The following is a 127,213-nucleotide window of genomic DNA, read 5'->3' on the forward strand; positions in this document are numbered from 1 at the left end:
TGTAAACATCTGGATGAAAATGCAGTCTTGAGTCTACACCAGACCTTCAGAGCTCTTGATAATAGACAAGAACTGTTTAGTAAGCTGCTTTTTCTGTGCTAAGGTTCATTTTATCCGTGTTTTCTCAATTTATTAACATAACCTCCATGCATATGCAAGACAGATTTTTTTGGCCTGTGTTCAAACAAAAAACCTTTGTTCTTTGTAGGACAAAACTGCCCTGCTCTAAAAGGCAGGTGGGTACTACCTGCTCCAGAGCAGTAACTTGCTGCCACTTACAAAGCAACAAACTTAGTGGTTAAGCCTGGTTGTATTTAATCGCAGTGGGGTTTTGTTCTATTTTGGGTTTATTTTCAGTGTTGCATTGCTTCCCTTACGAATGTTTCTCAGATATTTTGATGAAGTGGGACAGCAAATAGCTGTGGTGTGCGCTCTCACAGCCAGAAGTACTGGAAATGCATACTGCTTCCTCTTGTGGCGGCAACTGGTATTTAAAAACAAACCTCTGCATTTTTCCACATTGGGAATGATCATCAAGTGAAGGTGTGCAACAGAAGTGTTTCACTGAACTGCCCTTGTTTGTTATCCTTTATTCTCATGTGTTGTGTTTCTGGTGTTCTTGATGTTGAATCTGAGATTGCAGTAACACGTTGCACTTCAGACTATGAAGTGCTATTAATAAAAATTTCTTTAGCTTAAAATCTGTGAAAGCATCCATAAACCTGAAAAAACACTTCTGGACAACTCTGGCTTATTGGCATCTGGGTTGAGAAAGGTCTGAGGATTGTCAGCGAAGAACTGAAAAGCCCGTAAGGTGAAGTGTGCGCTTGTTTTCATATTACTCATGCTCAGTATGTTAATGGTAAGACCCAGCAAGTTATAATCTTATGAGAAGATGATAGGTAAAATATATATAGAAACTGTTCTTGGGATATCTTGTGCAGAAATACTTTTCAGAAGTAAGTTATGTTGACAGCATCTCAAAATACAGGCTGACTTAGATGGTTTTTGTCTTCTTATGGTTCTGTGACTACCTAGTAACCAGCTCTGCTGAAACAGCCTTCTGTAAAATGTTGTATTGGCTTTTTTGTTTAAAGTTTAGTAGCCTTGGGCCCTTTCTGGTTTGTGCTTTGACTGTGTTGTTAAAACCTCAATACCTATTGTTTGAGGTCTTCAGTGGTGTATGTTTTAATGGTGAAGTCTCCGAAGAAGGTGTGATTTGGTTTGCCTCAGCTGGCTGCAGTGGGCTAGAGCACCTACAAGGAGGATAACCTCTAAAACGAAAAATTGTAGCAACTGTTCTTGAACAGAAAATGCTGCGGGGAGTCTTCAAGTGAACAGGATGCCTTGCTAGCACCTCCGCTTTAATGCAGGTAGTGAAACTTTGTTCTGTGACGTGTTCTCTGCAATATAGGAAACTTTAGAAAAGTTGGTCAAACTTCTCTTTAGGCCGCTTTCACACCCACGCAATCATGTGCCCAGTGCAAGGACCACCTCGTGATCCTTACCTTAATGGTCTGCCCTTCTGAGGGCACGGCGCTCTTCGGTTTATGACTAGTGTGATCTGGCCTCTTAGGACTGTTCTTAATAGTATAAGATGAGTAGAAAGAAGAGTTTAATGTTCAGCCATACTTAATACTACCCAAAGCAGAACTGAAAGCTATGCTACCTTTGCATTTTCGTAGGTTAATTGTGCAAGGCCCTTAACCGGGTTTAGTTAATCCCTTTTGCTTGTGCAGAGGGAAGCTGCTTTTGAGTCCTTTTAACTGTCAGCTGACTTGCACGGGGCCGTTGTATAAAGCTGAACTGAAATTTGTGTTTGGGACTGTGTCCTGCCATGAGATTCAGGTTGGGAAGTGGGGCTTTGCAAAGAGAACTTCCTACTGGAGTAAGAAACAGCCTGTGTGCGAGATACTGTGTGGTAACAGCAAGCTCTGACTTGAATCTGAAGGAGGAACTGTCTTCAGCAGCGGTATACAGAAGGGATGCCCTTTACACTTGATCCACTTTACACCTGAGTTTGCTTTCCTTGGTGAAAAGGATGGTTCTTGGTGCAAGTAGGAAGATCCAGAGGTGACCTCCGGAGCTGCTGATACTGTACCTGACTGACAATCTTTGTGAACAAAACGTGGTTCTTAGTTCCTCTTTCTTTACACATTGCTGCCTGGGGCTAAGAGCAGATGACACGCTGGCAGTTTCCCTAATTACTTCCTGCTAAAGCATGCACAAATTATCTCGGTGATTATTTCACTTCCAAGCAGCACCATTCTTACTCTGGCCAGTAACTTGAAAAACTACTCTGAGATCTTGATAATCTTGTTTGTGTGTTGTGTGGAAGATGAGGTAAGGGGGGCGGTGTTTGGGGGGGATGTTAATGGCTTGTTTTGAGATACAAAACAATAATTGAGCGAAGTGCTTTCAGACTATTTTTTGAAGATAACAGTTTGAGTGCTGGTGTGTTCTCAGAACGGATGTAAAGAGCAGAATGTTGCCCTTCCATCCTGGCATAGAAGGCACCTTGCCATGCCCAGTGGGATCTGCTGCTCCGTCAATGATATTTCAGACTTGACAAAGCACCTGACTGTTGAAAAATACTTTTGTCTGTTAGATTTGATGCGAGTGGCGGTCCTTTAACATTTCAAAAAATCCTCTTGGGTGTCTGTATCAAGGTCAGCTCCTTTCCCAAAGGCTTTAAGGCTATGTATAAATAATGCTGTACCCAAACATGCAGAAAAGCATGTGAAGTACACCCTCCTTCCCCTTGTATGAGAATTTAAGGCCTAGTTTGGGTCTGCAGGAAGTACCACCAGTCTTCTGAGACTGAAATCCAGGGTACTGTAAACATATCGACAACAGAACTTTGTGTTTGGGTAACTGTCAGTGCTGTTTGAAAGACCAGAGCAATGTCTTATACAGGCTGGAAATGTGAGACATTCATCCTGACACTGCTGCTGCCCAGACTTGATCTTCAGTCCTTCAGGAATTCCTATGTGGGGTGGAGCTCAGGAGGTCACAGATGGGAGAGATTATTCAGAAGAAAAGGTTTAACAGTAAAACTGGTCCTTTGCCTTGTTTTCATGAAGTGTTGTATTAGCACAAATGCACCAGCAGTGTGGGCTGTAGCCTTGAATCTCTGGCACTAAAACTATAGGGAGAGAATTTGAGAAAAATCTTTATTTTTTTTAAAAAATTGGCATTAGCATGAATGTATGATTCAATAAACATCTTATATACGTGTAACAGCAGAAACTTTGCATTTTACTTTCATACTGCTGAAATAAACTTTAAAATAGAAATCCTACAAGCAAGAAAAATAACCTGCCACTCTGTGTGGCAATGCAAACTGTAAGGTACGGGTTTATTTCCTCATGGCTTAAAAACACTGCTTCTAAAGAAGCAGATGCTTTGTGCCCTGACCAATGTAGCAAAATGTCCTTAGTTGAATTGTGAGGTCTGCCAATTTTGTTTTATTTATATAATATAACCACTCCCTGTAGAAAAGGGAGGCTTATTTTAAAGGTAGGTAGGCAGGAAAGTACTTCATGATTAAGCTAACTTATTCTTCTTCAAAAAAAAATCTGTCTTAGGTTTTAAGTGGGGGGTACCATGCATTTTCTGTATTTCTCTACTCTTCCCTCTGTTCTTGAGGGGAGAGGAGCATGAAAACTACTAAGCATTGACTTCTTTCTCCATTATACCTCTTGAAAACTGCTGGTAATGATCCAGTAGAGTTCAAGAGCACATGAGCATTGCCTCCTTTTTCTCTTCCTTTTCTCCTAAACTTGAGTGTTTAATTTTCACTCTGAATATTTTTCCGATGATCCCCTGTGAGAAGCTGATATTTTAGCAGCCGCCTTGCAAGGAAGCAAACTAAAGCAGGCGAATGTGAACTGTTTCTATCCCTCTTTTATAGAAGCTTACTGGAAGTTAAAGGAAGTTGAATTTTATTCTCTTAGCAGCAGCTTCCTCTCTTTTCTGTGCTTAAAAGATGATTAAAATAGAGTAGCTTTAATGCCATGACTTCATTCTTAGATTCCGGTAAGACTGGGGAATGAAAGGAAAAGGCTCCAGCCTTGTTGCCACTTGTATTCTGATTATGAACAGTGTCCTAATCTGTGTCCTAATTTTTAAACAAATTGCAGAAGTAGCTTAGATTTTTTTATTCACAAAAGCCCATTGGTAAAGGGGCGCTGATGGATGGGTTTGTCAGGAGGGATATAATGCTGTTACCTGCCCTGCCCCTCTGCAGGAGGCTCTCTCCTACAGCTGAGGTCTCTCTTGGCAAGTGCTGTGTTTGCTCCCTGAGCTCCACCTGAGAGTGGCGGGTGACTGGCATTGCCCTCTCTGGGGGCACAGTGACTGCTGGCACGGGGACGGGACGGCCAGTAACATCTTAGGCAGCAGCTGCTAAATGCAGCCCGGCTCATCTGTCACAGCCCTTGGCTGTCCCCGGTATAAACAGTATCAAGGCGCTGTTGTATTTTGGAACAAATGAGCTTTTAAGTCAAGCTTTTGAAACAAAGATTTTCTTCATACAAATGGCTTGCAGATGGGAGAGATACGGGCAAGAGAACAAAATGCAACTTGGGAGAAAAAGGAAACCTAAAGTTTTTGGGAGGTACCCCGAGATACAAGATTCTTTAGGGTTTTTGACAGATGAGGAGGATACTTTAAGAAAACTTCAGGAAACTGAGGTGGTGTTTATTAAGGACACAAAGAAAATCCCCTCTTTGTGCTGAAATGTTCCCACTTCTATTTGTTTCGTATGTTTTCAATTAGAAAGTATTCCTGCTGCGTATTTTTATCTCCCCTTGAAAGTAAAACCAGATGTGCAATGGTTGTTTTGAACAGAAATATCTTAAGTATTTTTATTTTTCTTCTAAAGATAAATTCATTTACAAAACAATGTAAATGGATGTGCGTTTGTAGTTGGAAGGGAGAAATTCCTGGGTCCTCCCCTCCTTTTTATATCACTTATGCATAAGTTTTTTCACTACTCCTCATCTCAGTTTTAATATAATAAGCGTGATATGCTGTACACCATGGTAGGATGTGAGTAGACAACACAGTCCATAAAATGTCACTGTCCACAAGGATGTTATGCCTGCTTATGGCTGTTTGTTTGATCTCGCATGGGTTGCTACGAACAGCTGCTTGGGACAGGTTTGTGCATCTTTCAGGATTCAAAGGCTGCTTCCAGGATGGTGTTCACCAATGCTGCAGGGATGGTAATCTGCGATGAAATGCGCTGTGACCTTTGCATGTCAGGCCATTTTCAGGTGAAGTCCTTGGTGTGTCGCTTCTTCAGATCTCTCTATAAATCTCTTAATTCACTCAAAGTCTTGCTGTAGCTCAAATGCACGTGTGAATGGCTTTTAGCACAGTTGCCTTCTGTTTCAGTTGTTGGAACAAATTCATCTCTCTCCTGCAGCTCAGTAAGTCCCTGAAAGAAGAGGTGAGCTCTGGCAGCCGTGGTTGCTCTCAGTGTACTGCAGCCAGGCTCAGGAAACACAAGCTTCTATCTCCCGCATATGAACTCCATTTCACAGCAGGGTTGAGATGCTCCAGGCGGTGCATTTCAGATAATTTATTCCACATGCGTGTGCTGAGTTAAGTCACTTGGCCTTTGTGCCTTAATGTCCATGGCTGTCACTTGATGCAGCTCTGGAGCTGGCCCATCTCTCCTGACTTACTGCGCCCGTTGCAGGGAGTGCAGTGCTGACTGTACAGCGAGACTCTGACCCTGCACTCAGCAGCAGGACCAAGCTCAGAGGCAGAGTTCAAGCATAACAGATCACTCTTCTCAGTGAGGAAAAGGTGGCTTACATACCCACCATTCAAATTCTCATGGAACATCACTGTTTTAACTTTATTTCCAGAAAAAAAAAAAATCCAGTTTGGACACTTCCAAAGCTGACAGATCCCTGAATTAACCTCCTGCCTCAAACTAAGCTAAGGAGGGATGTACCAACTACGTGTTTGAAACGCACGCATCTTTCACTGGCCCTGATGAGTTTAGTAACCCAGCTCAGAATCCTGCTCAGTGCTGGAGGACTGCAAAGGAGGCTGGAGATGCTGTTGTTAGTCCTTCACTTCAAGTAGGCTACTCTAGGGATTTGTCAGCTTGGGGTATGCTGCTTCTGAGTTTCTTTTCCCTGCTTGCTTCTTACTGAAGCCTGGCATTGGAAGAACACAAGCATTTTGGACAGAAACATACTCAGGTTTGGGAACAGCATGACAGGAAGGAAACAGCGCAAGTTCAGTGTAGGCAAAGGCAGAGAAGAGTTTCAAAACCCTTGTTCAGTTGTTTCCCCAGCCTAGGTGAGCACAAAGCCACAGGAGTTGTGCTCCCTTCCCATTTTATTTTTTATCAGAAAACAAACACCTGTGGGACTGAGGGAAAGTGGGTGTGTACATCTGAACAAGGACTTGCTAAGATATCTCATGATATTCCTGCCCATGAAGGACGTACCAGTGTCCCTCACATTAGGGTGCAGTTACCCAGGGAGATGTGCTTCCAGCATCACTCTTATGTTATGGCTCTTGCCCCTTCTCCTCCCCTTCCCTTTATGTGCTGTTTTTTCAAAGGTTGGTTTCAGAGATGACAGTGCCCAGGATTATCCTACCTCTTCCCCCCATGGGACAAGTCAAGCCTCATGAATTCTCATCCTAGCCCCTTGAGGAACAAGCACCTGTAAAGTACTGTAAACCCCCAGCACACACAAGGACTGCATGGACTGGGGTTGTGAGCCTGCCTGCACTTAATGAGTAGTAACTATTAGAAGCTCCTGTCTGTTGTTTGGGTCCTGATCTGCTCGTCCTTTCATCCTCCTGCTCCCTGCCCTTGCCTTGCTCTTTGGTACTGAGCTGAACTTAGGCAGCCTCTGCCTGCTTCTCACTGCAGCCTCAGGAGCAGAGCTGGCCTAGAAGCAGTGGTCACAACGCGTTTGTGTCCAGCTCTGGCACGTCACAAGCTCCAGAGCTAGTCCTACTCCTTAGGGCCTCGTGTTGCTTCTTTACCCCTTGACAAGTACCTGTGATTACGATGCTTTAAAAAAATTGTAAATGCATATGCAGGAGAGGGGCTAAGGTACTGCCCTGGACACAATCTGTTTAACATTGCATAGTTTTAGTTCAATAAAGGTCATTGTGTGTGGATTAGGTATCAAGCAAGAAACCCTGAAGCCCAAGCCCCGCTGCTGCCAGTGCTGGAAGTCGTGGCCTGTTGGTCTCCGCAGGGCTACAACAGGGTCGTGCAGGGCCACTGTCAGGCCTCCAATGTTGTTGTCACTGTGAGGGTGTTTTCACTGCCAGGTTGATCCAGGCTCTTAGCTGCTCCGTACCTGGAGCTGTAATTTAGTGCCCAAATTCTGTGGTGTGCTCAACCCAGGCCAGCTGGCTCAGCTGGTCTGCAGCCTACAGCTGGATTCGTGCTCGTGGCAGACAGGAACCCCTGCACGCTCTGCAGAGAGGACACGGCCTAACCCACGGGGGAACCGGCGATGCCCTAAGTGCCTAGAAAAGTGAGATATCCTTCCACAGACCCATCATGGCAGGTGATTCCAACCTGCTACAGCACTGCTGTGGCAGCAGCTCCCCAGAGCCCTAGCCCCACAAGTCACTGAGCTCTGTGCCCTTCAGACTGGGGAGCTGCGGGCCGGCTCTGCCTGTCCCTGCCTGTGCCAAGCCTGACTCACCTGCAGGAGCGCTGACACGCTCGCGGTGCTGAGCAGGAGCACGTAGTCAGTGGCGCTGCCTCGTGCCCCAGCCGGGCGTAGCCAAGGTCCCTCTGCAGGTTAAGAGCGTGCCCTTGTTTGCCGTAAGCTACTTATACGCTTGCCACTAAAATTGTATAAATAAGAGCTAATTTCCAGCCAGGCTGATGTTTTATTCATGGTGGTATCATCCCACACCCAGTAAAAGATGGATGATTTCATACTGGAAGTGCCAACCTATTTGAACCTGAGGCTGGGAACTGGTGGTAGGATTTTTATCCCCTCCCCTCACTGTGAACTTTCGCTGCAGGGAAGTAGCTGAATTCCCTCTCCCTTGTGCTTTTTTTTTTTTTCCTTTTTGTGACTGGTTTCTCACTGCTAGTAGCAGCAGAGCAGTGACAGCACTAAGCACAGCCTTCAAGCCCCACCAGTGATGCTTTGACTGTTGGAGGGATTGCTAAACTGCTATGAAGCCATCCCTGTCTTCCCCCCAAATGGTATCACTCCCTTGTGCTGAACCTGTTCCCAGTGCATGCACTTTCCCTGTGCATGTCCTGGGTCAAGCCCCGGCTTCTTCATCTCCACCGCTGCCGGGAGCTGGCCCTATCCCAGGATGGGCTTCAGGGCCCCCTCTGCGATATTCCCAGGAGCAGGAATACTGCAGGGATGAGCCCATCATTTCTACTTGAAGCCTGACTCTAAAGTGCATGAGGGCTGCAGCCCAGGCTTGCTTGACTCGATGGCCGCTTATTAAACACAATTTAATTCCTGTTAATAGCTTTGACTATTGCTCATACACATTGGCACTTTCTACCTTGAATGCCAGGAGAAGACAGTGTTGAGGCATACAAACAAATCTCCTATTGCATTCTCCTTCCTTCCTCTTCTCTCCTAATCTACACCAGGATCCTTGTTCGACAAGTGAACCCGTAATTTCCTTCGCTAGATGCTGAAATCCTCCCCCTTTGAAGACTGCCTTGCAACTCCTGTCCTCCACCAGGGTACGGTACCAGGAGCTGGCAGCACGACGCTGGGACAACGTGACACGGTCAGCGAGGACAGAAAAGAGCCGGCAGGGAGGCAGACCCTACAAATCAGGACGCCTGCTGCAAGGAAGAGCCCGGGTTGGGATTTCTCACCCGGCTCAGCCTGGGCATCCCATTTCCAAGCTAACTCCAGCATCACCCAGTCCAGGCTGCACACATCAGCGCTCCTCAGCGTGGGAGCACCCGAGGGCTGCTCATCCCAGCGCTTCCCAGCGGGAATGGCCCCGTGCAACAGCTCCCCACGCAGTGCCTGCTTCACGGCAGCCTGTTCCATCTGGGGCCCTCTGCTGCACGCCGTGGTGGCAGGGTTCTGGGAACACGACAACCCCGTTGCCCATAAACTGCTGCCACACAGCTGGGGCACTGAAACACATGGAGCTATACAGGGAAAACGGCCCCAAAGTGTGCCTGCTCTCCAGCTTGTACACAACTTGCTTTCACACAGTGCACGCTCATAGAGGAGGTCGCTGGCCCACCCTTGCGTTCCCCAGGGGTGCTTTTCACGCACGCTTTGCTATGGGAGCGCTTTCCTGGTCACCGTTACCCTGCCTGCTTTGGAGGAATAGTTATTCTCCGATTTCTTTGTGTTTCCCAAGACGCCTATCCCTGCCAGGCCCTTCAGAGGTCGCAGAGCTGAGGAACATAACCTCACAGAAATGAAAGTTCAGGAGGAAGAAGGGGGATGAATGCAGAAAAAATGTGTTTGTTTTTTTTTTTTTTTTTTTGGTTACCTCAATTTGAGTGAGGTAACGGACTCCTGGCCCAGATCCATTTGAGCAAAAGAGATGTGATGAAACTGCCAGTAAGAGAGAATTGTTCAGAAGGAGAGAGGGGCTGAGAAAACTTAAAGGACCTGAAGTAATTTTGAAGGTGTCATTCATTAATTTTGCTATTCGTTAACTTCATTAGCTTCTGCTTTGGTGCTCATTTCCTCACCCTGAAGAACAATCAAGCGCTTAATTTTCTACTTAAATAGCGTGCTGTCTCCAGAGAAATGATGGGAATCTATCGAGAAGCGGGAGCATCGTAACATACCCTTCACATCTCCCTTAGAGAAGATGGGAGTGCAGGGTGCCTTCCAGCAGGGATCAAATACTTTTCTTACTGAATTGAGCTTTTTGGGACACTACTGTGAGGCCAGACCAGCTGCTCGCAGCACCTGGATGGGAGATGTGCAGTGTCCAGCTGGCAGGCAGTGACCCCAAACCTACAGCCCCCCATAGGGCCATGCTGTGGGGCAGGCAGGGCTCAGCCTGCGTTACCCACTGCTGCTGGAAGCGAGTCTTGGAGTGATGGATATTGAAAGAGATTGCGTTGTCTTTATTTGGCATAACGATAAGATCTGTGTTTTATTAAGGAATGGTAGCACAGTACAAAAATATGATTGTATAAAATCTATGAAAAATGATACCGTTTAAAATATCTTTTTCTCCTATCACATGTTCCTTTCTTTTTAAAAATCTCTATATTGTAAACGCTTGTAATCTTTTTCTACCAGCACTAGGAAGCCAAGAATGGTCCTCCTTGGTCCTTGGATTTGCCTCAGAAATAAAGATCTTCAGAAGTGGCAGAAGAAACAAAACAAAATAAAAACCTTCCAGAAAAGTCTGTGGAAAAAAGAAAAAAAAAAAAAACACACAAAAACCCCACATTGTTTCTATTCACAGGACACGAGAACATCCAGCATTTGGTATTGTTTGATGCTTGTAGGAGCAAAGTCCCCCAGCCCCGACCAGCAAAGGCTTCTAGGACAGGAGGGGTGCGGGCACTAGGAGACCCATGAAATGAATGGCCCTGCCGCGTATTTAAAGGCAAGCTGGTGCTGTGCCAGTGTCAAGGCAAAGCCTTGCAGTCTGCAGCACACCACATGCTTACTGGTCTGTCCTGGACCCTTTTCAGCACCTCTCATGGATGTCCATGGGATTGGGATTGGGATCCTAGCTGGAAACCTGCTTTGGTCAGAAATTAAACAGTGAAGGACCCATCTACCTGACTGAAATAGTAAATTTATCCTACCTTATATTTCTTTTCCACAGTTAGCAAAAATAATTCCTGCTCACGAAGTGATACATTTTCAGCAACATCTGGAAATAATGCTTTTTTTGGGATGAGGCTATGTTTTTCCAAAGAGTCCAAGCAAATTAGGACCTTATTTTCTTTCTACTGCCAGCCCGACCACTGATTTTATTCAGAGGTTTTGTTTCTGAGCCTGTTTTTTAAAGAAAGCTAACAAGTACTGAGTTAAATTCCATCAACATGCCTGGAAGCTACCCTGCAATATCAAATCCTGTACATTTACTAATAAATATAATTGTTGGCACTGCTGAAGCAGCCTACTTAGGAGATAGATTATCAAAGCAAGTTCTGTTGCAATGCTGTGACTAAACAGGGAAGTACAGATGGGGAAAAATGTTTGATTTTGAAAACTTCACAGACTTTCCAGGGGCTCCTAGGACAACCTAAGGTCTTGTCTACGTGGTGAAGTGATCTGGCAGAACATTTGTGGGCCAGCTATCAGCAGCATCTGACCTTTGCCAAAACCCTGCATGTTTCACGTTGGGCTGTACGAGTGCTGCTCCCTTTCACCATGTGGGCAGCCCTGGGGCTGGAAAATGGCCCGAGTGGAAGCTGGCTGCTTAACGAAGAGAAAACAGTATTATGGTGAGCATAAAACATGCCTAGGGGTTGGCAGAGTTGCAGTGGATGCGGAGGCAGGCTGGTAAGTGTGCAATTCTCGTTTCTGTCCCTGAATTCCCATGGACTCCACTAGCAGCCAGAGTGCTTGTATATGAGCAGGAGATACAAGCACCTTTCTGACAATTCCAGTCTCTAATTTGCCTTCCTTTGGCCTTACCCAGTGCCAAGAAGTGACACCGGAGCTCCAGTGAAGCAGTAACCACGAGATTATCTATGTCTCCTGCCCCACCTCCTAGCCAGAGCAGAGCGAGATGAGATGGGAACATACGAGATGGACGAGGCAGGAGGTTCCTCCTCCTCGCTCTGGTCTTACCCTTGGGCTGTAGGATCAAGACCTAAATGGGTGGGAGCACAGTGCATGGGATCTGTTAACAACCGACAGACAACTCCTTGCAGCAGCTCCAGCTAGGCAGAGGGTGGGCACAGAGACGTGCTGGGGTGAAGTCACCCTGCGAGGAAACCTGGAGCTGGCTGTGCCCTGAGGCCCTGGGCACACCCAGGCATAGTGTGAAGCACAACCACACTGCTGACTCCTGCGTGCAAGGCTTGGACACAGAGGCAAGGACCGCTTTTGTCCAAATAACAGTGAATTGTGGTCATTCCCCTGCTGCCGGGCGGGGGCAGGTAGCGGAACTCCTCGGTTTTGCTCGTTGTCTCAGCCAAGGACGAGCTGGTTAAAGTGATTGCACAACCCACGGCTGGCACGACCGTCTCTCACGCATGCAGGAGGGGCTCAATAATTCAGTGAGCAAACCCCGAGCCGGCAGCAGGCTTGGGCTCCAGCCAAGGCTCAGAAAGTTGTCCTAGCATCAAATAACAGCTCTGCTCAACAGCTTGTGGTCTCCCTCCTCGGGAAAGCACAGTCTGCCAGGGGAAGGAGAAATCCCCAGCCCACAGGTTTTCTGCTGCTCGAATAGAGGAAAGAGGGGCAGGGGCTGATGTACTGGGTCATACTGGTATCGTGTGACCTTTCCCTGTCCCAGCAGTGCCAATGGAGACAGAAAGCTAGGCGGCCTTTGCCAAAACATTAGGAAATATTGCCATTTGCCCTAGTCCACACAGTGACCATCATGATTTTTTTTCCTTCTTCTTCTTTTATTTCTTTTTTTATTATTTTTAAATAAAGTGTATTTAGTGCTGGTGAAAGGTGCTGAATTGGCAGCATTGGGGATGGGTGTCCCTCTGCCTGGCCATGGTGGTTTCTCCCCTCGGCACCGACCCCGTGCTAGCACCCAGGTCTCCCGGAGCTGCCTGGACCACCGGCGGCTGAGGGGGGGCTCCCACCTCCGGTCCCAGGCTCTGAGGCTGCTGACCTGGGCCAGGCTGGAGCTGCAGTGCCGGGGTTGGCACATCACCACGAGCTGCTCCAGCTGCTGTGGGGACACAGCTTCTTCAAGCAGGAGCCTGTCTGCTCCCGATGAACCCGTCTGCTCCTGAGGAAGGCATCAGGACCGCAGCGCAGGTCAGCGGGCCTGAGCATGAGATGGAGGGAGAGTGGAAGCCCCCCGGGTGCCGCTCATCTCTCTGTCTTTCTGTAGTGCCTAGTCCAGACCCCACGCCAAGTGCTTCAGTGCAGACTGATTGTCTCTTCCTTCCCACTCCCTTTTACCCGCCTTGCTAAAGTGCAAACGAACGCAACTGAATCGCCCCGGGTGCTGCAGCCCGGCTCACGAGCATGGTCCCACAGAACCAAGGGGGGCCTCAAGCCCCCCACTCACCCATGCCAGACCTGAGCCAGCCTTTCAAATAATACCCCTGCAATAAATGGCGTGTCCCCCCCACCCCAAACGCTGGTGCCAACCCGTGCCACCACTTGGCCAAAGGGAGACCCCTTTGCTCCCCCATCAGTGGGCACCCACCGCCCCCATCCCACCCTCCCTCCCCTCCTTCCCTATCCCCAGCACCCTGTGCCAGCCACCCCGGGGCTCTGCCGGGTGGCAGAGAGGGGCAAAGCAGCCTGCTCCAGCCTCCCATCCACGTTAAAGCTAAATGCAGCACCAAAATAGTTACAAAAATAGAGTTTCGGGTCCATTGGCCCGACTTCGCTATTAATACTACTGCTATGAAATGTCTGAAAATAACAGCCTCTCTCTCTGTACACACCTTCCCCCCCACCCCGTACTGAGAATATTGCCGTTCGCCCGTTTCTGTTGTGACAAGGCATGAATATGCCTGTTTTCCCTACATTTTAAATATAATTTATGCTTTAACTCACCCCACACTTCTATCCCCCCATATTGTAAACAAACATGGCAGAAAGGGGTTTGGGAAAAGGAAAAAAAAAGGGCTGTTTTAAAAAACCTTCATCATCGAGTGGTCTGAACAGTATTTCTGACTCCTGGGAGTCAAATCTTTCCAGGTCGTTTAAAAGGACAGAAGGTACCTGTGACTTCTGATGAAGGCTCTGATGTCCTTCTCGAGTTTCCCATTGGATGCTCTCTGATGGGGATGAGAGACAGAATGTATTTGCTTTCCTCTATCCAAAAGTCACAAAATGTTTGATCGGCAAACCCGTGACTAAAAAAAGTAAATATAGAAAATAAACAACAACCCACAGCCTCTTTCTTAAGTTTCCCCGTCTATCCAGTTTTCAAAGTGCAAAACCTAGAGAAGCATAGAATGATTTTCTTCCTTTTTTTTTTCTTTTGTTAGGGCTTTTTTTCCCCACGTGCTTAACTAGTATGGCCTTTCTATAGCAAAAGTCAGATAAAGCGTAATTGCAATCATTTCTGCACATGGAATTATGGATCATTCCAGTGACTTGAGAATCTAAGCTGTTAATAGGCTAAAAAAAGGATTTTTTTATCTTTTTTTTTTGTTTTCTCTTTGCATTATAATTAAGCATGAATATATATTAATATATTACACTGCTTGGATTGCAGCTGGAGCAATCCAAACCTTCCTATGCTGTAAAACTAATCCCGCCCTTGCACTCCCCAGATCAAGAGCTGTTTTTTCTCCTCCCCGTGCCGCTTATCGTCAGTTCCCACGATTAAAAGTCCCTCCCAGCCCCCCTCCCCCCCCTCTTTTTTTTAGTAGATATTGCCACATTCTTAAATTCATGCATTGCTGCATTGCTATTGCACATATATAAAGGATTGCTCTCTCCCTCCCAGCTGCTCCCCTTCCCTCACTGGTTGTGCACATCCTCCCTGCGGACGATCTTGTAGATGATCCAGTAGAAAATGTTGAAGATGAGGAACGCCATGGGGAAACCGATGCGCGAGATCTTGTCGATCTTCTTGGCTCGCTGAATGAAGAGCTTCCGCATCTCCTCGGGGGAGCGGGATGGCGGGGGGACGGGGTTGGCCGTGTTGTTGTTGTTGGCGCCCTTGACGGAGATGCCATCCTTGGCCTGCAGGCACGCTGGCCCCATCCCGTAGGCGGTGAAGTTGAACCTGCCTTCGCCGGCTTCGTCCTCCTGAAACAGATTGAGCATGGGACTCTACTTAAAATGAGATATAGACAGTGCACCCTTGCTATAAGGCTCTCCACTGGCAGCGCCCTGCTCTCGAGGGGGAGACGCCTCCGTCGAGCCCCGACCTCGACACTGGTGGGCAAACCCAAAACCCTCTGCTCCTGGGAGGTCAGCCTTATAGAGGGGTGCCAGCTGGGTGATGCGCAGAGGCAAAGCAGGGGATCCAGGCACCCCGTGGAGAGCAGAACGACTCCAGCCTCCTTGGTATCTTCGACATACTCGAACGGTTTACGGTACCGCGTTTCTTTTTTCCAGTTGCATCCCCTGTTTTGCTTCTGGCCCTCCCTCCCCCCGCTCCTAGCAGCACCTTCTTTGCTTTGCCTGCGGGGTACAGCTCGCCCAGAAGGAGGGGGCTCCATGGAACTCAAGCAGTCGAAGCCGCACCAGGAGGCTTCCTACAGAGTTACATGGACGTGCGGGCGGCACGGCCTGTCCAGGAAAAGACCTCTGCAGGCAGCACGGGGCCAGCCCTCAGCTCGTCTGCCTGCAGGATATCCCCGAGCCCCTCAGCCCCTGTCCCATGAGCCCTCTGCCAGGTGAGCAGTAGAAGTGTCCCTTCCGTGTGCCAATGCTAAGACACGGCTCCTTGTGCTAATTCCAATTAATGAGCAGAAAAAAATCCCTTATTTGCCAATCTCAAAGCAAGTGTTGTACTGTTTTTCTTGGCAGAGGCCTTGCAGCCCTATTCTCTTGCACACAAGGATGCAATCATGGAGTCACGGGGAAATTTCCCGTCCTTATTTCTTTGCAGAGTGTCTTTTCTGGATGGCCCCCATACCGAGCGGGTAGCTGCGTGGGATGGATGGACTGTGCTTGCTTGGGGGTGGGGAAGCAGAGGGAAGAGCACACTGGTGTTATCTAAGCAAAAATAAACAACCCAAACAAAATCAAGCATTTTCTTTCTTTCTTTCTTTTTTTTTTTTTTTTAAACATGGAGGCAAACTGTCGAGCTGTATGACCTAGCAGCAGGCCTATTTGTTTCAGAGACCTGGCTGAGCCTGATTAGCTGATGATGGGTGATGCAGGCATTGCCAGGTGGCCACAACCTGCACTGCTGGTGGGGAAGGGGTACCTGGCCCCTCTGCTGCCCGCAGCAGCTCTGGCTGTGCTGCCATCAGCCCGTGCATCTCTGGCTGGTGGCACAGGGTGGATGCAGGAGGCCCTGGGCTGCTGCTCTTCTTCCTGCAGTGCTGGGGTTGGTAGCAGTGACTGGCATCACTTGGCCCTGGGGAATCAGGGAGAGCTTTCAATCACTATCAGGAGAGCTTTCACATCGCTAGCCAGGCTGGGCTGGCATCCTTGGCCTGGCTCTCCAAAAACACAAACACTCAAAGAGAGATTTGTCTAGTCAGACTTTCTGGTCTATTTCTCCCTCTCTTTCCAGGCAGAAGGACGTAAGAGGTGGAAAGGGCCAATCAAACCCTGGCAGCAGCTATTTAGCTATTTTTTTTTATAAATATATATTTAGCTATTAGCTTTTTTAATTATTATTTTTGTTTTTTAGAGAGGAAAAAAAAGAGTCTTTCTGACAAGAATGAGCTAGCATCTTGCATCTAACTCTCAGGAAAGCAAGAAACAGACGTATCTGGATTCACTTGTGTTAGTGCCAGACTGTTCATTGTGCTACTGCCAGACTGTGACACATGGTCTGGGGTGCTGAGCTGTGAAGAACAGCTAGTAGATTTTGGTTTGGGTAGGCCTATTAATGTGAGTCTGACCCAGCTTCTTCAACCAGGACAGATCACTGCAACATATAATTTGTTTTCAGCCTCACGCATCACGTCTGAACCAGGCAGAGCTACCCAGACACATCAGGACATTGGGACAGAGCAATTAGGTTCTGTGGCAGCTGTACTAATCCATTTACATATTTGCAGTCAGCTCCTAGCTTTCTGATGAGCCTGCAAACCTTGTTCATTTTGCCTTTTCAAGTGTTTTTGTTTATGCTTTGTTCCAATTAAAATTGCTGTGAGATTAGGCAGGGATTGTAATAACAGCCTTGTGTTCAACAGAACGTCTCTGGCAAATATCTTTTAAACTCATCAGTATATTAGTGTGTGTGGTTTTTTTTTTTCTCCTTATTGTTTTATCAACACTAGTCCAGAGTGATCTGCATACAACAGCACAACTTCAGAGAGGATGCTTAAATTTGGATATATGGATACAAGCACTATGAGGCACCCAGGTTGAGTGGTTTTAGCTTTGGTTCTATTAATCAGGACACATTTTCTGAAACAAAAATAGCCTCAGTTGACTATGAGATGGCAGGGTCTCGCTCTGCTCTGACAAAATTAACGGGTGCTGATGGTCCCATCTGTTACTTCTTTTCCTTTGCATTTGTGCAATACTCTTTATCCCAGGTCCTGGCTGGACTAAGGAAAACTGAACAGTCATCTCCTGTTTTGCAGACAGAGGCAAATCTACAAAAAGCCAGGGAATCAGGCATGCTGATACCGTGCCCTTTAGCCAACGCTGCCTCCTGGAATGCTGCTAGTTCTCCAGGCAGGCATTGTGAACTGCTGTATGACGGGTTAGACCCTGGGAAAGGTTTCCAATGGCTGAGACAGAGAAGTTCTGGAATGAGTGGTCTCTGTATGGGATTGTTCAAAGGGGGCTCTCTAAAACATGGGCTAGACAAATATTTATAAGAAATATTTTAGGCAGGGTAGCTTCAACCTTGGTGATCTCCTAGGAGCTATCCTGAGATCCTCCTCAGCTCAATCTTCAGTGTTTCTTTCTAAAAATTACACTGTTTTGTCATGTTAGCTTGAGGGCAGTGTCTCAGACCTGGTGATAAGAACTGACACTGCCACTTGATTCTGCTAGTTAATTAAGGGCAGTTGTTAATTGATCACAGTCACCTTTATGTTTCCTTCTAGTGCATCCTTCGAGATGTATCTCAGCTGCAGTACCTCAGCCTAAAAGCTAGTAGAGTCCAGGCTGCAGGGGGCACAATCTATGTGACAAGTGCATGCTCAGGTTGGCATCAGTCATGGCAATGAGCACGGAGCGAGGCTAAGGCTGTGCAGAATGTTCTTTCCTTCCGAGAGGAATTTGCAGTCAGTTTGAGCAGCAGATGCTTTTGAACACAGAGATGACAGAAACAAAAGAGGTGTCACTTACCTCCGGGCTAATGTAGGCTGACTTTCAGGGGGATGCCGTTCTCTGACAGGCATCCCTCCCAGCTCCCTGCCTGCCTCCCCCCAAGCCCTCACTGTGTCTTCTGAAGAGGAGAACTCAGACCAGAACATCTCTCTGTGTGAAAATTGTTCTGATGAGAACAACCCTTTTGGCTTAAAATGCTTGGCTAGCTAACAAAAAACAGCTTGCTAGACCCCTGTGGTCAGCAGACTGTTAAAAGAGACACAATTCATCAAGTTTGCTTTTTGATGCATGACTCCCTTTACTATCTGACCATGTGCTGAGGACTTCCCTGGCCAGCTGACCATGTAGTGATGTTTTGCTGGGACAGATTCCAGCCGTGTCCTTCATGCCTTATGTATTACCTTGTGATGCCTCCTCTTCCTTCTGAACCTGAGCAGCTCTTTGTGCTGCCGGGACACAAAGTTGACGGCAGCATACTCTAGAAGTGCAGAGAACACAAACAGCAAGCACACGGCCATCCAGATATCTATGGCCTTCACGTAGGACACCTAGGAGTCAGAGGGAGAGAGAGGGATGTGATGGCATGTTCATCCAAATGCCTTTTTGTTTGTCATTGTTCATGTTACTTCCAGGTCTTTGGAAGAATTTGAGCAAGCCATGGTATGGTTGACATCTGCTCTTGGATAATAAAATCTATCTCATTTAACATGAATGTACTAATAGGTCAATGAAACTTCTTGTGGACTAATTAGTAGCAATAATTTCACAGTTTAAAATTTATCCACGTCTTCACTGTAATGGTTTACATGCAGGGAAAATAGAAATCTAAACTGACTACACCAGAAGCCTTTCATAGCAGCCAAATTTAGAGCTATTATGAAAGTATGAGGGACAAAAAAAAAAAAAAAAAAGTGGATAAAAGCTGAACTGTATGGTGCATGTCCCTGTCTGCTTGTTGCAGGTGTTTGTAAAGTGCAGAGCTCCTGGCTTCTGGGAGCTGAAGTGGATCTTGGGATGAGCACTTAGGGAAAGTTTTACTGCTTGTCATGGAAACTAAGCTAAATTATTTGTAGGAGGAGGCTGGAATTTGCTCTGCTTGCCCTTAAACTGGGATAGTGCAATGGCAGCAGAATACCTCTTGTGTTGAGCAGGAGGATCCGTGTTGTGGCTTACACATATTCTGTCCCCAGAGAGTGATCGTTTTGCCCCTCAGTGAAGTTAAGGGTGTTCCTTACCTTGGGCAGTGACGCTCGGGAGCCTGAGCTCTGAGTGGTCATAGTGAGCACCGTGGTGATCCCCAGGCCAACTCGAGCTGGTGCAGCGTCCATATTGATCCAGAAGGAGATCCAGGACAGGATGACAATAAGGAGGCTGGGGATGTACATCTGGATCAAATAATAGCCCATCTGCCGCTCCAGGTGGAAACGAGCTTCTATACAGGTGAATTTGCCTGAGAATGACAGGAGATAAATGTAAAGTTACTGGTAAGGTACGGTGAGCCTCTTGGTTTCAGCTGTTGTCTGGGGACTTTCCTCGCACTGCCTAGAACCAGAATCTTGTGAGATGAGGACATAAACATCATCTGACCAGTTCAGAAATATGTACATAAATCATCATAGCAAAGAAAGCTTTTGACAGTATGTCCTTTGTCAGTTAAATTTTACCTGCTCCCTTGCATCAAAGGAAGATGGAGGGAGAAAAGGTCCAAGCCAAACTCCCTTGAACTGATGCAGATGTTATGGGGACAAGATGGTTCCAATTTTTGTGTCTATTAGCTTTTTATTGTCTATATACGTATATATTTACTGGCAACATATCTACGTGTGTTTCTAGTTATGTTGTTCCTGGCTGGGTAGAACAAGGCTTATGTCACCAGACTGCCATCAGACCTAGCAAGAGATTCTGGCAAATGCATGGTCTTGAATTCATCTCTGATGAATATAGGGGCTAAGGGTGAAGAGTACTGACCTGTGTTGTAGTGCTTTGTGCAGTATCTCAAGTCTTTTTCTTCTTTGAGGATAAACTGAGGCAATGTCAGCCCATCAGCAACTTGCACGGCTCCTTTTTCTTGCCACTCAAATATTAGATCATTCATTGTGTAGCCAACTGTTGAGAGGATGGAACAAACAGCATGTGAAATAAATACTAAATACTGACATGGGAAGGGACAGACTTGTAGAAGAGAGTTACGCTTGGAGGCAGAGGCTGAACCTGGTGTTCCCAGGCAATGCTGTAATGGGTGGGATTTCGGTTGAAGCAGAACTGTTTATGCATGTGGTAAAAGCTAGGGCAATGACCTCTGCTGGGGCAGTGATGGTGTTCAGTGACTAGTCTGACATTTTTACTTGAAATGAGCTGGTTGAGCTGTTTATGTTTTCAAACCTGACCTCTTTCTCTGAATGAAGTTATTCATCTTCTTTCCCTCCTTTGGGATAAGCAGCATGTGCAGGGGGCAAATATTCAGCTAGAGAGAAAAACATCCCATTTGCAGCTGAGAGCACTTTCACCTTTCTCCTCCAAAGTGAAAGGCCAATGTAAATACAAGCAAGCCAGGGTTTCTATCATGGGACCTTCTGAGGTTTAGCTTCTCTAGGAAATGTCACATGTGCTGAATGAATGGAAATCCTGAGCAAATACTTCTTGGGATGGGGCAAAGAGTGATGAACCCCTGAGTGGGGGGTCTCTAACCACACACTGGCTTGAAGCAGTTTAGAGGCTGGTTCTTGTTTTGGTGACGTCTGAACTGACTTTGCCCTCATTTGTTCTAAGAGCTTTGCTGTCTCTGATGGCAAACATTATTGCTGGCGTTGGCCGAAGATGTAGATGCAGATAATTGTGTGGGGTTTGCAGAGGACATGCCAGCAGGGAGGAGCAGCAGAAACAAGGCTGGAAGAGAGGTGTCCCAGGCACACACAGCAGAGCAAGCCTGTCCCAGCTGTCCATCCTCTGCTCTCTTCCATGCTGGGAGAGCCCAGTGAAGGCTGACCTGGGAAGGAGCTGCAGCTGGGGAGGGAGATGGCAGAGGAGAGGGAGAGGGGAAACACGTTGTCTCCTCTCTGAGATGGAGACACGCGCAGGACTCACAGCTTTCTAACTGCATGATGCACGTCTGTACATCCATGGGGAAGTTCTTCAGGTCCATGGGGCAGGCCAGAGTCAGCGTGATCCTGAGGACAGAAGAGAGCACAGGGGAGTGCCAAGCAGTCTGGGGTATGGATGAAGGGGTGAACCCTCTCAGACACCCAGCACTGCATACAGGCTGGTACCTTGCCCAGGACACACTGGTGTGCTGGAGGTAATGACTGATTATTTACCCCTTCCCTGCCTGTGCTTTCACACATGGTGTTGGAAAGAAATGTCAAGAATTTGTGTCTGTGAAATAATTTCCATCCGAGTTGCCTGCTGCAGGTGGTGTTTCATTGTAATACTGCTTTGGACAGTGCAGAACAGAGAGCTCCCACATCAGACAGTTTTGCTGCTTCTATCTTCATTTCTTGCCTCAGGCTCAAAACAGTCTGGATTAACAGCAAGCCCAGACTTATCCTACGGACCCCCCAGATACATTTCTAGAGACTGGGACTGTTTGGAAATCTTTGAACAGAACATTTCTGTGTCAGGGAAAAAAAAAAAAAAAAAAAAGGAAGTTTGGTCAAGTTCACAGGTTTCTGTGGGGGAAAACGGAGACTTTGGTAGGATTTTATGCAAGGAAAATGCCCTTTGGTAAGTCAGTAGGAATCTCTGTATCTTCCTGAATTCCTGCTGTACTTCTTGAGACCTTTAGTTTTGCCTTTCAAGCTCCATTTTCCACTAGGTGCTGGCTGCATTTCCTGTGGTATGTTGCTGCGCTGCCCTATACGATGATCTGTGCTCAAATTGTTTGGTTTGTTCTACAAGCTGATATTAAATGATTTGATTCAGATAGCTAGACTTGTGTTATTTGGTTTGATAATGCTGAAAATGCTGTTCGCTAGAGTGTTCAAATTTTTCAGCTTTTTGCCTTCATCTAGAAATAGCAGAATTTCCTGGGGGACAGGAATTGAATTTTTCTATCAGACCTACAGGGCATGTTGTGACAGAAGATGTTGTGAAAGAAGACAGAATTGACCTGTTCAAATGTTCTTTTTATGAAAGCAACAGCATTTTCTGTATTTAAACAAGCACCTGAGCAGAAAAGAGCCACCACTAGCTTTTGTCCACTTTGTTTTTCTCAATGCATCTTTGGCAGGGGACTCCATCTCTGATCAATCAGAGAGATAAGCCTTCAATTATGTCTTTAAACAAGCCCCTTGGGAAGAATTCATGTTAAATATCTGCCAGATGTGACACAGGGGTGACTGTGGCTGCAGCTATGCCATGAGACAGACAGCACACACATGCTGGACAAGTGTGTGCTGAGAAGGGATCAGGGAGCAAAATCCTTGGGGGTGTTTTTGGGTGAACCTAGGGCTAAGACTGCTGAGCTTTGGGTCCATGAGACAAAGTCCACCTTCTTGTGAGAGCCTTAACTAAGGTTTGACTATTGCACATAACCATAGCCCCAGCAGGAGGACCTCCAGAGGTCCCTTTCCACCACATGGCTATGACTGTTAATGGAATGCTCTCCCACCTAAAAAAATACAACTCAATTCCTTTTATCCAGTGGCATGCTCCAAGTCTGCATTTCCTCATGTTAGGCATATACAGGAGGATCTCAGCTCCACCCTCCTCCATTTGGTGGAGCCCTCCCCAGTCAGTCACCTCACCTGATGCTGTAGAGGACGTTTCCATTTCTGGAGATCCTCAGCAGCTTGTTGTCTGTGGTAATCTCATGGAAGTGGGCTCCTTTCTCATTAGCAAAGAACAAGTCAGGCTTCCAGATGGAGTCCAGCATGGAGGGGTCCAGGTCCAGAGAATCATCAGGGTATTCATTGTATGCCAGCCGTGGGTCATTCCATTGCTGTCGCAAGAAGATGTTCACCCGGTAATCCTGCATGGTGTAAGCAGGGAGCAAAGAAACACAGTCAGTGCTCAGGGCAGGTTGAAAGTGCTGAGAAATGGTGGGCATGTGCTAAAATTGCTCTCAAAACCAAAGAGCTAAACCTATGTTCCCAAATTATGGCAAGCCTTCTGACATTATTTCTCAAGGAGCTGTTGTTATTTTTAGCCCTGTAGCTTACAGCTATCTCACAGCGTGTGCAGTTGTCTATCTTTGCATCCTTCCATCACAGCAATCTTCAGCTGTGTGTGAAGTGTCAAGACCTCTAGTCCAGACCCCGGGGCTGGAGAAGCAACGCTCAGTTGCAGATGTCATAAGGGCTGGTATCAGCAAGACAGCTGTGGCAGAGAATTGAGGGGAAAGGGACATGGAAGCCAGCTTCCTTTCAGTGTTGAACCATCCCATTTTCTGACTATTTGTGGTTCCTTCAGACTTGAAAAAAAAAAAAGGTACAGTGACAAAGGCAGTCCACGGAAGGGAGACCTGTGTGTGCACTAATGTAAGGGTAACTCAGCTGAACTGATGGGACCAGATGCCCTTAATGAGAGTATGAACACGGAAGGGATGCGCATAGAGTCTCCTCTTCTAACCATAAGCAGGTGTTCTGTTTTCCCCTCTCCAAAGTTAAAATGTCATAAATGCTACAGATTTTGTAGGCTAGACATCTTTAATTGTAGGTAGCCCCCCAGCACCACACTAAGTGATATCTGCTTCATAACCTTCTGTCTTACAGCTCCCCTGAGCTCTCCTGGACAAGACTGGCTGCTGAGGTCTAGCCCAAACGTCCCGGATGCTCTCCTGAACAATTAAAGATAGTTTCTTCTCTCCCAGGGTGATCTGCATGCCTCTTTTCTGCCGAATTTCACATAGGAAAGTTAGCCAGCAAATCTAAATGGGGAGAGGACCTGGCAGCTATCAGGAGAGGGATAAAAGCTCCACGTCCATAAATTAATCGACATTTCTAAGTATAGATGCAAGCTGTGTCTAAAAAGCAGCAGATAATAAACCAATTCCACTGCCCTGGCCCAAGTTAATAGTTACTATCATGATTAAGGGTTTCTCTGGTGCCTTTCTAATACTGATGTACTTTGAAGACTTTTATTAAGTGACAGGTAATGGAGGGACTCTGATGTGCTTGCCAGTAACTAATACCTCCTGCAGGCACTAGGACCTTTTTTCAGTGAGACAATACTTGGATCCTCTGAAGGGCTCCCCCAGACTCCACCAACAGATCTGTTCTTTCCATCTGGAGAACACAAGGCTCTGGAGTGGAAGGGTTCATTTAGAGGACAGTCTGACTCTGCTGCCTCAAGTGCTCACTTGACTAGGAACCTACAGCCTCTTGTTCGGAGGACATGACTCTTTCATGGTCCGGTCACACTGGAGGGTTGGGAGAGGATTGTGTCTTGGATGCTTCATGGTTTTGGTCAGGGAAGTTCATAGCTTATGTTCTACAATTTTATTTTATTTTATTTTATTTTATTTTATTTTATTTTATTTTATTTTATTTTATTTTATTTTATTTTATTTTTTCAGGCGACTTAGTGCCATCTGCATCCTTGGAGCAGAGAAGCTGCTAATGACATTCGTGATTATGACAACAGCAAATGGACCAAGGACTTGACGCTAAAATGAGCAGACTTCTGAACATGAATAAGAGTTGCAACACTCTCTCCTTCTGCTGATATTCCAGATGTCACCTTCATGAGTCCTAGTGGGTCCCTCTGACTTAATTGTTCATCTCCGTCCCCTCCAGATAATGTGTTTGCAGAAAATGTAAATAGCTTCAGACAGCTAGGATAGAGGGTCTTAGTGCAATCATGCAAACCTGACAGAGGAAAACAACCCTGAATTTCCACTTCCTATTGGCACACAGCAGCTCCTGGAACAACTCATATACTTTCAGTTCTCCCTCGTCTGTGTGTAAAGATCTGCAGTCATTGCAGTCAGGGGAAATCAGTGTCACTGACCTAATAGGTAGAAAGCAAAAGGTTGTTTTGCTTATTCAGCTACAAATAAGCTGGATGCTAGCAGGTCAGCTCTAGATGGGGGCTTATGTCATGTATAACACAAATTAAACTCATGTTTGGAAGAAACTTCAGGGGTAGCTGCCCAGAAGTGTTCTCAGCCTGATGGAGTGTTGGAAGGTGGGGAATGGAGCCAATCTCTCTACAATGGTCTGTGATACCGCAGGCAAGCTTTGCTGCAGGAGGAAATTCACTCATTTTATTCCTCATACTGCATGTGTTTGTGTAGAAGCACTTCAAATGCGCCTCATTGCATGCAGCACCTCATGGAGCAGACTGAAAGACCTCACTAGCACACAGTCCCTCTGATTCTAGCATGCCATCCCTTAGCTTATCACCGGCAGGCTTGGTTTTATCCCTTTCCCCTCTCAACTCTAGTTTAAAGCCCTATCTATCAGCCCTGCCAACGCCTGAGCAAAAATCCTTTTCCCCCTCTGAGAGAGGTGCATCCCATCTGGTGCCAGCAGGCCCGGTGTCTTGTAGACCTTCCCGTGATCAACAAACCCAAAGTTCTTCCGGTCGCACCAGTCTCGAAGCCATGTGTTAATAAGACGAGTCTGCTTGTCAGCATTGATCCCCCCTGTCAGAAGGACAGAGACAAACACAACCTGTACCCCTAGTCGTTTAACTAGTCTCCCCAAAGCCCTAAAGTCCCTTTTAATCACTCTCGGACTTCTCCTTGCTACTTCATCATTACCAGCCTGAAAAACTAGTAGCGGGTAGTAGTCGGTGGGCTGTACCAGGTGGGTGACTTTCCTGGCAATGTCTCTCCCCTGAGCCCCGGGGAGGCAGCAGACTTCCCTGTGGGTGGGTCCAGACAGCATATCAGGCCCTCTGTCCCTTTCAGAAGGCAGTCCCCCATGACGATAACCCTTCTTTCTGTCATGACAAAAGATGTAGCGATGCTGGGGGTAGATTGCCTTGCCATAGGCACCCCTTCCAACTGGGATGGGCTTTTGTCTACATCGCTGTTTTGACTGTCGTGTTCTAGAGCCTCATGCCTGTTATGTAAGGGCAGATGGGAAGGGGAGGTGGGCAGGGACAGGGCTTGCCTACCACCCTGAGCAGCAACCTGTTTCCATTCTACCCCTAGGCCTAGGTCCCCTCCTACTGCCTGGCAGGATGGGGGCACTTTTGTCCTCTGTGTAGCAGAAGAAACTTGTGCTGTAGCAGGCTAGTGAGGACACTGCCTCCTCACGCCATGGCTGAGGCACCAAGGCCTGCTCGCCGCGCTCCCCAGGGGCTGTGATTGCCCAGCCGGGACGGGGGCGCTGCTGGTTCTGCCCATGCCTCCTCAGCTGCCCTCACGAGGGCCGCCGGGCCATGGTGGCTCTCTCGCCTGCTTCGAGGAGCCACCACAAGGCCTGGAGAGCATGTCTGTGGACATGGCATAGCCAAAAGTATGGACTGCAGATTTCTGGACTAGCTAAAGGATCCTGTGTATTGAAAACTTTGTGCCTAGGTACTGCAGTCAAGCTGAGAGGCAATGAGTTGGATAACACTCATTTGTAGGCTACCTGGAGTCTTATAGTGTTTCTTCTGGATACAGTTGTATGAGATCTTACTTAGCATCACCAAGAAGTCCACGGTTAGTGCTATGTGATGGACAGAACAGAGCAATTCTGATGTGAACACTCAAGGAAAAAAGAAAAAAAAAAGTACTGGGTCTGCTAACTCAGCAAAAATAAATAAATAAATAAAAATCTTTCTCCATTTCCTTCTTATCGCTTGAGATCCTCATTTGTGTGCTGATCACATCCAGGCATTGATTATCTCATGCAGCCTGCTCCTCTGGCTGGCTGGGGAGCAGCAAGCACCAAGCCCGTGTTATGGCATTCAGGAGCTTTGCAATTTGGCACAAAGACCTTTTGCTCCCAAGGGGGAAATGATGCAGGGCAGGAAGAAAATAATTGAAGTGATCAAAGTGTTCAATTTGATAATGCTGAAATGAAATTCTGCGTAGTGGCCTCACGAGGAGCCAAGGAAGGCCTCACGAGGCCTCACGAGGCCTCACAAGGCCTCACGAGGAGCCACTCTCTCCCAAGACACAGCGGCCTTGGCACCCGATGAGCAGTGTGGTGATGAAAGCAGTGGCAGGCTGGGGTAGGACTGTGAAGAAAGTGGAGAGAGGCTGCCAGGAAACCCAAAAGGCTTCAATCCCTGCCTCAGCAGTTCCCTAAGAGCTGCCTCCACAATGTACAGGGGGTGAAAGCCTTCACATTTTGCTGATGGAAGAAAGAAAGCAGAAAGTGGCCTCCCTCAGGTGGGGATCCCACCTGGGTGGCAGAGCGCAAGGGCCTGTATTCACACTGAGTTCATTCTCTAGAAAGAGATCAAACAAAGGTTTTTACTTTTAATTCCTGGCTTGGGCACAGGTTATCACCCCACAGGGTAACTCTGCCACCAACTGATTACAGACACATGCAGGAGCAACACTTGTTAGGGTTAATAAGGGACCTGTAACCTCACCTCAGCTGTAGCCAGTCTGCCTATTTGAGGCCTGGCACGCAGGCTTCTCTTGGCCTGGGGAGGAAGCATACTGCTTGAGGAAGGTAGGTGTCTGGGGTCCTTTGTTGCAGGCTTTGGGTGCTGGTATTCATATCTTCTGCTGATCTTGGGGTAAGTGGGCCCTGTATTAAATGCACGACCTGTATACTGCATCAGTTACGTCTGCTACTTGCTGTGCTGTGGCTTGTGAGGCTGGAGTGAATTGCTCAGTCTGTTTTGCAGGAATGGTTTGTTATCTGATTGGAAAACTCTTGTACAGATGTCTATAAGCAAGTATTTTGTATTTGGACAGTTGCAGGCTCTAGCTTCTCCTCTCCTTAGGAGGTGCTGGGAGAGCAAATGTGGCTGTGCTGCAGCTGTCGGGAAGGTTACATTTGGTTTGCTTTTTTCAGCTGGGATGACAATGGCACGGAATCAGCGGGGATAAATTTGCACATATCCCTGTGTCTGGGGGAGCCTGTACTAGTAGCTTTGTAGTTCTCTATCTTAGACTTGTTTGCTGCTTGTGAGCCCTTTAAAAATACGGGATTGGGACAGGTCACCTTGAGCGCTGAGTCAAGTTCCTGGCAACTTTAGGTGATGATATTCAAGAATATTCCTCCTTTGCTGTATACAAAATGCTCCCAGCTGCCTAAGCCAGTTAGATATCAATAAACAAAACTGAGCTTCTACAGGAAGAGAGATCAAGGGCATCGCTTTATTCCGAGAGTTTTGTTATAGCAGGGAGTTTGTTAGATGAAGTGCTCAGATAATCCTAGCATTGTCTCACGCTAGGAGATTCAGTTTATTCACTGAAGAACAGGACTGCGTTCCCTAGGTGCTTGATCTCTATTTCACTTCGAATGAAGTATTTGTAGCTTTGCTATAGTTTCCTACTCTGATAAGGCTGGGGGGAGAGTGTGTGTTTGTTTTCTTTTTTAAAGAGCAAAGCAGGGATTTAACAGCTTGTGAGTTTTCTGTTTAACTCTTTAATAAAAGTAAGCCAGTAGAGCGGATGCATCATGTTTGTCATCTGGACTCCTCTGCTGTTGGATGCGCTCTTGTAGTAATGTTTTGGGACAGAAGGAGGCTGTCTGAACCTGTCTGGCTGGTAGTGTCTCCTCTTGAGGCACTTGTTGGGTTCACAAGGATGTTCCCAACTGTGTGTTCCCTTGTCCTTAGAGTTAACTACAAGCAAGGTTGATGAGTGTACTATACGAACCACAATCTAATATAAATGTCCCATTAATTATGGGCACCACTAAAGGCTTTTATGATGGGTCTCCAGCTCTGCAGGATGCTGAAAGGAGTTGACTTTCCTCACCTTAATTCATCCCTGCTTTAGGGAATTCAGTTTGGAGGATCACTGTCTCTTTTATTTTTATTTGATGTGTTTATTTTTTGCCCCTCTCCCTGCCAGAGTTTTCAGGCCTCCGCTGCTTGCCTTGCTCCTTCTGAACTTTTTGTGGCAGAGATGCTAGCTTTCTGCCTGCTCTGTGAGGTCTGTGCCTTCTCTCAGCACTAACTCTCCCTCTTTTCTGAGGTCTGTAGACCTCAGTGACTGTATCAAATATTTGTTTCATTCTCTTTTCCAGTATTTTATACTCTTCCTGCCATGATACCTCAAGCTGTAAGTGAACCTTCACCTCCAGTCTCTCCAGTCCTCTGCATGGTGACCTCATGATTTATGCTGATTTGTGAGATGCAGTCAACGTAAACTCAAATGTCAGTGGTGTCTTCTGTACAAACTAACAGTCCCATTGCAGTTATATTTTTAAAAACTTTTCTAATTGCACTCTTAGTGTCCATAAAAATCTGTTCTCTCTCTTCCTTTGGCTGCTAGTGAAATAGTTACCAACTGCAGGATTCTGCAGTACTCCAGGACCTGAATGTGGTCAGGCTTTGGGTGCCTAATGGCTGTGATTTACACCACAGTGTTGTTCTCTCTCGTGGCCGGTGAAGCAGCTGGTGGAGCATTATGGTAATCAGTCCTGTGTGTCAGTGATGGACTATGGCCTTCTTGGCCATGTGGTGAAAGGCTGAATCACCTCTGCTGCACTCAAACCTTTCTCCCTCAACATAATTAGATCACTTGTTCCAATTGAAAGTAGTCAGGTCGTAGTGTCAAAATCCCTCCACAACAGGACTTTCTTTCCTTCCCAGAAACTGTTGGGGAGCTGACACTGCCTGTTTGACCTGCTGCAAAGAGAGCCTGGCTTCTCTGCAGAGTAAATCCCAAATTAGCCTGTCCCACAGACTGCTCTTGCTTACTGGGTTCTCCTTTTTAAATGCTTCAGTATCTGTGTTGCCTGTGTCTTTGTCAGCATTTACAAGCAGAAACGCAGTCCCCAAAGAAGCACGTTATATTAGGTTGTGTGCAATGCTGTGTCAGCCTGACATCTGGAGTAGCTTGTCAGAGCTGGCTAGGGTATTTCTAGACAAAGCAATGTGCCTAGAGGGTGTTCTTGGGTTCCCATGGGAATTTATTCTTTTTAAATGAAAGATAGAATATGTAATGGGGGGCATCTGGAGAGGATAGCAAGTCCCTGCAGCATGTCTTGGAGGTGAACTACATTTCTAGCTCTTGTGCTAGTCTATGCTAATTTTATGGAGCATTCTGCTTACTGGGATCCTGTGGCGTGTTCTTACGATGCGTCTTGTGGTATAGGGCATATTTTGAAAAACATGTCACTGTGTAACGTGCGCTGTATGTTGCATAGGGATCCCTTGTGGGCCTGCCCCTCTCTTTTGCAGGCTGTGGATCTTCTCTGCTGAATTTTTGTAGGATTGCCTGTAACACCATAGGAGGTGTCCAATAAAACAGTACATTAGGAACAGATGTGTATTTCAGTTCTAGCTCTCTCTTTTACACTATATACAAATGAATCCATGAATGCACTTCTCATCTATAAACTCAGACAAATTCTGCAATCCAACTATGAAATATATTTTTGTGCTTGGACAGAGTTGCAGCTATTTTCTACTACTGGAACTGAATAACCTCCACCCCAAGCACTTCCAGAAGCAAGGTATGAGGAGTAGTGTTAGAAGGGGCTTATAACCGTAGGTATATGGCTGCTGATCTCCTCTGACAGCGGTGTGCATGACAAGTAACTCATTGAAGTCGCTGGGTGCAACCCATACATCAAGTCTATGACATCGTGGCTGAATGCACAAAACACCTGAAGCTGGAATCTTGTAACCTTCATTCACTATCTTTCTAGAAAAAGAATTACCAGAGTAATTCAACACCATATTTCTGGATTATCCTTAATTAGCATGGAGGTAAAGCACTGCACCTCCAGAGCTTTCCTTTGCTGTTCACTGATCATGTCACAACCAATCTTTAATAGGTTTTAGACAGAGCAATTATCTCCTGCTCTCCTGATTCTCTCCTCCTAGTGCCCTGCCAATTAGATCCAGCCTTTAGCCATGTTCACTAATTTTGTCTGAAGTAGGCCTTAACTTGCAAATATTGATTTTTTTTTTTTTTGTTAGGTAATGATTTTTTTTAACATCTTCCAGAAAACCCATTTCTGATCTTTGGGAACATGAAATCTGGTGCAGACTGGATTTGAATTCAGCTGGCTTCCCTTCACTTAAGAGGTTTCAATCAATGCTTATCTAAATGCACTTAATACAAAGCAGCTGCAAATGTCTCTGAGCTTGGAGCCTTTGTCAAGTCTTTAGGAAAAAGTTCATTTGTTCCCTTTTGTGACCTTTAAACTTTGCCTTTACAGCATTTTCATAGAATTGCAGATGGATAGAGGCTGTGTGATCTTAGGTTACATGCAGTGAGAGTCTTGTGTGTTGGCCATGAACTTACTCAAACCCAAGGTAAACTCAGGAACACGCAAATCCTTTCCTCTGGTCACACTAAGGCAGAGGCGGCTGCTGCATTTGCTGGGGGTGCAATGAGGCTGAGCCAGTAGCTGAACAGCTGTGCTGTGATTTTTACTTACCATAGTTGTTTCTGCAATCGAACCGAAGCTGTTGATGAAAATGTTGCAGCTGACATTCACTGGTGGGCCTGCATGACAAATACAGATTGGAACAGTACTTCGTGTGTTCATAAGCCAAAATGTTTCCATTCTGCAATATTAAAACCTGTTGTGACAACAGCATAGCTGAGGGCTGAGGATGGGAATGAGGTCTGGATGACCCAGCTTAGTCTAGCCTTGGGTCTGATGCCAGCTTGATGTCAGGCAGTACTCTTGCTTCACTTCTGTTCCCCTGCTTGGCTGAATGTTTATATACCACTTCTGTAAACTGTTTCTATAAAAAAGAATAGATCACAGCCAGGAAGGGTAGCTTTTTAGATATCTCCACATTGCTGTATAGGTGCCAAACTCACCTTGAACATGATGGCAATGGAAAGGGCCAGGAGAGAGATGAGAGACAAAGGGGGCTCCTACCCTGGGGGCTCCCAAGGGAGCTGCTACTGGCGTTGCCCAGCATGGGGTGGAAAAGGGCTCAGAGAGCAGAGAACACCTCAGGAACCAAGGTCGCCCTTTAACTTTGGGGGAATTAATCTCACATCATCCCTGAGACATCCTTCTGGGAAGAAGTAGATCTCTGGAAACAGCAAGTGTGGATTTTTAGATAATTCCTCCATGCTTATGGGGACCAGGATAGTGTCTGCATTTCAATTGCTGCCTGATGGCTCAGCCTTGCTCAGGGAGCGATGCTTGCCTGTTGAGGCCACATCTGCAGTCTGGCAGCTGCCTTGAGATGAAATACTGGGGGGGGGGAGCTTTAATGAGAAGCTTGTGCCTGCAATCAGTGCAGTCTTCCTCCTGTGTTGGAAATTAATGGGATGTTTGGAGCTTGGTTTGCTCCTATCAGCTTCCCTTCCCTCCTCTCCTGCTTTGGACTCTTCTGAAACTTTTTGCCTGTCCTCTGTGGGAGTAAGGCTGCAGTCATGTTACAGCAGTGCTTTCCATGGCCCAGGATTTTCTTGGTACGGATCCCAGGCAATTTGAGCAGGTTTCTGTCTGACCAGCTTCCAGACAGCCCCTTGCCAGCTCAGCAGCAGCTCACAGACTGTTCAGTCTGCACAGCCCCTTTTCCAGATGGGTAAGCGCAAGCATGGGCTACCAGCTACAAAATGGTGCCTTTTTGTTCCCCTCCCCTCTTATCCCACAGGCTTGTGGCTGGCAGGCCCAGTGTTAACAAATCCGTGTAACAGAGATCTGAGCTCATCAGCCCTTGTGCTGCAGTCTATCCAGCAGCTGTAAGTGCACATTTGATCAGGGTTTAGCAGTGGGTTTATGCTATCCATAATCCTCGGGAGGAAGAGGATGCTTCTCTGGATTCTGTGGACCACGTGGGTAGTCTACGTACATGTGGCTTCCCCTCCCAAGGGACACAGAAGAAAAACCCTGCACTAACATCCTGGGTGACAGCATGAGCTCGTGCCTCTGGCGTGCATGGAAGATTTTGGCCCTGCTCATCCTGCCCCTGTGCTGGTGTGCTGAGCGAAGCTGAGTCTGGGCTCAGCGCAGTGCACCCTCGGGACAGCCCAGCTTACCCTGAGGGTGGAAAAGCTGCAGCCCTCTTTCTGTTAATCTCCCCTTCCCCCCCAAATCAATCTGATAGGGGTCTTTGGTATTATTTTCATTTAGATCTAAGCCATTAAAATGCCCCCTATGAGTTAGTGCCAGTTAATTCCAATGACTTGCTTTGAGAACTACAACCCCAAGCTCTGTAACGCACCTCCTGTACCTCCCATATAAATTGGAGCCTGATTTACGTGTGGGAGGCTAAGCCAGCAAAACTGCCCTGTGGGGAAGGTGTAGTTCATTGAAACAAAACTGAAATTAAATTATCTTGAATAAAATTACAATAGAGCTGCCTTCAGCAAGAAGATAATGTACACATTTCATTAAATATTTAAGTTTAATTTCTTTGTGTGTGCGCATAATTTAGCAGTAGGACAGTTTACAGGGTATTTTTAACTCTTTGTGATCCGGATGAAAAGGCAGTGTTTTGTGTTGCCTAGTTGATTATTAGGGCATGAGCATCCCCCCCAGCTTTGGGTTTAAGAGCCCAGCGCAGGGCTCGTTGCAGGAAGCTGGATGGCAGGTGCTGTCACCATGATTAATGGTTCCTGGGAGTCCTGTGTTAGCCTTGCCAGGGGCTCTGCGAGGGAGGAGGGGGATTCACTGGTAAGAAACAAAGGAAATGAATGAAATGAGCGTTGAAGAAGGCTGCACAGTGGCTGAAAGGGGCCTGAAACTGTTGTGATGGAGTGGTGCTGAGCCCCAGCCTGGGAGACCCCTGCTGAGGGGACAGGGCTGGGTTGGCTGGAGCTGCCCCTGGCATCCTGCTGAATTCCTTCCCGAGCTGCTGGGAGAGCTTCCTCTGGGCTTCAGTGGGCGCAAGGAGGGAGCGTTACCCACTGCCAGAGGGTGCTGTGGGCAGCGACGTAAGGGAAAATCCAAGTTTTCCTCCTAACCTGCAAGAGGTTCAGCTCCTGCCAGTCCAATCAGTGACCAGCAGGGATCCCCGACCCCTCGCTGTGTCGATGTCAAAGTGCTGGCTGCATGCGAAGTTGGTACAAGGTTGTTTCCATTCTGAATGGAAATGAGATGTCTTTCCAGACATCTACAGGGCATCCGTGTGCCAAATCTCATTATCATACATATTTCATATGAAAACAAGGATTGTTTGTATTCCTTGTACAATTAGGGAGGTATTCATGCAGTCTTCAGTCATAAAAGGAAACAGCCTCAAAAACAGTGTTTCTTTTTTTTTGCATACCTTTGAAATTTGGCCTGATCCTGGCGTCGTATCCTGAAGTCCTCCCCATCAGCTTATCCAAGAAATCAGAAGGAGACATGGGTTTGGGGGCAGATCGTGCTGCTGCTTCAGCTTCTTTGGAGGCTGCCAGGCTGTGTGAGTAGAAAAAGAAGAGATTTTAATGCATATCCCATGCTGGGGAGAGTTTGGGGTCCAGAAACAGAGCAATCAACATCTCATTCCCACTGTGAGGCAGGATGGGTACTCATGTGGATTCCTAATGAGGCTGGTCTCTGCTAATTTGTTTGCCCAGCCCAAACATCTCTGAATGCAGAATCCCAGCTGCCACCAAAGTGGAAGAGAAATGATGAGTGGAGGAAATCCTTTTGTGAGTTTAGGTACAGCTCCTTGGCATGCCACTAAATTACAAATGTGAACTCTGGCGCTGGGTTCTGCAGGAAAAATACACTCTGAGATTAGCCTTGGAGAGCAATTACTGCTTAATTACACCGCAAATAGCAAGGAGCATATTTGTTACCCAGCCTAATCTACCAAAAGGCAGGTGGGATCAGAGCAATTTGGAATTTGAAGCTTAAATGAATGTCATGTGAAGCCATAGCTGCTGTGGAGCATTTGGGACTGTAGGGGATGGATGTGTGCTTGCTCCCTGCTCGCTGGTCAGACCAGCGCTTGCTGCTGGTACCTGCAATGCAGGGGGCTGAGCTCGATACAGCAACACGGACTCTGGACTGCGAGGTGTCTTGAGTGTGATCCTGAAATGGGACTCGTGTTGGGCTGAGATGAAAGGAAACAAAATCTTTTGAGAACCTATATGGCCTGTGGGGCAGAAAAAGTGAAGCTACTGACTGATCTGCAAAAGACAAATCTTCTCCTTCAGCAGCCTGACTAAGGTTGGCAACGTGCCTTCTGAGTCCATGGGAGTCTGCAGGATCTGCAGGGCAGTGACTTTGGCTTAGGAAGCCTCTGATGGTGCTATCTGTGCAGGAACAAGTGACCCCTGCTACCAGGTGCTTGTTCCCAGTTTTGCAGGAAGCTTTGACTTTCAGGACAGGAGCAGACACCGTTCAGTTCCTGCCCTGTGGTTATGTGGTTTCTATGCAAACAGATTCTCATCCCCGGCTGAAACTGCGGTATAAAATTGCCTAGATTAGCAAGCAAACAAATAATAATTAAAAAAAACCAAAAAACTAACCAACCACCACCGACGACAACTTGCCAGGTACTGAAGACAAGAGCAGTCTCTGCTTGTGGGTTCAGAAGCCTGATGTTGGCTGGAGCCTCCAGGCAGTATTGCAATGCAAATACGTAATAAGGCAAAGCCCTCAGGAGGAGGTGGGGTTCGTTGCTTCGCCCTTTGCAAAGCTCTTGACTTTAGAAGTACAAGGGCTGTGTGGGAACTGCAAGGAACTGCTGTGGCTGAGCATCTGAGAGGCTTAAGCATGTTTACAAGAGGCACAAAGTGTTTGGCTGCCTGTGCAGTCACAAATGATGCTATGCAGTCTTCTTACAGCACAAGAACAACATTTTGAGAAATTTTGAATTTTCTCATTGACGCGGAAGACTCTGCAGAAGTTAAACCCTGTGTCTTTCAGAAGTGACACAGCATTGACACGAGATCCATCAGGAAGAATTTGGGTATAGTTACCATGCACAACATTAATGTGACTCAGCTCTCAGATCTATTGATACAGAACAAGTTTGAGCTGAGACTCTGGAGACAAACATTATCTGCACAAGGCCTTGACAAGAGTGTTTTGAACCGCTGAATTCTCCAGGGACTTCAAAAGCAGGTGGGGTTGAAAAGGTCTTGGGTGCCATAATTTCTAAGTCAGGAGTCAGTGACAACGCATGTTGCATTGACTCTCCTCTCTGGTGTTAGCAGGTCACAGCTTGCCAAGCCTTGGTTTTCAGCCCTGCAAACTCACAACTGCAGGCTGGCTTCAAGCTGCAACTCTATTAGGGTGCTGCGCTTGTTAGCTTATTTTTTACAGCAAAAAAAAATCTTTAATTTCTGCAACAGAGGGGAGATAAATTCCAGGTAATTTCCAGTGAGAACATAAAGCTAGGATTTCATTTACCCTTTGTATCTTCACAGTCTGCTCCCAGCCTGAACCTTATCAGAACCAGCTGATGCACGCTCATGCTGACAAAATGTGGGTCTAGCTTTTACTATAGCCACTTGGCACTTCTTGTCTCATCCTACCCCTGCTCTAAGAAGGGGTAAATAGGGTTGTGGAGTGGGTGAGTTATTTGCTTGTTTATTTATTGAAGGAAAACAATATGGTGCAATTGACTTGCAAACTCAGAATAGGAAAGCTGGGAGTGGGAGGGCAATCAATATTGGGCTCCAACGCTGCATTCCAATAGAGTGTCTGCATGGCAATGAATCCAGAGAAAAGATTTCAATTAAGCAGCAAATGACTTGGTAACGAAAGACTCCTGCCACTTCAGCAGCAAGATGCCAGATAGTGCAATACGCTGATTTCTTCTCATTAACTGTCGACTGGAGGAAGTGTATGGGAGTGGAAGAGTGGGGGGTGGGAAGGAGATGGAGGCAATACAAATCTAATAAGCTTTAAGTGCAAAAAGATAATTAAAAACTACAATTCCCCTGGCATTCCCTTTAAAAATGAGGTAGAAGGGCACAGATATGGTCTTCAGCTTTCCTGTAAGTGCTGTAGGAGAGCCCATGCTGAATGTGTTGGCGCTACTTCCAAAGAGCGACTCTGCTGGTGTTTTCTGGATGCCATTTTCTGTTTGTCTGCTTTGAAGTTGCAGGTAGAATAAATTTCACAGGCTCACTTCCTACATGGAAGTATACAGCTAGTAAAAATGATGTCTGTGAGCGTCTGGGGGAGGAACACCCTCTTACAGCCCCGCTGCTTTTTGCAGCTTCGTGCCCACCCTCCCGAGCAGCTTCTGTTGAGCACCTTTGGGATTATGCTGAAACTGCCGAGGATGGTTTCATGCCTCCTGGTGTGTGTTTTAGGAGCTCTGGTGACTTCTGTCTGTTGTACCTGGGTGGCTTAGGAATGATTAAGCCCTGACTTTCCTCCTGGTTACTACATATTTTTCTAAAACTAGCTTGTAACAACTTCCCCCCGAGACTTGGCAAGAAAGTTGGGGATGAGGAAACAGCAAAACCTTTCCAGCAACAGGCTCTGTGGGCAGCAGGCAGGTATGTCTATTTTCTAGGTCAGAATAATAATATAAAGCATCCCTGGGGACAGCAGGGAGGCTGGTCCACCCTGCCATGCTTTGGAGGGATGGGCTGTGTCTAACACAGCACTGAGATGTTCGCTCTGGGTGTGACAACCAAGCTTTGCCTTAACAGCCCAGCTCAGCACCCAAACAGCTACCAACTTCTGTTCTCATCCAGGATCATCTCATCTTGGCCAGTGCACTGTGTGCTCCCTTGGGAGCTTTCTGGGGTTTTCTCCCTGTTATTTTATACAGGAGCACCCTTGAAAGTCCCCCAGGACTGCTCATCTCCTGGCCCAGCAGAGACAAGGAGGGGGAAGTCACCAAGTGAGTTGAAAAATACTGATGATAAGAGAACTGTAACTTTAGAGTGAGTTGTTGTGTTCAGGGAGAAAACTTATTCTCTGAATAAATAGAGGCAAAACATATAACAAAAACACAGAGGATGTAGTTTGCATTGGCACAGGAGTGTTGCCTGAGCTGAGAGCGTCCTGGTGCATTTTAATAGCAGCCAGACAGCGGATTATGTTATTTACACTGGTGCAATCCCTGGTGGATCTGGCTGAGAAAGTGCCATCATGCAATCATCACTGTAACAACAACGGGAAGGATTGCATCAAAGGACTGAACTAGCATGATCTTCTGTGGTATTAACGCTGGTGTGTGAGCAGACACCAGCCAGCCCCCGGGAGCTCTGGCCCACCAGCAGGCATGTGAATGTGAGAGCAGGTGGAGATGAAGAGCCCAGCTGCTCAGGCCACTGAAAAATTACATTCCTTAAAATGGAGAAGCCAAGCTTTGCAGGACACCTGGTACGGGTTTCCCCCAGCCTATGCAAGTGCTGTTTTGCTTTGTGTCTCGTTGTTTTGTTTCAGCCAGCCAGATGAGATATAAACAGGTATTTGGTTTAGGAGGTGAACCCTCTGCTGTCTGGGCACACCAGCTTGCTCAGTTCCCAGCTCCCAGTTGGTCGTTTCCTTCTTTCCACACAACCTTTGTATGGCCTTCGAGAAATATTATTTTTTCTTTTTTTTGGCTGTGCCCATGGCTGCTCATTTAATTAACTCCAACATCACAAACTGCCCTGTTCTGGTCGAATGCTGATACTGAGAGCTATTTTTTTTCCTCTGCAAAGAGGAGAGACCAAGGAATTTAATTAGCACTGGGCCTCTATTCCCCTGTCAAATAATTTAATTGTTAATCTTTAGTTCTGAGAGGGGAAAAATGAATGTCTGGCCGCAAAAGCACATTGTGAAATGAGTGTTTGCAGAGGAAAAATATCTCTGAAAAGCATGGAAGGACCAGGTGCCTGTGAAGGGAAGCTGGTGTGATGTCAGTGGCTCAAGAGACTGGCACTGGGTTTATTCCTCTGGTTGGGCTCTCTGCGGGCTGATGAAATGGAAGATACCTGATCTATCCACATAAAGCAAGCCAGGAAGCTTGGCTGTCATGTGTTGACAGTAATGTTCAGGGTAGCTGGCTCATGCATTTGTCCTTCAGATGTGCTGTTTTCTGTGAACAGGTATTAAAGGGGGAATATCAGACCAGGTCTTTGGGGCAGGCTCAGGTGACCAGTACAACTGTTTGCCACATTGTCTTCGAAGCTAGGCCTGCGTCGAACGGTGTGGGGTCCTGGGGACGTGGGGAGGACAAATTCCATTGTTTCTATGCCCTGGGCTTGTCCCTGGCCTCGGCCCTTCAGGGCACAGCACAGCTCTCATGGAGGCTACTTGTGCTTCTAGTTACTGCAGCTGGGTTTAGGTCTGGATGCCACCGACCTCGCTTAGTGCAGCTGAATTTCAGTCCGGAATATCCACTTCACAATACGAGCGTTATGGGAAACCCCCCTTCCACGGATGGAGGGGTTTGGGACGCAGCAGAAGGAAATTGCTGCCTGAGCTCGATAGCTCACACACAGCACCACCAGCGGTGCAGCTGCGTAACTTAGGGGCCGGAGCTGGCCTTTGACTTGCTCACCTGGATGTGCACGGAGGTTGGCACTGTTTGGGCCTGCGGTACTGGCACCCTGCAAGCTTCCTCCCAGGCGGGAGGCTGGAGAACACCTCAGTTTGTCCCTGGGTGTGTTTGGTTTGATCCTGAGCACTGGGATGGGAACGTTTGGTTTTCCTCCCCGCTCTTCTGAGGACGAGGGGAGCTTATTCACACTGAGCATGAGGCTGTCCCCAGCCCGGTCATCAGAGAAGAAAAAGAGAAGTGGGATAGGGAGACTGCACCAGCCAAGCTGTGCAGCCAGGAGGGGGAACGAGGCACCTGTCTGCTGAGGAGCCATGTGCTGTCTGTGTTGGTTTTCCTTTTTTTTTTTTTGGCTGCTTCACATGTGAGCAGTGGCTCCCATCTGTAAGCCAAGGTAGCTGAGTTTGGCTAGCTGAGCTCCTGGTGGAAACTGTTCTCTCCTGGCTCTAATTGCAGGAGCAGTAACTGCTCTGCAGGGTAATTTCCCTCTGTGCTTGAATTGCTGCTGCACCACGGCAGACGAAGCTGGCTGTGAGACGCAAGAGCAGGCTGCACCCCACTACCCCAGGGGGCAAAGGTGTGTGTGCGGGGGAAGTACATTGCTGATGGTTTGGATGCATTTAGCCTTTAGAAGAAAATTTGGGCAGTCCTGCACCTGCCTGCTGAGCCCTGGAACTGCTAGGTGCTCGGATGGAGCGCTGCGGGGAGGCCAGCAACCTCCCCGCCTGCAGCACGGGCCAGGGATTCGGGACTTTTATTGACTCTAGCAGGCTCTGACAGGAGCCACGGTCGCAAAGAGAACATTGGCCGTTTGGGCAGAGGGAAGCACCATGTTGTCCACGATTAACTAGCAGAGCTGCGGTACCCATGGCAACTCTCCCGCGGGAAGGGGCTGTGTGGGAACGCGCCGAGGCCAGACGTGAGCGTGGCCACCAGTGCTCCCAGTCCCGCTCCCTGCTCTGTTCTCCTGGCTCCCCCCCAGTCCCCCCCCCCCCCCCAGCAGAGACTGGAGCCCAGCATGGCCCAGCCCCTGTTCAGCCTGACTCCGGGGCTGCCTGTCTCCATCTTGTCCTCAGCAGCCACGGAGAGGACAGACAGACGGACAGACAGATGAGAGCTTTCCCTGCAGGGAGGGACAGGGAGAGTCCCAAACCCCGCAGCGAGCCTGCTGCTCCTGACTGCACGTCAGCATGTTATCTGGAGGGGAATGCTGCCAGGCGCTGGCCTGGGGATGCTTGGCAGAGACTGCAGGCAGACTTATTTTTAAAAAAATAATTAGATCTACTATCAAAATGAATAGCACAATCAATATTGATATACAATTCAATTAAAAAGGATGAAACGTATTTTCTGCGTGTTTTTCTCTGTCACGTTGTCCCTGAATTCCTCGCCTGCAGCAGCATAAGTGGCCAGGAGGGACAGAGAGGAGGTGCGGGGGGAGAAGGGAGCCCTGGTGCCGTGTTTCCGGCCTGGTCTGGTGCAGAGCAGAAGGAGCTCTGAGTGGTATGGGTGTGCTTGTTGCACGCTGCGTGCTCATGCTCAGCTGCAGGAGGTTACACCATGCAGCGTGGATGTGGGGCGGATTACAGGCATGAATTCGTGAAGTTAATTTTTGTGATGGGTTTTTGGGGGGAGGAATTACAACTTAGGTTTTGGCTTAGGGTTTTTGGTTGTGCTGTTGCTCATCTGAGAGCTTGAGCAGTAGAGCATGGAGTAGAGCTGGACCTTGGGAAAGGATAGGGAGATAGTTGTGTACAGCAAGGCTGGTGAGATGTGGAATTGAAGAACATTTGAGGAAGGAGTTTTCACCCTGAGGAAGAACTGGACAGCAAGCTATGCAGTGATCTACTCAGTTATTCTTATTGTGTTTTATTACTATTACTCACAGCGGGTAGGAAGGTAAAAGGAGGCTTGTAAATACTGCTGTCTCTGGCCTGGGTGGTTGTTCAGTTGCTGTGAGCTGCTTAAACCAATTCTAGCTCTTGCACCACAAGTAACTGCATTGCAGTAGCCACAGGATGTAATCAGTTAAAGTTTTGAGAGCATTTGGGGATCCTTTGGGTTAAAGGTCCTGCACACCTTTTTCCAGCCTCAGGGACCAGCAGTACAGCAGGAGAGGAGCTGGGAGGCACTTTTCCACAGCCCCTGGGGAATTAATCCTCTGCGACCATTCCCAGCCCAGGGAAGCTGCCACAACTTTGCTGGAGTGAGAAAGTCTTTTCAGACTGCAGCATTCAGATGTCTCCATTTTCCACTGCTATGTTCCTGCAGCCCATGGCTCCTACCCCATATGGCAAAACATCCTGTCTGGAGCTATAAAGCATCCCAATTACACTGATTAACTCTATGGAAAGACACCAGCACTCGGAACAATTGCTGACTCTGCCTGGACAGAGCAATACGGAAATAATAAATGACTGAGCAAAAGGCTAGGGGGCAGAAGAAATCTGCACTGTGTGTAGCTGGGAGGGGAGGAGCCCAAGGAGACCAAGAAATTGCAGGAGAACAATGTGTGGGTGCGTGCACAATCCCTCCTCTTCCCAGGACCGTTGTTCAAACTGTTCCCACTGCCAGGCATCCCTTCTGTCCTCGCTGTGCCTCTTGCAGTGCCACTGCCACCGCTCTCCCTGCCGCCTCCAGATATGCCCCAGGGAGCTGGAGGGAAGGCTTCTTCCGGCTTTTGATTTCTTTGGGTGTGTTACAGATAAAGCTTTCAGTGCCTGATATTCTGAGCTAAGCCCATTTGCTTCTTTATACTACTTGATGGAGGCGCTTTTTGTCTCCACCCCGAGAAGCGTGTTAAATTCAGAGTTTTGAAGCCAGAATTCTTCCTGGTGACATTCTCGACTAAACCTTCCTCCAGAAGAGGCTACAGCTCTTGCAGCACAAGTAGTGACTTTCTAGAGGTTTATAATCCGAAACCACTGAGACAGGTTAGAAACCATAGCTCATGAACAGTGAAGAATTGCAAGTCAATGCTCAGATTTTAACCATTTGTGAAATAAATCCAGCAAATGCCAGCATTGGATCTTGCGTTTCCATATACTGAAGGGTTTAAAAAAAGACAATTCTATTTTCATAGAAAAACAAATGAAAAAAGACCTTGTGAAGACAAAAGCATGTGTCTAGCTTTCTGCATGCTGAATATTCCCTTTAAAGCCAAGGGGACTAGGCAGATGTTTAAAGTTATGCATAAACCACCTTCCTGAGTACAGTAAATAAAGGGGAAAAATGTCTTTACAAGACAAGGTTTCACATTTTAGGTAATAATATTTTCTTCGTTGACGCATTCCTGATTTAGTGTTTGCATGGAGAGCTGTGGTGGGAACCTCTATTGACGTCAGAAGGTTTTAGATCACAGACCAGACAAGTGTCAGAGTTACGAGAAATCGCGGGTGCTCTTCTATCTATAGCTCTGCAGTCACACCAGCAGTCGCGTTTTCATCAGTTCAAATAGTTTGCCACGGCAGCTTTTTAAAAATTAGTTTTAGTTTAAGGATTTATGCTGCTTGTTAAGAGTGAGTAAGGATATTGCAAGTGCTTTATTCTTTTTTTGATGAATCAGGTGGTTTGAATAGAATTCTTTTAGAATGGATTTAACATCCAGCGCTGAGTGGTGGTGGCTTTTATCTTCTGAAACTGTGCTATGGATCCTTTGCAAAGGGAATCTGAGCTAGCACACAACCTACCTAGAAAGTCGTGGGCCCCGTTGTAAAGCTGGGGTTCTCTGACATGCATATTCTGTATTGTGTGCGATGAGTGGTAAAAGAACTTCTGTTGTTTTCTGATAGAATTGTTGTTGTTGTGTCCAACAGCATTGCAGGCAAAGTGCGGTTTAATTGGCGTAGGTCTGGGTAGACAAACATGAGGCAAATGCCCTGCCTCACAAAGGCAGCAGGAGGTGAGTGTTCCCCATGTGCTGCCTTTGATTTCTGGTGTTATTTATCTGCTTATTCATGAACTATAAAGAGACGTAACTTTTGGGACAAATGGCCAAGCTCTGGCACCCCTGCTGAGGGCAGCTCTTCTCCTCCCTGCCTGGCTGCCCTCTGACTTTCATCTCCTCAGCTCCCTGACAAAAACCCCGTGTTTTCAGTCCTGGCAGTGCTGCAGGGCCCATGCTGATGTGGGAGAGCAAGTCGGGTCTGACAGGGCTCGTGTTTTGCCAGCCACACCGACAGCAGGTGACTTCTGAGCCCCCAGCCTTGTGTCAGGGTGCGATGGAAGGGGCTGGGAGCAGGAGGATGCTTGTGATTCTCAGGTGCACAGGGCAGCAGGAGGGGTGGGATGCTCACATTTAGGTTTGTGGATTAGATCTGCGGAGCTCTGGTGCAAGAAAATGATCTCTGTGTGTGTGAGGGGGGATATTTTGTGAACAGTAGCCCTGCTCAACAGCACTTCCAGCAGGTAAAAGCAGTGGGAGTGACCAGAGAGACAAGATAGTAAAGATAACATGTGAAAAGTCACTTTCTTGTCCACAGGCTGTCTTTGCAGTTGTTAGGAGATAAGATAAGGCTGCCTCACCCAGGAATTCAGAGCATCTTCCTTCCTGCTCCCACCTGCAGTAATGCCTGTGTTGCACAGCTCCTGCTGTAACAAGGGACCCTACCCATCCTGCGTAGGGGTTCTTGGCACCAATGAGGATGCTTGCAGCTAAGGATTTGTTAAAGAGTGCTGATGATGGCTGACCCTTACGTGGTTTTGGGTTTATACCTCCTCTGTAAGTGAAGAGAGGAGGTGCCTGTGCTCCCTGGGGCTCTGCACAAAGCATCTTTTTACTCACACCATCCAAAATGGAAGAACAAACCAAAATCCAAAGGAAAATGGGTAAAGGTGAGAAGTGATAGATTTTGTTGGATTTCCTGCACGGTTCCTGGCTCACTGCATTTTGCCATTGACAGACGCAATAGCGATCCGATCCACCACTGATCACAGCTGCTGTCTGTTGATTCATGTGCTTATTTGCTCCGATCCCACCTGGGCTGGGGGTCAGGATCCGCAGCCTGGGCTGGGGTCGGAGGGGCAGGAATTGCTCTGGGGGTAGGTGTGGGGGGAGCTGCACACGGCAGCTTTCATCTGCTGGCAGCGCGTGCGATGATTGATGGCACTGCAAGCCCCGCTGCTCCGTGCATGCGGCACTCCTCATCCTGGCAGCCTCTTGGCAGGCTTTCCCCCTTTTTAACCCACCCCACAATGAGCCGCTGATAAAAACAACAGAGTTCCCTGGCTCTCTGCTAAGGCATTTCTTTTTTTCTCTTAATTTTCTTTTTTTCCCCCACTAGCGGGCTGTGAGCCACAGTGGCAAGATGAAGAGGGAGAAATCAAAAGGAAAGCAGGTGCAAAAGTATGCTGGTTTTGTTTCCTCCCCTCCCTCTCAAAATCCAAATTTCATGAGGGTTTGGTAAATTAAGATTTCTCCTGTTTTTCTCAGCTGGCACTTAAATCCAGCAGAGATGTATTTACAGGATGCCAACTGTGTCTATGTACCAGCCAGATGTGTTGCAGTCCCCAGATCAGCAGCTTACCATGGTGCATTATATGGATGAAATAATTGTCTGCGTAATGGGGTGTGCTCAGCGCGTGTAAATGATGCGCACATCTGTCTCCATCTATTTTTGTTCCCTGCAAGCCTTCTCTAGGCTTTGGCCCTACAGAGGGGCTCAAAAGCCACACTTCTTTTGCTGGTTTTCTGAGCGTTGGTTTCCTGAAGGGTCAGCAGAGATTCAGCAGCACCTCGGAGGTGTGTACCCGATCTGTGACACCACCGGGATCGAAGGATGCCGACCTCTGGGACCAGATCAGCCAGAGCAAACCGGCAGCTTTCCAAGAGGTTAAGGGGACTCTGTTATTTTGCACCAAGCAGTGAGCATGGCTGAGAGATACCATTGTAAACCTTCTTCCCTCGAGGGAAATGTTCTCTGTTGTCTGGCTTGTAAATACAAATGTAAATTGTTTGGGGTAATCTGGGGGAAGAGAGGGGGAAAGAGAAGTGATTTTTTTTTTTCCTCCTTTAAGAAGAACTGACCTGCTGAGTTAGCAATACTTTATTAAGTTGAGTGAAATGCAAAAGTTGCTGTTTTCTGGGCTGTGCAAGTGTCTAGAAGGCAGCAGCCAGACAGCCTGGTGATGAGGTGTCTGCTCATGGCTGCTACTGGTCCCTCCAGTGCCTCGTGTCGGAGCAGCAGGAAGAATTCCTGCCTCTCTCGCTGCTTTCTTTGTGCTCCATTTATCCCAAGACCCTGGTGTTAGGAGCTTCCCCCCTCTCTGCAAACTGAAGTTATCAAAAGTATTTCAACTGATTTTTTTTGTTAGAGCTGGTGAATCAAGCCATGATGGGGAGGATTTGCTGGAATTATTTTTTTGTAGTTTATGACAAAACGTGATAAGCCATTTTTCTTGAAAGGTGCAGGATGCAGAAGTGTAACCACACAATAAGAATAGAAATCATTCCACCTTTGCTGATGGGCAAAGGTCAATAGAAAGCATGCAAGGTAACAATAGCCAATCAAAAGGGTAATTTACTGGAATTAGTGAGAGCCTGATTTAATGTGCCACAACAGTGAGAGCAGATACAGACAAAATAAGCTGATATAGGGCCTTCTGATTTCTGTTGTCTTAGTACTAGTCACTTTGGCATTCTCAGGGAAGCTCTAGAGTTGCAGAAAATGAGTGAGTGGAACTCCATGAATAGATTTAGATGATCTGACATATCTAGATGTTGTGCTTTTGATTTAGATGTTGTGATTTTAAAGCAGGATTTGTTTCTCAAAACCCTTGTCTTCCATCAGTAACTACATAGCAATAATATTCATTAGGTGGTCAGACATCTTGTTCCTAATACTGAAATTTGGAGAGCCCTTTTCACCTGCATGCTAGGATGAAATGAGAACAGACTTCTCTGCTGGTTTTCCATCACAGATGAATGATCATTGGTCGCCACTGGGATAATGAAGTAATTTAATTCTGGACATTGATTAACATCCTCATTCAGATACTGGGATCATTTTCTACCCAGATCATCTCATGGGGATGTGTTGGCTTATGAAATTTATGTCACCAAGGGAAGTGTTTCTCTAAGAACAGGAGAATTGCAGTGTGCTGCTGCTTACAAGTGCTTTCCTCCTTAATGTGGGTCACTTGGTGGGTAGCAGAATGAACTTCAGTCTTTCTTTATTCTCCACTATTAAATCTGAGACACTTAAAACAGGCCCTTTGCTGACTTGCTCCATACAAGCAAGGTGTCTCCAATACCTTCTTGAGAGGAGTAAGGGGGGGGAATGACCAAATTCATATACCTAAAGTCTCCTCCTTGAAAGAAGTCTTTGTAGAAAGCTCGTATTATGCAGTGCCCCTGTACGTAGGGGCAGGATCCTACCACTCCTGCCACGTATTGATCTCTTTCCAGAAGCAGCTTCCTTTGGGTATTTGAGGAGTAAATGTGTGTTCTGGCAGTGGGTCCTGCAGAAGAGGGTCACGTTCAGTGGGAGCAGAGGTGGACAGCCAGTCCATGGTACCTAAAATCTGCAAAGCACCAGTGTCCTCAGAGATGTAGGCCACTTTGTTTAGTGCATTTGAGACAGCAGCTTTGTTAGTAATGTTTGTTATTCATCTTGCCTATTGTTCTCCGGCTCTTTGCACTCAACGGAAAGGGGGAAAATGGTTTCAGTTCGGATGTGTGGAACCTTTCTTTTGTTCTGGCCTATACAGAGAGCAGGTCTGGAGTTGCTTAAGGCAGTTTATTAGAGATGAAGGTTAAGATTAGATTGCAAGTTAGAAAATGTTTTACTTACTTCACATTAATTTGTCTTAATTGCCTGAGATGTGAGTGAATTATTAGGGGTGGAAGGAAGCGTGTATAAAATTCCTGCAGAGGGCAGGGTCCCAAATACTTTGCACCTCTGGTGGGATGACAACAAATTAATCTATCTTTGAATGATTTATAAGGGCTTCTAGGTAGAATCGTCTACCTCATCACATTTTCAAACCTTGAATGGACAGCGCTGCCAGCAGGGTCTCTAATGGGCCTATCATAGGTTGCAGACCAAAGAAGCTAAAGAGTATCCTCAGAGCTGCCTAGTGCAAGGCTTTGCTAAATCATTCATATTTCACAGAGGAGCTGACAGCCTCGGAGCAGAGGCACAACAGGTCATAAGGCACAACTTCTGGTAGATTTCAGTTATCGTGAGTAAACCACTCTATCTGCTGAGAATACCTGCTACGTTGCTTAGCTTGTGACTCTAGAAGTCTCTGGTTAGTGTTTCACTCAGGGGTACCTCTGCAGTGCTGTTTAGCACTGCGGAGGTATAGCAGAGGGTTTGGAGATGCATATGCTTACTGTCCTTTTCCTTCCCCTGCCTTTTGTTTTGTTGTATTTTCAAGGGGCTGAAATCAGGAGCCCTCCAATCACCTATTTTACTTAAAAGTTTGTTTCAGGAAAAAATGTCTCTTGTTTTAAGAGACATCATATTCACAATGGTATCTTTTTTTTTTAATCTGGAACTGAAGAGCTTTTGTCTGTCTCTGACAGAAGAGAATAGAAAAAAGCCAGTTAGCGTGATCCAGTAGGGTCTGAGGCTGGTAGCAACTTTCAGGCTGTGGACTGCTCAGAGCAGTAGCCTGGAATCTGACAGATTCCTGCTCAGAAGGGGCCAACTCATCTTGATTAGGTGAAGGTCATACTGGTGATTCCTGACATACAGAAGTGTAATTAGGATAAGAATCAGACCCAGACCACTTCAAAGCCTCACGGGACCGTGTCCACTTGGTTAAGGTGCCAATTCAAAGCTATCTTTTATTTCCTAACCTGTACAGGGTGCATTCCTACCCCTAGGCTTCTGCAGTGGTGTTTGTTTATCACCACAGCTATTAAAATGCTATTGTACAACAAAAAGCTGAGGCAAGATCATCACAGGGCAGGGGCAGTGTTTTACTCTACATGAAGGAATTCAAAACTGGGCTGGGTTATGAACATGCAGTTAGACTTTGGGAGAACATTTATCTGTGTCTCCGTGGATATAAGCAAGGCGTATGGAAGACCCTGTGTAAATATTGTCTAATTCATTATTATTTTCAAGAAATATCATTTTGTTTTACAGAGATGGGTAAGGAAGGATTGGCCAAGCAGTCTGGCTGTCAGAAGACCCCTTTCACCTTCCCACCCCAACCCAATTTCCATCCCCACCTCTACCCAGGTTCTCAGTAAACATCTTAGTCACAGCAAAGTGACTGCAGTCCAGGAAGGCAGGTAGCAAAAAGGGAAATGCTCTTCCAGAAAGAAAAGGCATGTCAGAATAAGCTGCTTATGGCAAATTCCTTCTAAAACATCCCAACTGTAACAGAAACAAATATTATATTGGCAATACCATAATGTTTGTGTTCACACACCAGCTGTTACTCTTTCCCACAGGGTCTTATTTTTTAAAAGGCTGGTTAAGGACGTTTTTGTTAACCAACAGATCTAGTCTTACTTTTATATTGACTATACCAAATTTTCCTTTAGGACTTTGGATTTTTTTTTTCTTTTTTTTTTTTTGTAGTGTATGTGCTAACATAGATTCACTTTCCAGAATATTTTAAACAGGCTGACAATGAAGTGTGGTACACCCCGTAATTTGAAGCAATGTATACTTCTATTACGGATTATTGGATTATCAGCTTGAGGTTTTTTTCAACACTGTGCATGACTGAGTGCTTGAGTAATTGGCACGCTAAGTTTATGAATGACTGTTAATGAATAAACTTCTCTTACTGAAACTGAAATAGCAAAGCTATTCCTGGACTAGAAAGGCTGGTAGATTTTTGGCATGCAGTAAATTGAAGGCATAATATGAAGAGGGGGGAAGAAGAGAAAAACATTGCTCAGAGTCAGTTCTGAGTAGGAATTACTGAACTGTTTCTTGTTTAGAAAATGATAGCTATACAGAGAACAAATTGGTTTCAATATCTCCCTGCAACTGAATTAAAATACTTTCAAATTTTCTTAAATATTAATTTCAAGAAAACTAGACTTCCTTTAGTATGCAATGTGACATACCCAAATACAGCAGATACGTGTATGTATGCGTATATATAATTCATAACATTGTAAACATTTACACTAGAACATGAAGGGACTGTGTTACCGAGGCTTTGCATGCCTTGGACTTTAATTGATGTGCTGAGAATCTGTAAGTGCTCGCGTGTTGTGCGATGCATAACCGTGTGCATCATAAAACAAGATTGACAGGACAAGTGAGTACCAATTTCACTTCTGCAGGTGGTTCAGAGGAGAGCCTCTCAGGTTCTTTAATACTATGGCCATAGGAAGCTCATGCCTGGGAATACACTCTTCCTCCCACCCCTCCCCACTTTCCCCCTTTTGTCTTCTAAGCTTTTCTGGAGAGTATTTGAGAGTATTTGTGTTGTTTAACCTTGCTTTTTATCTGCTTCAATCTTTGTTATACTAGAGGTTTTATTGTGCATAGATATGCTTCTTTTTTTTCAGTCTGCCCTGCTATATTGTGCAGTTCTGCCTGAAAGAGACAAGAAAGGATGGTTCTGAAATACTGAGTGTTGTAAATTGCTTTTCAGATATTAGTTAGTTCCAGAAGTTCTTTCATGGTTTACCAAACAGATAAACCTTTTTAAGTGCTTTGAGGTCATGCTGTCTTTGTTTATCTGTGGAACTGCAAGAAAAGTAGAGATACCCTGATTTTTATACCCAGAAAGACTTTAGTGTTCTTAAGAGACTGCTAGCTAGACAGCTCTGTCCAGTGTCAGCAGGTATGTTACATTGATTCATACAAAAACAAAAAACTGGTATTACTCCAGTGATGTATATGTAAATAACATCTGTCTTTTCACATTAAACTGCAATATGACATCTTCACATAAACATGAAACTTTCATAAAACCCAGAAACGTAGAAGAGTAATGCAACTGAAATGAAGTCTAAGACTGATGAGGAGTTCAGGTCATAAAAGCTTTTTTTTTTTTCCCAATTCCATCTATCTGGCACCTATCACTTGCTACAGGAGGCTGCATTATTCATGCAGGCAGAGAAGAGCAGCTTCTTTCTATTATTTTCCTTTGTTTATTTAATAAAACCGTTGGAAGGAGAGATGGAACAAACAATTCTTGAAGAGTAAAACTGCTCCTTCTCCTACCTTAGCTCTTAATAAAACACTGAGCACACCTAACGAAGAGTCAAACTACAGCTAGTCAGTAATAGATATAATTGCAAAAAGCTCACAATGTCCCCCCTGCCTTTCATTTAGATTCCATAAGGGAAGGTTGTTGAAAACAACATGAAAGAAAAACAAAGTTGGGGAAGGAAGATGATTATTTCTTTGCATTCAGTGGCTGTAGGCAGAGCAAGCTGCGGTGACAGGGTGAGCTCTCCTTGGAAAGGAAGCCCATGCTTTCTCAAGATAACAGAGCTGAGCAGTGAAAGCCTCCTCCAGAACTCACCTTAACCTGCAGTCTTAGGATGGGGAGGGGGGAGTTGGGGATATTTACCCGGGCAAATTCAAGTGCAGCATTCCCAGCCGCCACTAGTTGTCACTTTGCAACCAGCCGGGGTCGGTGTTTTCAGCACTGCGGTTAGCGAGATTGCGGTGCTAATTAAACGGAGTAACTCCCAAAGCCGCGGAAAGTCCCGAGACTGGGGCTGGGAGATAGCCAGGCTCGGGGAACCGAGCGAAGGCGAAAAAGCAGCTCGAGAACGGCGGAACGCCGCTGTCCTAGGGCCGGGGCCGTGCAGGGGTCTGTGCTCCCAGCTCGGATGAGCACGGCAGCCCAGCCCGTTGCTCACCCACTCCCGAAAAGCCGAACCTTACCTGAAGAAAACGATCGTCTCCCACACGTAGACTCCGAGCGCGTTGACGTTGCACATCTTTCCAGCTCTCGCCGCGTTGTTGTTGGTTGTTTGTTGTTGTGTTGTTTTTTTTTTGTACTCCGCGAGGGGTGGGCCGGCGGGCTTGGCCAATAAAGTAACCAGCACTTGGGGAGAATTGGCAGGGGAGGCGAACCTCCCTTTCTCGGGCTGGGGGGAGCCAGGGGCGGCTCGGTTCAGCACGGCGGACAGCGCCAGGTGCTGGAGCGGTTCAGCACCGCGGACAGCGCCCGGTTCAGCACCACGGACAGCTCCTGGGGGCTGGCCCGGATCAGCACCGCGGACAGCGCCCGGGGCTGGCCCCGCTCAGCACCGCGGACGGCGGTGGCTCGGCTCGGCTCGGCTCGGCTCGTCCCGCCTCTTCGCTGTGCCACCGCCACTGCAGTGGTGCTCGGGGCCGGAGGAGCCGGGCTTCCCGCACCGCTCCCTCCCTTCAGCGGGATCCCGCTCCGGACATCAGGCTGGCGAGCGGGGCAGAGGCAGGGGGTGTCGGGTTGCCATCGGGGTGGTGGGGTTGGGTGGGAGGGGGGCGACCCGCGGCAAGCCGGGGTTTTAATCTCCGCCGCTAGCCGGAGTGTCTTCCTAATTACATCCACAGGAATTTCAGTGTGAAGCCGTGCTGCAGTCCCGGTTGTGTCGCTTTCCTGCTCGCCGTTTGGCTGCTGTTGATTCCGGTTTCCTGGGTTATTTTCCTCCCAAATAAGTTATTGCTGCTGCAGGGAAGGTGTCCCATTGCTCAGGGCTAGAGCGGAGGGAAGCGAAGGGGAAGTTTCTTGGGAAGCGCTCCCATCGCGCTCGGAAAGAAAGTGGCTCAGTGTCCTCCTAATGCATCTCATTTCCCCTCTGCCCTCTCCCCCTGCTAGGACTCGCCAGATCTTGGGAGTTTCTTGCTGCATTAATTTACTAAACTAAAAAAAAAAAAAAGGGTGGTGGCGGTGGAGAAGAGGGAAAGCAGAGGGGAGGGGGTAACTCAGCCTCTCCACCATCCCAAGGCCCTCCTCTTAGCTGTGCTCATTGGTCTCAGGGCTGAAAAAAATACTCTAGGATGTGGTTGGATAAACGCATATTGTTCAGCAGAGGCTGTTAACCTTTAAAGCGCTGATACGTTTTGTTTTATTTCAGCTTTTTAAACTCAAATTGCTGTCTTTTTAAGAACTCTCTGAAATCGTCTCCCTTGACATGGCAAGCGTAATGTGCCTTAAGTCTCCATCTCGTGGAAGATCTGCTTGACCAGCATTTGCTATGTGTTGCTGTTGGCTTTTAAGGAGCATCTGTGTTGTTTCTCTTTTTTTTTTTTTCCTCTCCTTTTCCTTTCTCTCCTTTTTTTTTTCTTTTTTTTTTTTTCCTTTCTATTCCCCCATTTTGCAAAGAGGTTTGGCAAATACCAGAGCCACCAAGGCTGGGGCAGGTAAGGAGCATGTAGCAGTTTCCTATTGCAGCTCCAGGACCCTGTGCTCGGGCTGTGCTCACAGGGGGCTGATTGTGGTTGTTGGGGAGGGGGAGGAATGGGCTCCTTAGCCACTGTGCCAGTCAGCCACTCTGCTTTGCTTCTCAACTTCTGAAAATTGAAACAAAAACTTAACTCTCCTGAGTCACCTAAGATTTTCTTTTAATTCTCTTCTGTCCTGGTGTAATGGGACATTTCTTCTTTAAGTTCAGCTTTATTTACTTGTCCAGTGCTTTGTAAAACTCCCCACAGAACAGAAAAAGTCACTTTTAACCCCTTTTTAGCTGCCTGTTTTTTTGTTTTTGTTTTTTTTTTTTTTTTTAGTCTGTTCAAAGAATCTTCCTATCCTTACATTGGGGGGAGTGGTGGGGAGAAGGGGGGTGAAATGGAGTGCGTGCTTCACCAGTACTGCAGTCCCCCTGGGCTAGGAATTAGCCAAATCTTTCTTCTTGCTTTGGGTTTTATCTCAAAGGACCTTGCTGCAATGCCAAAACTGACCTGATGTTTTTGATCTCCTGTTTTTATTTGTTTTAAAGCAATATGGTTTTTTAGCCAAGCAGACAGAAATATCCTTTTGGTTGTCATTCAAAAGAAAAGAGGAAGAAAGATCTGCTTCGCTTCTATCCATTAAAGAGAAGGAGTTTAATCTGATTTACCCCAGCTACTGGGTCTCGGTGTCTAGCTAGATTAATAACAGGCTCTGATTTCAGTCCATGGTGACTCCTGGGGACATGGTTCCACGCAGGGCATCCTCCCTGCTGCTTGCTGGCTCCTTGCGCTAATGCCTCTCCTGAAATTTGTCCTCACATGGATGAGCCTCTTGATGTTGTTCTTTTCCAGCCCCCAGTGAGCTGACAGCCCAGAGGAGGAGCTCCAGACTGGGAGTGCTAATAGGACCCAAACAGCAGGAAGGGAAATGGTGTTTCTCTGTATTTTTTTTTACCAGGAAACAGGTCCAAGGGCAGAAGGCAGAATCATCCCTTGGCACCTGTGGCTTAAATCTAGAGGTTATTCAGCCTTTAGAAATCAGCTCTGTGAGAGAGATGAACATCTCATGTGATTTCTCCCTTGGTTGTAAATTTGATCGTCTTTATACCAAAGGAATTCAGACTTGCCTTTTCTCCCCACCACCTGCCCTCCTTGTGCTGCCTCAGCTTAGGGGAGGAGGGTGACTGTGCATAAGATCGAGGAAGCAGATGCGTGTGTGTATAACACAGCAATGCTTCACAGCTGTTCCCTTTGAAGGGAAGCTTTCCCCTTTTTCCAGTGGAAGCATTTACCTTCTTTGCTGTCCTCTGTCGTGGTGATGTTAGTTGGCAGGCTGAGTGATTGGTGTGGGCCTGGGCATTCCTCTGCTTTGAATGTGCCTTGTTACTGAGAGAAATAAGAGCCATATTTGTCTTTTATGACATTAGAGGAAATGGGCAAAAAAAGTTGCAACAGATGCTTGGAGCAGGTCTAGGCATTCAGGCAATTTAAATCAGACAGTAAAAGAAAGAGATGTGAATTTAAGAGAGATGAGTTTTATATGTCTTATTATGAGGGTCCCAAATGTACCTGCCATTTCATTATATTTTGCTGTGTTGAACATACTCTGGATAAAAAAAATCATTGTTTTTGTTTGTTTATTTTGTTTTGTTTTTGGCTGGGATATCTACCCCCACAATATATGCTCTTGTATATCCTCCTGGTGCCAAAGCAGTTATTGCTCGCTTGTCTTGGTACAGTGCCTGCATGTATGGGACCTTGCTCATGGTTGGCTTCAGCTCCCTGGAGTTCCCATTGTGATTTAACCTAGGTGATTAAAGAAACAGCCAACCAACCCCCACTGATCTGTAGGGATCTCAGAATAATAAGGAATTCACCCAAGCTGGTTCTGGACAATGCCAGATTTAGTATCCTTCCTCTCTCTTGAGAAGCTATGCGAGATCTAATAAAGGCTGGAAGTCAGTTTTATCACCTTTACTGTAAGTAACCCTTGTCATCAGGTATGGGTTGGCAGGACTCTTCTCCTAGGATGGGACCTGGCTTGTTCATAGGCTAGGGTTTAGCTCTCCTTTTGGTTTTGCTACTGTGTTTTGTGATGTTTGGGAGGGTTTACTTGCCCTTATTTTGCCTGCTTATTTTTCAAGCAGAGTCCAAATGGTTTTGAAAAACACTTATAAGATACCTTTCCATGGTGGAACTTGTAGAAATAACAGGATAGAAGATAACTCATTGTAATATCAATGAGGCTCTTAAAATCAGAATTACCTATTGCGTGTTCACCTTGTTATTTATTTATTTTTTTAGTTTGCTCCAAAATAGAACAATCTTGTAAAACTCATGGTGGGCAAGGTTGTCTGGGAAACTTCTGTGTCATTTTCTTTCTGACTGTGACTGATGGATTCTTTTCATCATAAGATACCATAGAGATGGTTATTGTGGGGCAAGTGTTGGAGTGTAGGATGAAATATCTTCCTCATTTAGGAGGTCAATATTCACAGGATTTTCAAGAGTGGCTTAACATTTTAAATGTTGTAGCTGACAGCAGAATGTCACCAGTGCAACAATCAACAGGTGGGACTGAGTTCTGCATTTCTAGGGCTACCTCAATGAAAAGGAAGTTGCTGGGGCTGCTGGGTTGTGGCTGAGAATGCTTGTTGTACAGCAGAGGGCTAGATCTTAATTCTGTCTTATCATAATAATCTTGTGACTGTCTTCACTGCAGGTGAATGTGATTGTTATCCTTCCTTTTGGTGATTCAAACCTTTCAGTTAGTCTTGATGACTGAGGACTCTGTAGTGACTCAGTCCAGGCAATGTAGCTGGCAGTTTTTCTGTTTCTCTCCATTTGATCATTAGTGTTTCAGATAGATGGACAACTGGCTTCCTGTTTTTTCAGGGATCACTAGCTTCTGATGCTCATTTTCTATATGAGATCCTAATCTTCAGTGTTATGGTTGGCCATTCTACAAGTGGTGATTACCAGGAAGAGGAAATGACTGTAATCAAGTGTGGGCTATCATGACTGGTGAGATGAACAGCAGCTGTTGAGGGAGGTGGAAACAGGGACATGGCAAAGAATTCATGAAATAATGCTTTTGCCTTCTCTGGACACTGAACAAAGGGACAAGTTGGAATCAAGGTGATTAGGTCAATTGTATAAGGCAATCGTACAAGAAAAAATCTGGCCTATCTCCTCTCCCAGAAGCTCAGTTTCTTGCTGCGTCAGAAATTTTCAGAATTTTATTTGTCATAGAGAGGTTGGCAATAAACAAACACCACTAAATTATTCTTTGCTATATAGTAAGTATCGATGAAAGACTGAGTCTGACCCAGAACGGGGTTACTGAAATGCACCTGTAGCCATAAGGCTTTCAGTATTTCTGCTCTCAATTCCCTGTACAGTAGGAGCAGATCAGAACTTTTTGGTAGAAAGGATCGAATCAGACACTTGGAGTACACAACAGGAGCTATGGGAAATGTGCAGAATGCTTTTAACTTCTTTTCCTCTTAGCTAAAATTTGTTACTCCACAAATGCACATGTGCAGAAAAGTGCATGTGGAATAACATTCAAATGACACGTCCGTCAGGAGATCCAAGCCTTTCATGGCTGGAAACAAACAAAAACTTTTTAATTATCTGCTTCTCCTTCTTAATTATTTTTCTAGCTCTGAGAGTCAGGGAATACCTATTCCCTCAGCTTCCTTTGCAGTTTATTCTTCTTCCATATGGCTCATCCCTGATCCTTTCTCCCTGAAGTCCGTAAGTGAATTTCTTCTCTTCTCTGTGGGGAAAAATGAATCTTCCAGTGTTGCTGGCAGTCTGAGAGTATCAACGGATAGTTGATCCTAAGTATCATTTAAGGGAAAGGGGAACCCAGAAGGCCTTGGAAATTGCACTGTGACTAAATGAACTTGCACCCTGTTGGAGAATTCACCTAAAGCCTCCTTCACAACAGCAAGTTGTTTGTGTTCAAGATCTGATTTTCATCTCTGGATTTAATAGCAGAGCCATTTGCAGTTTCTCTTCTTTCCTTTTTAAAATTAAAATTTTAATGAAAAAGCTCAGATATAGGGTTAAACTCCTTCAAGTTGAAAACAAAACATGCACACGCACTGCCTTCTTTTCCCAGATAAATTATAGGATTTTCAATGAAGAAGTGGCTAGCACAGAAGTAAAATACACTCAGTGTAACTTGGGAATACTAAATCCATTATTGTCAGTTTGTTCTTTGGAGAATGGCTGATGAGGAAATAGTGCCCCAACAACTTGGATTGTGCTCCCCAAGACAGAGATTCAAATTGCTCCAGCAGCAATGCTTACCTTTCTGATACTGAAAAATAAAACCAGATTTGAAACTCAAGTTCAGAGAATTTTACAAAGAATTCTATGAAAAATATTCGTATTCAGTTAATTTCCATGTATAATAAACTATTTCTGTGTAAGACAGTTCAACTAAATACTGTTTTCCTAGAAACTCAAGAGCCTGTGACTTTTTTTTCTCCCCACAATTACTGCTAAAATAACACCCTAAAATGTTCCTGCAGTGTTTTCTAAAGTAGTTGGCCAAGATTTTGCTGAAGAGATACCCAGATGAAAGAATCCACTGGAACTAATTTAAAAGTCCATTTTATCCATATTTTTAAAATATGTTTAAAATTGAATGCTGATGGAATGTTTGATAAACTCTGTTTTTCTACGAAGTGGATCTGTGGAAAACAACCAGTGGAGACCTTTGCATAGGAAATTCAACAGAATTTGCAGAGTAAGCTTAGAAGGCCATCAGGTGTGGAGCTGAGGGATTTGTGGTGTAGATGATTGATTTGGGATGAAATTCAGACCAAATATCATTGACAATCTTTTGCCCCATTTGTTTAAAAATCATAGGTCTAATCATAGAAACAGAACTTGTCTTAGAAAAAGTAACGAAGATGAATTCTGTCAATACGCTGGAGTTTATTGGTTATGAAGTACTCCATCGTGCATGGTGAGTCCTTAGAAAAGTACCTCCTCATTTCTGTATGGACCCTTTCTTAGGAGCTGCACCCAAGATGAGACATTCTCATAGCTGCAATGTGTTTAATGAGTTTAAGCGTAGCCGATTTGTGATCATAGATTACTGGGAAGTGGTGTGAAGCCCTGCGCTAAGGTGACTTCCTGGCAGACTGTATGCTTGCAGAAGGCTGGCTGAAGAGCTTGCTGAGTGAAGCATTCAGGTTTTCCTGTGAATGTGTTTGTCTCCTTTGTCAGGTGCATGAATCAGGTTAAGGCAGTAATCCCCGCAGAAGAGGAATTAGGAAAGAATGGATGGTCATTTTTCCTCCAGTAGTGCTGATTTATTAATATTTTTCAATGTCTCATATTTCATATAATGGCACCTGACTTGAGCTGTGAGCCATTTTGCTGCGTATCACGGGCTTGTCGCTGTTATAATTTATGTAGTATGTGGAGGGGAGCTATTAAGAAAGCAGCATGGACCTTATAGCACTAGAGAAAAGACATTGCTACTTCCATAAGAAGTTTGAGTTGCAGGTCACAAGTTAATATCTTCTGAGCTGTACAGAATAATTACTAGGCAATCCCTGAGAACCCAGAACTACCCTTTCTTTCCAAGATCTTGGCCAACAAAAGTTTTTGGGCTACAGTATCATGTGAACGGAAAATAAGCCAAAGTTGCTTTTACAGTCAGTCTTGCCAGAACTTTTCTTTCCAGGTGTCAAACATTATGCAGTCGTTGGAAATATTACCTTAGCTTTTAGTTTTGTGAAGCCCACTGCTCTTGCCTCAGCAGCCCTCAAGGTGTGCAGGAAATAAAACTTTTCTAGCCCATGCCTTGCTTGTAAAAGACAGGAGTCATCTGTTTATTTTGAGGTGAGAGGGCACTGAGTTTTGGAAGAAACTTACACAGAAATGTACAGGGCAGACCAAGAGCTGTTCACCCTCTTCATTCCTCTTGTCATGGTTTAAAAATAAATGGCTAACAAAGGAAAGAGGGAAACAAGTGTTACTTCTTTTTTTTTTTCATTTGTTTGTGGGGGGTGACGCCAAGAAGTAGAACCCTTTAGAGAAAAATCTTGACTGCAAGCAACAGGCTTAGAAAGCAAATTAAGAGATCAGTCAACAATGCTGAAGTGGCCCCTCAGTGTGCATGTGTTTAGAAGTTGAAACATCCTCTTACATGCCCCAATTCACTCATAGGACCAAGTAGCATGATTTATCTTCTGGAGTGAAAGAAACAAGCTGCGGCTTTTTTTTTTTCTTTCTTAAGGCTTTTGGCAATGGAAATATTTGCACGTCAGACATGTGAACGATAAAATGAAGCCCTGTAGGATCGCTCTTCTGTTAGCAAATAAGAGGTCTGATCCTTCTTCCACTTTAATGAAACTCTTTGACTCTGAAGGGAAGTAAGGAACTGCTCTTGCTAATGACCTCCAAGCACCAGAAAATGCTGATAACAGGGTAGGTTTTCATATTGAATTAACAGAAGAGACATCTTTCCACCCCTCTGAGATGCTTTGAGGTTTGATTGCACTGCTGAGATGTAATGTATTGGTAGGGGCCTCGTTCTGGTAGAATATGTTTCTTATTTCAGTATTTTATTTTATATTATATTTATATATTTATATTTATATTTTTATATTATTATTATTATTTCAGAGTTTCCTTGAATTGTCCAAGTTGTTGGATACGCTATAAGATTATTTCATTCACGTGGACTGGCAGCTTCCCTGCCATCCAAAGCAGCCATTACCTAAAATGACTGGCAGTGATTTTTGAGAGGTCATTAGGCAAAAGGCTGATTACACAGCTGTATTTTATTTTGTTGTTCAAAACTGGTCCTGTGGATTTGCGGAAATTTACTTGAGCACTACTGACTTAACCTGTTTGTTTGGTAGCTCATCATATTTCATAAAAGCACCTTGCTTTTACCCCTCTATTTCACAGGGAGGTCTGATGTTGTATTGTTGGGTTCCTATGGGTGCTTCTGCACTACGATTGCAGATAACTGTTTCTGGAAACCCTACCACAGGTGAAAGGTGCCATTTGAAAGTCTCAGTTGGGTTGTGAGCAAGTCAAGATGCCTACCTCACCTAAAATCCTTGCCTCAGGTGTGGTACCTCATGCCTCAGGTGCGTCTGTCAGAAAGCCTGGGAAGAACAGGGATTTTAACATTTTTGACAAGTAGCTTGTTGTTGCCTTAGGTTATATTTTTTCTTGCAGCTTGCTGAGTTAAATCCTATGACAGATACAAGTCCTCTTTCATGCCATCTCTCAGCTTGCTGCTTGTCCCAGACTCAGGCAGAATTTGCCTCCATAGGATGCCTGTGAATTTTGCTCAGTGTGCTGTTTTCTACTTTTTGTGTGATGCTATCGATTCACCACGTGGGGAAGGCTATCAGACAAGGTGGACCATTCATTGGATTCAACAAAGGGAATTTGGCATAGTCATCTTTACTGACTTGTTCTCTGCTAAATATGAACAGAGAGGGAGCACTCCTCTTTGACACAAGCTTCTGCATGCTCTGTTGGATCACAGCAGCTGATGAAGCTCCTCCTCCAAATGACTGCCATCCTTAAAGAATGGGATGTCTTGATTTTCCTAAGATGCTAATCATTAATGACCTTTTTTTTACATGGTGAATATTCTTAAAGTCATATCCTGGGGTCACCAATTTCCCTATATCACAATTCTTTTTTTTGCCTTAACTACAAGATTATTTATTATGCTAGAATTAAAATTGTCATCCCTTTTCAAAATATTTAAATAATTGTGTTTTGTAGAAACTCAAAGCAGGCAGCTTCTGCATCTAGAATTCAGCTAAGGCATAGGCACTAACGTGCTATCGACTATGAGTTTTGCAGTACTGTTCTCTGCTGCCTTTACCTGCTGCATGCATGACAAAGAGCTAAAGTTGCAAAGCCTGTGCAAATTCCTGATAAGCATCAGTGGCCAATATTTATTAAAAGGAATGGATGCATTAAAAAAATGGGTTGTAAACAGAATGGATTTCTTGGGGGGGTGTGGGGAGATATGCTAGCTCTGAATTTTTCCAAGTGTCAGTATAATTCTTTATGGTAAAATGGGAGCCTTATCATGCATTTCCTTTGGACAAGTCAGAGAAAAGAAATTGCAGCCTATTCATGATGTTGCACCATGCCAGCATTTTTCTTTTATATAGCTTTCCCTCCCCATGAAAATAGTTCACTACCAAGGCAATTGAATTAGACAAAAGTGATTTATGTAGGCTGTGCAGAGAGAAAAGGCTTTGTTAGGTTTCAGGGAAGATTTGGAACACTGAGGGTGAGAAACAGCTTGGCTGAGACATGGGGAATCACAATCCTCTCATTAAATTTCCATGCCTATGACCAGACGTGGCCTCACTTTGCATTTGCTGCTTGATTACTGAATCTATGAAGCTGTTGTCTGGAAACAAAAGGCAGTAAATCAAGTCAATGGGCATCTTTCAATGGGAGCCCAAGAAGCTTGTGAGGCCGTATTCTCCTTTGGCTTGTTGTCTGAATGTAGCAGATGCTAAAACATATCTATGCACATTTCTGCTTGCACGTGGACTTGTAAATATTACTCAACTTTTTAACTTTCATGTAATGCATTATGGTCGAGGAGCGACTTCTCCCCCCCTCTTCCCAGATAACACATCCATGGGAAAAATCAGCCCTTTCAACTGATGGAGAATTTTATTTGACAGCATCCTAACTTCTGCTTAAACTCTCTTGGGCTGTGATGGTGAGAGTAAAGCAGGAAGTAGAGTTGGTTTGAAGCAGTGTAATTCAGTGTCAGAGAGAAACAGAACATTGACTATCGCCTGATTTCTATCTCCGACACATTAGAGATATTTCCGATGTCTTTGTATTCGTATTATTTGAAGTGGAAGAACTCTGTCAGAGGGCTAGAACCTAGGTACTGAATTCAAATTTTATGAGAGCTTTCTTCTCTGTACACAAGCTATTATAATGCACTTTTCTTGGTATTTGAGAGCAGGCAGATTTGTCTGTGAAGGAATAACCAACCTACTACAACAGCTGCATGGGGTTTCTGGGTGGGAAATATGAGCCAAAACCCTAACATCTTTTGACTTCCTGAGATTTGTTGTGGAAACCTGGCAGAGCATAATAGCTCCCAAAGCCTTGTTAGCATGGTATGTAACTCATAAATATCATCACACAGCATGCAGTATGATACGTAACCCACGGGACAGGTCCTTAGGTGGAAACTTTCCTGTGCAGGTTTAGTACAAGTTTTCCCTTTGTAAACTTCCGCCAAAAGCGAGTTGACCTTTCTTCCTTTCCAGAAACGTATTTTGTGGTACCTCCAAGCTATCTGGTGGAGTCTTTCTCACTGAGGCTTTCCAAGGGTTCATAACTTGGCTGAAGTTGGGCAGTTCTTCCTGGGAAGTGCAATGGGCACATCCTCTGGCCCTACTGAATCTAAATCTTCACTGAGAATTGCTGGGAAGAGGTTAGTGCCTATAAAAAAAATTCTACAGAGGGATGCTTTTTAGCATTGGTGAAACAACATATTTTCCTCTAAAAGTCTGTGCTACTCTGTTGGAAAGTTAAAGAGAAATCCAGTATAGAAAATGATGGATCTACTAGCAGAAAGTGGACAAAGTAATAAACAAATGACACAGGGCGTTATAATGGACTCCAGGCAGTCTGTGCTCCTGGCACCGAGTCTCGTGATGTATTGTCTCGTAAATTCCAGTTAACATGACATCAGCTTTCTATAGAGGGTGTTGCTCTATGCTCCTGCAAAAACCAGAGACCTCAGGAACCTTGTCTGTTAAACAGTTTGTTGGCCCAATAAAACGGCTCACGTGGCAGAGCTGTAGATTAGAAATCAATACAGCTGCACTTTCCTTTTCCTAGCAGGAGAAGGGAAAGCTCAAGGGACCGATTAAGTTCTCTTTGCTGAAAAAGCTGCTGCATCCTGAAACATCTTAAATAAATGCCACGTGTGTACAGGTAGTTCTGCATTGAACTCAGACCTTGTATGGGGCTTGTATGCTAAATAATGTATCTTGATTATAAATAGCTTGTTCACTTTAAGCATGCATCTTACTTCATAGATGTTAAATCTCATGATAATGTTGGTTTTCAATTAATATGATGAGTTATCATAGTGAATTCTCATTGCCCAGGTTTTCTTGGTGATACCATAAGTGTCAAAATTCAGTTATCCATTTACCGTGACAGACGAGGAAATAGTAATTCATTTGTGGAGTGTTCTAATAAACTGAATAACATACATGCTCCTCTTCGCTTGGCTTGAAAGACTCACAATTCTGCTTTCTGCCTAAAGCCCCCAGAGAAACCGGCTGGTCAGAGTCTCCCCTGGGGCTGGTGTTTTTGGGAAGGAGAACATCAGCTGTCCCCCAGCTGTCTCTGGGAAAGCAAAAATGGTGTGGGTGTGGGGTATGTTTTGCAGATCACCACATTTACAGGTGGCCAAAGGTTTCGGCAGTGAATGGGGGTTTGTATTAGGGACCAATACCTGCTCTTTTGGTCTTGAGGTGTCTCTGGACACTACTGTTAGCAAGGACTCAGCATGAGGATTTGGAAAAGTCTGGTTGTGGTGATGCATGGGTTTCAGTGTGGTGGGCTGCGTGCTGCTGGTGGAAATACGGTACTTGCTGCCAAGCCTTGTGATGCTGCATGCAGGTAATGCTGTCTGATGAGTCAGGTTTGTCCCGGAATGCCCCTTAAAAATTCAGGGCTAAAATACCAGTAAGGACCTAGCTGGGAAAGGAACTAGAGCTGCCTCAGGGCCAACATGCATTACAAAACTGGAGGAATCATGGGGAATTCCTGTACACCCCCACACTCGCATTCATATACATACTCATATGCTCAAGTATTTTACATGCATTTATTTCTTGTTGAGCAACAACCTTCCTCCCTTGCCCTGCCTCCCTAGCCACAAAAATAAATAAATAAATAAATACATAAAATAGAGAGGGAGTGAAAGAAAGAAAGTCTGCTGATTAGGTGGAACTCTGCACATGATTTGGGTGATTCCCAGTTGTCATTCCCATAGGAGGAGCAGAAGGAGGAAGAGAAGGGGAACCTGACTTGTTGGCAAAATGGGAGTTAATCATCAGTTTAATTCACAATCTCCAGCTCTTCAAAGTAGTTGTTAATAAGTGTTTGTCTTCTTTTTCCCTCCCACTCCTTTCCCGTAGGAGCTAGTGAGAGACACAGACAGCACTGATCACAGAAGCAAAATTGTTAAGGAGGGGAGAAATCCCCAGTGGAAATTCTTTAATCTGCCTCTGGAAAGGGCAATCTGTGTTAATAGAACAAAACTGTAATGTTTAATATTAATTATAGGGAACTGGGGAGGAGAATGTGAAGGATGGAGGCAGAGAAGAGGCTGGAGGGAATGAGAGATCTGCGTGTAACAGTCTCCTGCTGCAGAAGGAAGTGGAGCAGCCAGGGGAGCCCCGTCCCTTTGATCGGCGTGGGGGAGTTTATCTGGACCTCCTACCCCTTGAATTTTGGCAGCAGAGAAGCTTCCCTTGTTGTATACAGATCCAGGGCCTCTGTGTATTCCTGATGGGGACAGCAGAGAGTTCAGTTAGCAAAGAATAGGGTATATGACAGATGGGGAAAAGTTTATGGATTGGATATCACGGCTTGGAAGCCCCTGTTTACTTGGGACCTAGAGTATCTCAACACATACCACCTTAGCACATTGGCAGCACTGTAGCAGGTCCAGCTTTAGCCTAGTCTTCAGTGGCAGCCAACAGTGGATGCTGAGGCAGGGGAGTGTGAAGAAGGCAAGCAACTTGAGGTACTGCCTGATTCCTCCTGTAGGATTCCTGGGGAAATGTGTGAGCTTACTCCTGTTGTGCAAATTTGCTTCTGCTGCTGTGCAGACATGCCCTTTGATATAGCTTGTCCCATATTGTGAAAATGGAGAAGAGTTCTGGTAACCTGTACAACATAGAGAACTTGGTTTCAAGGCCAAGATTCAGTCCATGTGGCTTGTGGATCCAATAGCAAACAAAAATGTGGCATGGGCAGCTGGGCTGAGCTGGCAAGGAGGGGCACAGAGCAAAGGGGGAGGAATGTGACTGAGTGTGGCAGCAACTTGTCTCCTTACATGCTTGAGTTAATGCAGCCCTATCTGTTTCAGCTCTTCTTTCTGCTGCTCATGTGGATGCTGCATTTGGTTCCCATTTCCTTCTTCCAAAGTGTGATAAAAAAAAGATAGGAGATTTAATTTCCAGGAAGGGACACCCAGGCGGGCAGCAGGATGCCAGCTGTTAGGTAGATTAATGTGGGAAGGTTTCCTATCAGGCATTCAGTGTCTCTGTTACAGATAAGCAATTTTTCTGAAAAAAATAAAAAATACATATAAACGCCCCTTTGCCGATGAAGTATCTTGGTGATGTTCCATTATAAGGCAGGATGAACACGAGCTGGATTTCATCTGACCTTTAAATTACCTCCATTTTATCAGTTCCATTTTATCAGCAGCTCTTTAGAGAATGAGCCCTTACTTGGAATTAATAGATTCCTCCAGTGCAGGAAGCTGATGCGGGCTGTGAATAGCCCAGCCAGGGTGTGCTGCTCCAAGAAAGGTTGCATCTGGAGCAAGGGCACACGGCTGTGTGAGTGTGCTCAGCAGGATGGGTTTGGTCCAGTTTCTGCCTGTGTTCCTTACAGAGGAAACCTTGTCTCAGCTGGCCAGCGACAAGGAGGTAGAAACCCAATTCTTTCTTCTCTCTGTACTGTGGGGGCAGAAGATGCCCCACCTCCTTAGCATCCAGGAATGAAAGAAAATCACTTCCTTGGCTCTAGAGATAGAAATCAGATGACGCTGGCTGACTTGTGTTGCGCCCCACCAAGGCTGCCTTTTGCAGTGAAGGTGGTGGGATGTGGGAGGGAAGGCAAGCAGGCCAGCGCAGCCCTGGCAGTGATGTAGTTCCCTGGAGTGGAACACGGGATGTGCACAGGCGCTCTCCTCTCCGGCTTCTGCCTGGGACCGGTTCTGGAGCCATCAGCAGCCTGCAGGAAACACTGGGGCTTTTCCACTATTGTATAGTAGACTTACCCTAGGTGTTGCAGGAAGTGCAATTTTAATTTCATGAAAAGAGAGGTGGCAGCCAGGGGGTGAAGTGATACGGAGAAACTTGCAGGAAGCAAACTTGCTCGGCCACAGTGGCGCTGAGGACGCGTTCTGTGCTCGTGCCAGCGCTGACTTTCAGTGCTCTCATGAGGGACGGTTCTCAGGACCTGGAGGACACAGAAATTCTATGGGAGGCTGGCCTGGGTTTCCAGCAGAAAGCTGCTTCAGATTTGGTTTGAATGCTCTTCCTGACTGACCTTTTGTTGTGTGATTAATCGCTGGGGTATGCGTGAAGAGATGGTTTCTATTACCTAGGCAGTGCTTTGTCACGTCAGCTCCTGGAAGCCTCATTTATACACGAGTGAATCTTCTTCATTTCTTTTAATTGTTCTGTTGGAAAGCTCCAGACTGAATCATGCCTATAACGCCCTGTGTTTTCTTTCCCAGTCACTTTTAGATTGATCCGTATGTTTACATGGCAGGATGTCACCTGGCTGTCCCTCCTGCCTCACCTCATCTTAGGGCTTCTTTAAACAGTGCTGCTCCTGCATCTGCTGAGGAAGATGGAGCTTTATAATGGAGAAATATCTTGTTGATAGTAGTTAATCTCCTTGTTTAAAAAATATAGCCCTATTTCATCTTCTAATTTAATGATAAATTGCATTCATTCATCAGGGAATGAAGGTTTATTAATAGAGAGGATAATAAATGGGCTGCTGAGAGGTATGAGAAAATAGTTTTGTCAAATAAGGGGCTTAGGGGAAAAACTGCAGAGCATGGAGGCAGAGCTGAAATCTCCAGAATTGCTGGTATCTCTGTACCCCACACATCACCACGATGACCTCTCCTTGTCTCAGACTTGGTGCTTTAGTTCAGGTTTACACTGTAAAAGATCTAAGAAGAGAAATGCCTAGGGACATGCTGTGTGCTCTCAGGTCAGTGGGCATGTCTTCAGAGGCAGAGCAGGCATGATAATATCCTGAGAATATTCTGAGTGAGGGCAACGGAAACCATCAGTGAATTTGAGTGGGATTTATGGAATGGTTTCTGACAAAACCTTGAAAGTATAAGCTGAAAAATATTGAATGCTTCATTTTTCATATGGAAAATGGAATCTGGAATTCCAGGGTCTGTAATCTATTTTGCAGAGTCAGTGCAGGCAAGGTCACCCATGCAGCCATTTCCCTTCAATATTTTGGGTGATTCCTCTTAGAGCTGAATTAATAATAAATCATGATCTCTAACACCTATCCCTGGAAATTCTGATTTAAATTCCTAGGAACAACAATTGTGGGTGAGACTTTCACAGAGCCACTGATAAAAGCCTTTTTAGGAAATTTTGGTTAGGTGTGAAGAGAGAGTTCATATTTCTCTGTGTGTGTTAGGGAAGGGAATCTGCATCTCCCCTTTTCTTGGGTAGCTTTTATTGAATAAAGGACAGGAGGAAGCTGTTATTTTTTGAGAACGTCTGCTGCTTCGAATCCTTTGCCTCTCTCAGGAGTGAGAGGTGGAATTTTTTTCTTGTAGGCCATCAGCAATATTTCCTGTGATGTAAATGAAATGTTTCGAAGTTGTGTGTGTTTGGTTCGTTTTGAATGAAGCAGCTAAGTTGTGATAGGCACCATGTGCCATCTTTCCGCTGCTCGGGCTAGCAGCTAACCTGCCTCCCCAGCGCTCCTCTGCTTTCCCAGTCCCGGTGTCAGTTCTGACCTGGCAGTAGCCCAGCGTTTGTCTGCCGCGCTTGTGAACTGGTGAGTGATCCTCCTGGTGCTAGTTAGCAATCAGTTATTAATTGTGCTTGCTTTCCATCTCCTTTGCCAGGAGGAAAAGGCTGGGAGGCGCATCGCTCTGCTTCTCTTGCTGTCAGGGAGTGGAGAAGATGGGTTAGGGAGAGGCAGCACCTGCAGCCGTATGGGAAAGCTACCCGTGTGTGTGATGCTATTTAAGGAAATATAGATTAGGAGAGGGGAGGGAGAGGGAAAATCCTCTATTAACGAACTCATTAGTACTGGGAAGAGTCAAACCAAATTGCTCTTCAGAAAAGCGCTGTCTAGCTGGATTTATTATTCTCTGTAATTAGGGCCAAAATGGGATGGAGTGATATAAGCAGGGGTTGAGAGGGGAAAAAGCAGTCTATTCACAGCCTAATTACTCAAGTCAAGAAGTGACATTTGCACCAAAGAGGGAATAACAGCACAATGCTACCGCCTCACCGAAAGAGCCTATGCTGTCCTTGTGGGCTCTCTGTAGACACCGGGATAGTGGGGAGAGGTGGGGGAAGGTTTAGAGGGATTTGAGCCCAACAGATGGAGCTGGGATGCCCTGATGTGTTTGTACAGTCACTCAGTTCGCATCTGGAGTCCAGCGCCCGGTGCCCTCTGGCACTGCCCTGGGGTGGAGCAGCGAGCTGGGGAGCAGAGCACAGCCTCAGTTCACAGGGAATGTGTCTGGGCTGTGTTTGGCCAAGCTTCAGAGCCCTGCCTGAGCTGCCCACACAGCTGTCCTCGGTAGAAACTGGTGTGGGAGGCAGAAGAAATGGGTTCCCCAGAGAAATCTGCGGTTAGTCGCAAGCCCCCGAGAGCCCGCGAAGCCCCGTGCTAGTTGCAAAAGCTTTTGTCTCTGCTTCTTCAAACGCGGCCGCCCGGAGGGGTTTCTTTGAAAAAGGCTTTTCGGTGTGTTCCTTTCAAGTGGCAGGAGCTGTGTGTTTGAGCCGCAGGTGGCCTGCCTGGAGACTGAGCGGGGTGTTTGGAGGGGCTGGATGATTTTAAACGCCCTGAGTAGAGGGGAGACATCAGAGGCATCGAAGACTTACCTGCCCCAGGATGGGGCCCAGACTTTGAAGCCACTGGGCACGTTTAAACTGCTTTTGTCAAAAAAGTACAAGCCTCTCTGTGGAGGTTCACAGCTGGCTTTAAACGTGACTTTTTTCAAAATTTAAGTTATTGATCGCAGTGTAATTGGCTTAGTTTAGCGTAAGTCTTCCTGGGTTTAGCAGTGTCTGTTTAAAATGTATTTAAAGCAAATGAGGTAATAAAAACCTCAGCTGGAATAATTCCTGTTCTCCTACCCCTCCCATCAGCATGCAGTTGCACTTTTCACCTTGCAAATCCCGCTCACGCTGTCCTTCTGTGGAAATTTTTACGCAGTCTTGTATATTGGGCAAGGGACAAAGCCTGTCTCTCCGGCACCTGTGGTGAAGGTTTACGTGGGGAGTCAGGACGGCCTGCTGCGACCTTTCATCTGCCCATTCTTCGTCACTGAGACCGCAGATGTACTTCTCCACGGAGCCTCAGGCCAATGCGTAATGATGGGTGCCGTGGTTTGCGAGCTCTCCCTGACCTGTCTGGACATCAGTAGTTGCCCTGAGACTGGTTTGAGATCCCCTGAGGAGCTCTGGTGCTTTCCGTTCCTCTGCTGATCCTCCAGTAGCAGGTCTGGGGCACAGGAAGGTCCGGCTATGAAATGGTGCTCAGCAGCCACATCAGAAACGCCTGCTTGTGGGAGAGCTGGAAGGGCAGGGCGAGGATTTCCAGCAGCTTGTAGCTCAGCAGCTGCTTGAACCAGAATTAACATCGGTGTCTTGATGGGACTTTTCTTCCCTGAACTTGTCCAGCTGCTCTCCAAATTGAGGTAGGCACTTGGTGTCCTGAGCCTCCTGTGGGGAGGAGTTTCAAAGCTTAACAAAGCGGTGTGAGGCGCTCCTTCTCTGCTCTGCTTTTATCTGCTGCCTGCTAGTGCATTTGATGCCACTTTGTACACTGGGCAAGAGAGCAAACAATTTCCCTCTTCATGTTGCTCAGCATTATAAATCTCTTCTTCCCCTGCTCAGCTGTTTCTTTTCCACTCTTCTGAGTGCTTGGCTGCTTAGGTATTTTTTATGCAGGGGCTCTGCGACCCAGTAACACTGCAGAAAGTAGGCTGGAAAATGGGGTTTGGCCAGAGCCAGCGTACGCAATGCTGTGTGTGGTGGCTGGGGATTTTGGTCTTGCATTTCCTTCTCTTCTTGACCCCCCTCAACGGGAGGCAGCTGCTGCCTCAGCTGCACAGAGCCTGCGTGGCAGTAACCGGCCCTGATGGACTCGTCGGAAAGGATAGGGATAATTCCTGTCCAGATGTCACACTGATCTGCATGGAGGGGAGGGAAGGGAAGGTCTCCGTACAGCAAGGTGAACTGAATTCTCTCCCAACCCATTAAAACTCACTTTCCCATGAAATGCCAGACACACACGTGCACTCATTCAGTCACTCACATGTCTGGCAAAGAGCAAAGTCCCCACGCTGCCCTCCCTGGCACGGTGACCTGGTGTGACACCCTTGCTAAGAGCCTTGTGGGCATTTATGGATAACATAAAAACCCATAAGGCTACTTAATTAGCTCTCTGTCTCCTGCTCGTGCAGCTCCCGTCGCTGTCACAGCTGAATGCCTCCCGCAACATCTCACGGCAGCGTCTGCCACAGCCGCTGCGTTACCACAGCTTTCAGAGCAGCTCCGGAGGGACCCACACCCGGCAGCTAACAGAGTGCTTGGTGCTCTTAGAGGTGTGGCTGAGCTTGGCAGGGGTTGTCTTGCTCACACTCTTTTTCCAGGGATGCGGAATATGTTTGTGGTATAGATGCGCTGTCTCCTAGCTCCCTTCTTTGGGGGCATCAAACCTCCCAAATCAGCGTGGTGTCTGAAAAGTGCCCTTGCTCTGTGTGACAGAGGTGCTCCTCGTACAGGTAAAGAAATGTTGTAGAGCAGGTGTAAACATCAGCAGAGGTGTTGGTGTACAGCTGGGCTCCCAGCACCCCGAAACACCTTATTTCTTCACTTGATAAATGCACAATTCTACTAAAGAGAGGGGCATGGATTCAAGCTGGCTGGCAAACCCCTGTTTAGCCTTATTGCTCATTCCAGGGAAGTTGTTTTCCTGGTGTCACGCCCATGGAACCTGTGTGTATGAGGCAGCAGACACAGCTCAGTGGCTGCTCCTTCATGCATTGTGCTTGGGGACACTGGCCTTTGCACAGTCTTATCCCCATGGAAGTGAGCTTGGAGGATATTGCCCTGGCACTTAAACCTCAAGCGTGACTTGAAGGTGCTGCAGAGAGAGCCTCTCAGAAGGATTGATAAATGATTTCTGGATATTTTTTTATGTGTCTCATTGCAGTCTTCTCATAAGCTATGGTTCTGGTGGGCTTTGGGGAGGAATTTAAGGTGTAAATATGGAATAGGGGTTTGTTGAAACATCCCATGGTAACCTTGCTGAACACCCACATTTGAAAGCACGCTTTTTCCTACCATCCTTGAGAATATGCTCCTGGCCTCCGAGCACCTAGGCACCTTCTAGAGGATTTGGATCGCTGTCAGCACTGCATTTTGCTCTCTATCCTGCTGGATCTACAGAAGACTTGATGCTGCCTCTGACATGCTGCCAGCACCAGTTGCTCTTGGCCCTATCCCCCATCTTAGTGCACGTATGAAAACCTGGTTTGACCATAGATACTTCCTCTAGCTCCCTCCCCTTCCAAGCTAGAGGTAAGGGGAGGTTGCATTTGAGCCAGAACCATCTGTTTGGCCAAAAGGGCCTGGAGAAGATGCTGGTGATGTGCAGGCTGCAGATAAATTGGCAGCAGCGAGGACATGCAGTCTCACGCTTTGCCATTTGTGTGAATTCTGCTTTTGAGTCCCAGACCTGCACAGAAATGGGACAGCTACTTCACCCTTTGCTGTCCCACTGGCTGGTGTCAGCGCTGTGTGCGTTTCCCCGCGGAGCTGTTTCTCTGGAGACGTCCGTGCTGCAGCACAGACAGCTTTACATTAACATGCCTGCAGCTTCGGAGCTGTCAGACGTTTCGCAGCAGCTCGGCACTGGTCTCTGTGATGATGCCTCAACAGGACTGCTGCATGCCAGTGTTGTGGGGCCTCTCTAAACGCCTCTGCCTGTGGCAGGCAGTGGGACCTAGCACAGATTCAGTGGCTGCCAGAGCACAAGCCCTGCGGCGGGTAGCACTGTGCAATAAAGCTGTAGGTGCTACCTTCTTGTGGGTCTGTGTAGCAGGGTGGTGGTATAAAATACTGTGTTGTCCTGTATGAATGGTGTAATGGAGACCTCTCAGGCAGCATGAATAGGTACACAGGGTTCCTGTCAGGGTTTGTGTGCTGGGTTACCAGACTGTGCTTGAAGCCGTCCCTTCGCTGCCCTCAGATGGGTTCAGCTCTCTGGCATGTGCACAGAGCAGGCTGTTCCTGCAGCCTGGTGGTTGCACATGATGAAGTACGTTGCACCCATGGCACTTCTGTGGTATGGTGTGTGAGCTAACTGGTTGGTGCTGGCGTGAAAAAAGTCTCACTTTGCCTGTCCCTGGTACCTCCAGGCTTGAGAGACGGGGACCTCCCCTAGGGCTGTGGCTGCCTCCGCTGTTAGTCCAGCACCTCGAGCCTGCAGTGCAGTCGTCCTCTTTTTCAGGGTGTCTTGTAGCTTAGAAAAGGATAAGAAAGGACCTGCTTTCTGCCTCTCCCTTTCGGCCATTTAGCGTTAGGAGGAGTTGGTGAATCCAATTTGTGTGGTGGTGGACACATCTCTCCTTTTGGGGCCATGTCTGTGCCGTGGGGAGCTGCCGGTCAGGCAGCTTGGTGGGGCAACTTGCTGTGTTGTGCTGCTCACCTGGTGCTTTGCAGAGGCACTGGCTGCAGGCGCTGTGTGCAGCACCAGCTCTGACACCCCCCCCGCATGGTCCCACGAGCATCCTGCAGCTGCCTCCGTCTTCTGCCCATCACTTTTCCCCATCCTTGATTTAACACCAAATTCCTTCTTCATTTAATCAATTTGCTCTCCGAAGTCATGTCTCTCTGCAGCACTGAGCCATTTCCAGCGATGCTCTGAGAGCCCAGTGAGGGGGAAGGGAGACGAGTTTCTTACTGATAATAGCTATCTTTAACTCTGCAAATATCCCCATCTCTGGGAATGTTCCTGTGCTGATAGAAGGATGGTTTTTGTTGGTCCAGTTCCTGTGCAACACCTGAAAATTGACAGGAGAGCAATGCAGAAAGTAGCTTTTTTCCTCTAGGAAAGCAGAGCATGACTCAGTGTTTTCTCATGTTTCCTTCAGGGAAAGGGGGCGGGGGGGGGGGGCTGTTAAGAGCTGATTTATACAAAAAGGAAAGAAGAGAGGAGAAAAAAAAAAAAGGATCAATACAACTCAAGTCAAAAATCCACACGTTATGAGATGGTTGCATAAACTAGTGGGATGGAGGATAAAAGAAATGCTGCTGACCTTCTGCAGAGCCGAATGTCTATGAGGCAGCTGTGGGTTTTGGTCGTGTATCTGCTGGGCTACACGTCCAGAGAGGAGAGGCACGGTACTCACGGGGCTTGTTCACCCTCCGGAAAGCACAGGTTTTGCAGCTCAAGGCAGCAAGCCAGCAATGAGGAGGGTGCCCATGATCCTGGGGGCTCGCAGTACTGGCCAGGCTGTCACGCAGCCCCCGTGCAACAGGGCTGTGAGTGATAGAGGGAAAGGGGGGTGATGGTAGGAGATGTACAAAATTGTTCCAATATGCCCTTAAATTAGACGCAGATCCCCAGACTGTTTGCACATTTTTCCCTTTGACCAGGTTTTCTGCTCTCCATTACTGCTGCTGTTTGAGGGGCCGTTTAAAACCTGTGGTGTCATCAGAGAGTCCGAACTGGAAGAAATCCAGACTAAATGATGGCTGAGCTGTTATGAAGATGGGGAAAGAAATTGGGCATTTCAGGAGCTTTGCTAGCATGAAACCCTTCCTGGTTGTGCATTTGTGAGCTTTCTTTGACTCTATGTGAACAAAATAGCAGTCCTGCACACGTTTCTAGGTGCTATTAAATAATAGTAAAATACATTTAGAGAAGCCTCTGCTTTTATTCTTATTGGTCAATGCTTTTATTGTTGTTTTTCCTTGAGCCTTTTATTCCAAGAGTTACTTGGCGCAAATATGGTAAAAGCTCCTCCCCACTTCATTGCAGTGGAAATGCTCATTAATGGAGTCATTAATAACCTCCAGCCGGACACTACCCAGGGAGATCTGTGTGCTCTGAGTTAACATGTCTGTGGTTACCTCTGCCAAGCGGAGATCTATTATTTTCTCACCTCCGCCACAGAAATGACTCCCCTGACAGATGCACTTTGCTATACCACAATACCCAGAGATTGCTGAATATTCATTACATCTGCTCCTGAAAGTGCCTTGCCAGCATATGGTACTGGAGCCAAGATGTTTTATTACCTCTTGCCTTTTGCTTTCCTTGGAGAAAGTGCTGTGGCTTATATCACCAGCTCGGCTAACTTTCTCGTCTGAGCTCCTTTGCATTGTGCTTTGCTTTGAAAAGGGAAACACAGGGAAAAACTCTGCTTTAGCCTTAGTGCTTTGGTTCCATGAAAGTGAGATTTACAGCCCCGTTAGCCTGCTGGAAGATTGATTAAAGAAGACAAGCCTTTGAACTTTGTTTCAAACAAGAGGTGGCTGTAATAACTGTAATCTCCTGCTTTATATTTCCTGGTGTGAGGGAGGGAGAACTCCATTTACCTTTCTGTCACGGGAAAAATGAGGGATGGAGGTGGCCTGCATTCAAACAGCTGAAGCCACAGATCCTCTTTGTACCTCTTCAAATCACATACAACCACTTTGTCGTGCTTATTGAGACTTAAAAGTAGCTCACGTTGCTTTGTGTGCTTCTAGTGTGATGAAGGGTGAGCAGCAGAACTGACCGCACAGCTACGTTGTGGGATCATGGTCTACGAACTCCATCTTCCAGGTGCAGTGAATATTAATTCTCTGATATTCCCACCCCACCATGTTTGCTGCTGATGTCAGAGAATCAAAAAGGCTACACAGAGACGGTTTGTGGGCCTCTCCATGCAGTTTATTGTCTGTGGTCAGTAGCAAACAATTTTAAAAGTATATGAAACCAGATATATGCATAGTGAGCCTCCTGTTCTGTCCTTTCAGCTCCTAGTGCTCAGTACTTTAGAATTTGAGCTGATGGCTGCATCCAAACTATTCCATTTAATATACTGTCCTTTACGAATTTGTCTAATTCCTTCTTTAATCCAGTCGTGATTCTGCCCTGCTGAGTCTCCTGTGTCAGGGAGCCGCACACCTTTTGTGCACATCTCTGCAGTGAATGTCACATCTCAAACCTGCTTTTGCATCGCATGCTTTATAGGTCATCGCTGGCATCTGCGTGTTTATTTGAACAATTAGATTTATTTATTTATTTAAACAATTTATTTATCTGTATTTATGTCAAATAGAGGGAATGGTAAAGTTGTTTGAAGGAGTGGTGAGTACCAATGTGAAGTTCTTTCATCCATTCAGTGTATGTGTGTGTGTGTATATATATATATATATATATATATATATATATATATATAATTGTTGTACAGACTTCCCTGCCAGTGAGGCTGGAGGCAGGGTGGGTGTGTTGTGATTAAGGGTTATTTGCTCCTGTTTTGGTACTGGTACTTCATGTGCAATACTTCAGTATCGTGCAAGGGAAGAAGCTCCTCCCTGCCCTGCAGGACCCTGCTGCGTATTCTGGCGGCCCAGGCGCAGACCTGGTGAGCCTAGCAGCTGGCTGGTTGCTTTGGTCACGTTCCTGAGAAATGTGGATTCCAGTACCCTTGGTGGAAGAGGGAACTGAACGCCAGTCATTTGCCTGCAGGCTGGGGCCTGAAAGAAAACAGCCTTAGTACCTTAGTGGTTGATTTGTGCAGCCTTAATGACTGCCTTAAGCGTGTGCCTCCAGTCACTGATAACCTGATGGGCTGTGCTCACCATTGTGTTAATTCTTGTTCCTTTCTTGTATTGTTTCTAAACTCAAAGGCTCACCCAATGAATTTAGTATTTACCTTTGTTGAGAAGCTGAGAAATATTTACCTATGCAAAGGTAAAGGCTCCATTGCATTGATCAAAGTGTTTTTCACTGATTGCATAATCAGATTTGACATTCTACTTTCCCAGGGTCTGCAACGGATATTTTCTCTTCTCAGAAGGAATTTAGAGTAACCATAAACAGGGGAATGGGGTGACAAATAGGTCTTGTTTCCTGGGTGCTTTGCAGAGATTGGTACTCTGCACAGATCCCTTCACGTAAGAGTTTATGTGCAAGCCATGTGGGCAAGGTGTACACAGAAATAGGACCAGTGTCAGTTGCTGTGTGGAGCTACCATTTCATACTAGTTTAGATTGGCGGACACTAAAAAATGCCTAACAGATTGTTTATGGAGAACCTGTTCCAGCTAGAAGCAGAACAGAATAAACTGTCTGTATGCCTGGCTACAGGCACCTGAACTAACAGCATAAGATCTGGATTTTCTAGTTACTTATTCAATGTTTGCCTTCAATACATTTAGCCAGACTTTGCAAAATAGCAGGTTCGTGTACTCTCTCTACCAACAACATTAATATTTCAGCATTGCATATCTGAAATAGTCTTACTTAGTTGTCTCATTATTAATTCTTTACATGGAGGTAAACACTGTGCCTTGGTTTTGTGGGCTGTGAGGTGCCTGTATTTTGCCTCGGTTCAGATTTCATCTCACCCGAGCTGGTCTGTGGAGGGGATTTCTGTTTCTGCTTGTCAGTCACAGGCACTTCATTCTCTCCTTGGCTTACAAGCAAACTAGAGAACTGTCAAATGAACAGCAGGATAGTTCGAAACTCAGATGGAGGAGGTGTAACTGGAATAGACGTTCCTCAAGCCTACGTGTAACTTGTTCTTTAGAGCAAATTTGCCTGGTGTTTGTGCACCCATGGTGGTGAAAAAGTATACAGGGCTTTCTCTCCTCAGCTGTAGTTCAGCTGGGCATTTTGCTGTGCAGCCCGGTGATGTGTGAATGTGCTGAGTAGTTATTTCAATGATTCCTGTTAGCATCAAACCTTCCACGGAGATGTCAGAGCTTTTCTTAAGATGGTTAAACATACATGCAAAATCCTATAGAGGTGAAAGCAGGCTGTGAAAGGGCTATCCCAGGGCGTGATCTGCAAGGTGATGGCACTTTCCTGGACTCCTTTGAACCATCATTGATATCACTCTGCTCGCTTTATCCTTACTTGCTGTGCTGCCAGCCTCCCAGCTTCTGCACCTAAATGTTCTCAGCTCCTTGGTGCTCCCCATTCCCCTCCCCAGTTAAATCAGCTAAATCCTGATGTTTTCGAAGCCTTTTCCAGCCCAGGTTTCTGTGTCATTCAGATTCACTCAGCCCAGCCCCTACAACGCGGACTCGTGAACCCGTGCAAAGGCTGAAAGTGAACCAGCAGCCGTGAATAGCTGCTCAGCTCAGGAAATTAAAGCGAGTCCTGTCTCTCGTTCAAGCATGGAAACACGATTACTCCTGTTAAATCAGACAGAGTGTATCCAAATGAAACTGTCCGCCTTTAGTGGCGGCATGGAGGGTGGAATTTGCAGAGCAGCCAGAGGCATTTCCACACTCAGTCAGTAGCTGGCTTCACTTGCACACCTGGATGTGGATGCTGGAGATCTGCATATATTTCCCATTCCACAATTTAGTCAAATGGTTTACCTTTTTTTTTTGATTTTTTGTGAAAATAATAATAATAATAATAAATAAATAAATATATATATATATATATATATAGTCTCCAATTCCTGGATGCAAGAAGTTACCGGAGAAGAGTTCTCTGTTGTTGAAAGGCTATTTCTATTCCCCTAAGCGTTCCTATTGCAGTGCATGTCAGGAAAGGCCAGGACACATTTACAACACAATGGAACTAGAAGCAGCTGCACCCCCACATCTCGGCAGGCGGGGCTGCCAGCATCACTAGATGGGGCTCCTGGATGAAGCAAGATGCAGTTGCAGTGAAACAGAGCAATGTTATGTGATGGTAGAAACGTGTTCTTCATTACTGGGGCAGACTGAACACAGAAATGGGCAGGACTGATTTAAAGAAAAAGAAAAAAAAAAATAGAAGAAAAAAAAGTGCATAAGCCATGCTGTCAGAAAGAAGGATTGTGTCTGGACTGCCTGGGGTCAAGTGATGGGAAATATAGTCATATTTCACGTTTCCATTTCAGACACTTTCCAGCCATTGGAAATTTACTGCAGTTATGTGACTCTTAAATTCCAAAATCCTTTAGAACTAACCTTGGGATCAAGATGTTCTCAGATTTTTTATTTATTTTTTCTAATCCTGAATCAAAAATATTTAACTTTTGGAAGAGCAATGTCAAACTTGTACCTTTTATGAGTCAATATATATTTAGCTAAATCACAGTGGCTATACTATATTTTTTTTTGTCATGCCAAATACAGTGTTTCTTCTTCAAAATGAATTTTTTAATGAAAGCTATTTCCCTTTATCAGTGAAGAATTAAGTCCCTGTAGGGATCCTTTGATTTATTCTCTGTACAAAAGGTAGGGCACAGGGGATTTTTAATTTCATGGTTTGCTTGGTATTTCAGAGGCAGTGAACGGTAACGTTTAAATCAGCTGATAGTGAATCAGAAATCACGACATGTGTAGGTTCTGTCAAGTGTTTCAAGTGCTTTTTACCTTACTAATCCTTTCTGATAGGATATTATTTATACCCCTTTTGAAAATGGGGGTAAATCCTCACAAATAGCAAATTCACCACAACTAGGTAGAAGATTATCCATAAGTTAAAGAACAGAAATGGAAGGGATTTTTCTGAAGTACAAAAACAGAGAGGATTTCTTCAGGACCGGTGCTTCTAAACCATTGCCCCAACTCCATGGTGTTCAAATCCAGTGCTGGGGCTTGGACCAGGCTGGTACCTTAGAAAAATCCCTTCTGTTTTGTTATCCCCAACTCCGAAGTTACAGGCACTAAGTTCACATTAACTGTCACATTAAGTTGTCCTTGATGCCATGGGCTGCTTTTAAAAGCAATTCACTTTTCTCTTCAAACTCCATCCTGACAGTTGGCTAGGGGAGGGGATTTTTAAATGTCATACAAAGCCTAAGTAGCACTAATTAGAAAAAGAGTAATAATTTCCTGAAGAACTTCAGACTAATTCCAAATTAGCAGAACCTGATTCTGGGGCAAATTTCTGCAAAAATTTGAGCAAAACAAAAGCTACTTTACAGGTTTGTATTTTCGGAGATAAATGTGTCAAAGAATAACATAATACTAACTTGAGACCATGACTCAGAAAATGGTTTTGATAAAAAGGTATTGAAATCCTAATAATAAATAGTTAAAAACCAAACAAAACAAACCCAGAAAATATCAAATGTGGACAGTTACCCAGAAAAAAACAAAACAAAACAAAAAAAACCCTCCACCTTTTAACAGAAATAGAACAGAAAAAAAATAAGTATCAGAATGGGTACACGTACATTTATAATTCAGAAATTCTTATTTAGACTTCTATTGCACTCCATATTTTTATGACTAATTGACATTTAATTACCTTGTGATTACTAAAGCATTTAACTTAGCTTTCTGTGCTTTCCTTGAACAAAGAAATTTGGTGTACAGCAACAAAGCTATTTCATCTCCTCCTAGCAGTATGGAGTCTGCGTCTGCTCTGTGTTGCAAACCAAACTTACTCAGTGTTCCTTTGTGAAATACAGGATAAATATTTACTGGGTTTTTAAAAGCTAGTTCAGAAACTTCTGCTACTTCCAGCAGCACTGGGGGGTCTGATTTGGGTCCTGGGCTGACTTCTGGCCACTGGTTTCTGTGTCCATGGGAGAAGAATGAAGTTCACCCCTTGCTTGTTGTGGGGGTTTTCAGATTCTAGATCATTTTCAGCTCTAGCCAGTGTCTGCTGCTCCCAGGCTGCAGCAGGTCACTGTGGGGAAGGAGGAAGCCGTGCACCCTGGGGCTCTTTGGCTGCATTTTGCTCTGGGGCTGTTCCGTGTGTCTGGCTGGGGACTGGGAACGGGCCCTCATCCCACGCTGCCTGCATCTTTGGTTACCTCCATGCCTACCTTCTTGGCTCTGGCACAGCACTGGGGTGATCCCAACGTCAGTACCAGGCTTCAGGAGCACCTTCTGGAAAAGGGGGACCTTCAGGCTTGCAGCTCCCCATGCATGTGGAGCCCTGAAGCTGGGATCTTGCAATGCAGTGTAACCTTCAGGCCAGCCCGTGGCACTGTGATTGACACGTTGCTAATAGAGGATTATAACTTCAAAATGAGAATAAGCGCTGGGAGCAGATGAGTGTTTAAATTACGAAGAGCCTCTCTTTATGCAAATGTCCCAAGCAATAAAGAACAAAGAGGATCTCAACCCTCTCCTGCCCTCTGAGAGTGTGGGAAGTGTGAGCAAATTGTTCCTGCACAGAAGGGGATGGTTTTGCTCTCCTGCTCTGCAGGAGCAGCGGAGGAGAGGCTCAGACACAAGGCTTCCCTGGGGTCTGCCTTGGGATGGGGCAATCCAGTTCCTTCCAGCCCTCCTTCTCTCCATCTCCATACTCTTCTTGTGATCCAGCACTGGATTCATTTGTTCACTTGCTGCTCTGGAGAAAGCTCATTTGCCTGCAGAATCTGAGGACTGTGGAAACGCAGCAAGAAACCGCCAAAGCCCATAACTCCAATGAAAGAACAGGAAACAAAAATTGGATTAAAAGGCAGCTTGTGGGAGAACCCCTTCCCTCTCTGTTACGTTGAAATAACCACAGTGCATGAGGAGGGTGAAAGCATGTGGGCATCAGGAGGGAGCACAAAACCCCGACGTGCCTGTCACAAAGCTTTTCCTGGGGCGTGCGACCTGCTCACGCTCCTTCTTAGGCACGGGGCCAGCTGTGGCTGCTGTAGCACCCAGGGCGGCTGTTGTGGGAGGGTCTGGGGTGGAAGGGAAATGAAAGCTGCCTGCAGACGAGCTGGTTTGTAAACCCAGAATCTGCTTGTCCTCGGAGCCGTGCTGGCTGCATCATTTCTTTTAGAACTGGTAGGAAAGGAGTTTCTGAGATAGCTAAACCTGGGCTATTGGTGAAGATTTGAGCCAAGATCCATGCCTGAAAAGGGACCTGGAAATCTCAGTCTCACCTGGGAATGTTCTGGTGGGCCTCCTCTTCTTGGCACTCCTCCCTTCTCCTCCAGCAGGAGGGATTTACTCCAAGAATCTGTCGGCAGCCCCTGGGTTCGGGGCAGGAGTGCTGAAGGGGCAGAACGAAAGCACAAGGCAACAGCAAAGCTTTCTCCAGCTGATGTCTGAGCATCACTGGTTTGACACCTCTACTCCCGAAGGAAACTTTTATCCTAGCAAAGGACACTGCTGCATGGCACTGCTGTTTGTCACCAGAAAACGTTGTACCTCCACCTGATGGAAAAGCAGATTTGGCAGCACAGCAGCTCGTTTTTTTACTGCCTACAAAACTAACAGCAACAATTCCATTGATGGGAGGAGAAGATGCTACGTTAGGAAGGTGGTCATCTGGAAAGGTGGCTTTCTGCATAGAGAATTTTGATTGAAATCAGATTTTGGAAAGGAGAAGAACAAAGTTACGTTCAAAGTTACATCACATTTCCCCGTGAAAACGGGCTTTTGGAGTTTTTGTGTCTGTTTTGTTGCTTCCAAATTGCGAAGATTGCTGAAGATGCTGTCCCTGCAAATATTCTTGCCGTTCTGCATGTGTGCACTTGAAAGGTTGCCAGTAGGGGTAGGGAGAGGGGGAAAAAATCAATCAGAGTTTGAGTAAAATCCGTAGGTGGAGAGCTTCAGCGCTGCTGGGTCCCAGGGGAATCCAAATCCCACGGGCATCTTTGATAACCTCAGCCGTAATTATTATCGGGAAACATTTTGCTGTTGGGAGCAGGCGAGTGTGTCTGGGAGGAGCTGGCGTATATCCAAGGAATTTGTGTGCCCCCTTATTATCACGGTGAATAGACTTTGTTCTTTCTTACTGCGCTTCACGACTTTGCTGACTGAGGCACGGGGAGGCCCACGGGCGAACCAGGAACCTCTGGCCACCAGCACCCTTACGCACGTCTTTCCTCTCCTTTGCCACGCACCAGGCAAGAGGTGGATGGCTTCAGGAGGTCTTTTTTTTTCATGGGGAGTGTTACAACTTTTCATTTTTCTCACCAAAGTACTATAAAACACTTTCTGATTTTATTTATTTATTTATTTATTGGTAGGAAAGCTAGGCATTTTAGAGTTTTTTTTTTTTTTCTTCCTGTAATTGGGTGTTTTTTACTCATTTCTTAATCCATGGTATTTCTAAATGTGAATATGTTCCATTGTAATTTTGATTTACAGTAAAATGTTTTAATCCAACCTCATTGTTTGTCCCAAATGATCATCTTCAGCAGAAGGTTTTTTTTGTTACTTGATACCGTGATATGTCTGTGTGCAAATAGAGAACTGGAAGTTGTATAAATTTGAGTGAAATGCCAGTGATCCATAATAATAATAAAAAATCCAAAGCACAAAGTCCAAAAATGTGCAGTGTTTTTTCATTAAACATGAAAATCAGTTTTGTGTAAGTAGTTTTCCCAAAGCAAACACGTTGAGATGAAAAGGTTGCAGGTAGTGCTGAGACCAGTTAGAACTAAACTTTCACAAAGCAGATATTAAAAAGTAGCAGTAATATTTTAATTTTGATAACCAGAAAATCTCATGCAAACCCATGGGGACGTAAAAGTTTAGAAACAGAGTAAAAATTAAACAACAAAACTTGTGCTAGTACTCTTTTTTTTTTTCCCCCTTATTTTGTCATTCTCCCAGCATGTAAACACTCCCATCTAATCCCATCCCTTCTGTTGTTGCTGTAGTGAACCTGGTAGGAAAACAAAGTGAGAATTAATTTAATGTCCCGCTGGTAATTGCGCCCCACCTCGGTTCCTCTGTTGTCTGAGCACCGCAGTGTCTGTCTGCCTTCCAGAAGTGCTCCGAACAGCGCGACTCACATCTGGCATGTGTTTTTTTCCTCATTCCCTCCTCTGGGTAATCATTCTCAGCTGAATGATTTATTAGGAATTTATTATTATTTTTTTTAAATAATTGCGCATGTCAGGCTAAATGGTTGCTAGGAAAAGGCTAGCCCAAATAAAATCCTCCTAGAGTGGAGGAAAATGAAGTTTGTGGGGGTTATTATGTCTCACGGGAGGTAGTACCGTGCTCTTTGGACAGCACCAAGGGAAGAGGCTTCCTGTACCCAGGAGCCGCAGAGCTGCTCACTGGGCAGCACCCAGCCCTCCAACGGGCCATGGGGCAGCAGAGACGTGTCATTGCACCGCTGCTCCTGGAGGTGAGGACCAAGGCCCAGGGTCTGATGTGTGCCATTGGAGAGGGCAGCTGGATGTACTCGTGGTGACCCAGCACTAGCCACAGCAGTTGCCATGCTTCTTCATTTGCCTTGATGGCAATTGATGGCAATCCTCCAGGTCCCTGACGGTCCCTGGAGTTCGCTAGGACTCACGCAGCTCACCTCCAGTCCTCCTTTGCTCACCTTAACTTCGGTGTTAAACTTTTATTCAGTGGCCGTGTTCAGAATTTGTGTTTAGCCAGTGGGAAATGCTGGGCTTGGGGACTTGGAAGAAATTTAGGCTGGTTTCAGGTGGCCTTAGTGCAACTCATATTGTAAGAAGCAATCCTTTAACCAGCACTACAGGTGAATTACAATTATTCTGTAGCTACTCAATACTCTTTGCGCTGAGGCCTGATTCTGCTCTCACTGAATTAAATTCATCTCTATGCAAAGGATTTTGCTCCTGTTAAAAGGAAAGCCTGTTCCACCTAGGGATTTTGATGGTATATTTAAATATATATATGTATGCTTTTTTATTCAAAAATGCACAATGTATGTAAATGAAAATTTTTGATGTCACCTGTGGAGTCTCACAGAAGGGGCAGATCCCAGATAATCATATCCCCAAACCTGTGCCTCAGCATCCGTAGGTGTCAAATGGGGAAAATACCTCCCTCACTGCACTTTGGTGGGGTTAAATTTATGATTGGTCACAAAGGCGGAAGCAGCTGTAGAAATGGAATTTTGGGGGTGTTCAGTTAATTCATCACTCTGAGATTTATCACTGCTCTGAAGGGGTTTCTTTCCACGCATGTTGTTTTGTCCCTCGCTCCTACGACAGCTTCACTTCCCCAGCAGAAAAACATTTACAAGCATTTCAAGCACTGCTTTTGAGGGCAGAAATTCAGGAAATTGTTTCTGCCAAAATAAATGCTTTGATCTATCATAAGAAATACGAGTTGGGTTAGTTAAACATTCATGTGACAGCGGTTTTTGTGGCTCGGATAGTGTATGTGGTCATCGTTGATTATTTAGGCTACAAAGAGATTGGGGTGATATAATTTTTTAATTTTTTGTTTACCAGCATCTAAATAAGCTCATAATTAATTGACCCTGTTGGCAGTACCAGTTCTCCGCAGAGCTCCCTCCTGTAACAGGACAAGTAGATTCAGCAACTTTTTCTTAGTGAATAATAATAATTTTATTGTTTTATAATATGAAGATTTTCTATTATAAAAATATAAATGAAAGAAGGCGAGCTCTCTCCTAAGTAGCAGTGTTGCTATCCCTTGTTCACCATCTGCTAGCTGCTGCTGTACCCGGCTCTTGGTGCCATTTTGCCTTGGGCTGGATTTGTGGTCATTCCCAGGAGGGCTCTGGGCTCCGAGGCGCTGCTTGAAGCTGCTGTGCTGGCTGAGTTGCTGTTCGCTTGTGGCATTGCTAAAATGAAGCCCCTGGTGCCTCCTTGGAAGGTCGCAGGGAGAAAGAACGAGTGGCATGAAGGGGTGGTAGCCCCATCCTTGCTGGGCTCTGTAAGTGTTGGACCCTTGGCTTGAAGTGGTCTTGACTTTTTGGATCTTTGCCCTAAACCAGGCTTTGCTCCCCGCTGGCACCAAGTGGATGAGTCACAGCCACGAGCAGGATTTGGGCTGGGGCTGTTTCTTTGTAAGGCCGAGAGGTGCCCGTGCACAGGGCGATGCGTTACTCCATTTCTTTTGCTCTGCACCTTTTGTGCATTCTCATGGATACCTCCGTTCCTCATCCAATTTTCCTAGCTGTTGGAAATAGAGGGAAAATCAGGAGCTTAACCTCAAATGCCCTGTGAATATGGTATTTTCTGATTAAAGCTCTTATGAATGCGATGAAAACCAATCCATCTTTCTTCAGGCTATTGACTTTCCTGTAAAGAGCAATGCAGAGCAGTGTCCTTCCTTCAGAAATCTTGAAGGCAGTTTAAATGCTACCCCCGGGAAGACCTTGTTCTCATCTAAGTGTGATGGTTTTCTGACTAATTTAAATTTATCCTTATTCAGCTTCGTTGCTGTCAGGTCTGCTACTCAAAATAGAACTTTTCCATAGGTGAAAGTTTCTACATGCTGAACTGGCAAGAGGCAGACTCCTGCCAGATTTTTAAAAATTATGACTCTCTTTAAAATTCCACTTTAAAAATTAATATGAGTTAATTTCGTGATGATATTTCTATGCAAAGTGTCTTTCAGGCAAGTAGTGTCTTTTCTGCTTATGCTCTTCCCCCTCCCTCTGTATTACCCTGCACAAGCACACTCCGAAATTCCGTGTGGCTGGACAAGATGCAGAGATTAACACTGCCTTCAGGTGCATGGGCATCTTCAATGCTGAGGTCATGGGCCTTTTTCCATAAGAAATCTAAAAGCCATTTATAACAGTTCATGGTTTTCTTCTGTTAATTTTTTAAGCATGATTTTCTGATATTTTCTCTACAGAGATAGAGCTTATATTTTCCCTTTTTTCTCTGTTTTCTACATTTTTGTCTATGACTTGCTGTATTAAAAAATGTGACTTTTTGCAGAGTGGCCACTTCAGTTAGGCTCCAAGTGTTTCTCTGCTTGTATTATATAAAAGTATATATATATATATAAAGTATATATATAAAAGTATTTATATATATAAAAAGATGTAGGGTGTTAGAAGAAGAAGTTATTTTCCTTGCACAACAAAAGTGGCATCTTGAGTGCATTTTGGGATCCTCAGTGAGCCCTCCTTGAGCACAGGGCACTGTGGATTCCCTAGGCCTGCTTTGCTACCACTTTTCAGCTGTTGCTCGACTTCTCACACTAGTGGCAACGAACCCACCTGCTGGTGAGCTGAGGGTGAAGTCAAGGAAAAATAATATGATTTTAATAAATTGTACCAAGTAGTTCAGCTGTCCCGAGGGAGCAAAGCTCTTATTTTCCTTCCTGATAAAGAATCCAAGAGGGTTTACTAATCTACATGTGCTCAGCTTCATCAGGAACCTGGGCTAACACTATGTGAAGGGAGTAGTTGGTCTGCTCAACTCAGACTGTGGCGTGTGCCTTTGAATCCACTGTACAGTTATTTAAACAGAAATGTCTTGCTTTTGCTTTCTAGGCTCTTCATCCTTCCACTCTCACTGATGCTGTTGACCTGAGTTCCTTCTGCGCTCGTCTCCACTCTACCAAAGTGCAGAATTTGACGTGTCTCCAATCACAGCCCTATGACCCTTCCCTGGTCCGTGGGATGCTGCCTCCAGCACTGTCTGGTAAGTCTCCTTTCTTCCAGATTCAAATCCTTCTTAAAAACTCACAATACCAGTGAAATGTTGATAAGGAATTCCCAGGGAAATCCGCTTTGGAAACAAAATGTTTTTCACTTGTTCATCATTTTCTTCATAAAGCTGAAGGGGAAAAAAAGAGTAAAAGTATTTTTAGCTTCTTGCGTGTAAAACTCGAAACAAGCTGAGATGCATTTTTAGTGTGGGCACATGCAGAACAGAAGATGATCTATATTACCTAACAGCTTTCAAATGTTCCTTTTGTTGTATTCTGCTGATTTAGGTTGAGAGAGAGCTACATGTGAGTTTTAATTTTGTTTAATAGAAGGGGACCAGAAATGGGAGAGGTTACCATTTATTGTGTCTTCATTTCCTTGCATTTCTGACACAGCAACTGGCATTTCAGTCTGGCAAAAGACTTTGAGAGACTAGCCAATCCATGTTTTCTTTGCAAACATGGTTTTAATGTGAACTGGTTGTTGTTGTTGTTGTTTTGTTGTTGTTTTGTTTTATAATGCTGGCTTTCAACTATGATTTTAATGTGAACTTCATCCTTCCTTCCATTTTGATTTCAAGATTTGCTGTTGGAGTTTTATAGTGTTCGTTTTGAAGCTGACTCTCCCTCCCTTAGAACTCTTAGTTCTCTCCCTCCCTTACTTTTTTTCACAGTTGCCATCTCAGATGGTCACCAAGCAAAGAGCACATAGGCTTTTGACCAGACGCAATTTCTTCTCATAACTTTGGATTTACAAATACTGACTGAGGAGAACATCACGTGCTTGTTGTCTGAGGTCAGTCTTTGGTTTCTTACATTTCCTCTTTGTGTGATACTCGGGTCTGTAGAGAGCTATTAATGTGAATTGTTTGGACAGCTGCTGTTGAGCTCACCCAGCGCTCATAACTTCACACAAACTTCAATTAAATACGTCAAAATATCTGGATTGAGCAAGCCTCTGGGCCACCTCTTGGTGGGCCCAGCAGTTTCTTTGGTTTGGGAGGTGTCTGAGAAGCAGGTTTTGCCCTGCTAATTTCTGAAGGTGTGAGTTTTGTTTAAAAATTCTCAGCAACATCTGGGAATCTCTTATGCCCAGGTGAAGTGGGGAAGTTGTTAACCTTGAGTGAGCAGAGTTTGCTTTTTAAAAAATGAATCAAAGGAATGTGTTTTGATACGTTAAAAAATGCATGTCATATAACTGCTGTTTCTGTGCCTGCCAAATCCAAGAACTGTTCAGGCATGGGGAAGTGCAAAGAGAAAAAACAATAAAAATTAACCAAGCCTAAAGGAAATATTAGGAAAGGAGATGAAAGAGAGCCACCTGGGATGCCCGTGAAACAACTGTTTGTCATCCCTTGCTGCTGTTGCATGTTTCCTTAGAAAGGGAATTTATACATAAAGGAAAGATTGCATGAATAATGTGCTTGGTCACTGTTTGTAACTCTCAGCTTGGGGCCAAAGGCTCTCTTTACAGGGAAGACGCAGTGCTTTCTTGCAGATAGCGGGAATTCTAGTTCATGCATCTCCTCTGCAGATCTGCTACTGCTTTAGTGGAGGAGTGGTAGCCTTCAGTTTTAGTGAGGAGAGGCATCAATGGTCACAACAAATGTGGACAGAGGTAGTGTGCTTTGGAAAAGCGTTACAGCTAGGAGAAGATTACAAACAATGGAACTAGAAAAAGTCTGGAAATGTAGCACCAGCTTTGTACTGCTAAGGTAATGTTTACGATACAGCGAGCTTATGAAAAACTTCAGGATTACAGCATTTGTCCTTGGGCAGCAGTATGGGAGCTTGGGCAGTGGCCAGGATGCCATCTGCAAGTGTCCAACAAATGTCCAAAGCACTTCGTAGAATAGATGTTGTGCTCTCCCCCAGCCTCCCAACAACTGTGCCAGCCAAGTGGGAATGGAGGAATTTTACAAGATTAGCAGACTCTGGGCAACAAGCAGACAGCTAAACTTGTTTACCTTCAAAGCCAGCAATATGATCTCTAAATTAAATTTACAAGACTTATCACATCTAGGAAGGTTGGTGAAAACCAGAAAAGCTAGAGGAGAGGAGAAGCAAGAAAGCAATTGGACTGGAGGGGTTTTCTCTCTACTGTGGTAAAATGTGCAGCTCAAACCACGGAAATGGGATTAGTACTGGGTCCCCAAACCAAACTGTTCTGAAACACAGAGGTGTTTAATATATTACAATCAAAATGCAATATCTCAGGACAGCGACTCATCTTTTATCATGGACGAGTCAGATGGAAAGTGCATTAGAAGTTGGAATTTGTCCCCACTGGGGGAGCTGCACTGAGTCATGGTGATGTATGGAATCTGTGCAAAGGGAAGAGAAAACATATTCTCCCTATGATTTATCTGTTGCATAAGCTCTGCTGCTTTCCAGCATTTCTCTTCTGTTGGCTGCAGCCAACAGCAAAGAGAGGTTCCCCCGGGCTCCTTTGCAGTCTGATTATACTGGGGTGGCAGTGCGGAGGAGCTCTGTTAGGATTGTGGAAATATGTTTGAAAAGCAAGGAGAAACTAATAAAAAAACAAATGCCAAAAGGAGCTGATCTGGGAGAAGAAATGGCAGATTTGGTGCGTTAGATTCACTTGATGCCTTAGTGTATAAAGCTGATGCGCAGAGGGGCGGTTGGATTAAGCTCCTCGAGTATGTTGTTTCTTCACAGCCAGCTTTCAGGGCATCCCATAAAAGAACCCTGTGCCAATCTAATTCCATGGAGAACTAACAGGGAATTCGGGCTGTGCAAGACCTGGCTGCTGCCGGAACAGTGTAGGTCTGTGACCAGGCTCATGAGAGTTGCAGAGTGTTAATGGCACGTTTGTGTCTGTATAGCTACAATCAGAGCTAGACTCAGGACAGTTGAATAAAACTAGTTTCCAGAAACAATGAATTTATACGATAAGGTAAAGCCTGAAAATACTTTGCCTTTTGCTTCTAGTATGGTGCAGTCTAGTGGCAAAGTAGAGAGAGTTTCTTCTTGCTGACTCTGTACCCCGAATCGCGATGGTGATGCTCTTCCTTTCTACATCTGCTGAGCATTTGGTGCTCCTGATGAAACTCACCCCGTCTTTCCTTCTGTGATCCCCTACACCATCAATTTCCACTGAGGAAATTTGTTTCCATCCAGTTATACGCCTCTGGTTTTTCTTTGCTGACTGTTGAGTAACATCTACAGCTAAGCCAGGAATAAAATTGTACTCTCAAAACTTACCCCACACACTTTGAAAAGGGACTGATTACAAATTTGTTGGTATTCCTAGGAAATCTGGGAATGCCCTAAGAAAGAGCTATGAACTGTTTTCCCCTTTAACTGCTGGGATCTTCTTAGGAATTCTATCATATTTCATTTTTATTGCCTGTTACTAGAACTACCCAGGTGGCATATTGAAGAATATTTGTCAAAAATGCATTGTTCTTATATCAGGAATAAATGAAATTTATCTCATAACCCAGTTGCTTTTTCTGAAATTATTATAGATCCAGGCAAAGAGGAGTCAAAGAAAATGTATTTTCTCATTTATTTCATTAGCATTCATCATCTTTCTTTCTTTTTTTCCCTGTATTTTTATTCATTGAAATAAAAAAGATAGAGGCTAGTAAAGACCATCCTGGGTTGTTTTTCTTTTTCCCTTTTTTTTTTTTTTTTTTTTTTTTTTTTATTTCCAAGAGTATTTTGCTTAGCTGAGGTTGGCCAGGAGCCACATCCCTGCAATCTCTCTTGCAGCTTGATGGTGGGGTGCTGCTCCAGGCAGGCGCTTCATTAAATTCGCGTTGACAAATGCTTGCCACCTTTTCAGGAGCTCCCCAGTGATTGAGGAATCCCAAGATTTTCCTCACCAAGCTTCAGCTCTCCGAGCACGTCTGAACTGGTTCCTGGCTTCGTGCTGGCAGGCGCTTTCACAGATAGCTGGGATTAATTGCCCTCCAACGCGTCTTTTTCTCTTTCTACCCACTGTAGAGGGAGCCTGGATGACAAGCCTAGGCTACATACTTCATTTTTAAATGCTTAAAATTAGATGAGATGAATTCTATTGTCTAATTCCTTCAAAGCTATTTGCTTGATTTTCTTCCCTGGCTGCCTCTGGCAACAGACTGTTTCACATCACCTCTCCCCTGCACGAAGAGATTCTCTCTCAATTCCTCCAAGGCTTGACCTTTCCCTGGCTTTTTCGTTTATGCCACCTGCTTCCCACATTTGACACAGCCCGAAGTAGTATTTTCCCATCTCATGAATTCTCTTTAGAGTTATGTTTTACATCAGTCACCTCCGAGTCTTCTCTCTCCCAACAAATACAGGTCATGTTTGCCCAGCACTTCCAAGTGAGGTGCCAAGCTGCTGAAATCAGCCTTGCATTGCCTTATTCCAGCTTCAGAGCAACATCTTCAGGGCCAAATTATGGGGATCAATGAAGAATTTGACTGGGGGGAGGAGAAGCTGATTAATGTCCTGAGCTTGCTCAGACGCAAAGAGTTAAGTTGGTCTTTTCTCTGCTATGAGAAAAGCTTTTACTGCCTTGGGTGGGAAGAGGGAACCCCGTAATTTCTTGTCCCATGTTATCAGGGTGACGGCTCTCATTGCACCATGAAAGCTGCAAATTCATGGTAGGCAAATAAGAGAACTCTAGCTTTTGTCCAGAGGGAAGCTTTGAATCTGCCAAATACTTGGGAGGCAACAAAGCCTGCAGAGGGCCTGCACTGGGGCTGATTTACAACTACTTTTGGGCACGGTTTTCCCCTCTTCCTGGTCCTAAGCTTTATTTGCTTTGGGATAATACTGCCGTGTATGCTTTGGTTTGACATTTGCAATGCTCCTCATGCGAACTGGCCCAGCAGCAGCCCAGGGACAGCGCACCGTGAGCTTACAAGGGCTGGCAGGGGGGCTGTGCGGCCAGGGCAGCATCGGATAGGTGGGATTTCTCCTCCCTGCAAGGTGGGAACCAGATCAGTTCCTGTGCAAGGATGCTCTGGAGAGCTGTCTGAGGCAGAACGATATTATTTTTGCTTCAGTTGTCCTTTTTTTTCCAGCAAATTCAAAGTATTTTAGGGTCATGCTGCCCAGTTTCATGCCTTCAGGCGTTTTTTTCACTGAACGATGCTATTTGGTTTATTATTTATTTGTCTGGCTATTTTTATGAAAAGCTGTGAGAATACATATAGTTATATATATAGTTCTCCCCTCCTCCCTCCCCAGGCTCTTTCACAAACATAAAAACCAGCTAATATAATTTTGTTAAAAGGCAGAAGTAAAGAAAACTCATTTGGGGTAAAATTTGAATGTCAGTCTAGAAACAAAATATTTTGGAAAGTGTGAAAAGGAGATTCAATAATGGGAATTGATTTTTTAGGGTCGCTGTAGGGGATGCTATGGCAAGCCCCCACGGCAGTGTGGGGAAAGAAAATACAGAATAGGAATGCAGATAAAATGATCTCGGGCAGCAAAGCCAGGTGTGTGTGTGGGGGGGGGTTAGAAGCAGCAAACCCCCCTTTCAGCTGTGTGGTGCAGCATAAGGTGAGATACTGCAATGGTCCAAAGAGAGATGCTGCTTCTGCTAATATCTCAGAGTAAGGTAAAATATGCAGCAGGAGCTGGCGCAGCTTTTGTATTTGGCTAGATATGGCACTGATGTATATTAGGAAGGAGTTTCATGCAGCGGGGCACTGTAGGGAGACAGTTGCTTGTGATTTACTCATCGTGCCAAACTTGGTTTGAGGCTTATTTTTAAAAACCCTGTGTAGCCTCTTTTCCCTCCCTCCCTCTCCTGTGCTGAGCAGCACTAAATGCTGTTTGCCACTGAGGACATTTAAGCTAATTTCTCCAAAGTGCTGACGAAGCAGAACACACTTTTAGTGCCATCACAACACCTTGCAAGCTTGCTTCCTTGACTGCGTTGGTAAAACACTGACCCGAATAAGTTCAGACCCCAAGGAATGGACGGTGCAGACGGTACCCCTGAACGACAGCCCAGCTGCTCGCGGGTCTTGCTGGCCAAAATGCCTTCGTTACGAGGCAGCATTCAGCCGAGGGCGGAGGCAGGCAGGAAATCTCAGCCTCGCTGCGTCTACCGCTATGCTCTTGCCCCAGTTGATCCCACGGCGCCTGCCAAGGTAATTGGCACGTGGGTTGTGTTCCTCCTGCTGGGAGCTCTGTCATTACGCAGCGGGTTTCCAGCGAGCGGGGAAACGTGCGCTTCGCGTGTCAGCACATTTACACGCTGCGCCAGCACGGGGCTGCCTGGCTGCCTCCTGGTGAGGGGGTGCTAAAAATTTTAGACTGTGAGGGAAGGTGGGGGGCAGAGCATGGTACTGGAAGGCAAGGAAACTGCTGTTCTCAGAGGTCGTTTTTACCTGCAAAGGAGGCTTTTTAAAAGACTTTTCAGCTAGGTGCTGTAAGTGCTGCGAAAAGCAAAAGCTGGAAATTAGGACCCAGTGATCATTCACTAGTCTGGAAGATTCCTGATGCGTATGGGTCAACATCCACGTGCCACCAGCAGTGAAATCACACGTGTCCTGGCTACCAGTGGCTGGGACAAGCTGGCTGATCCCCACCCAAAGTAGCCCAAATCAGAGACCTGTCAGGTCTGTCTCTCTGAAGAGGAGATGGTTCTGCGGTCAGGCTTGAAACTAGAGCATTTGGTCCACTGTCTCAGGCAAGAGATCTCTCCAGCTGAATTCTCAGTTTACTTTGATCTCTCGTTCAAGTCTATAGAAATGCCTCAGCTCCAGCCTGAGGCATCTCCTGCTAGTCTAAGCCACTCTGCAGCTCAGTTATTGTCTTCTGGGTTTGATCTGCAGCATACGGTGCGTCTGGCATCTTTAGCTCCTGTGAAAATGCACAGGTTGTCCACTCCCAAATTAATCTTTCTTTCTCTATTTTTTTTTCTTTTCCCCTCTCTCTGTCTCTCTCCTCCACCCTAGATGCCTTTTAACCCTCACATTCCTGCCATTGTAGCTAACCCCAGTCCAAAGCCTTCTCTGGAGCAGAGATCCCTCTGTCCCAGCTGCTGGAGCGACTCATCTCAGTTCTCAGCTGCAGCAGCCTCTCTCTCTGCGCACATTTATGATGGCAACCAAGTTTTTTTTCTGTGTGAAACAATTCCTGGCTCCTTGCTGCCTCTCCCTCTTGCCTCCTCTTGGTGAGGATACTCTATGTACAGAGCATGTCCCAGTGAGGATCAGGCTGCGTGCTGGGTCCTGTCAGGCGGTCGGTAGCTGGGGACAGGGATTGAAGCATTTGGGGAATTTGCTTTCAAATGTCTTAGCAACAGGGGTAATTTAGATCTAATGAAATAGATTTGGAGGAGAAAGGATGTCAGCTCCATGGCACGAAAAGTCAGCTTAGGTCATGTACTCAGCACTGACTTCAGGATGACTTCACTGACAGTCCGGATGGCTCCGAGCAGGAGATCCTATGGGTTTAATGGCACATGCTTGGGAAATGGGCTGCTGGAGGAGTTGCTGCGTACCTGAGCTCTGGACTGAGTTGGACTTTGCTGGGGCCAAAGAAGTGTGGATGAAAAGCTGGTGGCACAGCCTATCTTCCTTTCCATTGAGCACACAGCAAGGCGGTAAAACCCTGTGTCTGCTTGCAGAGCCACTGTGCTGTCTGCACGTGACTTGTTGTGTGAAGTGGTTTAAGATGCACCTCCATGTCAGAAGTCTGTTTCTTCCCTTGTGTGACCCGCTTTCCCCTCTTCTGTGCCACACACAGGAAGGTGTCAAACACCTACACCTCGCATACATGACAGACATCAACGTGACAGCACGTGTGTGAGAGATCCCTGGCCTCTGTCAGGAGGAACAGGAGTCGTGGATGCCTTGGCTGAAGTTTCTTCATCCTCCCCAGAGCCCAGCCTGTGCACTGTTCCCAGTTCTATTTTGCTAAGAAAGCGCAGGATTGATGCTTTTGACTTGTCTATATTCTTGTCCAGTTCCTTTTTTTTTTTTTTTTTTATCTTGTTCACTCTTATTGCTCTCTCCACTGTGCCTGTTTTATTTTTGATGCTCTTGATTTCCACCTCTGCTCCTTTGTGGCTCAACCTTTCCACATCTTTAAGTTCATGGCCCTTGTTCTGTGTGTTTGATACAGTTTTAAGTAGCTTTATGGTTTCTTTTCCCTCCTCAGACCCTCCAGAATTGATATCACTCAGTCAGGTCATAACTTTTTTTGTCCTATGGTCCCAGCTCCACTCCTCTATCCTGTTATTGTAGTTAAGGTCCCTCAGTCCCAGAACTATCTTGCTGCATCCCTGACACATCTTCTGCATGTCTTTGTAATGATCCTTTGTTAAACTGCTGTCAGCAGCTGAATGTGTTTTCAAATATGCCTCAGTGTTTCTCCCTCTCTGCCTGCTGTTGCTGAAGCTTACCTGGTGAATTCAGCCTCATGCCCTGGGTGTCTGAGCAAGGAGAACAGGGGCGCTCTCCTCCCTGTCTCTGATCCCAAGGAACTGGCTTGATGAGAAATGGAGATAGGAATTAACACTGATTTCTCCAGTGCCAGCACCATGACCATGGGATCATCTGTGCTACTGCATAAGGCGTTGCTTTGCAGTGAGACGAGCCTGGACAGGTGCTTATTGCCATGTTGGCAGCACATCTGAACTGAATAATGACACAAAGATGTAAAGAGTAAATAGCTTTATTCTCCTGTTAATTTGTTCTAGGCAGCATGATGCTAAATTCTGGCACGGACTGCAGCAAATGAGAGAGACTCTTGTCATTGGTATGTGATAGTCCTGTCTCAAAAAACATGGGGACAATTGGGCAAATGCTTGATAAATGTTGTACGGCTCTTTTAGATGTACCCCTAAGCTAAGAAGCTTAATGCTGTAGGGTTTGGTTGATTCCTTTAATAGATTTTCATTGAAAGTTTTGATATTTCATCTGCTTTTTTTTTTTTTTTCTCCTCAAAATGGGACAGAAGTCCCCTAATACCTGCATTTTTCAGAGGGTTCAAAAAAAAATATCAAAAATTCCAATCTAGGATTGCGTTGGTTTAGGTTATTTTAACATTGACCCATGTCTGTAGAGCTGCCGTATGTAGGAGTAGTGGTTCCTAAACCTCCAGATGTCTGCGTTGCCCTCTGTGAGGGAGCGTCCCCAGCCAGACGCGATGCACTGAAGTGATTCAAGCAGAAGAAATGTCACTGTGTCATGGGAGATGTAATCCAGACAGGTAATTTCAGATATCTACAGCATCAGGGCTGCAACTTTCTCAGAGTTCTTTCAGAGCTTGAATAGAACTATATTTATGGTGAACTTATTTGAATTGAAGCATTTGCATTTGCTTATACAACTTGTGATGAGTTGACCTGAAACAAAATGCTTAGCTCTGTTCCTTAGGAAAAAAAAAAAAAACAACTTTTTTTTTTTTTTCAAAATTTATTGCAGTTTTTTTTAACAACGGCATTAGGAGAAGTCTTGAGAAAGAAAATTTCTGAACTGTAAAGATAAGAAACAAGCATTTAAAAAAAAAAAAGGAGGTATTTCTGTGGCAACTAGATCAGAGAGAAGAATATTATCCAAGAGGCATATTACTGGAGGGGAGGCATATGGAATGGCAGAATTGTAAAATGGTGGAGGTTGGAAGGGACCTCTGAAAATTGTCTAGGCCAACCTCCTTGCTCAGAGCAGGGGGGGACACATTCAGGGTCACATCCACTTGGGTTTTGAATTTCTCCAAGGTTGAAGACTCCACAACCTCTAGGGCAACCTCTTCCAGTATTTGATTCACCTTTGAACATAAAAGTTTTTTCCTCTATTTCAATTTGTGGCTGTTGCCTCTTGTCCTGACTGGGCACCACTGAGAAGAATTTGTCTCTGTCTTCTTTACTCCCCCTGAGCTTTCCGTTCTCCAGGCTAAGCTATCCCATCTCCCTCAGCCTTCCCATGCACCAGATGTTCCAGTCCCCTTTAGTCACCTCCGAGGCCCTTTGCTGAACTTGATTTGATCTGTCCATGTCTCTCCTGTCCTGGGGAGCCCCGCACTGGACACAGCACTCCGCTGTGGCACAGCACTCAGCACCAGCGCTGAGCAGAAGGCAATGATCACACCTCCCTCGACCTGCTGGCACCCCCCTGCCTGGTACAGCCCAGGCTGCTGCTCGCCTGCTTCACCACAGGGACACCTTGCTGCCTCATGGTCAACCTGTCTACCAGGTCAGTGATGTGCACTGCATGTTTTAGCGTCTTTCCATTTACTTTCCATTTAATTTGTGTCATTAGGGCTTCATCTAGCTGCTGGAGTAACCGTGGAGACATTGTGTTTGTATTAAAATGTTTCAGTTTATACTGAGTATTATCAGATTGCAATTTGATGTGAAATGGGCAAAAGCCGATTGAAGGGCCAAGGCAATTCTCTCCCTCATCATCTTCCAGAATAAGCACTGCTGTTGTAAGCTCCAAAAGCACCTGTGAATGAAAGAACATTCTTAAATTTTTGGACGGCTTCCAGCATCTGTCTGTGGGGAGGATAATCTTTCTGTGAAGAAGGGATGGAAGCCTGTGTACGTACAAGGGTGACATTAAACTGAGTTACCCTTCTACTCACATTTGTTAATAACCCATTGCATATGTTTTGGAGACTTAAAGGCCCGGTGTGAATTTCTTCTCGGGTAAAGGAGCCTCTTGCAATATGGCTTTCTGGGCCCTAGAGACAAGCAAATCTTCCTCAAATATTTTAAATCATTGATGGATATTTGTTTCCAACTTTAGTCATTCCTATCATTCCAGCCTTGTTTTTACCCCAGTGTCTGTTTCATGTGGCAGGAGGGTGAGACAGAGGCACGTTTGTATCAGAACTGAGATGTCTCAGCACAGCATGGAGTCATGAGGGCTTGCCTGGAAGCACCGTGGATGCTCTGCACAGCGATGGGATCATAAGAAAGCCTGCCTCTGAAGTAGCAAAAAGGGCTTCCCAAGCTCCTTCAGAGACAGTTCATTCAGCTTATTTCCACGCTGAGTGTGGCTATCAGGAGTTTCCCTGAGTAAAATTTCAGAATTGCAGCCTCTTCAGCAATCATTTCCCTCTCCTGTCATTATTGATAACTGGCTGTGCAGCAGATGTGGAAATGACTGCCTAACCTTTCCTCTGCCCGTGGCAATCCTCGGGCGCTCCCACATCCCCTCTCTCCCGACGTCACCAGAAAAAGCCTATTTTATGCTCAAATGAAAAAATCCCACCCAGCAACATAAAAGTTTCTTTGCCATGGAGGGTCAGCAGTAGGTGGATTACACCCTGAAAATCCCTCGGCAGTTCTTAGAAAATAGGATTTAGATCTTTGTATAAAGGCAACTTTTATTAAGCAAACTGCTATCCAGTTGGCTCCCCGGAGTGCTGAGCTAGGTGAATTTAGGAAGCTTTTAGCTGGGAAATTGGAGGGACACGGTTATCTGTCACAGGCTTAAAAACCCTGCCAGTGTCCCCAGGGATGATGCTTCGATACAGATGCAGGAAAAAAAAAATCCTTATGTAGTCAAAGCAGTGAGGAGAGGAGAGTGGCTACCAAATGATAATATTTGCATTTAAAATGAAAAGGGAAGTCCTCATTTTATTGTAAATCTCTTGGATAATCAACTAGGAGAATCTAAAGCCTTTTAAGCACTACAACCTTCTGTATTTACCTATATGGTGGTTTTATATGTGCTGGTTGCTTTCCAGACCGTTGGCAGTAACATATTATTGCAGGTTTAAGAACAAAATAGGTAACACCCTTGTTTTGGAGGGCAACACTGAAGGAAGGTATGGCCAATGCTTTGAGAAAAACTCTGTGTGTGCGCGTGCATGTTGCATATTGCAGACCAAATGTCTGTGAAGGATGAGTGCACAGGGCTCCTTGGGAAGGCCTTGTGAACGTGGCCTTAGTCTGGACCGGTTGTTTTCCTCTGGGTAATGTAAGAAGCCTGAGGGTTGTCTTTTCTGCCAGCTGCCAATAGCTTGTGGCCTAACTGGAGACCCAGCATCTCTGGGGTATGGCACACTCGACCCCTTTTGCGTGATGTTTCTCTGTGTTAAATACATAGATTATAGCATCAAGAGCTGCTGTGCTGGCATAAACCTAATCAGAGATCCTCTTTTATGCTTGTGTTTCTCTAATGGAGCTGGGAGCTGCTTGCAGAGCCAAGTAGTAGTGAACAGGCCCAGGAAAGCCTGAATGCCATGGATGAAGCCAGCAGAGCGCTGAGACTTCTGCAGAACTGGGAACCAAACCTAGCTAAAGATCGTCTGAGATCAGGGAGATAAATTCTGGCAGCAGGAATAAAACAGACCTTTGTTCCTGACCAAACCTGATGTCTTTGTGTGGGATTTCTGGGCCTCTCTGGCCTTGTCCAGAGGGAAGGGCACCATGGGGAGACTGGAGGCCAGGACATGCATGTTTTGCTGCTGAGCACGAGGCCAATGCTGAGGCCCCAGCAGCACCGCGGTCACCTCCTTTCTGTGTAACGGGAGCAGACGGGGACCACATGGGTCACAAACATGCCTCGAAGCTGCAAGGGAGGTGTGCGCTGTGCAGCTCCCCGAGGGGCCTGGACTCAGATCGTCTGGCTGGGGGAGCCCTGCTGGACCTCTGACACAGAGCCTGGGGACAGCTCAGGCAGACAAACTCGGTTCTGGCTGTCGAGAAATGCCCAGGGACAGCCCTGTCTGCTCTCATCCCCAGCAGCTGAGGCTCAGCAGAGCCACGCAGGGCCCAGCGTGTGTTGCATTCTCTGCTCTCCGTGCTGGACCCCGCCGCGCAGCCCCCATGGCTCCCCCAGGCCATTATTGCTTGCAGACAATAATTGCACATTAGCACCTCCCTGCAGAGGCGCAGTGAGGCTGGCTGTTGTCCTTAATGCTGAGGGAAGATGAGTAGCAGGTGATTTTCAAGTTAATGAGACCTTTCAGAAACACGCTCTCTTAGCAAAGATAATATACCCCCCTTCTTCCTTTCCCCTCCCTGCTCCCCAGTGCTCCCTTATTCCTATTTCAGGTGCTTCTGCTTCTGGAAAGGCATTTATCATTTCTCCATCTTTGACGGTAGAGTTTTTTTTCCCTCTGTTGCTCTCTCATTTTATCTTGCCCAAGGGGTCTGTGCTACCTTTTATTAGCTGACACTTCACTTCTGCAGATGGAAATGACACTAATGGAATGTGGCTGAGGCTTTATTACAGAAATGCTGTTCGCCCTGCACAAGCAAACCTCCAAATAATCCTGCAGGAAAGGAATAAACCTTGAAGGCAGGTGAGAGCTGTGGATGAAAAGGAAGACAGGAGGAGGGACAGAAAGAGCAATGAAAGGAATGGAGGAGGAGCTGACAGGTTAAGGAAGGAAAAAGAAATAGGGAAGAGGAGAGGAAGAAACAAGATAGGACATATCCCTCCATGTCCAAAAAGAGCAGAGGTAGTTTAATTGAGAACCACCTGCGTTCTGTGTCCAGGTTACTGGCAGAGATTTTTAGGAAAGAAAATGGTATATTGACCAGATCTCTGCCTGGCTGACCCTCCTGCCATTGCTGTAGCTTTTTGCCTGAAAGCTATGCCAATAAAATAACTGTGAAAGGAGTGTGGGTGCTCTTCTGGAAGCTTTGGTGTTGCTTCTGTCAGTAAGCATGGGACTTACAAGCTGAAGGCACGTTTCACCTCTGCTAAACCAAGGAGACAGGGCTGAGCTTTTTTGCTTTTCCTGAGTATGAAAACTCATCCGTGACTTGCTGAGAGGTAAACATCACTGTGTCCCTGTGCTCTGACCTCTTCTCTTCCCAGCATTAGCAAGGTCAGGCTGTCCCTGTGCACTATGAGATGGAGATGTTAGGACTTGCAAAGGACCCCTGAGGAGCCACTCTTGAATCTTGCCCCTTGGCTGCTGTCAGCCCTAAGCCCCAGGACATAATGATAACCAAAGGACTGCAGAGATAAAGTGCTAGAAGAGAGGCAGAGAGCAAGCATCTGGGAAGCGAGGAGTGCAGCTGGCTGGGAAGATTCAGGGTAGGAGGGAAGTGACATTCACTTAACAGCAGCCTCTGTGGCTGTTTTTCTGTGTTATTGATGCTTGCTTTTCCCTCCCTCTTTTATTTTCATGGTGTGTCTGTTACATCTATGGCTCATTAAGCAACAAGATGCTAATACTGTCTGCAAAGCTGCAGGATAGATACCCTCGCCCTCCTCTGTTTTTCTCTGCACTTTTTGATTTTATTTTTTTTTAATATCTATTTTAGCTTGTTTTGTTTCCTTTCCATTTCATCATCTTCCCCCACCTCCCTTCATTCATAGTGTAGCTCAAAGGAGAATCAGTTCAGGAACTGGAAGCCTTCTTTGTTCTCTCTCCCCTGTTGTATGGTTTTCTCCCACCTCTTAAAACAATTAACTCTATTTTAACAAAAGTCAGACGTGTGTGTTAAGAGAGACATTGCAGTGGGGCAGTTCCAGCAGCAATAGCTTGTGTACTGGCCAGTTTGAATGGACAGAAGCTGCAGATGAGGGACAAGACCTGTTTAACCCAGGTGAACTAAAGTCTTATAGATGCCATGGAAACAGAAACTTTCAGGCCAATCCACAGGAAAATAAAAGAAAAAAAAAAAGAAAAAGACAACATGGAGAGCATGTTTGTAGCTGGTGCTCCCTGTTCACTTGTTGGCTCCCAGCCTGGTTGACTTTTGGACTGATGTGAAAGAAGTTTTGTCAGAAGAAGCTTTTTGGGCTGACTCACCCCGGAGCCATCAAATGAGCACGCCAGAGCCCATCAAACCCTGCTGTGCTTCACCTTTCCCAAAGATCCCTTCTCGCTGGCTGAGAGGCACAGGAAATGTTTGAAGTTCTCAAGTCTTTACAGCTGAGAAGGAACAAAGTTCTGTACAGGAGCACAAGTCAAATGATTCCCTGGCTTTGAAAAAAAAAAATGGGTGGGATGTATGACAGCAGCCTTCAAACACATGAACGGGAGCTGCAGCAAGGAAGGTAGGCACCGTTCCTCATTTCTAGTAGGCACAGAGCAATCAGAAATGGACAAAAATGGCGACAAGGAGTAGTAGGAAAACCGGCATTGTGAGATCAGTGTCTGGTATTGTGTCATCATTCCTGCAAGTCTTTAAGGTCAACTTAAAGATGCGTCTGTCACAGCACTGAGTCTTGTCTTGCAGCAGTGCAGTAGGTGTTGGTTTGTCTTCAGTGGTCTCTCTGGCTCCAGTCCTCAGGATGCTAGCTAAGTCTTTACATGAGGGAATCTCCCCCAAAATAAGTTGGAAGTACTCTGCTGCCAAATATCTTCATCTTCACAACGACCCTGATTCTTCCCAGTGCAGCTACCACCCAACGGAGGAATTACCTGTAGGTACATGTGTGCAGTCACCCATGCACATCCATCATTTATGTTCCTCTGATCACAGATGAGAATTTTATTTATTGCACAACCTTTCTTTCTTCCTTCACCAAAGCACTTAAGGGTGTTGTACATCATTGTAATAAAATCCATTACAATAAAATACTGCCTCTAGAATCTTTGAAAATGAAAACCAGGTGGGGAAAGTCCAGGCAAGATGGGAAAACAAAGTGCAAGAGGAGAGAATGGGCAGTTTTTTATATTTCAGGTGCCATCTTTTTCTTTTTTCCTGCGGTTTTTTTTAAATCTTTCCCTTTCTCCCCATTTTCTGAAATCCTTTGTGGATGAGGATGATCTTTCACATTTTATTCTTGGAGCCATTCTTTGGAGTTGTTAATGCTATTTAGCACATCTCCCTAGAGCAATATGACTTTGTGCTTCTTGCTTAGGCTGAAGGACAGGCAGAAAGCTCAGTCTCCCTTCTCTTCTCCTGACCTATCCAGATACGTTTCTCCCCAAAGCCTAGCACTGTCCTCTTGATCATTTTCAGTAGCCAAAGCTTGGCTGTCCTGTGGGAGGGCTGTGTATCCATGACTAGATTTTACCCACAGCTCTAGGCACTGCTTGTTCATTGTGTAGTCATGAAGAGACATCAGGGAATGTGCTGACCTTGTTATAATTAATTGATAGTGGGGTAATGGTTCTGTGTGACGCATTAGATACAGAAAAGGGATCCAACACTTCTACATTTAGGGTAATTGAAATTCTGAGACATTTATTATTTTGGGCACAGTACAGTAACTTGGATTTTTAAACCTTAAATTAATTATTTCAGACATTTACAGGAAGAAAACAGAAGCTGGAGAATAAGGAGGTTCAAGCAGTCTCTTGAGTGGTTGGCCCAAGGATGAACCTTGCTATTATGTGCTATTCCTTGCCTGAAGGTGGGAGAGACCTGGGGATTTAGTGCTGAATCAGCAAATCATGGACCTTTCTTAAGCATTGATGTGAGCTGGCCAAAAGCTCCTCAGGCTGTAAAATGTAAGGAGAAGGTGCCTCAAAAAATACATGGCCCAGGGGACCAGCCACCATTCCTTGCCAGATCCCAGAGCTGTGACTTGGCTGATTGTTTGTAATGATCTTGACCGTGTTCAAATGAGGGGAGCAGACCCTATGGGATGTGTGGTGGTATAAAGGTGCTGGACAACAGACAGCTTTTTTCCAGGCTCTGAACCCGATACTGTGCCCTTGGGTGGATCGTTCCCCCTCTGCTCCCCTCCTTGCTCTTTGCCAGAGATGAGAGGCTGGTGTGGGGCAGGACCATCCTTCCCTGCTGCTTGCAGCAGCGTTTGGGCTACCTCTGCTGCCTTTGCTACAACGCCAAGAGCAACCCCTGCTGAAGCCCCTGCATCCCATGTGCTGAGCACACAGCTCGGGTACTGCTCCTCCTCGAGTGCCTCGGAGGCCTCGCAGGGCTTACGCAGGTGAGCAAAGACAATTTTCTATGAGAATAGCTTTGCCAGTTGAGTGCTCTGGATCGTAACAACCTGTCATTACGGGCCTCACCTGTTATTTGTCTATATAGCAGCTTGCACAATTAAGGGGATAGATATGTAATAACCAGCCAGCTAAGTAAAGGGATCAGAAACCAGGCTAATAAAATCCATTTCCCTCTGCTGCTCTGTTACAGCAGTGCCCCAGCCAGAGCATTTTCTTCACACACACAAAAAGGAACCATATAAATTTTACTCTATTATTTTAAAGCAAGCAGAAAACCAGTGACTTGTGTCAGTCTTCTCCTCCCACTAATGTGTGAGCAAGGGAGGGGATGCCATGGAGTGGTACAAAATCAAATAAATTGATGCAGGAAAAATAAGACAAATTCAGAGGAAATACAGGAAAGCTAAAAAACTTGAAAGGTCCATGAAATGTATTTTTCAATGCTCTGTTTCATTCCCTGGTCTAGGCTTTAAGGGGCCTTCTAGTAACAAATATCAGGACCATCACAGCTTCCCACAGCATATGGCTGCTGCTTATTTTTGATGTTTTGATGATGACTTTTATGTCCCCATATGGAAGAGATCCACAGGCTTGAAGGGAGAGCGAGCTCTTCTCTGTTGAGTTGCGGAACCCACTTGTAGATGGTAATGAGAAACGTATTATTTCCTGAAGCTAGTTTATTTAGACTGGCTTCAATAATGCTATGGAGAAGAAAGCTTTGGCTGGAGTTTTGGAGGCACCCCTATGTAGCGTCACCTTGTTCTGGTCCAGAGGGTGTGCTGGTTGTGTCTCTGTTCTGTTCCATGGGATGGCCTGTAGGAGGTCAGTGAAATGAGGATAAAAGAAAGGAAGAAAAAATAAACTGAAAGGCTTTGGAAGAGAGAATATAGTCTTGTTTTCTACTGACCTTCCCATGACGTGGTAGGTGCAATGGACTCCTGGCGAGCGTGAATGTGAATTTTCTTGGATGGGAGAAGAGAAAAAGTTTACTGATTTACCAAAGGGGAGAAGGGTAATGGTGGGAGCAGGGAGAATTCAATTATCTAACTGTAGGGATGGAAGCAGCGTGCCTGAGCCAGGAGCCTGGGCTTCAAGCCTACTGATACGGATCTCAAGAAAAGTCTTTCTTCATTAGCTATAGGGGGAGGCAAAGATTTTCTCTTATAACTCATGAGTGCACAGAGAAGTCCTACCAAAGTTTCCCATTCTTTAACTTTTCTTTCTGTCCTTTTTATTTCTTTCAATTCTTTAAAGTGCAGTCACGGGACTGTTTGAGTCTCCCCAAGGTGGCATGTTTCATTTCCAACTAGAGAGTCTTCTGTTTTCAGCTGCCACAGACCGGATTAAAAATCTCAGTCTTGAAACAAAAGTGGTGGAAATGGGATTGGTGTGCTCTCAAAGTCGTGTGCTCATTGCCGCTCAGGCTGGGTGGAAAAGTCACAGGGAAAGCATAACATAAGTAGCAGCATTGTGGTGTCCTTGACTGGCCATGCAGGACAGAGCCTTGGCCAGAGCCGTTGGCACAGTGGGGTGACAAGAACAAGATTTGCTCCTTCAGTTCCTTCCCACTCCATTCATATTTTTTAAGTGAGACTCCCAAATATGTCCTAAAGCCAAGATGTTCCGGTATTTCATGGTCAGTTTTGCCTTGAAACAAGACTGACAGTCATTTTTACCCTTCCCCTGCAATGCTAGCCTCTATTAAATTGTCGTTATCATTCCAAAGAGCCAGTCCTGCTCTCTCTACCCTGATAAAATCCTCACTAAAGACAGTGTGTGCATCTAAAATTTCCCAGACTCTTATTAAGCAATTTCTCTCAATAATATTTACAGATTTATAAAATGCAGCAAAAACTATGATTTCCTTTTAGTCATACTCTGCCTCTCCCGAAGAACATGATAAGAAGTCAAGGTCGAAGAGACAGATAGTCTGAAGACTGGTTCAATCAGCGCATCTGTACTAAGTGTTCTCACTCCTGCCCAGGAATGACAGCCCAATTTCATGAACCCGAAGTCTGACACCTCCCACCGATGCCGCACTGCTTGTTGTTTCTCTCCTTTTGATTTCTCTTTGAAAATCCTAGTTCATTTCATGGTCAGATAACCCCCTCCTTGGTCCCCTCTGTTCTTCAGAGCCCTTCATAACCTGGCGCTGGATGAAAGGGCTGTATAGGTAATTTATGGGAAATCAGTAATTGAATCTTGGCTGCACTCATAAATCATATCACCCAGCTATCAACCAGCTGTGAGTGAGTAACGTATTCCAAAACCTGCATAATTGATGATTCCTTTGCAATAGCCCAGCACACACGACTAGTGATTTTACTTTGGCTTTTTTCTTCCTCCCAACAATGTTTTGAAGTTCCCTTCAATGAGGAAAGCTCGGCTCTCTGGTATCCAAGCGGACCTGCAAACTGAATGGCCAGAGCCATTAAAGAAAAGATGCTGATAAAAAAAGAACATAATCCATATTGAGGGGTAAACTGAAGAATGCGCCGTGCTTTTTCTTAAAGGGGTTGGGAATGATAAAAGCACCTGAGGAGGGAAGCTTTATCTCTGAGACTGGTTTAGGGGGTTGTGGTTGTGGACTAGAAAAGTGCTTAGGAAAATGGGGCTGTTGTAAGCAAAGCCGGTTACACGTGAGCTGCTGCCAGCAGCAAGCACAACACACGGTGCATCAGTTGCCTCAAGACTCTTGTTGAAACCTTTCCGTTAGCAAATCCTGAAAGTGAATGCTCGCTGGTTGTGGGCGGAGGTCAAGTGCCAGTGAAGTACTTGAATTTATTTTATCCAGGTCTTGATGGGTATTTGAACGCTGGTGTCAGCAGAAGCTTCTCATGTGTGTTTGCCACATGCTGTTTTCCTCTCCATCCCAGCCACTGCAGGAACTCCAGTGAGCTAATGAGGCCAGAAAGGTCGAGAAAACCAGCCCTGAATGTCCTGCGTTGAGCAGACATACACTTTTGACAATATATTCCCTCAATGTGATTCTTCTGAAAGTAACTGCTGACTTCACCTGCTGGGGGTTTTGGGTTCACCCTGCCACCCAGGTGGCCACGCGCTGTCAGGCAAACAAACTGGTACAGCAAGAGCTTTGCTGCTGTTTGCTTGAAAGGCAGAAAAGAGCTCTTGTACCCCAGCTAATGCTGACTGCACAGCCCAGGGCTGTGTGCTCTATGGCTGAGCCTGTAACGGTGTCTGCAGCTGTCATAAAAAACCTGCGGGCTGTCTTGGGCACTAGAGCCGATGCAGAAAGCGTTTTGGCAGAAAAGGGGTCCGGCAAGCCAGGACCAAAGCACATCATCAGTGATACGGGACTTTTCCCATCCATTTAACAAAGGTGCTTGCTGAGGCCTCTTGGAAATGGATGGCAGATTTACAAGATGCAGAGAGACACAGCAGTACCGTGTTTGGTGTACGCTGCTGCAGATAACTGGGTGTTTGCTTAAGTCCACAGCAGTGCTGCATAGCGAGGCTTGCATAAATTGCCTCGTTTTTCCTGAGGGAAAAATGATTCCGGGTATTGTTCATCCCAGTTTGCAGACTGCAGGCTCTTCATTGTAGGAAACAAAGAGACCCGAGGCCCATTTATCTTGAAAGAGTCCTTTCAGGGTGTGCTGCTCATGTTTCAGTTTGGCTCAGGGGGGTGTTTTGAAGGGACTGTCTTGATTGCCCCCTCCTGTGTGGTTTGGTTTGCACTGGGGAGTGATGTGCAAGGGGCAGGGGAGGTAATGGCCTTCCAGAGAGAGGAATTAGGAAGTTTTATCCCAGTGAAGCATGGCTTTGTCCCAGAGGTGCACTTACAAAGTTCAGTTAGAGATGCAAACTTGTACAAAGACCAGCTTAAAAAAAAAAAGAGAAAAAAAAAAAAAAGGTGCTGTTTTTATGAAGCATTTGAAGCATTAACCAAAAGCCAGTTCCTAACCCAAAGAGTCTTGCATGTACTTAGCCATAATTCTGCCCAGAGTCACGCGAGGTTCCAGTCAGTGTGCTGTGCTGTGGACTCTTGGACCAGGATGCAGCTGAAGCATCTCTGCTCTTGCTCAAAATTGTGTCCTTTTACCTAGTATTTGCCCATTCTTCATGTGGGTGCTGCGTTCACCTGCGCTGTCTTCACAGAAGAGAAAGGGAAAATCAGAAAGCTGCTCAGAGGTTTGGGGCTCTGTCCCAAGATTTGTTTAATTGGAATGATTTTGCAAAATTTTTTTGCCTATGTCTAAAATGAGAAAAGTCCCCTGAAGGGAATAAGACACTCAAATTCTACCACTACTGAAGAATTTACATGCTCTGAATTTTAAATTCTGGTTTTAGCACTTGCTGTAGTTGCAGTGAAGCTATACAGAGATTTTTTGTTCCTCATGGCCATCGGGAAGCACTGGCTTCATCATCCCTCACAAGTACTGCTGCAGAGCTGTGCTCATCATGACTCTGTGCTTCAGGAGGGATTTTCATAAGTTTGTTCCCATCTTCTGTGCCTCCTGCTGCTTTCCCCAGGGAGGAGCCCCTTGGCCTGCCTGAACCTCTCCTCGCAGCGCTGCACATCTGTGGGATGCCAACCTTAGAAAAGAGCTCAAAAACCTTTGAGAAACAAGGTGATTCAACAGAAACAAATGAAGCAGAAAACGCCAAGTGACATGCCATGGGCAACTTGTGCACGTCGGCGGGAGCTTCAGTAGTTTTAATATCACCCTTTAATGCTTTCCCGAGGAGAGGTGGGGAGGTTTTGAACTGCAGCCTTCAAAAATAACCAGGTCGAACACCACATTTCCAGAGAAGAGGGAAACCAGAGGTACCCACTGCCTTCACACCCTGCTGCTGACCAGCGAGGAGCAGTGCTGTGGGATGTTCCCCGCTGCCCCAGCCATAGCTCAGCTCATCCATCAGCAGAAAATGCATCCCTGCTGTGTCCAGCAGAAGAGCTGGGCGTGTCAAGATTGCAGGGAGGCGGTGACAGGGGGAAAAGGATGAGCTGGGCTACCTTTGATATCTCAGACCTTCACCGGAAATGTAACTTGAGTCTCATGCTAGCTTATGTAATTATAATAATTAGATATAAAATCATTAATAACCTGGTTTAATTACAACCTATTTTCTTCAATTGCCTTCTAATGTAAAAAATTTCAATTAAGGCTCATTATGTGGAAAATCTGTGTAGTCTGTTATTTCACTCTTAAGATCATCTAGAACAAAGAGAAGACATACAGATGCTAAGTTTCTTTTAAGGGCTGCATTTTTAATTAATTTACGCTTCTGAAACAATTAATGGATTTACTTGTAGCATGTCAGGAAATTCATGCGCATCTCCGGAGAGGCAGTGCTGGGAGCTCAGGGAGGATACCCTGCATTTCTTACGCACAAATGGGAACCAAATCTTGTCTTGGCTACGGCGTGGAGCTCAGCTTGGATGGAGGAAGTGCGCCTGGTGGCTTTGCCTGGAAAGGCTGACAATTCCCCCGGGGTACAAACCAGCAAATCTCTCTTAGGCGTGCTGCGAGCTCCCCATCCCACAGGATCCCGCAGGAGGGAAGGTGCTTGGTACGGTGGCGGAGGCAGAGGGACCGAGGCTCCTGGAGTTCTCTGTCACTGCAGGTTTCCCATAACTCCTCAGGCATATTGCTTAACCTGCCTTTGTTTCTTCTCCCCTTTGATGAAAATTGTTCTTTCTCTCAGCAAAACGTGGAGAGAGCTTCAGAGAGCAAAGCCGTACTGATCGTTTGCCTTTCAGCCCTGCTGAGGCTGTTGTGCTAAGTGCTGTAGGGATACAGGTGCGCAGGGAGAAGGCAGAGTTGTTTGCCTCGTATAATGAGGAAAGACAGATGTTTCACTTACTTTAAGGGAAAGTTTCTGTTTCATGCTGTTTTCAGCATCGTTGACAGCAGACTGTTTGGAGGAGTGGATCTGTGACTTGACACTTTCCTCTTTTCGGATCTAGGCACAGACTAATGCTTGAGACTGCCACTTTCTTACCTTGGTTGTTGATAAAAACCTTAACAGATAACAGACATGGGTTGAGGGGAGAAGAGGAAGGGTTTTATTACTTGTTTCAAAACATTTTAGTGTTTTGGTTGATGTGCATCATGGTTACAGATTCTATAGGATCACCTGTATTTTGTTGTTTGAGTTGTCATGCTTTGCAATAACAAAAATTCCATGGTAGGAGGTTTGTAAAAGCCTGGTTCTTGTGTTTTCTATTGTGTGCTGTGGAGCAAAATCTAGCAGTTCGTGGCCCTTTGCTTGACCTTGTGTCAAGCTAGGGGAGGAAACAAAAGGCTGATGCAGCTCCTCCAGAGGAAGGAAGAAATTTAGCCTGATGCTCCCAGATCAGACCAGGTCAGCAGTCTCAGCAGAGGCCTGCAATATTCCCGTGTTTTGGGGGTGGTTGTTGTGGAACCAGACTGGGTTTGGTGAATGGTCCCAGGACAAAATCTGAGTTTTTTAGAGCTTTAATAGAAACCTTGAAACTGCTGCTCTGATGTGACTCAATTCGAGTCAGGTGATGCTTTGTGGTAGCAATTGGGATCTTTACAGCCTAGGAAACCCTTGGAGATCGTGCTCCAAAGAGTTACCCTAGATGAACAGAAATCCCCAAGTGATTGGGAAAAACTCTAGCACCCTTACAAACTTTTTTAAAAAAACTTTGTTGAATTTTCCTTAACAGCAGCTACCCCCAGGCTCATATTGAGTTGATGGGGAGCTGCAGGTAGTCACAGAGAAGCAGCGCAGAGAAAGGCTGCTGTGAGAGCAGCATGCTGAGCAACTCGCTGACATTTTCTCTTCTGCTGCTGTGCTCCGGGGTGCTGGCAGGAGAGTGCACGTGCTGGGATGGGAGCTGGACTGACCGACTGTAGCACTTTGCAGCACATTGCAGGGTACAGAGCAAACATCTGCAGTGCAACAGCATGGCCTTTGGCAGCTGTGCCGGAGCCGGGTCTTTTCTTCGAGGAAATGCAAGCAGCCCATTCCTCCTAAAGCTGGAAAGAAGCCCTCAGCAAAGCTTCAGCTGTCTGGGGAAAAGTGAGGTATGCCCCTAAATTTAGATTTCTAGTTTCTGAGCTGTTCTCTACCTGTTTTACAGTCTCATTTGCTCCTTTCCTGGCTCCACTAGGTTTCTTGCCCCTTTCCCTCTTGGTTACCTGTCTACTAGATGGGTCCCAAGCTTCTCTTTCTCTCCAGTCCCTACTGCTGCCTCTTGCAGGGATTTTCTGTCTCATCTTGTCACACACCTACCAAAATCCCCCACTGAAAGGCCTTCCAGCATCTGTTTACGTCCTTCTGCTCTTCCCTGTGCATTGTTCCCAAAAACAAAAGGGAGAAAAATTAAAACCATTAAGAAAGTGCTTTCAGGTGTAGGTTAGCATTTTCAAAAGCACCTCTAGCAATGAGCCAGCTGCATCTCAGTTTTCCTGAAGGATTTGCCCACCTTGTCGTCTGTTACCTCTGCAAGTGCTGCAGGTTTAAACCGACAGTAGCAGTTTCCAGGCAGAAACACTTCAGCTTGTGAGCTGTGCAGGGAGCACAACAGTCCTTAGGCTGAGAGTAAGCTGACTCCCACCAAAAGCAAGGAGCCTGGATATTGCTTTAACAGTGTGTCAGGGTTACTTTGTCACTGGTCTTTTCCCGTCCCCTTTCAGTGCAGCGCTCCTCAGCTGCATCCCAGTGCAAGCAGCAGCCCGTGCTCCTCTGTATGTTTTCACTTCTCTCCTCTCCTTCCAACTGATGCAGGATTTAACAGCAATTTGGAGGGCAGATCTGCTGCCAAGGTGGTTGGAGGAAATGCTGGAGAGAGTGACTCTGGCTGCGGTCCTCCCCGGTGAGGACAGTTTGTCCATGAAAGCCCCAGGGAGAGCTGCAGGTGATGGATGAGGTGCAAGCTGGCAGAGGGTGAGTTGCCTGTGTCCCTTCCTTCAGTTCTCCTAGTTCATTAATTTACTAACGGCATCAATCTGTGCTCAGGCTGGTGGTAGAGTAAGAGCAGAGCTGTGACTCACCGTGTGCAGCCATGTCCTGTGTGATCTGAACTTGATTGCCTTCCCCTATGAACATTTACTGCCAGGTAAACTGGGAGCATTTCTAGCTTGAGTCAAAAGGCAGCATAGTGCCTGGGGGTGTTTGAAGAGCAGAGAGTTGTGGTTTGCAGGCTGTGCTGTCCAAGAAGCCTGCTGGTGGCTGAGAGGTGTGGTGTCTGCCTGGGAGAATGGCAGAGGAACAAGAAATAGAGCTCTTCTGACCTGAACCTGGGAGAGAACAAATGCCAGAGGTGAGCTTGAGTGAAATACTCTTACAGTCTGGAGTCAGACAAGAGTCCACCATTTGAGGAGTCCCAGTATAATTTTGTGCAAAGTTAGTGTTACTTTATATTTCATTTCCATAAGTTACTTGCTGTGGTTATTGTACCCACACTGAGTATTATGGCATTGGTTACAGAGCACCAAGGCAGATTCCTTTTTTCAGTGTCACATTTGCCCCATCTTAATAGCAACTTTCTGTCCTGGATTCCTGTATATACCTGATTTTGGCCTCTTTTGTGCTGGTTTCACATTCCTGTAGCCACAATGACATCCATAATATTCCTTCATATTTATCCCAGCCTACTGTAAGAATAGGGCCTCAGCTTTTTATCTAGTGATACTTATGTTTATCTAGTGATACTAGATAGGGATACTTATATTTATCTAGTGATATTTATGTTCTGCAAAAATGTCTTGCTGTAGGATACCCAATCCAAGATGAATTGTGAGTCTCTTCTTCCCTACTCAGGAAATTACCATCTACAAGGGCACCCTGTCAAAAGGAGGGAGAGCGTTTACACTGATATGCAAGTTACATTTAAGAAGAACTGAAAATCTCAGCCAGCATAAGGCAAACTCTAGAACAAACTGTCAGAACAGTGCAACATTTAATATTCATATATCTATTCAGGATGCATTGCTGCATAATGCGTATTGCAGCCATCAGATACATGTGTTTAGCACCTAGAAACAGTAAAATATCTTGTTAAAGCTAAAATGGAAATGATGAGATTGATTTACCTGTGCACTTCTGGTTGCTTTATGCCAGACTGGTGATATGAAGGAGGCATAAACCTCATATAACTGGCTGAGTAAATTAGATTAATGTCTCGTTCTCCTTTTTGGAAAGGTCTAAAGCAGACAAAATGTACCCTGAGCCTGTAATTCCTTTCCTTGTACTTCTGTTGCAGCCTTCACCTGCGGCAGTTTTTATGATCTTTCTGGTTTAAAAAATACGTTTTAGTACTAGTTTGTCCCCCTTTGCTGAAGGAACACTGCAAGAAGCTGGCAACTGTGAGAAGCCCACCCTTGTACATAGAGTAAACGTTGCGTGCCCTGCTTGGGCCACTTTTTCCACTGCTGTGGACAAGTCTCCTGTGCAAGCCCTCTGGGAGCACGATGTTACACACATTTCCCTTCATCCGTGCTCTCCATGAGCTGTCACTCAGCAGCAGGAGGAGCACAGGCCTCCCAAGAACAGAGGTCTGTGCTGCTTTAGCAGCACTGTTCACTCTTTCCTCCCCTGAAAAAGCAGCAGAGCATGTGAAACAATTTTGGTGATCAAAAATGGTCTGTGGGCCTGCAGTTGGACCATGGTGGGGTTTCTATGATAAGTATTTTATGCTGGATCTCTGCATATAAAACTGTTTCATTCCATGTCTAAAAATATGTCCTTGTATATTTTCATCTGCAAGTACTCTTTCTGAGCAGGAGAAGATAGACTTAAGTGCAATCATAGTAAATTGCACTAGCTGCTCTTCATTATATGTCCATTGAATGGTTTCTTTGATTTTTCTTTTTCTAACACTACTGAACTTCTTTTGGGAAAACAAAAGCTCAAATTTAAGAGTCTTTGCTAAGGGAAAATTGTTCAGGTCATTTCTTGGTCTCCTCAGCATGATGCTGTCTTCATAAAACCTCAGTATTTCATGAGTATTCCTGGTTCATACATACAGTTACCTGAATCTTGCATTGGCAGACCTATAGGCAGGACATTTACGTAGGCAAGGGAGCAGGACAATGAGGAATGAGGACAGAAGGCAAATCTCTGTGAAAGGGAGGCAGCTCTGGTTATGTTGAATGCACATGGTAGATTGTACTGGTGGTGGGGAACAAAGCTGGGGGAGGAATGTGCCCAGCTCTGGGTGCTCCTGTCCCTGGTTCCAGCCAGCCCAGTTCATACCTCCCTTTCCCTGTTCTCTATCACATTCATTCCCTCATACAGTGGATGATTGTGGGTACCAAAACCAGGCAGGCTTTTCTTTTACCACTGTATCTTTTGAAGCTATACACCCGAAATCTAGTCAGAAAAGCATCAGGTGCCTGCTTCACCAGCTCTCTGAGTCATGGTGGAAGCAGCAAGGAAACATTTCTGGGTTGGATCCAGCTGTGCCATTAGTGAGCAGGTGGGAGTGTGAATTCCCAAGAACATTTATAGCTGATGGACCTCTTTTCCTGGCACCAGTTGTGCACTGAAGCATTTGTTAAATTTAGTTGGACCAGAGGATCTGAGCAGGTGCGTTGTGGGAGGGAAAGCTTAGAAGAAAAGCAATGCCATGGGCATGTTCTTCTCTTCCCACTCCAACCCAATCCTCTGTGACAGAGATACAGGAGCTCTTTTTGGCTGGCAGTTTAGGAAGAAAGGGATGAGCTGAAATAGGATGATTATGTTAAGTGAGATGCTCATTCCTTTTCGGGCTCTGCTTAAGTCTGAGATGATTCTGGATGTCATCATTATGCCAGTTCACACGGCGTTCATTGAAGTAAAGCCACCAAGGTGCCTCATCAGTGGGAGAAGACATCAGTTGCTACCCTACAAAGCAGATGGACTTTTAGAGCTGACAGTCCAGGAATGCAGTCTATGATTACACACTTCAATTATAGGGAGCAGAAAGGATGCTGCGGTCTCATTTCCTGGGAGACAGTTGTTTGAGAAATCTGACCTTACCTCCTTCATTTCTGCAAGATCTCAAGAAAATTAACAAGGCGTAACAGCCCATGACGCTCTAATTTTAGCTGCAATCACAGATCCAGAATGTCCTCATCTTTGTAGTATTACGGTCATCTTCATTATAATTGCATCAAGGGCTTATTTCGGGTTGGACACTTGGTGATCAGAGCAGGAGGTTGCCGAAGGCGGCCACTTCCCATGGCTGGCTAATGGCTGCAGCCCAGGAGGAGCCTGCCCTGGCCGGAGTCATTGTGGAGGGGCTGCAGCCCCATCGCTGCCCTCAAGGCTGTGTTACAGGCAGCATAATTTAATTAAAAATTAATAAGCAATCAACGCTTGTGCATATCATTACTCTGTAATTCCTTAACAACAGTTTAATATATTTCTTCCAGAATTTCCTCTTTCAGAGCATTTTGTGTTAAGTTCATGCAGTTTTGAGTCAAATTCTCCACACTTGTAGCAGTCAGCGTAGGGTCAGGAAGGCTGGAGGAGCATTCAGATGTGTGCCTATTTGAGCCAAACCTTCTGCCTTTCTGTGGTTTATCCATGTTTAGATACACCTAAGAGAAAAAGCTAGACATGCTGAGACATCTGATGCCTGAAACCAAAAGGAAAAATCTTGGTCTCAGTTGATTTAATTTCAAAATTCCTAGCACCTCCAAGGCCGTGCTTTTGTTGAAAAAAAGATCTTTTCATTTTGTGTCTCTCTTTCCAAACCTTTCCATCCACTGCACCTGAGAGAAAGTCGATATGAAAAAGCCGATACAGACAAAAAGGTCTGGGTGTATGTGTCTTAGGTCACTTCATTCCTTGGCCTCTTCGGCTCCCGGTGGCCCTGAGCCTAAGCAGAAGTTCACTCCTTGCTAGCAGCAACATTGATGCGCTTCGGCTAGCTGTGGCTACTGGCCGGTAGCTTTGGTTTTCTGAACTGCACTCTTCCCCTTTCGGGTACATCTGAATAACACGCTGGGTTGCTTTGTGGTGCTCCTGCCAGCAGCCACATCAGCTGCTCTGTCTTCGCTGTGAATCGAACGGAGCAGGACGCTTGGAGGGGAGCGACAGGCTTTCAGGCAGTGCAGATCCTCAGAGAAATCAGTTGTTGTTATACAACTGGCCTCAGGAAGGCACCTATTTGGGGTGATGTGAGGGATAGAGGTAACGCAGTGTGAAGGGTACAATGAAAGGAGGAAAGGTCAAACAGAGCAGTTGTGCACAAAGTCTGTGCATCATTTATGAACCTTCCAGACGTGCGGGACCTTTCTTTGGTTAACACACTTACAGTTTTCCAAATGTTTGCCCCAAAACTCCAGCAGATAGAGAACCGCCATCCATTTGCCTAAACAAAGTATGCCATCAGGGATAGAAAGCTGAGTAGCTTTGCCCCCATGCTTGCCAGAAAGCTTTGCCATTAGGTTGCCGGAAAGATTCAAACCTCTCCCGAACGACCCCCTGGCTTAGCGAGCCCGTGCCGAGGTTTACGGTAACTCCTGCAGAGCCCGCGGGATTTGCAACGGGTTTGGCAGGAGAGGGTCTGCTGCTCAGTGGAAAGTGCTCCCCAAATGCTTCCTGATACCGTGAGGATTAGTAACGAGCTTGTGAAGCTTGTTGTGCTGTAAGCTGCATGCCAAAGGGAGGCTTTGTTTTCCTCAGTCTTTTTCAATAATTTCCCCCCTCTTTTTCTCTTTCTCTCTCTCTCTTTCTCTTTCTCTCTCTCTCTCTCTCTCTTTCTCTTTCCTGGTTGTTGTCCCTCAGGGGAAATGTCCTTATGAGCCAGAACAAAAGACTGGATGGATTATGAATTTTTGTTATTAGGATCATAAAGGCTTTTTCTTTTATAATTTCCCCCTCTCTTCCCTCATGTTTTCATGTTCATCATTTTCCTGCATGAGCCTTCATCACTGAGAACCACTGGGGTTTTACATCTTTTTCTCCTTTCATTCCATGCAAAATCCTATTCAGAGTTATTCAGTGCCTGCCCGGAGGTGAAGGAACACGGGGTGAGTTTGAGGAAACCCTTTCATCTCCCAGTGAAAATCCTTGAATTAGATTTTTACTCATGGTTGGCATCCCAGGGGATTACGGTACAATAATGTGGTGGTAGTGATTTTGTTCAAGGAGGCAGCACTTTAGATTTGCCAGGGAGTTTTGATGTCTGAATAAGCCAGCAGAAAGCTGGTATCAGAGCTGCTGGAGTATTTCCAGCTCCAGCTGCCAGGAAAGGGATGAGACTCAAAACACGAATTCACCAGAGGCTCAGTCCTGCAGGTCCCGCAAGGTGCTGGCACTCTGGTCCTGATTTAGCAAAGCACCCTCGGGTTGGTAGTCCCTGGTGACCGCTCAAAGTGGTTAAAAACAAGCACGTGCTTAAGTGAACTGATGGATGGGGAGCCAGAGAACTCTGTACCTTACAGGCTTCAACACTTCCAGTGCAGAAAATACTGCAGCAGGGAAGATGCTTTGGTTGGCAGGGCAAAGATGTTCAGGAGAGGAAGAAATTGTTTCTGTGGTTTCAGCGAGACTTTCTTGCTAGTATTTTGCAGGAGCCTGGATCTGTGTTTTCCTGTAGGTCAAAGCATTCAGTCACGATTTGTCCATGAGCAACCACGTCACCCTTATGACTATTTGTGCTTGAAGAGGTTCACAAACTGTTTACTCTTTTTGTATTAGAGTCTGTCTCCTTGTATACTTAGTATGGAAAATATTAGGCTGTGCCCCTGGTCACTCAGCTCAAGCAGTGCTGCTTCTGTTCCCTAACTGAACGCACGCAACTCAAAATAAAATTTCTCTTGCAAATGATTGCCTTGTGACAAGTTCAGAAAGTGCTGTCTGGAAGCCTTCGCTTTTTGTCTGAAAGGTATCTGTCCTCAAAACATGCCCACCTCCAAGATTCTTGACTTAGAGTACCCTTAAACATGACCGGACACAAAAAGGACTTAAATGGCTTCATTAAAGAAAAGGGAGAATATAAAGAAATGACCTTTTGTGCCAGGTTTAGGTGGTTTAGTAACAGAATCTGGAGTCAGTTTGCTACTGCTATTTCTCTTCGTGTTATACAAATGATTTCCACGTATACTAGTGCAGGATTTTGGTCTCCAGCATATTGTTTGGTCTCCAGCATATTGTTTCAGCAACTCACCTTAAAAAAACACCAGCAACAGGTAGGTGGGGGTGGGCTCCTAGTACAGACCTGCTACTTCCCCTTAATGTCTAAGTCCTTAGGGCTGTCCCACTGCTTTTTCTGTGATTTCTGCAAGAATGCAGTGCAACTTCAGTGTAACAATTGGTGCTTCGATTCCTCTGGCAAATTTACATTGGCTCCTTATGACAGGCAATCCTTAGCAGGGTGCTTATTTTCTGTTACGTGTGAGTTAATTCCTCCCTGGTGCCCACAGAAATCAAATGCTTTCATTTTTATATTCTATTTTTGTTATTCAGAGCAATTTACTGTGGAGGATTTACAGTGGGTCACTGTATCGAGTTGTGCAGTAGTTCAGTAGAGGCAAGATAAGTCAAAGCACAAAAGCTTTATGTCTGCAATTCAAGGCTGAAGGGAGAGAGAAGGTGCAGGGATTGGGCTGCACATTGCAGAGAAAAAGTCGTTTTGTAATGTTTCCTATTTGGTCGTAAGAGGAGGGAAAGAAATAATCTATTTCTGTAGCGAAGTAGGATTGCTGTACTTGTGTTTATCAGCATTTAAAACACATCTGAAACTGTAATTTCCAGCATGCCAAATGAAAGTCCTACCAATCACTCACTTTGTTGCTATTAGCGCTGTTAATAATGTAATTTATTCAACTTAAAGGCTCCAACAGAAATATATAATAGGGAAGATATAAAAACTGTTCCCTGGAAAGATACATAGGGTAAAAATTGGCTAATTATACTGGAGTTAATTCATAAAAGTGCAGGCACCAAAGGCCAGCTTTCCTGAACTGGCTGCCTCAGCTGAGCCTTGCAGCAATTCTACGAGCACGCTTGGGGTGTTCAGAAGCAAACTTCTAGTTCGGAGGCACCATTAACTGGGTGGCCCCTAGGAAGGGGTACACAACACGTGCAGGTGGCTCACAGCTCTCCAGTTCTCTCCTCCTGCTCCTTTTAATTGCCATCTCTCTTGCAGTCACGTGAATTTGCCCAGTTCAATCCCACTGAATGAAATTGTGCACGATCTGCAAGCTGAGCATCCCGGTAGCACTGACGAGCTTTGCCTGTATAATCCTGTCTGCTCATAAGAAAAAACAAACAAACAAATGAGGCAAAATGAGGCACACCCTGACATTGACTCTTCCCGTGTCTTAGTTTTTGGTCGGTTATTACAGCGACAGGCTCGGTTTGTACTTGTGGATTCTGGAACAATTGGCCCTCAAAATACTTCCCTGTTGTTTGTCATTCTTGCTAACATCGGCACTTCTGGCCTTTGCATTTATTTAAAATACGCTCTTCAGGCACTGAAATACCTCTGTTTAGACCTCCTGTAGGGTGTAGTGCGTGATAAACAAAGCAGAAAGTGCTGGTGTGTGAGCTATTTGCAGGCCACAGGTTTTGTCTGAGCTCTGAAGCAGTCAGCACTAGGAGAGTAAGAGGAGAGTGAAATTTTATAGGTTTAAGGATCTCTGTACATAGCCACTTACCAGAAGAAAACCATCATTTTATGTATCCTGTGGTTCATCTGTCACTAGTAATTCAGGCTGTAATGTATTAACTGACCTAAGTCTATTCCTGTTGTGCAAGAGATAATCCTTCTTTCTTGCTTTCACTTCCCTATAGTGTGTCAAGGACCTTAACTTGTTCTTATTGGATTTTTATTTTCTTGTGTTTATAAACTGAATGTTTAAGGGCTAGTTTTCACAGCAGCAGAGCATATGCAGCAATAAACATCTTCTCCAGTTGATTAAGCACCATAGCTGAGTTGTTCAGCTTCCACAGAAGCTGTTTATTGTAAGTATTCTCCAACTCTGAGGACATCATTTTAATTATATGGCATGAGAAAGAGCAAAAACAATAAAGAGGAACATTAGAAAAAAATTAAAAGATATAATTTTTCTTCCCTGAGGGGAACTTTCCAGTGAAGGTCAGAGTAGATTGTAGGTGGCTGTGTAGCTAGGAAGCGTTCCTGAAAGCCCATTTCCCAGGACGTATTTCTTTTCAGAGGCTGCGGAAGACAAGGATAGGATAAGCTATTTCGACTGATCTTCTGAGGCCAGATTGTGAAGCTATTGTGAATCATGCTGGTGGTTTCAGAAAAACGTATTGTGTGAGCTTGCTGTTTGTCAGTGCAGAAGACGAGTTCCCAGTCTGACCAGTGGAGAGCCTAGGCTTGACAGGGTGATGGCAGTGTGGGTAGCTTGCTTAGATTTACTTGCTATTTGCTCTGAAAGATGTGAAAACATTCATTTCTTGTACTGCCATTCTGAGCCTTTTCACTAGCTCCAGATATCAGTCTGGATATTTGTTTTTCCTACCATTTGTTTGAGAGAGGCAGTGAGTAACTGTTAAAAAAAAATGCCGTAGCAGGGCAGGCATGGGAGGACAATGTCAAAATGAGATTTCTCAAGCACATCAGACGCATATTTCAGCACTGACACATGCCTTGCATTTCCATGCTGCCAGGTAAGCACCAGCACTGCTAACATCTGCAGCTTTCTTGGTTGAATAAGGCTGTTAACATTTGGCCCAGAATCTCTGCTTGACTGGCTCTGGGGGGACCATCTGTGTTATCTCAGAGGGTAACTTTTTTCGTCTCCCGATTCTCATGATTATCTTCGCCTTTGTTAAACAGCTAGTTTAAATGCTGATTAAATACCATGTAAGTTAAACAACACGTAATCTTCTAATAAGCTACCTTGGTGAGGGCAATTGCAGTATCTGCAGTAGAAGCATAGCCTAAGGGCAATCCTGTCAGGTTATTCGTGTGGAGCTTGTTGAAAAGTTTGTGAACTTTCCAGCAAACCTGGTTTTGAATATCTCTGGGCCAAGTTAGCCAGGTAAAACATTGGCTTCATGTACTGCTGTTCCTGCCTACTTCCGCTTCTTCCCCAACATCCTCTGAGCCAAGTCCTGACAATTTTCACTGGTGTTTCAGAGGTGATGCTAATGCTGTGACCCTTCAGGGGTGGCAACGGGGCCAGCATGAATGAGGTGAGACAACAGATGTGGTTTGGCATGAATGTCTTTTGAACAGGGTTTTTACCCAGTTCTAGTAAGCAGGACTGGGAGGAAGACGAGCCGGGCAGTGGGGCAGGATGTGTCAGCAAGGATAAATGTCAGCCAGCAGTGCCTGCTCCCATGAGCAGACCATGAGAACCACCTTACTCATCCTCTCCTCACCTCCCCATTGTATTTTAGTCAACACTTTCCTTAACTACCTTTATACAAAAGCACTTCCTGCAAACACACACAAATCTACATCGCTATTGTCTTTTCAGTCCCTTTTAAAGATTTCCTTTATCACAAAATGTGGTTCAAAGCAAAGCTGGTGGGGACCTGGGGGTTATCTCCTACTGAGAGTGTTCCTCAAGTGAGAACCCAACTCGCACATCAGGCTGTCCTCTCTTAGTAAGGTCTTTTGGACTGGGAACATCCCTTCCTATGTATCAGTATGGATCTCCCTGGGAAAGAGTCTGTTCTGCGATGCGATGATAAAACCATACAAACAAAAACCAGCATGCAGTCACATTACTTAATGCAGGTAACTTTTGCCAGTTCTATAAATCTGTCTTATTCCACCAGCAGCTAAATGACACTGACGTTAACACCATTGTTTGTTCCTTGATGTCTGAAGAGTTGTTCTTTCTCTAGCCACTGGTGCAAGCACTTTGAGAACCAAGTGGTAACCTGAAGAGACAGAATTTCCTTTTCTGCTTGTCTCTAAATAATGCAAAGTCCAGTCACGGCTTATCCCACAAATATGAAAAGCCTTCAGAATTGAGCTTGCTACTCAGAATCCACTCCACCTCGGGCTTGTTTGTGGGAACTGCAGGAACTGGAAGTACTCCTAAACTCATCACCAAATTCATTGACTAAGATGACGTTGAATAAACCTTGCCCTAGCACTGATCCTTGGGGAATCTACTGGTCACTCTCCTCCACTCAAAACGCCCGTCATTCATGAATGCTCCTTTTATGCCTTTCCCACTAAATTGTCCCTTTGATTTGCTGGGCCTGGTTTCCAGGTTTTTCTATGTTTCGAAGTTCTAAAGAACATCAGTTATGCTGAGGCATTTCTATATGCAAAATAATTATGGGAAAATGCATTACGTTGAAAGTAAGGACAAGCTCGTAGTCACTGTCTGAGTATTTCTCATTATTTTTTCCTTCAATGTAGAGAAAAGTAGCAAGGCAGCAGCTGATCTGTGCAGAGAAGCTCCAAAGGAAAAGGCAATAATGAGGAGGAAACTGCAGTACTGTGACTTTGAGAGGCCACTGTCTCCTCAGTGATGGTTTATGGCTCAGATGACTCTAACCCACCTACAAAACAAGGCAGCAATGCATATAACACAGAGAGTCTAGAAATCACAGATTTTAAGGTTAGAAGGTGATCAGGAGTCATTTTGTCCTAACCTTTTCATCTTGCCAGCTCACAGAGTGCAAACTTGTTCTCCATTACATGTGCAAAGACCCATAACCTTTGTCTGATCATCCCACCTTGATTTAAAGACTTTGAGTGAAAGAGCTCCTCACAAAGCTGTTGATAAACTGTTTTAGTGGGTAATTGCTCTTACTGCAAAAAAGAAATCTGACTTTTTTTTGTATGTCCTATTTTAGCTTTGTCTCCTGTCTTCGAATGTATTTATAGCTCTGGGCAGTGACCCTCTTTCAAATTATCTTTTTTTTTTTTTTTTTACTTTTACTTTTTTTTTTGGGGAATTATTTAAGAAGACCTGAAAAAGCTATTTTAGACTTTTTAAAACAAAGATAGCATTTTCTCATTAATAAGCTTGATATAACCAATTTTTTCAACCAAGCTCTGTCTTCCCTTAGTTTAAATAAACCCACATGTACATGCCCATGGTTTTTGGATACATTTTCAAGCTAGACGATTTTTCTGACAGTCTCCCAACAGTGAAATTAATGTCAAATTTTAATACAAAAGTTTTTATTTTTAGCATTCAAATAGTGAAACAGTTTTTTACTACACTTTATCACAATTTCATGATGCTATGCAGTCTCATTTAAATGCTGTAGAGAATCTGCTGAAATCGTGATATTATTGTCTATACCGCTCTCTTGTTCCTGTTTGCCTCAAGTTCAGTGAAAATTTACTTATGTTCCTCGTCTTATCACAGCTACATTGCTTTCAGTATACTACTGCCAAAAACAATTGTATAGCATTTAATAACAGAATTTTGTCATAGTCTTTATCTCTGGAAACTATTCCAGTTCATCATTTTAGTAGCAAATGGCATGTTTTACACATTTGCTTGATAAAAATTCTCATAAGTCTCTTTTTCTCTTCTTTCTTCCCTTCCCTCCGCCCCTTCAGCCACAGCTTTCAGGAACACTTCCTTCCCCCACATCTTTTGAAAGCCAAGGTCAAACTACATGAAAAATGCTCTGGGACACCTCATGTGTCAGACATATGAAACCGTGCTTTGAGACAAAAGTGACAGAGCAATATGCAGTGGGACCACAGCAAGCTAACAATGTCATGGTGGTGAGGAAACAAAAGACGGTCAGCTCAAATGAAAGAGTCCATTGTGTGTGTGCATTGCAGGTCAGGCTCCAGCCAGGTTTCGGAGAAGTGGAGAAGAGATGATGGTTGTTTCCATTTTATTTTGCTTTCTTTATTTCTTTTTCCCCAGCATGGAGGCTTAATTAGGTGTGATTTGTATGTATTCATTGGCCAGATTGGTTTCAAAAAGCCATCAAACCCTCACATAAGTGAATTCTTGGAAAAGCAGCCCAGCATTTATTAGTGAATAACAGGAACCCCTGAATATGACCAGTGGTTCACAGCTAGAGTGCCCACCTGTCCTGTATTGCAGAAGATGTCCTTTATTTGGTACATCATGTCCCTTATACAATAGCAAACTGCTAAAAAAGGCTTCTGGTATGATGCAAAATAGCATTTCAGTCTGCGGTAAGAATAACAGCATGGTGGCTTCAAGAGCTCGAGATGTCCTGAATTGAAACCTGCGAAATGGGCTTTGTTCTGCTCCTCAAAAGAAAATTGTTTAGATTGCTCTGAACCAGGGATGGAGGCTGCGTTGGTAAGCACTAACCCACCAGGAAGAAGAGGAAATAGGAGGTGATTAATGGGCTAAAGGGAGATGCAATATTGTCTAAGAAAAGTGCTGTAAAGGAATTTATGGATAGCGTAGAACCTGACTTAGAAACTTGTATTGGCCATGGCTAATAAGGCATGGATTTTTTATGAGCTGAGATTTGCTTTGGTTTACGACCTTGCCCTATTTCAAATCCAAGGTGTGGAAATTCATGTTAAGTAGGAACAGGGATGGATCCTTGAGCAAACTTGGACAATGTTAACCTCCATAATGACTCTGTGGAGGTCTCAGGCTGTGTACCATGGGCAACTTGCAGCCTAAAGGTGCTGTCATTGATTTGCAGAGTGCAACATGCTGAAAGCCGTGTCCTGGAAGGACAGGTTCAGTGTTTCTTGGGAACCCAAGCTTCTGAATATGGGCCACAGCTGAATGTCTCATGTTTTCTACAGTCTGATACAGAATGAAAAAGTGAGGAAGAACATGCTACCGTTATGGTTTATAAAATACAGTGAATATTAGTTCTGAATGGATGAGTTAAGTGTTTCCGGCAACAAAATCTACCCAGATGAAAACACTAGCATTTAGTTTTTCAGGTCGCGCAGAGGGTTTATGTTCAGATGAGTCTGAAATGCTTCTAATTACTGTTATCAAAAGTGTGACATTTAATTAACTCAATAACATATTGAGCCTAATGATAACACATTTTGATTCACCACAGGCAGCAATGAGCTCTTCTGAGCAACCCTGAAGAAGGGAAAGACTGGGGGAAGGAGGAGCCCTGTAGTGCACATGAACACACCTTTTACCAAAGACAGGCAGAGCGGCAAGAGAGCTGATTATATTGTCAATCCTCAGCTCACATCAGAGCGACATATATGAGCCCACTGTATCTGTGATCAGATATTTATAACAATGATCAATTTTTCCAGTCTTAATTTTTATAACACTCATTTACCACTGAAAGGAATAACAACAGAATGTGTTAGTTTCATATTCTTGACTCAGAACTGGTCAATGAAATGATGCCTTTTTGACACTGAAATACACTACAAACGTTTTCCGAAATTGAATCAGCAAATTATTATTTTTTTAATTTGAAATGGAAATTTCTGCTGTGTCATTCAGCCAATCGATAAGAAGTTCTCCAGAAGAAGTAAATGGGAGGGGGAGAGAGTTGTGTCTCTGCTCTGCTGTTATTGCTGGTTTTGCTAGTGTGTAACTGATTAGTCAGGTAGTGGCATGAAATTTTCTTCTCCACAATATTTATGTAAATTTAAATGTCTTTCAGAGACATCTTATTTAGATAAATAAATAATAAGAACTGAGATGAACGGGGAGAATGGTTAAATGTCCTGAAGGTATTTGATCATGCAGGTTACTTCTGCATCTCAGAAATGCAATGAAAATAGACCTTTAACCCTTGTAGGACTGAATTTCCCTGACTTTTCCGTTCTGAATATAGGACAGGCACCTCAAAAATAAGAAAGGTAACTTGTTTTGCTTGCACACCTGCCCAGCTGGAAGAGGTAAAGAAGTTCACAAGTGTAAGGGAAGTTTTATTAAGGCATTTCTGATGACTTCATTGCAGGAAGGCTACAGGCAGGAAAGAGGGTTGTGGATAAGTATACTGCAGATAAGAGATGGGACAGGAGAATGGTCCAAGAGACCCAAGGGCAGGCTTGAGAAGAGGTGGCTGTTGAGAGAAAAGATCATTAGAAGGAGTAGGGCAAGCAAAAGGTTTATGGATATCACGCTTTGAGGTGTGTTGTGTAGCCATCAGTCTACGCTCTCAGAGATTCAAGCCCAGCAATACTTCCCTGACCAAAACAACCTCCCTGGCTTTCTGTTGGTATCAGTCAGAAGTAGCTTCGGATTTACGGTGGGATTTTAGGCTGTCAATCAAGACAATATTGTTCCCACCTCATGAGTGGGCATTGAGGCTCAAGGGTCTGAGGGTGAATGGGGTGTGGAGAAAAGACTGGGTCCTGCTGCAGGCCGTGACCCTAGCAGCTGATCCAAGTCATGGGCTCTATTGTGTGGGGGAGATGACGGTGATGACTTACTGCTCTCTCCAGGAACTTTATTTGCATAGGAACGGGCGGAGGAGGACTGCAGTGTCCCTGCAGCATGGCCGTCACTACAAAGTACTGCCGGGGTTACATTTTCGTAGCAGAAGCATGCATATTAAAAAGGGCGTGTGTGCGTCGGAACGAGGGGGGACAGACACGTTCTGGCATTTGTGAAACGAGCTGATAGGTCGGAAACAATAGAGCCAAGGTCCCTTCTCCAAAGATGTATAAGGGGGCATTGGATGCCTGGAATCTCATTGTCTTGGGGGGTGGGGGGTGTTCTTCTTCCTTTTTTTCCCTGTGTATGGATGAGAAAGGGGGCGGGGAGGGAGGCAGTCGCTCCGCCGCCCATGCTGGGTGCCAGGCTCGCTACTGCAGTATCGTACTCAATATTCTGATCACCTTGCGAGTCAAGGAGCCTTGTGGAGCCTGCAGTGGTGTCAGAGTGAAAAACGAGCAACGCCATCACGCTTGGGCAGGCGGTGGCTGCCTGCCCACACCGAGTGCTGGTCTGCAGTGTCTTCCTGTGATAGAAACCCTCTTCCAGCAGGGAGGTGGGCTGGTGGCTTGCTTTTCCTTCTGATGTGTATGTATAAGACTATGTGCCTTTGTGTTTAAATAAGACATTTCACTGTAACAGCTCGCGATACCAGAGGGTTGAACCCCTTGTCTTAGGGTCTTGGGTTCCTCCCATGATTTGTCGGTCACTTACAAATATGCAGGAAGGAGTGGGCTCCGTTGAATGTGTCTTTGGATGTGTTTTCTTCTCCCCTCTTTCTTTTACCTGATGAGTGAGCTGGTAGAGGCAGTTTCCCACGGTGAAAGGCAGAAGGAATGCACCAGCACTTGTGTGTGTGTGTGCCCATGTGTCGAGGGAGAAGCAGCATTTTCGGTAAGGAGTTACTGCAGCGGTGACTGCAATACAGACCCCTAGATGCTGCTAACCCAAACCCATTGTCTTTTATTTTATTTATTGCATGTGGAAAAGGCATTGCCTAGGCAACCATGATGCTTCTCCAGTCTTGACTGGCGCATTCTGCGTCATCCGGGTAGGATGCAGCAAAGCAGCAGAAGGAGCAAGACAAGTGCTGTTCGGCTCAAGATGCTCAGAGACTGATAGTGCTAGTGAGAGGCAACCAGATATCTGGGAAATGCTGCACGGGGCTTTTCCCACGCTGTACTGTGGAGGCACTCGGAAGACGTCTGCAGCACCCCCTTATTAGTGCGGGGCTGGTCGTGCACTCACGGCTCAGCTGAGGCTCTTCTGTTGCAGCCCACTCTTCCCCCTGGCATTTTGGTTGTGACATCTATCTCTGCACCGTTAATACACATTGTTCTTCATTTCCAGCTCTCATTTCCAGCCTCTGCTCTGCCAGGATGAGTTTGTACCATCTCCAGGGGCAGACAAAGAGGGAGTGACTGGTTGCCTCTTAGGTTACGTGTTCTAATACAATAGCCTTTGCTCTCAGTGCAGATGCAGCACAGATTTGTTAGGTAAAAATAATTCTCACTGTTATGGCTGGAGGACCACCTAGTTATGAAGGCTTGTGATGGTAAGTTCAGGCCTGACCCACAAATAAAATAATCCAATCGCTCAGATACCCGTAGAGAACAAGCAAGTAACGCCCTTTTAGAGCTGTATTAATGCCAGCAAACCCTCCCTGCATGGAGACTCTCCGTGAGATCTGTGCACTGAGTTTGGGAGAAGGTTCCCAGTACCAAGGGAATTTCCACTGTGACCTGATCAGTGCAGGAGTGCCTGCTTGCACAAGGCGTGGTTAAATCCCAGATACTGCAGTCATCTACCCGGTTCTGGCAAAGCCAGCTT

The 127,213-nt window shown here is 45.5% G+C and overlaps 1 protein-coding gene and 1 long non-coding RNA gene across 3 annotated transcripts; one reads left to right on the plus strand and one right to left on the minus strand.

Moving 5' to 3' along the window:
* Positions 1 to 14,481: 14,481 nt before the first annotated feature.
* On the minus strand, positions 14,482 to 52,174 carry GLRA1 (glycine receptor alpha 1). 2 transcript variants are annotated; one of them, XM_040573648.1, is made up of 9 exons: positions 51,284 to 52,174; positions 34,293 to 34,423; positions 31,493 to 31,560; positions 22,784 to 23,007; positions 21,126 to 21,208; positions 20,010 to 20,147; positions 19,277 to 19,491; positions 18,443 to 18,589; positions 14,482 to 14,879 (listed from the first exon to the last, which is right to left on the minus strand). In XM_040573648.1, the coding sequence occupies exons 1-9, from the start codon at positions 51,337 to 51,339 to the stop codon at positions 14,589 to 14,591; spliced, it is 1,353 nt and encodes a 450-aa protein (XP_040429582.1). In that variant the 5' UTR covers positions 51,340 to 52,174; the 3' UTR covers positions 14,482 to 14,588. The 2 variants fall into 2 exon arrangements, with proteins under 2 accessions (XP_040429582.1, XP_040429581.1); XM_040573647.1 differs by having other exon boundaries at positions 14,482 to 14,903.
* Positions 27,499 to 29,277, plus strand: LOC121077966. The gene is made up of 3 exons (XR_005824392.1): positions 27,499 to 27,595; positions 28,951 to 29,031; positions 29,126 to 29,277. It is a non-coding gene; the product is annotated as an uncharacterized LOC121077966 (long non-coding RNA).
* Positions 52,175 to 127,213: the final 75,039 nt, after the last annotated feature.

This window comes from Cygnus olor, chromosome 14 (assembly GCF_009769625.2).
Source record: "Cygnus olor isolate bCygOlo1 chromosome 14, bCygOlo1.pri.v2, whole genome shotgun sequence".
Taxonomy (NCBI): Eukaryota; Metazoa; Chordata; class Aves; order Anseriformes; family Anatidae; genus Cygnus; species Cygnus olor.

Bases quoted from the DNA above. Each gene is read 5' to 3' on its own strand.
- GLRA1 (XM_040573647.1), bottom strand. From the start codon at position 51,339: ATGTGCAACGTCAACGCGCTCGGAGTCTACGTGTGGGAGACGATCGTT. The intron at 23,008-31,492 runs GTAAGTAAAAAT...TACACCATGCAG, and splicing joins CGATTGCAGAAACAACTATG to GATTACCGGGTGAACATCTT. The intron at 19,492-20,009 runs GTCAGTACTCTT...TGTCATTCTCAG, and splicing joins CACAAAGCACTACAACACAG to GCAAATTCACCTGTATAGAA.